The 144179-nt window shown below is 48.1% G+C and overlaps 4 protein-coding genes and 1 pseudogene across 6 annotated transcripts; 2 read left to right on the top strand and 3 right to left on the bottom strand.

Annotated features, from left to right (window-relative positions):
* Positions 1-38444: 38444 nt before the first annotated feature.
* LOC116937271 (putative RNA-binding protein 46 pseudogene) lies at positions 38445-42827 on the bottom strand (annotated as a pseudogene).
* Positions 42828-62851: 20024 nt separating this feature from the next.
* Positions 62852-66575, bottom strand: LOC142912314 (beta-1,4-galactosyltransferase galt-1-like). Its single transcript, XM_076060482.1, has 2 exons — positions 65883-66575; positions 62852-64701 (listed from the first exon to the last, which is right to left on the bottom strand). The coding sequence occupies exon 2, from the start codon at positions 64615-64617 to the stop codon at positions 63730-63732; it is 888 nt and encodes a 295-aa protein (XP_075916597.1). The 5' UTR covers positions 64618-64701; positions 65883-66575; the 3' UTR covers positions 62852-63729.
* Positions 66576-74621: 8046 nt separating this feature from the next.
* Positions 74622-92377, bottom strand: LOC142912313 (protein LSM14 homolog B-like). The gene is made up of 9 exons (XM_076060481.1): positions 92298-92377; positions 91331-91498; positions 87385-87542; positions 85617-85824; positions 82685-82837; positions 81816-81968; positions 80258-80360; positions 78828-79059; positions 74622-75262 (listed from the first exon to the last, which is right to left on the bottom strand). The coding sequence occupies exons 2-8, from the start codon at positions 91449-91451 to the stop codon at positions 78852-78854; spliced, it is 1104 nt and encodes a 367-aa protein (XP_075916596.1). The 5' UTR covers positions 91452-91498; positions 92298-92377; the 3' UTR covers positions 74622-75262; positions 78828-78851.
* Positions 92378-96869: 4492 nt separating this feature from the next.
* Positions 96870-110639, top strand: LOC142912312 (uncharacterized). The gene is made up of 6 exons (XM_076060480.1): positions 96870-96912; positions 100877-101743; positions 102428-102572; positions 102835-103060; positions 103172-103289; positions 108994-110639. Exons 2-6 carry the CDS (start codon positions 100898-100900, stop codon positions 109081-109083), a joined length of 1425 nt encoding a protein of 474 aa, XP_075916595.1. The 5' UTR covers positions 96870-96912; positions 100877-100897; the 3' UTR covers positions 109084-110639.
* Positions 110640-123715: 13076 nt separating this feature from the next.
* Positions 123716-138395, top strand: LOC142912311 (uncharacterized). 3 transcript variants are annotated; one of them, XM_076060476.1, is made up of 5 exons: positions 123716-123970; positions 132141-132608; positions 132800-132904; positions 133332-133396; positions 134781-138395. In XM_076060476.1, exons 2-5 carry the CDS (start codon positions 132149-132151, stop codon positions 135318-135320), a joined length of 1170 nt encoding a protein of 389 aa, XP_075916591.1. In that variant the 5' UTR covers positions 123716-123970; positions 132141-132148; the 3' UTR covers positions 135321-138395. The 3 variants fall into 3 exon arrangements, with proteins under 3 accessions (XP_075916591.1, XP_075916592.1, XP_075916594.1); XM_076060477.1 differs by having other exon boundaries at positions 132136-132608; XM_076060479.1 differs by lacking the exon at positions 132800-132904.
* The last annotated feature ends 5784 nt before the right edge of the window (positions 138396-144179 follow it).

Genomic DNA, 144179 nt, shown 5'->3' with positions numbered 1-144179 from the left:
TCTGTTTGGTGTTTGAACATCTAAACACCCGTTTTATTGCCAAAAAAGGATCAAATCTATTCTTATTTTGTCATACTTTGATACCGTCAAAACGGTCTCATTGTGAAGCGTCTCATGGACTATTGGATGGGGAGAAAAAAACCGGCGCGAAAAGTCAGCGCCGACCTCTCCTGTCGTGCCCAGTGACGTCATCACGGGCGAAGTTCACCGCGCGAAGTCAAACGCCGCCTCGTGGGCGCCGCTCGAAACGCAAAATCATCGCTCGGTGAACATTTCCGAGGACAAACAAGCGTATGCAGGGAACCGTGTGAGTTTGTGTTTCTTGTTTCCTCTGCGCAATGTGGGGGAGGGCTTCATCCAGCAGTGGATTGACAAAAGCGCTGTATGCATACTGCACAGGCTACGCTAACGTCACATTTAGGCCCATGGACCGAACAAACGCGGCTCTCTTTCTCCATCCGTCTCCACTCTCTCTCTCTTCCTCTCTCCACTGCTGGCCTGTAGGTTTGGGCCGAGCGAGTTCCTGCCGGGGATTTGGCTCTTCAGGAGCTGATTCCCCCCGTGGCTTTGTCGGCACGAGGCGACTGCGAGGAGTGTCAAGGGCTCCACCGGGCCCCAAGGCGCCGCCCCGGCACCACCGTAGTAGCCAAACCATCGGCGCTCGGCATGGCCTGTATGAAGGTCCTGCTGGACCGCATGTTGCGCACGGGGTACAACATCGTCCAGGAGAACGGACAGAGGAAGATCGGACCACCGCCCAACTGGCAGGGGCCCCCTCCCGCCCGTGGCTACGAGGTGTTTCTGGGGAGGATCCCGCGCGACCTCTACGAGGATGAGCTGGTGCCCGTGCTGGAGACGGTGGGGAAGCTCTACCAGCTCCGCCTCATGATGGAGATTAGCGGAGAGAACCGCGGCTATGCGTTCGCTACCTACGCGACGCTCGCCGAAGCCACGGATGCCGTCAAGAAACTCAACAAATTAGAGATCCGTCCCGGACACCGCATTGGAGTCCACTTTAGCGTGGACAATCGCCGCCTCTTCATTGGGGGTGAGCGGTGCCACGGAGGGCGTGGTGGACGTCAAGATGAGCGTCTGTCGCTGGAACAAAACTCTCAACCGAGGCTACGCGTTCATCGAGTACGGGAGCCCCTTTGTGCTTTTGCGTGAGCCGGATTTCAACACAATTCCCGATCCGTTGTGGTGCCACGGTCTCGGAGCAACTCCGCCAGCGCCTCGACTCTCCCGTGGCCCCCCACACCGAGCACACACCTGCAGCGCGCACACGTAGCGTCCTGGCGGGGGTTTGCCCGTCACGACGGGTTTTCATCCGAAGGGTCTCTGGGATGAAAGTCCCGCAGTTTCCCGGTGCCAGGAGAATGGCCGACCCTCGCAGAGCGAGTCACATTGCGGCGCCCCTGAGTTGGCTTAAAATTGTTTGGGCGCGAAGGTTCGCCGGGTCGGCGGCGACGAGTCGCGCGCGACGCTCCCCGCCTTCTCGAGCCGCTCGCGGCATCCGTGCGATGCCGGCGAGCGCCGCTACAATGCGGTGATAGGCAAAGTTCCCTTTTGTCTTCGTCCCTCCGACTCTCACGGCGTCCACGCGACGCCGTGAGCACGGCCGCGAGGTACGTGACGGGGAGTGCGAGCACTTGCGGACTTGGGTAGCGGTAGGCCTAGGCTCTGCTCGTAGAATATTCCCTCCGGGCGGTGCGGGGTTTGCGCCACGAATAAAAGTTAGCAGAGAGCATCGGTGTGGTGCGTGTGTGATTCCTGTGCGGAGCGGCTCCGTGGGTGGATGCGCGGCGAGAACGAGGGCGGAGCCACGGCCTGAGCTCACGCGTTGAGATCATCGCCCGTCGGCGTGGACGCGAGTGGGCCACCGCGTGCTGCGCCAGCGTCAGCCGTAGTGGGCGCGCGGCGTGCACGGACGCGCGTTGAGATAATCGCCCGCAGGTGCGAGACCGTTCGGGCCCCGTGTTAACGATGGCTGCGGTGCGCGCGGATGCTCGTGGAGGTAATCGCTCGCCGGTGTAGGCGCTAGCGTGCCGCTGTCCGCTGCGTTAGCGATAGCCGCGGTGCGCGCGGGGGTGCGTGGGTTTACTCCGTGCGGCCGTGAGCCAGCAGCACGAGTCTGTCCCTCGGAGAGGGCGCTAGCGCGGGGGGCCCGATCGCTCGGTCGGCGGGGGCCCGGCGGGAGCCGACCGACACGGTGGAGGAGGCGGCGGAAGGGGCGGACGTCGCACCCCACCTGCCCAGCGAGGGCGGTGGGGTGGACGTCGGCCCCCACACCGCCATGGCCCTGTACACAACTCAAGGAGCAGGGAAAATGGTAATGTTGCTTGGATTTAATTTTAATATTATTGCAACTGTATAGTTTTGATATGTTTTATTGAAAAACATTCACGTGCATTGGCATGTCCCTCTGTCTCAAACATTAATAATGTATCATCTGCAAATGTCCTTTAGCAATGTAAATGTTAGTTCAACATTGGTATGCAGCTTGAAGAATGACGGAGTCTTATAACTGAAGACACTTCGGATTTTCAATCAAAATTTACAAATAATCCACTCTACCATAAACATGCTACATTCCAGCTAAAGTATAGTAGTATATTACTGTAAAGTAGTATGGTGTATAGCACAGATATTTTGTACAAATCCAGTGAGATGGGAGTGCTGCTTTGATGCATTACGCTTGGATCGGATCTCATGGGTTTAATTCAGGCTAACCCCTAAGGGTACAATTTTATTTTTACAGTTTCAATCGGACCAAGTACCTGGGGAGGTTTATTCCAAGTCAACATGGCTTAAAATCTGCCATGCTGAAATAAAATAGCTGGACGTTATTGCTTCTGACGTGAGTGCAGGACTCGCTATCCATGCCAAGGTGCAGAGGCTCATTTGGGCGACCAAAGGAATTCCGAATGCATGTTACAATCACGTTAATTTCCGATGACTGGATTCATTGGTAGAGTGCTCCAACTTGGGCAGAGATTTCTGGCTGGAAAGTGATGTTGTTAAAACGTTTGTCTCGCAGTTTTAAAGGTTGCAATTTCAAAATACAGTTTGCGCATCAGAGCTCAATACATTGAGTACTACTCTGTGTGAGGTTAACAGTCATCCAATGGAGAGACTGGGCTACGCCATATAAATGTGGAATTTATATCAGTTGACAGGTCAAACGTACTCTTTGTCTTTTTTGGTCACTTTATTATTATAGGCTAGTGGTGTTTGTGTGTTTTAATCACAGAGATGGGGGGGGGGGCATTGCACCTCGCTACACTCATCCACTGCTGATCCAGTCATGACCAAAAGTGATTGCTGATTTTAAAACCGTCGTCTCGGTTGAATTTGTGTCTGTATATATGGATGGCTTCGTGAACGAATCTTTGTGGATAGCCAGTCGGTTTGCAAAGTACCATCGTCTTCGAGAAATCAATTTCATGTGAACCTGTTTTATATGAGCCTTTTCCTCATCAAGACTCTGCACCATAGAGCCCAATGCATATCCGACCAGGAACACATAGCCAGTGAACTCAAGCATGTACACCAAGCTCTTAAGGCTAATGGTTACTCCGACTACACAATCCGCAAAGCTATCACTCCAACCATGAAGAAGGACCCTCTTGAGGAGCCTTTCAAAACCATCACTTTACCCTACATTGCGGGGATCACAAAAAATATCTCCAAAATCTTGAATATACACAAGATCCAGGTCCGTTTCAACACATTACATAAAATCCGTGATCTAGTTCCGTCTGTAAAAGATGTGATTCCGGACATACAGTACCCTGGCGTCTATAAACTAAGTTGCCTTTGTGGTAGTAGTTACATTGGAGAAACCAAACGACATGTCTCGGACCGCATTCGTGAACACGTAGCAGACCTAAAACACGGTAGGACCAACACCTCGGCCGTGGCAGATCACTGTTATAATTCAGTAGGCTCACATGACATTGACTTCTCCAAGACGGAGGTTCTTTGCAAACCATCTGGCTACCATGAGAGATTCGTTCATGAGGCTATCCACATATACAAGCACAGAGACAATTTCAACCGAGAGGAAGGAATTCTGGCTTAGCAATCATTGGAAGGATTTGATAAACCATTTCGGGTCTTAATTGATTGTTCACGCTTACGGTGGCTTTCAGACAGCATACATTAATTTTAGTCCCCCCCCTCTTTTCAAAACATAGATGGACTCGTCCTTCTAAATAAACTGCCAAATCACTCTCCGTGGAGCTAACGTTAATAAATAAATAAATGCGAACCGCCACTTCTTTCAAATGTTTCTTGCCGTTGGTTTTCACACCTAATGATGACTGCTTGTGTTACAGTGGAAACATCGTGAGAATTTTATTGTTTTATATATTTATTTTATTTCATTGTTTCCCTTCAACGTGACTTTACCGAAAGAACCAAGAATATAATTCATTGTTTATTATGTTCGCGTTACATTTTAAACAGAAAATGTTTACGTTTGCGGGACCTCTTTGGCCCAGAATTAAAATGGTGACAGAGAAAGGGACGTGGCGTGAACACCTACACACACTCAGTGTACACACACACTCAGTGTACACACACACAGAGAAAAGGACGTGGCGTGAACACCTTCTGCCTATAAACAAACAGCAGCAGCAGCAGTGGCTGTGAAGGTGTTGATCTGACTGGTGTCAGAACATCAACAACAACAACCACCACCACCAGGGTGATGGGGGGTGGTGGTGAAGGGTGGTGCGGGGGTGGTGGGGGGTGGTGGAGGACTCCCCGGGTCTGCCAAGTGGTGGCCTGTGTCTGCGTGTGTACACACAGAGAGTGTACACATACAGAGTGTAAACACACAGTGTACACACACACAGTGTACACACACAGTGTACACACACAGAGTGTGTACACACAGAGAGTGTACACATACAGAGTGTAAACACACGTCGTGAAAATTGTGTACCGTTCCGGCCTATGAAGGCCGGAACGGTACACGAGGGGGTGGGTGGCCAGCACCACGCCCGACCGTCTTTGTCTCCCTAGTGGCGATATTTACACACCGCACCAGGTACTCAGTGACACAGCGACACACAGTGACACACACAGTGTATACACATAGTGTACACACACACAGTGTACACACAGTGTACACACACACACGGTGTATACACAATAATGTCCACGTTGTTGCTGAGCTCACACACCAAAGGGAGGGAGCAATGGAAAATTAATCTAAATTAACTTAAACTGCAACTCTGTGACGTCACCACTCTGCAGTACCTCATCGGCGTGAAACGCCAGGGGGAGGTGTACCTCGCTAGTGACATCATGTCACCAAGGTATTCACCCCTCCCCCGTCCACTGCGCTCTTGAGCGTGACGTCACCTCCGCTTGGGTCACTGCCGATATCGTTCCAGTAGCAATCCTTATTTGGGCAAAGCTACGCCCAGTGACTGGTGGCTCATTAACATAATGTGTCCGTTAAAGCCATCGCGAGTTTATTGCGACGGGTTCAGTGCCCACGCCCCCATCGCTCGACATATAGGCCGGCCTCATTAACATAATTTATTCATATTCTTATTTTTTTCGGTAAAGTCACGTTGAAGGGAAACAACAAAATAATAAAATATATATAAAACAATAAAAAATTCTCACGACGTTTCGACCATAACTCAAACGGTCGTCTTCAGGTGTGTTGGTTTGCATAAATTTATTTTTAAACGGCGCATTTATTTATTTATAAAAAAACGTTAGCGCCACGCGCAACGATTTGGCAGTTTATTTAGGACTAGTCCATCTATATTCTGAAAAGAGGAGGGGGAAGACGACATTTTTTATAATGTATGCTGTCTGAAAGCCACTGTAAGCGTGAACAATCAATTAAGACCTGAAATGGTTTATCAAATCTTTCCAATGATTGCTAAGATAGAATCCATCTTCTCGGTTGAAATTGTCTCTGTGCTTGTATATGTGGATAGCCTCATGAACGAATCTCTCATGGTAGCCAGATGGCTTACAAATAACCTCTGTCTTGGAAAAGTCAATGGCATGTGAGTCTACTGAATTAGAACAATGATCTGCCACGGCCGAGGTGTTGGTCCTACCGTGTTTAAGGTCTGCTTTGTGTTCACGAATGCGGTCCGAGACATGGCGTTTGGTTTCTCCAATGTCACGAAAGCTTTAAATCAAAATATAATTTATTCAGTTACAGAGCCGCTCGTGGGAGGGAAGTGACGTCATACTACTTCCTGCTGTCGCGAGGCAACAGGAAGCTGCCGTGTGCGCGCTTGCACTGAAAGCCGAGGTGAGAAATTCTCATCGTTGTGGTGGTGGTCGTGGTGGTGGTTGTTGTTGTTGTTTACCAAGGTAGAGCCTCTCGCTCTCTCTCGTAGGGATGTCAGTTGAGTAGCAGCGAGCATGGGAATCGATGTCCAGGTTGGAACTTTACAACGCGGGGCCTAGCCATGCGGGGCCTTGCCTCCTGCCCTCGCCTGATTGCGTTTACTTTAATTATCTCGCTTAACTTTAATTTGTCTTCACCCGGCTCGCCACTTTGTAACTTTGTTTTATTGTCAATATTCACGCAGTTTTTATTTTCTTTTGTTAGCAGGCCAAGCCCGCTTGAGCTGCTATACCGCTCTTGTTATCAGAAGCGACCTGCCCACAACAACACAAGGTGAGGCTTTGTCAACGTGTGTGAATGTTTTGACTTAAAACTTTGGTGACTGCAGGAATTAATATTCTTGGTTCTTTCGGTAAAGTCACGTAGATAGAAAATTTAATAAAAATAACAAATTATAATTTAAATAAAAAAATTTAAATAAAGCAAAAAACCCACGACATTTCGATCGCAACACAAGTGGTCTTTATCTTATTGAATTTAATCTGTTATTTGTATTTTCTATCTACGTGACTTTACTGAAAGAACCAACAATACGTGCATCAATGTCTATCGGTCAAAGACGCTAAGCGCGTGCCGCTGTTGACTCTGAATGTGTGGAGGGGAACACCTTCACCACGGGGAGAGAGAGACAGAGACACGGATAGCCTCGGCTATGTTGATTGATCCTCGATTCATTACTTGGTGGAGTGAGGAAGAATTAATGCTGAGCAGATGAAGGTGGCCAGGCATGGTTCTGGTCACACCACCACCTGTTTACTCATGGCAGTGTGTGACAGTGTCAAGTTTGTGTTTGCAGTAAAATCTATTAACTCTATTGCACACGGAGGTTATATCAAAACAATAGGTTATTTTTGTTTTCCTCTGGAAATCTTCATACGAATGGAAACAGGAGGTGAACACAGCACACACATGCAGCTGAAGTCGGATCTGTTCATCCCAGCATTCAAGGACATCTGAGCCTGGATTCACACCTCTAAGTTGCGATTGAACATTAATTTATGCATTTCTGCATAACACAAATAGTATTGTTTTCAACACCCTTTGCTATGTCAGCTGAATTTAGCTTTAATAAATATTCCTTTTGTAGTCAGACAGCCGAAATTGTGTGCTTAGAGTTTTGAGTTAACATTCATCTTGAAGATATGAAGGCTTCCAGGCATATTAATGACATTTTCCCTCTCATTGTGTGCCATAACAGCCCGTGGAGAGAAACCCTTCAGGTGCACTCTGTGTGGGAAGGCATTTGCACGTTCATGAAATCTGATGAATTTGAGAAACTTTTCATTACATCATGAATATATTAATAAGTATTGACGTGTAAGTCACGTGTGCATTCCTCTGTGCCTGACGTGTAGATGGTGTGGATATTCTTTTTTTCTGTCTGCAGCTGACGCTTCCTCTGCAGAATTGGTCTGATGGAGCAAAGGCACTCAGCGCAGCTCGGTACGACAAGTCAACAATGCGACCAGCGTGCATACAGCACGGACCGGACTGGAAATCTGACACGGCACCAGAGAAGTCACACAGGAGAGAAACCCTTCAAATGTACTGTGTGTGGGAAGGCATTTTCATGGTCATCTGCTCTTAAAAAAACACCAGAGAACACACACAGGAGAGAAACCCTTCAGGTGCACGATGTGCAGGATGGCGTTTACACAGTCATGTAATCTTGTAATACACCAGAGAACACACACGGGAGAGAAACCCTTCGAGTACAGTGTGTGGGGGAAGGCATTTTCAGATTCATTTGCTCTTAAAACACACCAGAGAACACACACGGGAGAGAAACCCCTCAAGTGCAGTGTGTGTGGGAAGGCATTTTCAGATTCATCTCATCTTCAAAGACACCAGAGAACACACACGGGAGAGAAACCCTTCAAGTGCAATGTGTGTGGGAAGACTTTTTCAGATTCATCTACTCTTAAAACACACCAGAGAACACACACGGGAGAGAAACCCTTCAAGTGCAGTGTGTGTGGGAGGACATTTTCACATTCATCTACTCTTAAAAAACACCAGAGAACACACACGGGAGAGAAACCCTTCAGGTGCAGTGTGTGTCGGAAGACATTTTCAGGTTCATTTGCTCTTAAAACACACCAGAGAACACACACGGGAGTGAAACCCTTCAAATGCAGTGTGTGTGGGAAGACGTTTTCAGATTCATCTACTCTTATAACACACCAGAGAACACACACGGGAGAGAAACCCTTCAAGTGCAGTGTGTGTGTGAAGGCATTTTCACGATCATCTGCTCTTAAAACACACCAGAGAACACACACGGGAGAGAAACCCTTCAAGTGCAGTGTTTGTGGGAAGACATTTTCACGGTCATCTGCTCTTAAAAAACACCAGAAAACACACACGGGAGAGAAACCCTTCAAGTGCAGTGTGTGTGTGAAGGCATTTTCACGGTCATCTGCTCTTAAAACACACCAGAGAACACACACGGGAGAGAAACCCTTCAAGTGCAGTGTTTGTGGGAAGACATTTTCACGGTCATCTGCTCTTAAAACACACCAGAAAACACACACGGGAGAGAAACCCTTCAAGTGCAGTGTGTGTGGGAAGGCATTTTCACAGTCATCTGGTCTTAAATCACACCAGAAAACACACACGGGAGAGAAACCCTTCAAGTGCACTGTGTGTGGGAAGGCATTTTCACGGTCATCTGCTCTTAAAACACACCAGAGAACACACACGGGAGAGAAACCCTTCAAGTGCAGTGTTTGTGGGAAGACATTTTCACGGTCATCTGCTCTTAAAAAACACCAGAGAACACACACGGGAGAGAAACCCTTCAAGTGCACTGTGTGTGTGAAGGCATTTTCACAGTCATCTTCTCTTAAAACACACCAGAAAACACACACGGGAGAGAAACCCTTCAAGTGCACTGTGTGTGGGAAGGCATTTTCACAGTCATCTGGTCTTAAATCACACCAGAGAACACACATGGGAGAGAAACCCTTCAAGTGCAGTGTGTGTGGGAAGGCATTTTCACAGTCATCAAATCTTAAAAAACACCAGAGTACACACGGGAGAGAAACCCTTCAAGTGCAGTGTGTGCGCAAAGGCATTTGCACATTCATCAAATCTTCTAGTACACCAGAGAACACAGACAGGAGAGAAACCCTTGAGGTACACTCTGTGTGGGATGTTTGCACAGTCATCACATCTTAAAGTACACCAGAGAACACACACGGGAGAGAAACCCTTCAGGTGCACTCTGCGGGAAGGCGTTTGCACATTCATAAAATCTTCAAGTACACCAGAAAACACGGAAGCATCAGAAGATCTGCAAGGAGTGGAATCTGAAATCAGCTTGTGAAAGTCAAAGTGCCACAATAAGCCCATCCCTCACGAAACAAGAACCGGACGAAAATCGCAGCTTGGACACTTTTAAAGGTATCGAGGTGAAATATGAAGAGGTGATGGTGAAGAGGGAAGAAGTGATGGTGAAGAGGGAAGAAGTGAAGGTGAAATGTGAAGATGAAGATTCAACTCCAAAATGGGACCTTCACATCGATGGAGGCAACGTAAAGCAGAAGGAGAATTCTGACTGTGAGGCAGAGCGAGGCAACTCCCAGCAGTTTGTGGAAGTGGAGGTGTAGGTGGACTTCCTCCGAGACAATACAAAGTCAAGTGGAGACCCGGTAGATGTGTAAGCCAGAGACGATGTCGCTACAATAGATGCACCTTTGTCACAAGCCTTTAATGACAATGTGAAGTTGAACACTTTGTGGGCCCGTGGGTTGGCTAGATCTCTAACCAGGAGCAAGAGCCAATAAGCTCCCAAGCATTCACTATGTTATAATAATTGCTTTTACACGGTGCTTGCTTAATCGCCTCAGCAACTCGGAGTTTTGTGTCGTACCTCGCCTGAAACACTCAAAGAGCATCCTCAAGTAGCAGCTGCCCCTGTGTGGCACAAGGTGGTGGCCCTGCACCGGCCTGCATGTGGACAAGAGCCTGTCAGTAGGGGGCGATGATTGATGTGTCATCTCAGTTGTGTGGTTTGTAGGTAATGTTTAGAATTTGCTACATTTTCACTCAGCCGCCAGCATGCAATGGCCTACTCGTTTTGAATGACACAATAGTATGTTTTACATACACGGTGAAGCAGACTGTGCAACTTTTTTAAAAAGCTTCTTGTTAATATGATGTAACGTGATGCAGTATATTTCACTGCAGTAATCCAATTTTGTTAATATGCCTGTCAATAATTTAGAATGTATACTTGTCTGGTTTTGTGCATACTTGTAACATTTGATCTATAAGGGTCAAACATTGATTAAGTGATGTTATGACAAAGTGTGTGTGTGTGTGTGTTTGAAAGTAACCTGTACAGTTTACTCAGGTGAGACCCGTTGTTCTTGTGATACAGGTCAAAGGGTACTTTTGTGTTCCACGAAGCATCTGGAGCAACTCATTGTCTTTGAAATAGGTAGCACGCTCGGATCATTCATCAGTTACAAGGCATACCACTTAAAAGTTACACGTATAGGAGGTACATTCTCTACAACACGAATTGTAGTTTTGTCTTACGTGTTGATGTAGATTTTGTCTAACTAGGACTAGAAATGCACCTTGCTGATTCACGTCTGGATGTTCGTACCTATCGTTTGAAGCAAACCCCACTGCTGTTGTTGAAACGCTGTGCACCAATAATGGTCCAACACGTTGACGGCCTTCAGGCCAGGAAAGTCACAACATTTACGGCACACGAAGGACGCATTCACGCAAGTACCCCATGCTCCGTTTTGAAGTTTTAAAATGAAACATCTTTGAATTGTGTTGTGTTTTGAATTAGATAATTGTATTTCTTCATTAAAAGCTTGTCTCAATTTACATCTGGAAGACTTCATTGAAAAGGACATTTCGTGTGAATTTTCTCTCGTCGTTAAGTAGACGGTCTTGCCGGGGGTTCGGTTCGATGCGGCCCTTTACCTGGTTGGGATTGCGGGATCGAGATAAGGCGACACGGAGCTGGCCGTGCGAGAAGACCGCCGTCTGCAGATCGATTCCAACGTAATCGAACGTCTGTCCCTGCGCCTCCGTCGTCCATGCAGGGGGCGCGTAGGTTTGCAGCGCCCCCTGCATGAAAACAACGGAAAGTGCAGCGCTCATCACAGATAGATAAAGTTGTGCGCTTATATTTAAAATGTTATTCTTTTATAAGGTGATGTTGAAATCGGAAAGTGTTTGATGATTTCAATCAGATTGATTCATTATTATGCAACACATATCTGAGCTTTTGTGGTCCTGTTGAGATCAAGTTGGAAAGAGTCCGTGACTATAACTTCGCTCAATATTGTAAACGTGTTTCTATTATTTAGTTATTGTTGTTTAATACCAACTACTTCAGATAATGGGGTTCAAGATGTACTTGAATGGCACGTTCATTGTTCCGGTGTTTAATGGCTTGGACGTTGTGGCAAACGGCTTCCATCGATGTGGAAGTCAATGGTGGATGATGATTTGACATTTCGGTGTTCATTTGGAGTAGATTGTTTAACTGTTGCATACCGGGTGGTGAAATACTTTGCCGAGTACCTGAACTGTTTGACCAAGTGAATTAATGAAGAGTTCGATACGAGTTTGAGCGTTAATATTCTTGCGGAACAACAAAGGTCTGATATTTTAAAGATTCCTGATCGTACGTTTATTGCGACAATGTTCATAGGGAACACGTGTGGAGGAGAGTTCCGGGTGAAGTCTCCCCTTACCTGGCAACCATGGTGGCTGTCCGCTGATCACTCTCGCTCCGTCACAGCTATGAGCTGTAGGGACGGGACGCTCCACCCTGGCGCTGTTTTAATTCACAGCACAAAGAGCGGAGAGCCTCATCCCTGCAGTTCCCTCCTGTTGTGCCGCAGCATTTACCGCGTAACGAGGCAACGTTTTCATGAGCAGTGCGTTCCACTACACACCCACATGAGCGAACCATGTGCAACAGTGTGCGTACTACACTACTATACACTACACTATACACAACACTATACTAAACTATACACTACACTATACACTACACTACTATACATTACACTATACACTACACTACTATACACTACACTATACACTACGCTACTATACACTACACTATACACTACACTAAACACTACACTAAACACTTATACACTATACAATACACTACTATACACTACACTATACACTTATACACTACAATATACACAACTATACACTACTATACAATACACTACGCTATTATACACTACACTATACACTTATACACTACAATATACACTACAATATACACTACACTATACACTACTATACACTACACTATACACTACTATACAATACACTATTATACACTACACTATACACTTATACACTACAATATACACTACTATACAATACACTATTATACACTACACTATTATACACTACACCAGGGGTCGGGAACCTTTTTGGCTGAGAGAGCCATGAAAGCCACATTTTTTAATAAAATTCCGTGAGAGCCATATACTTTTTTAACACTGAATACAACTAAATGCGTGTATTTTTAACTAAGACCACCAATTTTAGAATATAATAAGTCTCTGAATGTATCCTTTTTAATAACGTTATACCAACAACTAATAATAAATAAAATACTTCTTACCATTCATGCGACTTCTGGTGCTGCATTGTTTTGCTGATGGCTTTGTAGTCTGGTTGTTACGTGGTGAGGTTAAGCTTCATGCAGGCGTTGAGGCTTTCATCCGTTAAACGGGATCGTAGGTTGGTCTTGATGTGTTTTAGATGTGAGAACGACTGCTCACATGAATACGTAGAACCAAACATGGTCAATAAAGCAATACTCACACGCTGCAGTGTGTGGTATGTGACAGGAAGCGCGTTCCATGTTTTGACAATCAGCTGGTCTGCAGGTTGAAGTTTTTTCATTTCTGTCCACTTGTGTTTGCTCGCCAGCTCTGCTTGCTGTTGTTCAAGTCTTTCCAAAGCTTCATTCAGTGACTTGAACTTATTCACCCACATGTCTGAAGCCTTCAGGTCAGCAACTTCCAGCTCAAAATCTCTGATGGAGACACCAGGGATGTAACTCAGGTCGGCTTTGTCCACTGAACACTCGTGTGGATGAGTGATGAACTTGAAAAGACGAGTGTGCTCAGGAAATTATCCAAAGCGTGCTTTGAATGACTGCTGGAGATCAGATGCGAAGCCAGCTAGCTGCTGGAGATCAAAATGTTAAACGGGGTCACTTGCTGTGCACGCATCTTTAAATTCTCTCAGTTTTTCATAGTGCAGTAAACGACCTTTTTCAATATCCACGATGAAGAGTTCCAGCTTGTTTTCAAATGCAAACACTGCTTGTTGAAGGGATAAGACTATTTCCAATGCCTTGCATTTTCACATTGAGCTGGTTCAGATGTCCAGTCATGTCCACAAGATAGTACAACTTCAGGAGCCACTCAGTGTTAGCTAGCTCAGGATGCTCGACATCTTTCATTTCAAGAAAATAAATAAATACAAACCGCCACTTCTCTCAAATGTTTCTTGCCATTGATTTTCACACCTGATGATGACTGCTTGTGTTGCAGTCGAAACGTCGTGAGAATCCTCTACACTTGTTAAATTAGCGCTCGTTTACCATTGATTTACTTATTGTTACCGAGACTATCCTTGCCAAATTACTTGTTTAAGAGATAGCAACTCGCCAGGTGTTTAAGAGGAGAAACCAAAGAGGCAAATTGCTGGGAGATACGGCCACAGGCCGAAGAGTGACGCACCTTGAATGTCGTCATTCAAGGTGCGTCACTCTACGTATGAATGTACTCGTCGTCGCTATTAAATCATTGTTTAGTGTCGAGCAACGGCGGGCACGTCCAAGTTGTTTCCCACTGAAGCAAGTGAGTGGTGGGTGTTGATTGGTTACTCGCGATGAGCACCTGCCCCAAGTCTGTTATGGCTACACGGGGGGGGTTTCTGTCCTTGCCTTTGGTCAGAATCAGAATCTCAATCAATATTCACACTGGAGGAATACGATGAACTATAAAGCTCGTTCTCACAGATGTTCAGTACCCTTGGTTCGCCTCGTAGACCGCGACCGCTTCGGCCCAAGCGGCTGTGGATGAGGACCTCGCAGGCTTCTCAGAATCCGGAGTCAAAAGGGAGGGAACCGGGGGCGGAGGAAAAAAATTGTGAAGCGTGCCGCTAAGCACGCTCCTCACGTACAGCTGCAGAGACGAAGATCCCCCCCCTAGTAGCCTTGGGCCAGAGCTGTGCTGAAGACCAGCACGGCACACCGCGCCTGGCCACCTTTGTCTCCCCTACGCTGATGCCTTCAAGGGGAGGTCTCCACATTGGTAATGTTTTAACACGTTGAATCAGATGCTACAATCGTTTTGAGTCTGAGTGGATGTAGAGGAGGCCCATGACCTTTTAAAAAAAGAACTCAACAACTGGAATATAAATTCGCGCTATTCCTCTAGCGACGCAACAGCCCTGCCTACTCCCCACACGGGAATCTACACACACACAGCGACACTCGCTCCACTCGCCATGTCTATGTCTTTCTGTGCAATCTTCTCGTATGAGGTCATTCTTCAGGAATCTTGAGCGTCGCAAGAACGCGGCTATTTGGCTGACGGCACGGCACGTCACGTGCTCCGTGGCACACGAATCAGAGAGGAGCCCAGCACACGAACCACTAGCACGCGCCTCGCGCACCCTTCTGAACAGACTGTTGGTAGAAGGTGCGCACACACACCCCAACAAATACACTTCATACATGACACGCATGAATACGAATGTAAATACACGTTCTGCCGTCCAAATATTGAATTCAGATACCAAGTTGCAAATTCATCAGAATATTTATTTATACCAATCAATCGCTCACAAAACCACCTACCCACCCTCTCAAGTTCTCACACACACAATAACTCATTCACCAAGCCGTGCTGGCCTGCACAGGTGCTCGCTAACAGCACCTGCCCCAACAGTCTGTTAAGGTGCTCGGGGCAGGTGCTCGCTAACAGCACCTGCCCCAACAGTCTGTTAAGGTGCTCGGGGCAGGTGCTCGCTAACAGCACCTGCCCCAACAGTCTGTTAAGGTTGTCGGGGGCAGGTGCTCGCTAACAGCACCTACCCCAACAGTCTGTTAAGGTGCTCGGGGCAGGTGCTGCGGGATATTTGTCTTTGCGTGAGTGTGTAAATGTGGGAAGCGGTAGTGTCGTGATGAACACACTTCGCCACGAAGTCGGCCAACCAGTTGGATTTCCCGCTCACGGCAAAGACCGGTGACGATTGTCTGAATCGGTAATGGCCTCGCCTATGTCGATCACTGTTACATTGTTTTTTGTAGCTTTGTTTTGGTGATTTTGAAAACGTTTGTTGTAGTACAGAGTTAGCCTGATAACTTTAATCTAAATTGTCTTATGGTTATTGTTTGACTTGCATCCCACTGGGATTTATGCACGCAGCGTTGAAATACGGTTGTTTTTTTCTGGAAGACTCTGCTGGTTTTTTCCTGGATTTTTCTGTTTGCGCGTAGTCACTTTAAGATGTTTCTTGTTCACGTTTTTGTTTTGTTGCGGTTGCACCCGAGTCAAGAGCCGCACGGCTCACAGGGCTCTACACATGAAACTTAAATTAAACTGAAGACGACGTCTCGCCAGCATGCATCTATCCTCCACGCGTGGTTTCTGTCACGCGACTTCCACGATTTCGCCTGAGAGTCTCCCGCCGCGTGCCCCCATAGGTCTTCTCCATCGGTCGCTCAACTCGCGTGGACCATTCATCCGCGTGGTCCACGTGGTCAAAGAAGAAGTTGGTACCAGCCGAGGCAGCACAACGCCAGTAACACAGACTTATGTTAATGGTCGATAAGAGTGAAGTACAGTACGTCATAACCCACTCTTTTCAAATGCTTGCCACATAATTCGTCGCTATTGGTCACATAAAGAACTTGGAATTGCTAATGCTGTGCCACCTCAGGTTCTAAGGCAAAGTGAAATGTCTGCTCTGGGCCGGTCAAGGACACCATTTCTGGGATGAAACGATCACATTCACGACACGTGATGAAGCATTTAAGCAATATGCACTGCTGTAACCTTAGCAGGTACCCACCACAGTCAGTATGCACTGTTGTAGTGAAAGCAGGTACCACCACAGTATGCCCTGATGTAATTATAGCAGGTACCACTAGTTAGTATACCTGCTGTAATTATAGCAGGTACCACTAGTCAGTATACCTGCTGTAATCATAGCAGGTACCACTAGTCAGTATACCTGCTGTAATTATAGCAGGTACCACTAGTCAGTATGCCTGCTGTTATCATAGCAGGTACCACCACAGTCAGTATGCCTGCTGTAATCATAGCAGGTACCACCACAGTATGCACTGATGTAATTATAGCAGGTACCACTAGTCAGTATGCCTGCTGTTATCATAGCAGTACCACCACAGTCAGTATACCTGCTGTATTCATAGCAGGTACCATTACGTTCAGTATGTACTGCTGTAGTGAAAGCAGGTATCACCACAGTATGTACTGCTGTAATCATATCAGGTACCACCACAGTCAGTATGCCTGCTGTAATCATAGCAGGTACCACCACAGTCAGTATGCACTGCTGTTATCATAGCATAAAAAAATATAACGATACTATCATAGAATGTTAACTAAACGAGCATACATTTTTAACTAATTTAGGATAAACATTAAACTTAATGAGTATGGATAAATATTCTGCATTAGCATTCATATTAAAATTAATTAGCATACCAAAATTAGCACAGGACAACCGTTGACCAATCGCTGCGCACCATCGCTGGAGACGCGTCCAGGTTTTCCTCTCGACCAATCGGATTGCTGGCCCTCCCCCCCCTCCCCACTTTGGCACGCGGCGACCAATCAGATCGCGGGAGGACGCAACCATTTTTAATGCCCTACACGCTGACCACCGCGCGCCCATGTGCGTGTGAGTGTTTAGTTTAGTTTTAATTATTTTAATCATTAAAGTTCGCGAGTGTCAAGGTAAGCTACGTTGACTTTTTTTAAAAGCGTTTTCTCAAGACAACCGTTGTTGCTGCTGCGGCTGTTGTTGTGAAAGGCCCGGTACACCCTGAGGCCTTGCCTAGACTAGGACAGCCTTGATGTCACGTGGGTCCACACTCTTTGCGTCTTTCGGTAAAGTCACGGAGGTAGAAAATAAAATAATATTTATTATTTAATTTAATTACATTTTATTTTAAAATTTTAATTCAATTAAAATGTATTTTATACCTACGTATTTTTTTTATAAATGAATATTTTTTTATAATTTAAATACATTTTATTTTATACCTACGTTAAATTTAATTTTAAATTTTAATTAAGTTAATTGAAACTTATTTTATACCTACGTATTTTTTTTATAAATGAATATTTTTTATAATCTAAATTAAATTAATTTTATGTTATACCTACGTTAAATTTAATTTAATTTTGTAATAAATAAAATTTTATTTAAATTTATTTTATTTCATACCTACGTAAAATTAAATTCTAATTTTTAATAAATTAAATATATTTTATTTAAATTAAATTTATTTTATTTAATACCTACGTTTAATTTAATTTTTAAAATATATTACATTACTTTATTTAAATTAATTTTATTTTATACCTACGTTAAATAAAATTTTTAATAAATGAAATTTATTTTATTTACATTTTTTGTAATAATTTAAATTTATTTTATTTAATTTGAATTTATTTTATACCTAAGTTAAATGAAATGAAATGTTTTAATAAATAAAATTTATTTTAATTAAATTTATTTTATTTCATACCTACACATGTGCAGTCATTTTAACTGCTCTGACTGCTACAAGCTAAGTGCGGCCTGGAAGCGTATTATTAAGTAATACATTTTACAATTACAATTCCTTATAGAGGAACCCCATACTAATGAACTGACTACGTATCTATATAATTAAAAGACCGCACGCAGATATCGCAAAAGCGGACCCCGTTGTCAATGATATAATTCGATGTACGTACAGCAGTTGCTGTATGTACATCATTAAAATTACACCGATTGTAATACGTCACCAAAGACGACACAATTTTAATTTGACCCCCGGGTCTGATCGCGTTAATTGTGCAGGTGGCGGGGATCGAGAGGTTACTTGCACGTGTGTGCAGCTTGTTGAATATTGACGTGCGATGACTTGTGGAGAAGAAGAATGATGATAATGATGGCGATGCAAGTCTTGAAGTCTGACGTTGTTCTCCGAGTCGTGTAGCCTACCGCGTGCCACTTTGGGGATTGCGTAATGTCATTTTAGTTTCCTCTGTGGAACTTTTTATTTTGTTGATCCTAACGCTGTAACTAACGTAGGGCGGGCTTGGGAGCGGCGTTGACGATGTGTTTTGGCGTTACACCAACCAGCACCTTTGCATTCAGAAGTTGGAGGTGCTTTGATTGTTACAGCGAGAGGTGGAATCGTCACCGCCATCGTCATGGGTTTAAGTGGGCACGGAGCCCGTCAAGGGAATGGGTAGGTAGAGGAATGGGGTTGGAGAGTATACACAACTTGCATTTCTAGTCATTTCAACAATTTATGGGCATGCGCATCATTAACAGTGTCCTGATGAGCAAAACAAAATCGCAATTTAATCGTGAATCTATTGTCATAAATGAGGCCGAAATATGAATAGTCATGCTCAAAACCGCATTCCTATTGTTACTAAAAATAATTGTACCCCCATTCATGATGACAATTCCAATATGGTCATTATGATGCTCAGAATTACACTTATATTCTCAGAATCATGAACATTTATTTAAACAGCAGTGTGCTCAAAATGCAAATTTACCAATTGCAACATGTACACAATCAATTCCAAGAGTCTTATCAAAGTAAGTCCTATGTATCGTGGTGTTTTCATGCTTATCCATTATTGCGCGCCCCCCCAAAAAAATATACAAAAGTGTATTTGTATAATGTTTGCACGGTGTACAGTCTGGAAATTACCCACATGGCAAATTTCAAGCTTGGTGTGTGTCGGGAAGTACGCTAAACATTTTGAAAAGACACACATTCACAACTTTGCCTTTGATGTATGTGGAGATTGGTAATAAATTGTTAATTTAACTACTTTCACGTTGACGGATTGGAAATAGGAATAGCACTGGCTCACCACGGGGCTTATCGCATGGTATCTGGGCACTTTATTTGAAACGTAAACCCCACAGTTTGTGAGTACAATTCCTCGCAAGTTGCGTCCACAGAGACAGACAATGAGGTTTCTAGGTAAGAGTAAGAAATGAATCTACGTGTCCAGGAGAGACGAGAGCCAAGAGGTCACCTCGGGAGACGGGGCGGCGCGTCAACCTTGGTCACGTGACTGAAGGAGTGTGGGCGTGCCGTGCGTACGTGTGTGTACTGTGTGTGTGTACCGTGAGTGTGTGTGTACTGTGCGTGTGTGTGTATACTGTGCATGTGTGTGTACTGTGCGTGTGTCTGTGTGTGTACCGTGTGTGTGTACTGTGCGTGTGTACTGTGCGTGTGTGTGTACCGTGTGTGTGTACCGTGCGTGTGTGTACCGTGCGTGTGTGTGTGTACTGTGTGTGTGTACTGTGCGTGCGTGTGTACTGTGTGTGTGTACTGTGCGTGTGTGTGTATTGTGTGTGTGTGTACCGTGTGTGTGTACACTGTGTGTGTGTGTGTGTACCGTGTGTGTGTGTAACGTGTGTGGCGGTAGTCTAGCGGTTAGTGCGCTGCTCTACAAACATGACGACCCGAGTTTGATTCCCGCTCACAGCCAACACCCAGTGACGATTCTTTAGGATATGTTCTTCAAACGAACAGTTGTTTGGGTTGCGTTGTGTTCATTAAAGTTACTTGCAATTCAAATACAGGTGTGTTGTTGGTGGTTGTGATGCCAGACGATAACATTGTGAGGAGCAATGCCTGAAACCTTACCCTTGGGGTTCCTCTAGAAATGGCAAAAAGTCACTGAGAGTGGCCACGTGGAGGAGAGGCTGCTACTCTGTACAGAGCTGGACCGGTACCGCCTGGATCTCTGTGGCATTCAGGAGATCCAGTGGACCGGCTCTGACTCCAATCATCATGAGGGGTGCAGAGTCCTCCACTCGGGGCAGGAGACTGCCAAACAACAAGGAGTGGCTCTTATTCTGAAAAAAAGAATGAAGGCGGCGTGGGAAGGTGGCGGCGAGGTGTGGGAAGCTGTAAGCCCCAGGCTACTTTGGGCTCGCCTCCCCATCAACAGGAGGCAGAAAATGGTGGTGGTGGTGGCTGCTTACGCCCCCACCGAAGACGAACATCAGTGGAGGGATGCAGGCAAGCCCGTGGATTCAGATTCCTTCTATAACCTGTCACAGGTGTTAGCTAAAAGTGGCCCCTTGGGATAGAGTCATCATGTTGGGTGACTTCAATGCCCGAGTTGGTGATGATGCTGGCACCTGGTCTGGAGCGATTGGAAGGCATGGGCCAGATCAACTCAATAACAACGGTAGGAGGCTGTTAGACTTCTGTGCAGCCTGTGAGCTTGTCATTGCCAACACGCTGTTCTGGCATCTGTGCATCCGGACAACATCATGGATTCACGCCGGGTCCAAGCAAGAACATCCGCTGGACTATATAGCAGTGGACCAGCGAATGCAGGCCCATGTCCTTGACACCAGAACCTACAGTGCTGCTGACCTCACTGACCGTTAGCTTTTCATATGTAAGATCTGTGGGCTGGGTAAATCTGTGAGCAGGAGCGAGAGATAATTAAGCTCCCAAGCATTCACTACGTTATAAACAACATATTTTCACTCATAAGTCGCTTGCCTAATTGCCTCAGCACCTCGGTGTTTCGTATCGAATCTCATCTCAAACAATCGAAGGCCGCCCCCTAGTGGCAGCTGCCCCTGTGTGGCACAAGGTGGCCCTCCACCGGCCTGCACGTAGCATGAGTCTGTCGGTAGAGGGCGATCATTGACGCGTCATCTACATTGTGGAGTTTCCGGATAATGTCTGGAATTAACCACAATTTTGACCGTGACACCAACATGCAATGTGCGTTGTGAGTGACACAATACTCTGTTTGACATCCGCCGTGAAGCAGAACAGCGCATATTGTGGTGAATGTTACTGGGGTAGCCATGTGTGCCTGTCGGATTTGAACTTTGAACCTCTGCAACAAATAGAGAAGACGCTACCATATTCCTGGTTCTTTCGGTAAAGTCACGTAGATAGAAAACAAAATAAAAGATTTAAAAAATTAAAAAAAATTAATACAAATAACAAATAAAAATAAATTTTAAAAAATAAGTTGATGATAAGATGCCATGGGTCGACTGACTCAGATGACTGGCCAATGCACCGCCTTTGCCCCCCACTACACACACAGTGTGTGTACGTACACACACTGTACACAGAATAATGTCCACGTTGTTGCTGAGTTCACGCACCCAAGGGAGGGGGCAATGAAAAATGAAGCTAAATCAACTTAAACTCCATCCCCGCTCTGTGACGTCACCACTCAGCATGACCTCATCGGCATGAAGTGCCAGCGGGAGGTGTGCCTCGCTAGTGACGTCATGTCACCAAGGTATTCACACTCCCCCAACCTGCTTCCGCGTGACGTCGCGAGTAACAGGAGGCTGCCGATCCGCGCTTGCACTGAAATCCGAGGTGAGAAATTCTCATGCTGGTGGTAGTGGTGGTTGTTGTTTACCAAGGTTGAGCCTCTCTCTCGTAGGGATGTCAGTTGAGTAGCAGTGAGCATGGGAATCGATGTCCAGGTTGGAACTGTTGTATATATAGGTGTTATGAAAATTGATGAAAATAATGAAAATTAAATGAAATTTGAAATTTGCATAATTTATCCGAAATTATGTTAATTTGTGTAATTATGCGCATAAATTATGCTGATTCGAGAGATGGTCTTATTAATTTATGCGAGTGGGCGTGGTTATGATAATGCAGGTCATGATAATTAGGTCGAGCCTCGGTGACGAGGATTGTGTTATGAATTTGAACAACGCGATTAATCGTATGCAGTTCTGTAGGTGTTGTGAGCACGAATGAGAGAGAGTCGATTCGACTCTGCTCTTTAATTCCGTATAAGGATACGATTACTCTCGATTGAACATTATGAATTATGTGTGTTATGGATTATGTGTGGTGATAGTGTGCTTATGATAGGTCCCCAGGATTCAGATCTCATACGCAGAACAATATTCAGAATTTCAGGAAGAATCACACACAAACCTTCTGCTTTAATCAATTTTATTTTCTAGCTAACTTTAGTTTTGGATAATATGAAAACTCAATCTCGGGATTTTGGAATTTCAACACAGCGTTAACATGATACCATCACGATTGCGTTGTTTCACCTCGATAGCGGCACCTGTGGTTAATTCCCGACGCGTAACGCAATCAATCGGTTGTTGAGAGAGAGAGAGATTAAACATGCATAACTATTCTATCAAACCTTAACTCTATTATATGCGAATTCGTATACTTGAATTATTACACAAGACGGCACTCGGTCTTTGATTCGTATCCAATCCTTAACACATTCTGATATGCGAAATTATTATGCTTGAAATCGTCAGCACAGTACCACGGCGATGTTCGTTCATTGATTCATCAATGATTATGCAATTAAAGCGTTCGACTGAAATAATTCTGATTGCCTCATCAACGTAACTCAATGGGTAGCGATGTTTTTCGTTATCAGCTAATAGTTGACGCAGTTATCATGAGTCTTGTATGCTTAATGGGAGCGTTGTTGATTTCTTGCGTTGAGCAAACGCCTAGGTTGATTTCCTCGTCAAAAAAATGTTTGTTTGTTGTGTAGCGGTGGGGGAGTGAGGAGGGGGGAGAGTGTGGGGGGCATACGAACGACTGCTAGTTTCTGTCCACCGCTGGCTGGATGAGTCAGCACGACGCTCGCCGTCGTCGCGCCGATGGGTGTTGAGTGCGGGGCCGCTGCCCTCTCAGCGCTGGTGACGCGAAGTTGCGCGCTGTGGCACGCTGGTGGCACGCTGTTCGCGCACTGGTGCTGATGCTGGTGCTGATGGCACGCTGGTGGCGCGCGCTCCCTCTCCTTGAAGATGCGCGAACGCGCCCGTGCTGGTTCGCTGATAGCAGTTTCTCTCCACTGCTGGATGAGCTGCTGCACGCTCTTGCTTGGCGTTGCTGGCCGCGCTCTTTCTCCTTGAAGATGCGCGAACGCGCCCGTGCTGATTCGCTGACAGCAGTTTCCTCCACTGCTGGATGAGCTGCGCCGGTGCGCGCTCTTTCCGCTGCTGTAGTATCTGACGCTGCGCTCGCGGGCGACAGGTCAAGTTTTCTTCTGCTGAGTGAGCCGAGTCGCACGTGCTCTCTTTGTTGAGGGTGTTGGCGGCTCTCTGACAGCAGGTTTCCTCCACTGCTGTATGACTCAAGTCGCACGCAGTTGGTCGCTGGTTTGCTGAAGTTGTTGGCGGCTGTCCAAGCTTTTCCGCTGCTGGTTGAGCCACGTTGCACGCTCTTTCCCTGTGGAGATGCTCGAGCGCTTTCAGCGCTGATTCGCTGATAGCAGTTTTTCTCCACTGCTGTATGACTCAATTTCGTTGATACATGGCGACTCATGCGATCCTCGCTACTCAGCAAGGCTCGGAGCCAGCCGCTCCATGCGACTGCTCGTCCTGTGGACGTCTTGACTCGCTGATCTGTCTTGACTCTTGACTGTTGACTGACTTTTGAAAATGCGGCTGACCGTTATATTCAAAGACAATTCTCTCCGCGCTGTGGAAAAGGTGGGGGGGGGGCGTGGTCTGTTTGTGTGTGAGTTCGTGTGTGTACAGATGGCTCCTGCGATAACGATCTGTGTGCCCTGGCGTGAAATTCCTCTCTCGCGCTCTGCAGGAGAGACAAAGGTGGTCAGGAGCACCTATCTATTTATACTTTCGACTTTATACTTCTCAAATACCATTTCGTCCCATGTTCGCCAAGACTCGTGTTTGTAACTACGTCCTCCCGACACCCCTCTCGGGTTACCGAGGTTCGCATTGTTATGATGGAATTATTAAAAAGAAAAATAATTTTCAGTTTAAGAGGTTTGTTTCTTGATTGTTGGAATCCATATCCCTTGGTTCTGTAAAGTTCTATAATGGAATATCGTTTAAGGTTAGCACGTTATTATTAATGTTATATTGCAATTTCTTTAAAACTTTGTTTGCCTGGTTGCCGTGTGTGGGGTGGGGTGTGTCTCCTCATCAAACCCGGCTGGCTTTTCCAGATGGCCCCTTGTGATAAGGTGTAATTCTTGCTTCTCCGCACTGCGAGAGAGATAAAGGTGGTCGGGGTTGCTTGGGATATTGTTTAAACTATGATCTAATATAGGTTTAATACAATGTATATTCATCATAAAAGGTTTTTGGGTTAGATCGCGTTATTTATAAATGTGTCGTAACCCTCCACCACCCGACACGGCCAATCAGCAAAAAAGTGTCACGTTGACAAAAGACAAATAGTTCACTACTTTAGCCCACCGGTGTGTTGAAGAGTGAATCCACAACATTTAGAGTTTGAGTACGACGTTTCGCTGGTAATTACATCCAGCATCATCGGGAAATTCGCCAGAATGGTAAAGCCCTCGCTTGCTCCCGGTCTTAAATAGAGGAGCAGCAGGCTGACATCATCATTTAACTCATTTCAAGTGCAGTGATTTGAGGCAGAGAGGGGGTATTGTAATTATATAATCGATTGGTAATCAGTCAATGGTTATGATTAGTAATGAGTTGTAGATTAGTAATTAGTTGTAATGTGTGTTATTGTGATTATATGCTACGTTAGTAATCCGTTAATTAGTACGTGTTTTCCCAATAAGGAATTGTAATATGTATTATTTAATAATACGCTTCCAAGCCGCACTAAGCCTGTAGCTGTCAGAGCGATTAAAGTTATTTCTATTCCTCTCAATTTCAATGGATTTTCTAATTAGTCTTTGCCAGTAATAATTAGTTTTACACAACACTTCAACGTTATCAAAATCAATTGAGTGTCCTTGTTGACAAGCATGTTCTGCCACTGCCGACAGTTGTGTTTGAGATAATTTAATATTTCTTTGATGTTCTTTTAGTCTTATGCTGATGTTACGTCCCGTCTGTCTAATACAGCATCTGCCACATAAACAATTAATCCGATATACACCTTCTGTTGATAATTTAGGTAATGCGTCTTTAGTGCAAGATACTAGTTTATTTATTTTGTGTACTGTACCAAATCTTACTGTAATGTTTTGCTTTTGCAAAACACGGGCTAATTTGTGAGTTACTCCTGAGATATATGGAATTTTTATTGTTTTTACAATCTGATCGCTTTCAGCAGTATTGCTTTGCGATCGTGATTTGGCATTCAGTGCACTGTTAATTTGAGCATTATTGTAGCCATTCTGTCGTAGTGCGTCTTTAACGTGTTTGATCTCTCTCACTAGACTTTCACCATCTGACACTGTTTTAGCCCGATGTATGAGCATCTTGATAAGAGAGGATTTCTGAGCTGGATGATGCGAATCTGCATTCAGATAGGCATCAGTGTGCGTTTGCTTTCTGTAAACGCTGTGTTATTTTACCGTTTAGGCCATGTCCAAGCAAAATATCTAGGAACGGGAGTGTGTTATTCACCTCTATTTCCATGGTGAACTGGATGGCCGGGTTTTGTGCACTGAGATGATTTATAAAATCATTAAGTGTATCTTTACCATGTGGCCAGACAACCAAAGTGTCATCCACATATCTAAACCAAAAAGATGGTTTTAATGTGCTCGAGGCAAGTGCTCTTATTTCAAAGTTTTCCACGTACAAATTTGCTATAGCAGGGGATAAAGGAGAGCCCATTGCTGCTCCTTCCTTTTGTTTAAAGAAATCCCCTCTACATAAGAAGTGTTATTTAAACAATGGTCAGCAAGTTTCGGAATATATTTTGGTAAACCGGTATTCTTTACTAGTGTATCAAGTAATTTAAGCGATTCATCCACTGGAACCTTAGTGAATAGAGAAATCACATCAAAACTTACCAAAATATCATCAGGAGTAAGTTTAATATCTTTAATCACATTCACAAGATGTTCTGAATTTTTTATGAATGAAGATGTCCTACCGATGTAGGGCTGTATTTGTTTGGTTATATATTTTGCTAATTGATATGTGGCAGAGCCAATTGTACTGACTATGGGTCGTAATGGGATGCCGATTTTATGAATCTTTGGTAGCCCATAGAGTCTAGGTGGTTTTGAGGCCTTTGGCTTAATTTGGTATTGCTCATTTTTAGGGATTAATGAATTTGCAATTATTGCAGTGGTCTTACGTTCTAAACTATTAGTTGGATCTCGTTTAATTTTAATGTAGGTACTTTCCTCTCGTAAATTTCTAATTTTATTATCATAATCGGCTCGTGACATCACTACAGTAGTGCGGCCTTTATCAGCTGCTAGGATTTGGATATCCTTGTTTACACGCAGCTCTCTTAAGGCTTTTGCCTCGTTAGAGCTAATATTTACTTTTGGAACTTTGCTATTCTCAATTATTTTAGCAACCTCATGTCTAGTCATCTCTGCCTCATTATGTGGAAGGAGTCGAACTGCTGATTCTACCTCAGCAATTATCTCATCCACTGGAATTGTGCGTGGGGTAACGGCAAAGTTAAGGCCTTTAGAAAGGATAGAGACCATGTCACCGGTTAATAGTGTTAGTCAAGTTCAGTACGGTTTTGTTTTTAAATGTTTTTTTTGGTTTTCAGTAGGGATTTGTTTATTATGTAGTCTAGAAAATTTATGAATTTGGTTAGTTTTTGTTAGTTTAAACACATTATCAGCCGATTGTTGTGTTATGTTATCGATTATATTCCAATAATGCATAGATACACTATTGCTTATATCTAAGTGTAACTGCTTTAGCGATTCCGAAATGTAAGATAATTCACTCCTATTGTGCTGTATTCTCTCTATTAATAATAATTCGATAGCTTTGTGTAGTATTTGGTTAGCTTTAGAAGACTTTATGTGATGTGTTATTTTAACTGCGTTTGGTATTACCTTTGAATCTCTGCACCTTTTGAGGAACGCCAGTGAAGATATCAATTTCATCCGCTTAATGCGGAGCTTCTCCAATTTTCTGGTTTTAAGAAAAGTATCCTCCCCATAGAGGTTAGTCAGTTTAACACGTAGGCTTTCGCGACCAATATTATTCATAATAAAGGTTTTTGGGTTAGATCGCGTTTATTTATAATTCAGAACATCTTGTGAATGTGATTAGAGATATTAAACTTACTCCTGATGATATTCTGGTAAGTTTTGATGTGATTTCTCAATTCACTAAGGTTCCAGTGTACGAATCGCTTAAATTACTGGATACACTAGTAAAGAATACCGGTTTACCAAAAGATATTCCGAAACTTGCTGGCCATTGTTTAAATAACACTTATTTCTTATGGAGAGGGGATTTCTTTTAAACAAAAGGAATGAGCAGCAATCGGTTCTCCTTTATCCCCTGCTATAGCAAAATTGTACATGGAAAACTTTGAAATAAGAGCACTTGCCTCGAGCACATTAAAACCATCCTTTTGGTTTAGATATGTGGATGACACTTTGGTTGTCTGGCCACATGGTAAAGATACACTTAATGATTTTCTAAATCATCTCAATGCACAAAACCCGGCCATCCAGTTCACCATGGAAATGGAGGTGAATAATACACTCCCATTCCTAGATATTTTGCTTGGACATGGCCTAAACGGTAAAATAACACACAGCGTTTACAGAAAGCAAACGCACACTGATGCCTATCTGAATGCAGATTCGCATCATCCAGCTCAGAAATCCTCTCTTATCAAGACGCTCATACATCGGGCTAAAACAGTGTCAGATGGTGAGAGTCTAGTGAGAAAGATTAAACACGTTAAAGACGCACTACGACAGAATGGCTACAATAATGCTCAAATTAACAGAGCATTGAATGCCAAATCACGATCGCAAAGCAATACTGCTGAAAGTGACCAGATTGTTAAAACAATAAAAATTCCATATATCTCAGGAGTAACTGACAAATTAGCCCGTGTTTTGCAAAAGCAAAACATTACAGTAATATTTGGTACAGTACACAAAATTCAAAAACTAGTATCTTGCACTAAAGACGCATTACCTAAATTATCAACAGAACGTTTATATCGGATTAATTGTTTATGTGGCACCTGCTACATTGGACAGACGGGACGTAACATCAGCATAAGACTAAAAGAACATCAGAGAAATATTAAATTATGTCAAACACAACTGTCGGCAGTGGCAGAACATGCTTGTCAACAAGGACACTCAATTGATTTTGACAATGTTGCAGTGGTGTGTAAAACCAATTATTACTGGCAAAGACTAATTAGAGAATCCATTGAAATTGAGAGGAACAAGAATAACTTTAATCACTCTGACAGCTACAGGCTTAGTCCGGCCTGGAAGCGTATTATTAAATAATACACATTACATTTTGATTTAAAGAATTACTAATCTACAACTCATTACTAATCATAACCAATGACTGATTACTAATCGATTATATAATTACAATACCCCCCCTCCGCCTCTATTCACTGCACCTGATATGAGTTAAGTTATGACGTCACCCTGCTGCTCTATATAAAACCGGGAGCAAGCGAGGGCTTTACCATTCTGGCGAATTGCCCGATGATGCTGGATGTATTTACCAGCGAAACGTCGTACTCAAACTGTAAATATGGATTCACTCTTCAACACACCGGTGTCTAAAGTAGTGAACTATTTGTCTTTTTGTCAACGTGACACTTTTTTTAGCTGATTGGCCGTGTCGGGTAGTGGAGGGTTACGACACATTTATAAATAAACGTGATCTAACCCAAAAACCTTTATTATGGATCTTAATTTAAATAAATTATGTTAATGAGCCCGGCCCATACGTGGAGGGATGGGGCGTGGGTGCTGAAACCCGTCGCAATAAACTCGCGACGGCCTTCACGAATACATTATGTTAATGAGCCGCCAGTCACCGGGCGTAGCTTTACCCAAATAAGGATTGTACTTGAACAGATAACGGAAGTTGACCCAGGCAGAGGTGACGTCACGCTCAAGGGCGCGGTAGACGGTGGGGTGAATACCTTGGTGACATGACGTCACTAGCGAGGGACACCTCCCCCTGGCGTTTCACGCCGATGAGGTGATGCTGAGTAGTGACTGCACAGAGCGGGGTTGGAGTTGAAGTTGATTTAGATTCATTTTCCATTGCTCCCTCCCTTGAACTCAGCAACAACAACGTGGACATTGCATCCCACTGGGATTTTTAGCACAGCGTTGGTGTACGGTGCTTTTTTCAGGAACATTTTGCTGTTTTTTTCATGGATTTTCTGTTTGCAGAGTCACACAAAGTAGTCACTTTAAGATGAGTTTCTTGTTTGTGTTTGTTGTGGTTGCACTTGATTCAAGAGCCGAATGGCTCACAGGGGTATACCAAAATATATTAACTGAAATTATTGTGTACACTCTGTGTGTGTACACTGTGTGTGCACACTGTGTGTGTACACATACATACTGTGTGTGTGTACAGTGTGTGTGTACACTGTGTGTGTGCACTGTGTGTGTGTACACTGTGTGTGCACTGTGTGTGTGTGTACACTGTGTGTGTGCACTGTGTGTGTGTGTACACTGTGTGTGTGCACTGTGTGGGCACTGTGTGTGTGTGTACAGTGTGTGTGTGTGTACACTGTGTGTGTGTACACTGTGGGGGGCACAGTCATCTCAGTCGACCAATGGGCATCTTTTCATCAATTTATTTTCCAATTTTCTTGTTTTTGTTATTTTCTATCTACGTGACTTTACCGAAAGAAGCAAGACTATAAATGTTAACGAGCTGCACCACGCTGTGTGGGAGCTGCCTGGCCTGTCGCTCCGCACAAAGCTGCGTGGAGCCTCTGCGTGGAAGTTCTGCGCCGGTGAGAAACTCTCTCAGGCTGACCCCCACCCCCACGCCTCCACGCAGATTGAGGCGAGCCGAGTGGTGGCGCATTCTATTTTGACTCAAAACGTTCGCGACTGCAGGAATTAATGTTCTGGGTTCTTTCCGTCAAGTCACGTAAATTCATATTCTTAGCTCTTTCCGTCAAGTCACGTTGAAGGGAAACAATAAAATATATGTAAAACAATAAAAATTCTCACGACGTTTCGACCATAACACAAACTGATGACCGTTTGTGTTACGGTCGAAACGTCGTGAGAATTTGTATTGTTTTATATATATTATTATTTTATTGTTTCCCTTCAACGTGACTTTTACCGAAAGAGCTAAGAATATGAATTACTGCAGTCACGAAAGCTTTAAATCAAAATTTAAAGAGTCACGTCAATTAAAATGTTTCATTAAAGAAAAAAAGAAAATGACGATTTAAATAATAAAAATAAACGCATTTTTTCTTTATTTTTGTTTTCTATCTACGTGACTTTACCAAAAGAACCAAGAATGTGGTAGCACATTCTCTATTTGTTGCAGAGGTTCAAGGTTAAAATCCGACAGGCATATCTGGCTACCCCAGTAACATTCACAATATGCGCAGTCTGCTAAACGGCAGATGTAAAACATAACGTTGTGTCATTCACAACGCACAGGTCATTGCATCATTGGAAACCTCATTTGCCGGTGACAAAATATGATCATTGGTTTTACCCTTTTATCTGGCAACAAAACTGATACCTTTTTTACAAGGAGTCATGTTTACATTGACCACAATACCTGCGGTCAGAACGCAAACAAAAGACAACAACTCTGATAATGTATTGGCACTGTCCTTGAAATTGATTGGTCCACACCCGAGACAACTTTCTTTTTGGCGTCTTCTGGTCCAACACCAACGTGAGACGAGGCTCTAAAGAAAGTTGTCTCGGGTGTGGACCAATCAATTTCAAGGACAGTGCCACATACATTATCAGAGTTGTTGTTTTGTGTTTGCGTTCCGACCGCAGGTATTGTGGTCAATGTGAACATGACTCCTTGTAAAAAAGGTGTCAGTTTTGTTGCCGAATAAAAGGGTAAAAAAACAATTATCAAGTCCCACCTTGTTGTTATTGTTGTTGTGGGCAGGTCGCTTCTGATAACAAGAGCGGTATAGCAGCTCAAGCGGGCTTGGCCTGGTGAAAAAAATAAAAACTGCGTGAATATTTACAATAAAAAAAGTTACAAAGTGGCGAGCCGGGTGAAGACAAATTAAACTTAAGCGAGATAATTAAAGTGAATGCAATCAGGCGAGGGCAGGAGGCAAGGCCCCACGTGGCTAGGCCCCGCGTTGTAAAGTTCCAACCTGGACATCGATTCCCATGCTCGCTGCTACTCAACTGACATCCCTACAAGGGAGAGAACGAGGCTCTACCTTGGTAAACAACAACCACAACCACCACCACAACAACCACAATCGCAATGAGAAGTTCTCACCTCGGATTTCAGTGCAGTGTTACCTCGTGACGTCACGCGGCAGCAGGTGACATGACGTCGATTCCGGGGAACGATACACGCTCCTCCCACAATGAGCAGCTCCGTAACTAAATAGAGAATAAATCATGTTAATGTGCCTCGTCCCATGTGTCGTGGGCAATGAACTCGTCGGCTTTAACGAATAAATTATGTTAATCAGTTGCTATCACTGGGCGTAGCTTTGCCCAAATAAGGATTGGCACTGGAACGCAATCGGCAGTGACACAAGCGGAGGTGACGTCACGCTCAAGAGCGCGGTGTAATACCTTGGTGACATGACGTCACTAGCGAGGTACACCTCCCCCTGGCGTTTCACGCCGATGAGGTAATGCTGAGAGGTGACGTCACAGAGCGGGATTGGAGTTTAAGTTGATTTAGATTCATTTTCATTGCTCCCTCCCTTGGGTGCGTGGGCTCAGCTACAACAACAACGTGGACATTATTTTGTATACACTGTGTGTGTACACTGTGTGTGTGCACTGTGTGTGTGTACACTGTGTGTGTGTACACAGTGTGTGTACACTGTGTGTGTGTGTGTACACTGTGTGTACACTGTGTGTGCACAGTGTGTACACTGTGTGTGTGTACACTGTGTGTGTACACAATGTGTGTACATAATGTGTGTGTACACAATGTGTGTGTGCACTGTGTGTGTGTGTACACAATGCGTGTGTGTGTACACTGTGTGTGTACACTCTGTGTGTGTACACTGTGTGTGTTTACACTGTGTGTGTTTACTCTGTGTGTGTTTACACTGTGTGTACACTGTGTGTGTGTACACTGTGTCTGTGTACACTGTGTGTGTGTACAGTGTGTTTGTGTACACTGTGTGTATGTACACTGTGTCTGTGTACACTGTGTGTGTTTACACTGTGTGTGTGTACGGGAGCGGTAGTGTACCGGTTAGCGCTACGCTGCGCTATGCACCTGGCGACCCGGGTTCGATTCCCGCTCACGGCCAACACCAGTGACGATTATCTGAACCGGTCCCAGGCCTCCCCTAGGTCAACTCAGCCTCAAATGAGTACCTGGTGCGGTGTGTAAAAATTGCCACTAGGGAGACAAAGGCGGTCGGGCGTGGTGCTGGCCACCCACCCCCTCGTGTACCGTTCCGGCCTTCATAGGTGCTCGCTAACAGCACTTGCCCCTACAGTCTGTTAAGGCTATATGGGGGATCTTTGTTTTTTTTGTTTTGTGTGTGTACACTGTGTGTGTGTACACTGTGTGTATGTGTGTACACTGTGTGTGTGTACACTGTGTGTGTACACTCTGTGTGTGTGTACACTGTGTGTGTTTACACTGTGTGTGTGTACAATGTGTGTGTGTACACTGTGTGTGTTTACACTGTGTCTGTGTGTACACACACAGACACAACCTCTACCGTCAGCAGTGGATGGGTGTAGCGAGGTGCAATGCCCCCCCCCCCCATCTCTGTGATTAAAACACAAACACCACTAGCCTATAATAATAAAGTGACCAAAAAGGACAAAGAGTACGTTTGACCTGTCAACTGATATAAATTCCACATTTATATGGCATGGCCCAGTCTCTCCATTGGATGACTCCTGTTAACCTCACACAGAATAGTACTCAATTTATTGAGCTCTGATGCCCAAACTGTATCTTGAAATTGCAACCTTTAAAACTGCGAGACAAACGTTTTAACTACATCACTTTCCAGCCAGATATCTCTGCCCAAGTTGGAGCACTCTACCAATGAATCCAGTCATCTGAAATTAACGTTATTGTAACATGCATTCGGAATTCCTTTGGTCGCCCAAATGAGCCTCCGCACCTTGGCATGGATAGCGAGTCCTGCACTCACGTCAGAAGCAATAACGTCCAGCTATTTTATTTCAGCATGGCAGATTTTAAGCCATGTTGACTTGGAATAAACCTCCCCAGGTACTTGGTCCGATTGAAACTGTAAAAATAAAATTGTACCCTTAGGGGTTAGCCTGAATTGAACCCATGAGATCGGATCCAAGCGTAATGCATCAAAGCAGCACTCCCATCTCACTGGGTTTGTACAAAATATCTGTGCTATACACCATACTACTTTACAGTAATATACTACTATACTTTAGCTGGAATGTAGCATGTTTATGGTAGAGTGGATTATTTGTAAATTTTGATTGAAATTCCAAAGTGTCTTCAGTTATAAGACTCCATCATTCTTCAAGCTGCATACCAATGTTGAACAAACATTTGCATTGCTAAAGGACATTTGCAGATGATACATTATTAATGTTTGAGACAGAGGGACATGCCAATGCACGTGAATGTTTTTCAATAAAACATATCAAAACTATACAGTTGCAATGATATTAAAATTAAATCCAAGCAACATTACCATTTTCCCTGCTCCTTGAGTTTGTGCTCAATACTTTAACGTGTACAGGGCCATGGCGGTGTGGGGGCCGACGTCCACCCCACCGCCCTCGCTGGGCAGGTGGAGCGCGACGTCCGCCCTTTCCGCCGCCCCCTCCACCGCGTCGGTCGGCTCCCGCCGGGCCCCCGCCGACCGAGCGATCGGGCCCCCCGCGCTAGCGCCCTCTCCGAGGGACAGACTCGTGCTGCTGGCTCACGGCCGCACGAAGTAAACCCACGCACCCCCGCGCGCACCGCGGCTATCGCTAACGCAGCGGACAGCGGCACGCTAGCGCCTGCACCGGCGAGCGATAACCTCCACGAGCATCCGCGGGCACCGCAGCCGTCGTTAACATGGGGCCCGAACGGTCTCGCACCCGCGGGCGATTATCTCAATGCGCGTCCGTGCACGCCGCGCGCCCACTACTGCTGACGCTGACGCAGCACGCCGCGGCCCACTCGCGTCCACGCCGACGGGCGATGATCTCAACGCGCGAGCTCCGGCCGCGGCTCCGCCCTCGCTCTCGCCGCGCATCCGCCCACGGAGCCGCTCCGCACGGGAATCACACGCGCACCACACCGATGCTCTCTGCTAACTTTTATTCGTGGCGCAAACCCCGCACCGCCCGGAGGGAATATTCTACGAGCCGACCCTAGGCCTACCGCTACCCAAGTCCGCAAATGCTCGCACGCCCCATCACGTACCTCGCGGCCGTGCTCACGGCGTCGCGCGGACGCCGTGAGAGTCGGAGGGACGAAGACGAAAGGGAACTTTGCCTATCGCCGCCTCGTAGCGGCGCTCGCCGGTGTCGCACGGATGCCGCGAGCGGCTCGAGAAGGCGGGGAGCGTCGCGTGCGACTCGTCGCCGCCGACCCGGCGAAACTTCGCGCGCCCAAACAATTTGAAGCCAACTCAGGAGCGCCGCAATGTGACTCGCTCTGCGAGGGTCGGCCATTCTCCTGGCGCCGGGAAACCGCGGGACTTTCATCCCAGAGACCCTTCGGATGAAAACCCGTCGTGCCGGGCAATCCCCCGCCAGGACACTACGTGCGCGCGCTGCAGGTGCGTGCTCGGTGTGGGGGGGCACGGGGGAGTCGAGGCGATGGCAGAGTTGCTCCGAGACCGTGGCACCACAGCGGATCGGGAATTGCGTTGAAATCCGGCTCACGCAAAAGCACAAAAGGGGCGACCCAACGGGGCCCGAAATCAAGTCGATTCGCCGAGTCGACAAATGTGCATATTGCCCCGGAGATGGCAACTGACAGTCGAGTACGGAAAATCGTGATGTGAACAGATTCTGTTTATGTGCGACACAACTTCACGCACATGGTCCCACGGGGAAAGACGGTGGCATAAGTAAATACAAAAACGAACCAGTAAACCATTGGTGATTGATCAAAGCTATGAAGGCGATGATCCAGGAAAATTATATTATGATGCTGTGGTAAAAGGTAATAAGTTACTCTAAAGTGCATGGCCATGGAAACGTTGGTAATGATTAGGAAAAAGTCTGAAATATGTTGACGTGTAAATCAGCAAATCAAATTAAATCCACAGAGGAGGGAGAGAAGGATCCCAAGCATGCGACACTCAGAACCAAAAGTGGCAGAGACTCGGCCCAGAGAGTGGAGAGAGAGAGAGAGGAATAGACTTTTCAGGACTTTATTTCCACTAAAAAAGTAACAAAAAAACATTACAGCAAAAAAACACCAAAATTGAAAATCAATAAAACATCAAACTCTTAACAGCGGTATGTGCATGAAATACAAATGGCACCGGGATAGAGGCTGTGGAAACGAGGCGGTGCACAGACATCTCCATGTGCAGCAAAGTTGTTCAAGGGTTTTTCAATTTTATAAAGAATCAAATGTTTTGACATCAGAATGCGATGTGAACAATATATATTTTTCTCCCCTACATTTTCAAAACGAAATGGCGTTGACATGTCAAACACCTGAATTCGTTTTTTCAAGGATTCTGTTGTCGTAGCTACGTATGCAGTCTGCAAGTTTTTTATGTGGGCACGTGCAAATATTGTCTGGGTACATGAAAATATTCCTTTGAAAATGTGTCCTATATTTGTAAGTTAATAGAAGTAGAATTGAAACATTAGCACAATGTAGATTTGTATATTGTAGGGTAGAAATATATTTATCATAGCGATGATCTAACATTGGTTTAATACAATTTATATTTTTACTTAGAATACTTTAGCCATGCAATAGACTAAATATAATGCTTGTGTTTTAAAAGAAAAAAATATATTTACTAGGATTAAAGTTGAGCGAAAGATTTTATAAAATCTGAGGCTTGGAGAATTGCATGCTGGGAATTAAATTGAGACAGAAAGGTGTTAATGCATGGCTTGCAGAGCAGTCGCACGTTACAGAGATCATTGACAAAACAGAATGCGATGTGAACAATATATATTTTTCTCCGCTACATTTTCAAAACGAAATGGCGTCGACATGTCAAACACCTGAATTAGTTTTTTCTTCAAGGATTCTGTTGTCGTAGCTACGTATGCAGTCTGCAAGTTTTTTATGCGGCCACATGCAAATATTGTCTGGGTACATGAAAATATTTCTTTGAAAATGTGTCCTAGACACTATATTTGTAAGTTAATAAAAGTAGAATTGAAACATTAGCACAATGTAGATTTGTATATTGTAGGGTAGAAATATATTTATCATAGCGATGATCTAACATTGGTTTAATACAATTTATATTTTTACTTAGAATACTTTAGCCATGCAATAGACTAAATATAATGCTTGTGTTTTAAAAGAAAAAAATATATTTACTAGGATTAAAGTTGAGCGAAAGATTTTATAAAATCTGAGGCTTGGAGAATTGCATGCTGGGAATTAAATTGAGACAGAAAGGGGTTAATGCATGGCTTGCAGAGCAGGTGCAGGTTACAGAGATTATTGACAAAACAGAATGCGATGTGAACAATATATATTTTTCTCCCCTACATTTTCAAAACGAAATGGCGTCGACATGTCAAACACCTGAATTCGTTTTTTCTTCAAGGATTCTGTTGTCGGTTTTCATTAAAGTGCAATGACAGGATGACACCTGCTGACAACACAGGGTGACACCTGCTGACATCACAGGGTGACACCTGATGACATGACAGGGTGACACCTGCTGACATGACAGGGTGACACCTGCTGACATGACAGGGTGACACCTGCAGACATCACAGGGTGACACCTGCTGACATGACAGGGTGACACCTGCTGACATGACAGGGTGACACCTGCTGACATCACAGGGTAACACCTGCTGACATCACAGGGTGACACCTGCTGACATCACAGGGTGACACCTGCTGACAGGGTAACACCTGCTGACATCACAGGGTGACACCTGCTGACATCACAGGGTGACACCTGCTGACATGACAGGGTAACACCTGCTGACATCACAGGGTGACACCTGCTGACATCACAGGGTGACACCTGCTGACATGACAGGGTGACACCTGCTGACATGACAGGGTGACACCTGCTGACATCACAGGGTGACACCTGCTGACATCACAGGGTGACACCTGCTGACATGACAGGGTGACACCTGCTGACATGACAGGGTGACACCTGCTGACATCACAGGGTAACACCTGCTGACATGACATGGGGTAACACCTGCTGACATCACAGGGTGACACCTGCTGACATCACAGGGTGACACCTGCTGACATGACAGGGTGACACCTGCTGACATGACAGGGTGACACCTGCTGACATGACATGGGGTAACACCTGCTGACATCACAGGGTGACACCTGCTGACATCACAGGGTGACACCTGCTGACATCACAGGGTGACACCTGCTGACATCACAGGGTGACACCTGCTGACATCACAGGGTAACACCTGGTGACATGACAGGGTGACACCTGCTGACATCACAGGGTGACACCTGCTGACATGACAAGGGGTAACACCTGCTGACATCACAGGGTGACACCTGCTGACATCACAGGGTGACACCTGCTGACATCACAGGGTGACACCTGCTGACATCACAGGGTGACACCTGCTTGCATGACAGGGTGACACCTGCTGACATCACAGGGTGACACCTGCTGACATCACAGGGTGACACCTGCTGACATCACAGGGTGACACCTGCTGACATCACAGGGTGACACCTGCTGACATGACAGGGTGACACCTGCTGACATGACAGGGTGACACCTGCTGGCCTGGCAAGGGCTTAACAGGTACAGCCACAGAGGTAACAACCAATCAGGGAAGGAGGCGCATTTGGGGCAAAGGCAACAGGTGGGGCTAGCCGAGTTACTCCGGTAACCTGCTCAAAAGGTTCCACGAGAGGGCGTGGCCGGAGGCGGGGCCTAGCCACGCCTCTGGCCACGCCCTCTCGTGTAACCTGCTCCAAGGTTTCACGAGAGGGCGTGGCCGGAGGCGGGGCCTAGCCACGCCTCTGGCCACGCCCAGTCCACCTTGATGGTCCGGCCCCATAGCTGCAAGTTGATTCGAAGGAGCTTCCGCCGGGCCATGGCGGCCGCATGATGGCTCCGGTACTCGATGAACGCGTAGCCTCGGTTGAGGGTTTTGTCCCGGTAACAGACGCTCATCGTGACGTCCACCACGCCCTCCGTGGCACCGCTCATCGCCATCATCACCTCCGCTCGCTTCTTGTCCTTTGGCAGCGCCCCAATGAAGAGGTGGCGATTGTCCACGCTGAAGTGGACTCCAATGCGGCGTCCGGGACGGATCTCGAATTTGTTGAGTTTCTTGACGGCATCCGTGGCTTGGGCGAGCGTCGCATAGGTAGCGAACGCATAGCCGCGGGTCTCTCCGCTATAATCCATCATGAGGCGGAGCTGGTAGAGCTTCCCCACCATCTCCAGCACGGGCACCAGCTCATCCTCGTAGAGGTCGCGCGGGATCCCCCCCAGAAACACCTCGCAGCCATGGGCGGGAGGGGGCCCCTGCCAGTCGGGCGGCGGTCCGAACTTCCTCTGTCTGCTCTCCTGGACGATGCTGTACCCCGTGCGCAACATGAGGTCCAGCAGGACCTTCATGCAGGCCATGCCGAGCACCGATGGTTTGGCTACTACGGTGGTGCTGGGGCAGCGCCTTGGGGCCCGGTGGAGCCCTTGACACTCCGCGCGGTCGCCTCGTGCCGACAAAGCCACGGGGGGAATCAGCTCCTGAAAAGCCAAATCCCCGGCAGGAACTCGCTCGGCCCAAACCTACAGGCCAGCAGTGAAGAGAGGAAGAGAGAGAGAGTGGAGACGGATGGAGAAAGAGAGACGCGTTTGTTCTGTCCATGGGCCTAAATGTGTCGTTAGCGTAGCCTGTGCAGTATGCATACAGCGCTTTTGTCAATCCACTGCTCGATGAAGCCCTCCCCCACATTGCGCAGAGGAAACAAGAAACACAAACTCACACGGTTCCCGGCATGCGTTTGTTTGTCCTCGGAAATGTTCACCGAGCGATGAGTTTGCGTTTCGAGCGGCGTTTGACTTCGCGCGGTGAACTTCGCCCGTGATGACATCACTGGGCACGACAGGAGAGGTCGGCACTGACTTTTAGCGCCGTTTTTTTTCTCCCCATCCAATAGTCCATGAGACGCTTCAAAATGAGACCGTTTTGCCGGTATCAAAGTATGACAAAATAAGAATAGATTTGATCCTTTTTTGGCAATAAACCGGGTGTTTAGATGTTCAAACACCAAACAGAAACCTTCTTCAATGAATCTTAAGATCTGTTTTATTGCCAGAAAGGATACAACCTATTCATATTTTTTCATAGCCCATGAGATGTCTCCTTTGTCGGTACCACGTGAGGTGGCCTAAATTGAGCAGTTTCAATTTCTCTACGTGGCCAGTGATAAACAAATGCAATAAGTGAGACTATCAAGTAATTTACTTTCATTTTCCATCCAAATAAATGGGTACGACTTAAGTTTTGCTACCTTAGGTGGTACCGAGTTCTGCTCTGGACCATGAGTGGGCCGTTTAATCAATTTTGGCCAGTTTTCAACATTGTTAGGTCCCTAACAGCAACAGAGCTGTTGTACTACAATTGTGTTCATATTGGATCATCTTTACAACAGAGCAGACATGCAGACAGAGCTAATGCTTAATGCTTTCAAACCCTCATTGTTGAAATGTGAGTTTACTTGCAAATGGAAGCACAGTCCCAAATCATGACCGCAGAATGGTTGGAGCGAGTTGTTGGGGAGGGTGGTGGGTCTGGGGTTGAATTGCCATCATCAAAGCAGCACACGCCCCCCACCTTATGAACCACACAGAGTAATCACGCGAGCCAGACGTTGTATAGAAATGATTATTGTTGTTAGTGTAGCGTTCACCAAAACGATCCAGCATATGTTTTATTTGGTCACGCCATTCATATTCAGATATTCATTTTGCTTGTGTTTCAGAGTGGGCCGATTCATCTTTGATCTCATGAAGATGCCAAATCGCAAATAGGTTTTGATCAAGTTGCTAAAAGGATACAATTTTTAAATGGATATTTTAAATCAATGGAGTGCATGTTTTACAATTCACGCAGCTCAATAACGAAATAAATTATATCGCATGGTTTTAATTAAGTAAAATATTTTATATATATGAATTTATAAATGTGTCATGAATTATGGTGATGAATTTTGATTTGACCATCTCTTAAATAACCGCAGTTATAATTAGAGCTGGGATATCATCATATTTCTCAAGTCGTCGATCACTCAACCAAATATATCGGTTTCATTACTCGACAAATTGGAAAATAATTAGTTTTTTTTTAAAATGTGTCCGCATATGTGCCACTGGATGGGAGGTTATGGGCGCGGCATAATCAGTTGTATCATGCTGGGCGTGGCTTGTAGGGGGTTTCCTACCTTCGGGAAGCGTGACGCTGAAACGGTCGCTGTTTTTTAATCCACCCGAGTTACTGACCACGCGTTCCTCTGGTTAAGGAACCTTCACGCAAACTGCGGTCATCCTCGCAGTGCCTTTTGGCTCAGCCACCGAACAAAGACGGTCACGGTGTCGCACGCTGTCAGGTGTGTTTCTGCAGCCGCCTGGAATACTTTTTATTACTATATTAGGAAGCCACTGGAGCTATGCACATTCACATCTAGATTTAAAACTCATTTCTTTAGAACTGCTTTTTGTGTTCTAAGCTCTTTCGGTAAAGTCATGTTGAAGGGAAACAATAAAATAATAAAATATATAAAACACAATAAAAATTCTCACGACGTTTCGACCATAACACAAACGGTCATCATGATTTTTATTGTTTTATATATATTTTATTACTTTATTGTTTCCCTTCAACGTGACTTTACCGAAAGAGCTAAGAATATGAATTTCTGCAGTCACGAAAGCTTTAAATCAAAATGTAACTGCTTTGTGTTTAGTCTTTCGTCCTTCCCCCACATCTCTGATTGGCACGGTTAACTACCGTACAGCGTGAAAGAAGTTCAACAACATACATGCACACAAAAGTTATAAGTCAATTCACATAATCGACTAATCATATCAGCTCCTAGCTATATTGCACTCTTTGTAGGTGAGTAGGTCGGTAGCTGCACTACTGTTGTGACATTGCCTACACGATTAACTCTGCGGTGGCGAATAGCGTGAATGGTGTGTGTGTGTGATAATTATACATGACGACAGTGGTGTAGCTTGTACAGAATAAGTTAACACGATTTTTAATTTAGAGAGCATCTACATGCAACCGAATCTCACGACGCTATACCACAACAGACGCGTGCACCTAACCGGTAACAACGAGGCGTGATATTTGTCTGGTATTTTAAGAGAGAGACGGCCATAGGCAGAGAAGAGGAGGAAATGTATTTAGCTTGGACGTGGACAGATGGTTGAGGGAAGTAAGTTCCAGATCTTGGAGGCAGCAAGAGGAGAAGGCGAAGCAAAAGACGAACCGAGGGTTGACCTCTACACAAGGAGAAGGTCAACTCGCCGCTTCGATCAGAAAGCTTCGGCTCCTGCAGCGCAGAGCGCACGGAGGCGGTGCCTGGTGTAAGAGGGGAGATGAGGCTTGCACGTTGGAACCGGCGACAGTTCAATCTACATTCAGAGACGTTCAATTTGTGTACAGGATACATCACGTGAGAGCCCGGAGTGCAGCGGAGGGGGGCGAGGCTGATTCATTCGGCCTCAGAGGAACGCCGTGACCCTCAACCGGTCCGTCATCAGTCTCAGCCGTGGTCTATCCGCTGCGGGGTGAAGGGCACCCCCCTTGTTAGTTGCTCTCGGTACTGCAAGGGCCACGTTACACTTCACTCCTGCGTCATGAAGCGATCCCGTAGCTCCGTCTCTACACGGGTTGGGCCAGACGTGGGCAAAGGACGGCCCGTTGGGCTTTTTAATCCGGCCTGCCGAACTTGTCCAAATATTATTATTGATGTTGTTGTTAAATTAAATTTTACCTTGCTCCTGTAATGCCCCCGTTTCCCAGATTAGACGGCGCACTTTGACCGGGAGTGCGGTAATTGTTCTGGGCGCAGGCCTCAGACGTTTTCGTGATGTTTGATCAGTCACGTTATGACACGTTTTTGAATGGTTCATGTTCGTGCAATTTGTTGAAATTGCCTTGCAAATAAATGCTTTGCTACCTTTTAAAGGCCAAATCCTTTCACGTAATGATTTTTGACACCATCATTTATGTTAGTTCACACAAACGCTCCATCCACCACCATCACCACCAATATCACCACCACCATCACCACCACCAGCATCACCACCACCATGACCACCACCAGCATCACCACCACCAACATCACCACCACCAACAGCACCATCACCACCACCAACATCACCACCACCAACATCACCACCACCACCAACATCACCACCACAAACATCACCAACATCACCACCACCAACAGCACCATCACCACCACCAACATCACCATCACCACCACCAACATCACCACCACCGACATCACCACCACCACCAACATCACCACCAACATCACCACCACCAACATCACCACCACCACCACCACCACTAACATCCCGACCACCACCAACATCCCCACCACCACCAACATCACCACCACCATCACCACCACCAACATCACCACCAACATCCCCACCACCACCAACATCACCACCAACATCACCACCACCAACATCACCACCACCACCAATATCACCACCAACACCACCAACATCACCACCAACATCCCCACCACCACCAACATCACCACCAACATCACCACCACCATCACCACCACCATCACCCCCAACATCCCCACCACCACCAACATCACCACCAACATCACCACCACCAACATCACCACCAACACCAACATCACCACCACCACCACCAACATCACCACCACCATCACCACCACCAACATCACCACCAACATTCCCACCACCACCAACATCACCAACATCACCACCACCACCAACATCACCACCACCAACAGCACCATCACCACCACCAACATCACCACCACCAACATCACCACCACCACTACCAACACCACCACCACCAACATCACCACCAACATCCCCACCACCACCACCATCACCACCACCAACATCACCACCACCAACATCACCACCACCACCACCAACATCACCACCACTAACATCCCCACTACCACCAACATCACCACCACCACCAACATCACCACCACCATCACCACCACCAACATCACCACCACCAACATCACCACCAACATCCCCACCACCACCAACATCACCACCAACATCACCACCACCAACATCACCACCAACATCACCACCACCACCAACATCACCACCACCAACACCACCACCACCAACATCACCACCAACATCCCCACCACCACCAACATCACCACCAACATCACTACCACCATCACCACCACCAACATCACCACCAACATCCCCACCACCACCAACATCACCACCAACATCACCACTACCAACATCACCACCACCAACATCACCACCACCACCAACACCACCACCACCACCAACATCACCACCATCACCACCACCAACATCACCACCAACATCCCCACCACCACCAACATCACCACCACCAACATCACCACCACCAACATCACCACCACCACCAACATCACCACCACCAACAGCACCATCACCACCACCAACATCACCACCACCAACATCACCACCACAAACATCACCATCACCAACATCACCACCACCACCAACAGCACCATCATCACCACCAACATCACCATCAACACCACCAACATTACCACCACCACCAACATCACCACCACTAACATCCTCACCACCACCAACATCACCACCACCAACATCACCACCACCACCAACAGCACCATCACCACCACCAACATCACCATCACCACCACCAACATCACCACCACCACCAACATCACCACCACTAACATCCCCACCACCACCAACATCACCACCAACATCCCCACCACCACCAACATCACCACCAACATCACCACCACCAACATCACCACCAACATCACCACCACCACCAATATCACCACCACCACCACCAACACGACCACCAACAACATCACCAACATCCCCACCACCACCAACATCACCCCCAACATCCCCACCACCACCAACATCACAACCACCAACATCACCACCAACACCAACATCACCACCACCACCAACATCACCACCACCATCACCACCACCAACATCCCCACCACCACCAACATCACCAACATCACCACCACCACCAACATCACCACCACCAACAGCACCATCACCACCACCAACATCACCACCACCACCAACATCACCACCACCACCAACACCACCACCACCAACATCACCACCAACATCCCCACCACCACCACCACCACCAACATCACCACCACCAACATCACCACCACTAACATCCCCACCAACATCACCACCACCACCACCAACATCACCATAACCACCACCAACATCACCACCACCAACATCACCACCAACATCCCCACCACCACCAACATCACCACCAACATCACCACCACCAACATCACCACCAACATCACCACCACCACCAACATCACCACCACTAACATCCCCACCACCACCAACATCACCACCACCACCAACATCACCACCAACATCCCCACCACCACCAACATCACCACCACCAACAGCACCATCACCACCACCAACATCACCACCACAAACATCACCAACATCACCACCACCAACAGCACCAACATCACCATCAACACCACCAACATTACCACCAACATCACCACCACTAACATCCTCACCACCACCAACATCACCACCACCAACATCACCACCACCACCAACAGCACCATCACCACCACCAACATCACCATCACCACCACCAACATCACCACCACCACCAACATCACCACCACTAACATCCCCACCACCACCAACATCACCACCAACATCACCACCACCATCACCACCACCAACATCACCACCAACATCACCACCACTAACATCCCCACCACCACCAACATCACCACCACCACCAACATCACCACCAACATCCCCAGCACCACCAACATCACCACCAACAGCACCACCACCAACATCACCACCAACACCAACATCACCACGACCACCAACATCACCACCACCATCACCACCACCAACATCACCACCAACATCCCCACCACCACCAACATCACCAACATCACCACCACCACCAACATCACCACCACCAACAGCACCATCACCACCACCAACATCACCACCACCACCACCAACATCACCACCACCACCACCGACACCACCACCACCAACATCACCACCAACATCCCCACCACCACCAACATCACCACCACCAACATCACCACCACTAACATCCCCACCACCACCAACATCACCACCACCACCAACATCACCACCACCATAACCACCACCAACATCACCACCACCACCAACATCACCACCAACATCCCCACCACCACCAACATCACCACCAACATCACCACCACCAACATCACCACCAACATCACCACCACCACCAACATCACCACCACTAACATCCCCACCACCACCAACATCACCACCACCACCAACATCACCACCAACATCCCCAGCACCACCAACATCACCACCAACATCACCACCACCAACATCACCACCAACATCCCCACCACCACCAACACCACCACCACCAACATCACCACCAACATCCCCACCACCACCAACATCACCACCAACATCACCACCACCATCACCACCACCAACATCACCCCCAACATCCCCACCACCACCAACATCACGACCAACATCACCACCAACACCAACATCACCACCACCAACATCACCATGACCATCACCACCACCAACATCACCACCAACATCCCCACCACCACCAACATCACCAACATCACCACCACCACCAACATCACCACCAACAGCACCATCACCACCACCAACATCACCACCACCACCAACATCACCACCACCACCACCAACACCACCAACATCACCACCAACATCCCCACCACCACCACCATCACCACCACCAACATCACCACCAACAACATCACCACCACTAACATCCCCACCACCACCAACATCACCACCACCACCAACATCACCACCACCATCACCACCACCAACATCACCAACATCACCACCAACATCCCCACCACCACCAACATCACCACCAACATCACCACCACCAACATCACCACCAACATCACCACCACCACCAACATCACCGCCACCACCAACACCACCACCAACATCACCACCAACATCACCACCACCAACATCACCACCAACATCACCACCACCATCACCACCACCACCAACATCACCACCACCACCATCACCACCACCAACATCACCACCAACATCCCCACCACCACCAACATCACCACCACCATCACCACCACCACCAACATCACCACCACCAACAGCACCATCACCACCACCAACATCACCACCACAAACATCACCATCACCAACATCACCACCACCACCAACAGCACCATCACCACCACCAACATCACCATCAACACCACCAACATTACCACCACCACCAACATCACCACCACTAACATCCTCACCACCACCAACATCACCACCACCAACATCACCACCACCACCACCAACAGCACCATCACCACCACCAACATCACCACCAACATCCCCACCACCACCAACATCACCACCAACATCACCACCACCAACATCACCACCAACATCACCACCACCACCAACATCACCACCACTAACATCCCCACCACCACCAACATCACCACCACCACCAACATCACCACCAACATCCCCAGCACCACCAACATCACCACCAACATCACCACCACCAACATCACCACCAACATCCCCACCACCACCAACACCACCACCACCAACATCACCACCAACATCCCCACCACCACCAACATCACCACCAACATCACCACCACCATCACCACCACCAACATCACCCCCAACATCCCCACCACCACCAACATCACGACCAACATCACCACCAACACCAACATCACCACCACCAACATCACCATGACCATCACCACCACCAACATCACCACCAACATCCCCACCACCACCAACATCACCAACATCACCACCACCACCAACATCACCACCAACAGCACCATCACCACCACCAACATCACCACCACCACCAACATCACCACCACCACCACCAACACCACCAACATCACCACCAACATCCCCACCACCACCACCATCACCACCACCAACATCACCACCAACAACATCACCACCACTAACATCCCCACCACCACCAACATCACCACCACCACCAACATCACCACCACCATCACCACCACCAACATCACCAACATCACCACCAACATCCCCACCACCACCAACATCACCACCAACATCACCACCACCAACATCACCACCAACATCACCACCACCACCAACATCACCGCCACCACCAACACCACCACCAACATCACCACCAACATCACCACCACCAACATCACCACCAACATCACCACCACCATCACCACCACCACCAACATCACCACCACCACCATCACCACCACCAACATCACCACCAACATCCCCACCACCACCAACATCACCACCACCATCACCACCACCACCAACATCACCACCACCAACAGCACCATCACCACCACCAACATCACCACCACAAACATCACCATCACCAACATCACCACCACCACCAACAGCACCATCACCACCACCAACATCACCATCAACACCACCAACATTACCACCACCACCAACATCACCACCACTAACATCCTCACCACCACCAACATCACCACCACCAACATCACCACCACCACCACCAACAGCACCATCACCACCACCAACATCACCATCACCACCACCAACATCACCACCAACATCACCACCACTAACATCCCCACCACCACCAACATCACCACCACCACCAACATCACCACCAACATCCCCACCACCACCAACATCACCACCAACATCACCACCACCAACATCACCACCAACATCACCACCACCAATATCACCACCAACACGACCACCACCAACATCACCACCAACATCCCCACCACCACCAACATCACCACCAACATCACCACCACCATCACCACCACCAACATCACCCCCAACATCCCCACCACCAAACATCACAACCACCAACATCACCACCAACACCAACATCACCACCACCAACATCACCACCACCATCACCAACATCACCACCAACATCCCCACCACCACCAACATCACCACCACCAACAGCACCATCACCACCACCAACATCACCACCACCAACATCACCACCACCACCAACAACACCACCACCAACATCACCACCAACATCCCCACCACCACCACCATCACCACCACCAACATCACCACCACTAACATCCCCACCACCACCAACATCACCACCAACATCACCACCACCATAACCACCACCAACATCACCACCACCAACATCACCACCAACATCCCCACCACCACCAACATCACCACCAACATCACCACCAGCAACATCACCACCAACATCACCACCACCAACATCACCACCACTAACATCCCCACCACCACCAACATCACCAGCACCACCAACATCACCACCAACATCCCCACCACCACCAACATCACCACCAACATCACCACCACCAACATCACCACCAACATCACCACCACCAATATCACCACCAACACCACCACCACCAACATCACCACCAACATCCCCACCACCACCAACATCACCACCAACATCACCACCACCACCACCAACATTACCACCACTAACATCCCCACCACCACCAACATCACCACCACCACCAACATCACCACCAACATCCCCAGCACCACCAACATCACCACCAACATCACCACCACCAACATCACCACCAACATCCCCACCACCACCAACACCACCAACATCACCACCAACATCTCCACCACCACCAACATCACCACCAACATCACCACCACCATCACCACCACCAACATCACCCCCAACATCCCCACCACCACCAACATCACCACCAACATCACCACCAACACCAACATCACCACCACCAACATCACCACCACCATCACCACCACCAACATCACCACCAACATCCCCACCACCACCAACATCACCAACATCACCACCACCACCAACATCACCACCACCACCAACAGCACCATCACCACCACCAACATCACCACCACCACCAACATCACCACCACCACCACCAACACCACCAACATCACCACCAACATCCCCACCACCACCACCATCACCACCACCAACATCACCACCACCAACATCACCACCACTAACATCCCCACCACCACCAACATCACCACCACCACCAACATCACCACCACCATCACCACCACCAACATCACCAACATCACCACCAACATCCCCACCACCACCAACATCACCACCAACATCACCACCACCAACATCACCACCAACATCACCACCACCACCAACATCACCACCACCACCAACACCACCACCAACATTACCACCAACATCCCCACCACCACCAACATCACCACCAACATCACCACCACCATCACCACCACCAACATCACCACCAACATCCCCACCACCACCAACATCACCACCAACATCACCACCACCAACATCACCACCAACATCACCACCACCATCACCACCACCACCAACATCACCACCACCACCATCACCACCACCAACATCACCACCAACATCCCCACCACCACCAACATCCCCACCACCACCAACATCACCACCACCAACATCACCACCACTAACATCCCCACCACCACCAACATCACCACCACCACCAACATCACCACCACCATAACCACCACCAACATCACCACCACCAACATCACCACCAACATCCCCACCACCACCAACATCACCACCAACATCACCACCAGCAACATCACCACCAACATCACCACCACCAACATCACCACCACCACCACCAACACCACCAACATCACCACCAACATCCCCACCACCACCAACATCACCACCACCATCACCACCACCAACATCACCAACATCACCACCAACATCACCACCACCAACATCACCACCAACATCACCACCACCAACATCACCACCAACATCACCACCACCACCAACATCACCACCACCACCAACACCACCACCAACATTACCACCAACATCCCCACCACCACCAACATCACCACCAACATCACCACCACCATCACCACCACCAACATCACCACCAACATCCCCACCACCACCAACATCACCACCAACATCACCACCACCAACATCACCACCAACATCACCACCACCATCACCACCACCACCAACATCACCACCACCACCATCACCACCACCAACATCACCACCAACATCCCCACCACCACCAACATCACCACCACCAACATCACCACCACCAACATCACCACCACTAACATCCCCACCACCACCAACATCACCACCACCACCAACATCACCACCACCATAACCACCACCAACATCACCACCACCAACATCACCACCAACATCCCCACCACCACCAACATCACCACCAACATCACCACCAGCAACATCACCACCAACATCACCACCACCAACATCACCACCACTAACATCCCCACCACCACCATCACCAGCACCACCAACATCACCACCAACATCCCCACCACCACCAACCTCACCACCAACATCACCACCACCAACATCACCACCAACATCACCACCACCAATATCAGCACCAACACCACCACCACCAACATCACCACCAACATCCCCACCACCACCAACATCACCACCAACATCACCACCACCACCAACATCACCACCACTAACATCCCCACCACCACCAACATCACCACCACCACCAACATCCCCAGCACCACCAACATCACCACCAACATCACCACCACCAACATCACCACCAACATCCCCACCACCACCAACACCACCAACATCACCACCAACATCCCCACCACCACCAACATCACCACCAACATCACCACCACCATCACCACCACCAACATCACCCCCAACATCCCCACCACCACCAACATCACCACCAACATCACCACCAACCCCAACATCACCACCACCAACATCACCACCACCATCACCACCACCAACATCACCACCAACATCCCCACCACCACCAACATCACCAACATCACCACCACCAACATCACCACCACCACCAACAGCACCATCACCACCACCAACATCACCACCACCACCAACATCACCACCACCACCACCAACACCACCAACATCACCACCAACATCCCCACCACCACCACCATCACCACCACCAACATCACCACCACCAACATCACCACCACTAACATCCCCACCACCACCAACATCACCACCACCACCAACATCACCACCACCATCACCACCACCAACATCACCAACATCACCACCAACATCCCCACCACCACCAACATCACCACCAACATCACCACCACCAACATCACCACCAACATCACCACCACCACCAACATCACCACCACCACCAACACCACCACCAACATCACCACCAACATCCCCACCACCACCAACATCACCACCAACATCACCACCACCATCACCACCACCAACATCACCCCCAACATCCCCACCACCACCAACATCACCACCAACATCACCACCACCAACATCACCACCAACATCACCACCACCATCACCACCACCACCAACATCACCACCATCACCACCACCAACATCACCACCAACATCCCCACCACCACCAACATCACCACCACCATCACCACCACCACCAACATCACCACCACCAACAGCACCATCACCACCACCAACATCACCACCACAAACATCACCATCACCAACATCACCACCACCACCAACAGCACCATCACCACCACCAACATCACCATCAACACCACCAACATTACCACCAACATCACCACCACTAACATCCTCACCACCACCAACATCACCACCACCAACATCACCACCACCACCACCAACAGCACCATCACCACCACCAACATCACCATCACCACCACCAACATCACCACCAACATCACCACCACTAACATCCCCACCACCACCAACATCACCACCACCACCAACATCACCACCAACATCCCCACCACCACCAACATCACCACCAACATCACCACCACCAACATCACCACCAACATCACCACCACCAATATCACCACCAACACGACCACCACCAACATCACCACCAACATCCCCACCACCACCAACATCACCACCAACATCACCACCACCATCACCACCACCAACATCACCCCCAACATCCCCACCACCACCAACATCACCACCAACATCACAACCACCAACATCACCACCAACACCAACATCACCACCACCAACATCACCACCACCATCACCAACATCACCACCAACATCCCCACCACCACCAACATCACCACCACCAACAGCACCATCACCACCACCAACATCACCACCACCATCACCACCAACAACAACACCACCACCAACATCACCACCAACATCCCCACCACCACCACCACCAACATCACCACCACCAACATCACCAACACTAACATCCCCACCACCACCAACATCACCACCACCACCAACATCACCACCACCATAACCACCACCAACATCACCACCACCAACATCACCACCAACATCCCCACCACCACCAACATCACCACCAACATCACCACCACCAACATCACCACCAACATCACCACCACCAACATCACCACCACTAACATCCCCACCACCACCAACATCACCAGCACCACCAACATCACCACCAACATCCCCACCACCACCAACATCACCACCAACATCACCACCACCAACATCACCACCAACATCACCACCACCAATATCACCACCAACACCACCACCAAACGCAATCAGGCGAGGGCAGGAGGCAAGGCCCCGCGTGGCTAGGCCCCGCGTTGTAAAGTTCCAACCTGGACATCGATTTCCATGCTCGCTGCTACTCAACTGATATCCCTACGAGAGAGAGAGGCTCTACCTTGGTAAACAACAACAACAACAACCACCACAACGATGAGAATTTCTCACCTCGGATTTCAGTGCAAGCGCGCACACGGCAGCTTCCTGTTACCCCGCGCAACAGGAAGTAGTATGACGTCACTTCCCTCCCACGAACGGCTCTCTAACTGAATAAATTATGTTAATGAGGCTGAACCCGTCGCAATAAACTCGCGACGGCTACATTATGTTAATGAGCCACCAGTCATTGGGCGTAGCTTTGCCCAAATAAGGATTGCCACTGGAACGATATAGGCAGTGACCCAAGCGGAGGTGACGTCACGCTCAAGAGCGCGGTGGACGGGGGAGGGGTGAATACCGTGGTGACATGACGTCACTAGCGAGGTACACCTCCCCCTGGCGTTTCACACCGATGAAGTAATGCAGAGTGGTGACGTCACAGAGTTGGAGTTTAATTTGATTTAGATTCATTTTCCATTGCTCCCTCCCTTGGGTGTGTGAGCTCAGCAACAACGTGGACATTATTGTGTATACACTGTGTGTGTGTACACTGTGTGTGTGTGTACACTGTGTGTGTGTACACTGTGTGTGTGTACACTATGTGTATACACTGTGTCACTGTGTCGCTGTGTGTGTCACTGTGTGTGTCACTGTGTGTCACTGTGTGTGTGTCACTGTGTGTGTACACTGTGTGTACCCTGTGTGTGTACACTGTGTATACACTGTATGTACACCGTGTGTACACTGTGTGTGTATACACTGTGTATACCCTGTGTGTGTACACTGTGTATACCCTGTGTGTGTACACTGTGTGTGTGTACACTGTGTATACACTGTGTGTGTACACTGTGTGTGTACACTGTGTGTGTATACACTGTGTGTGTGTACACTGTGTGTGTATACACTGTGTGTGTACAGTGTATGTGTACACTGTGTGTACACTGTGTATAAACTCTGTGCCACTGCGTGTGTGTACACTGTGTGTGTGTATATATATACACTGTGTGTGTACCCTGTGTGTGTACACTGTGTGTATACACTGTATGTACACTGTGTGTACACTGTGTGTGTACATTGTGTATACCCTGTGTGTGTACACTGTGTATACACTGTGTGTGTGTACACTGTGTATGTGTGTACACTATGTGTATACACTGTGTGTGTACACTGTGTGTGTACACTGTGTGTGTGTACACTATGTGTATACACTGTGTGTGTACACTGTGTGTGTGTACACTGTGTGTATAAACTGTGTGTCCACTGTGTGTGTACACTGTGTATACACTGTGTGTGTACATTGTGTGTGTACACTGTGTGTGTACACTGTGTGTGTGTACACTGTGTGTGTGTACACTGTGTGTGTACATTGTGTGTACACTGTGTGTCGCTCTGTGTGTCGCTGTGTGTGTCACTGTGTGTGTGTCACTGTGTCACTGTGTGTGTGTCACTGTGCCTGGCACAAGCGTCGTGGTGACGTCACCACCACTTAGTTGCGAATGGCGATTGTTGTTGTGTCACTGTGTCACTGTGCGTCTGTCACTGTGTGTGTGTCAGTGTGTGTACACTGTGTGTGTACACTGTGTGTATGTGTACACTATGTGCATACACTGTGTGTGTACACTGTGTGTGTATACACTGTGTGTGTACACTGTGTGTACAGTGTGTGTGTGTAAACTATGTGTATACACTGTGTGTGTACACTGTGTACATTGTGTGTGTACAGTTTGTGTATACTGTGTGTATACTGTATGTGCACAGTGTGTGTGTACACTGTTTGTGTGTACACTGTGTGTACACTGTTTGTGTATGTACACTGTGAATATACTGTGTGTGTGTACACTGTGTGTGTGTGTACACTGTGTGTATACAGTGTGTACACTGTGTATAAACTGTGTGTGTATACACTGTGTGTGTGTACACTGTTTGTGTCCACATTGAACCGAACCCCCGGCAAGGCCATCTACTTAATGACGAGAGAAAATTCACACGAAATGTCCCTTTCAATGAAGTCTTCCAGATGTAAATTGATACAAGCTTTTAATGAAGAAATAAAATCATCTAATTCAAAACACAACACAATTCAAAGATGTTTCATTTTAAAACTTCAAAACGGAGCATGGGGTACTTGCGTGAATGCGTCCTTCGTGTGCAAATGTTGTGACTTTCCTGGCCTGAAAGCCGTCAATGTGTTGGACCCTTATTGGTGCACAGCGTCTCAACAACAGCAGTGGGGTTTGCTTCAAGCGATAGGTAACGAACATCCAGACGTCAATCAGCAAGGAGCATTCATAGTCTTAGACAAAATCTACGTCAACACGTAAGACAAAACTACAATTCGTGTTGTAGAGAATGTATCTCCTCCTATACGTTTAACTTTCAAGTGGTATGCCTTGTAACTGATGAATGATCTGAGCGTGCTCCCTATTTCAAAGACAATGAGTTGCTCCAGAGGCAGAAGCTTCGTGAACCACAAAAGTACCCTTTGACCTGTATCACAAGAACAACGGGTCTCACCCGAGTTCTCTGTACAGGTTACTTCCGAAACACACACACTTTGTCCTAACATCACTTATTCAATGTGTGACCCTCAGACAAAATGATACATGCACGCGCACAATCAGACAAGTATTCATTCTAAATCATTGACAGGCATATTAACAACATTGAATTACTGCAGCGAAATTGACTGCATCACGTTACATCGTATTAACAAGAAGTTATTTTACAAATACGCACCGTCTGCTTAACAGTGAATGTACACCGTACTATTGTTGCGTCATTCAAAATGAGTAGGCCGTTGCATGCTGGCGTCTGGGTCAAAATGTATCAAATTCTAAACATTACGCTACAAATAATAGATCACGGCACTTCGATGGCAACACAAGCAATCGTCATCAGGTGGGACAAGCACAGCAGCAATAAGAAGAAACTGCTGGAGTAGGCGCCTACTACTTCAGCAGTTTCTCTTGCTGTGGTTGTCCCACCTGATGACGATTGCTTGTGTTGTGATCTAAACGCCGTGATCTGTTATGTTTCTACCCACGTGGTGACTTTATCGAAATAACTCAAGAGTGTGGATTCCTGCAGTCACGGAAGCTTCGAATCAAGATTGCCTACAAACTGCACAACTGAGATGACGCATCAATCATCGCCCCCTACTGACAGGCTCTTGTCCACATATAGGCTGGTGCAGGGCCACCACCTTGTGCCACACAGGGGCAGCTGCTACTTGGGGATGCTCTTCGAGTGTTTCAGGCGAGGTACGACACAAATCTCCGAGTTGCTGAGGGGATTAACCAAGCACCATGTAAAATCAATTATTATGATAACATAGTGAATGCTTGGGAGCTTATTGGCTCTTGTTCCTGGTTAGAGATCTACCCAACCCACGGGCCCACAAAGTGTTCAACTTCACGTTCCTGTCATTAAAGGCCTGTGACAAAGGTGCATCTATTGTAGCGACATCGTCTCAAGCTTACACATCTACCGGGTCTCCACTTGACTTTGTATTGTCTAGAAGCAAGTCCACCCACACCTCCACTTCCACAAACTGCTGGGAGTTGCCTCGCTCTGCCTCAGTCAGAATTCTCCACCTGCTTCACGTTGCCTTCATCAATGTGAAGGTCTCATTCTGGAAATGAATCTTCATCTTCACATTTCACCATCACCTCTTCATATTTCACCTTTATACCTTTAAAAGTGTCCAAGCTGGGATTTTCTTCCGGTTCGTGTTTCATGAGGGATGGGCTCATTGCGGCACTTTGACTTTCACAAGCTGATTTCAGACTCCGACTTTGCTCCTTGTGATTCTTTTGTGTTCTCTGATGTCTTCGAAGATTTGATGAATCTGCAAACGGCTTCCCGCACAGAGCACACTTGAAGGGTTTCTCTCCTGTGTGTGTTCTCTGGTGTTTTACAAGATCGGATGACTGTGCAAATGCCTTCACGCACACACTGCACTTGAAGGGTTTCTCTCCCGTGTGTGTCCTTTGGTGTACTTTAAGCTTTGGTGAAACTGTAAACGCCTTCCCGCACAGAGTGCACCTGAAGGGTTTCTCTCCCGTGTGTGTTCTCTGGTGTGTTACAAGAATATATGAATCTGAAAACGCCTTGCCGCACAGAGTTTTCCCGGTGCCAGGAGATTGGCCGACCCCCCACAGGACAGGTTACACTGCGGTGCCCCTAAATTGGCTGAAGATTTTATGGGCGCAGAAGGGAAAGGTTCACTGGACCAACCGCGATGAGTTACTCACGACCTTGGGATAGGCGGAGTGTGGAGTAATTGGCCAGAAGAGCAGACCAGTGGGTTAGAATTAATGAGCACGGGAGGACAATGGGTGAGCGGCAGCAGACCCCGTGGCCCTCCATTTAGACGGCGCAGGTTAAGCGCGCGATTGGCCGCGCGGTACAATTCCACCCTGGGCCTTTTAAGTTTAGAGAATGAAGGTAGGAGCCCCGGGACGATTGGGGCAGTTGTCTTCAACCTCCGGGCAATCCAGACCCACTGCCTGCGGTCCTGCCTCCTCGAGCCGCTCGCAGCGTCCATGTGATGCCAGCGAGTGCTGCTATGAGGCAGCGATAGGCAAGGATTTCGCTTGTCCATCTCCCTCTGACCCTCATAGCGTCCGTGCGATGCCGTGAGAACAGCTACGAGGTACATGGTAGGACGTTTGTGTAACTGGGGTCATAGGCAGAGTTAGGCTAGGCTCTCCTCACGAAATATTCCCCCTCCAGGTAGCGGGTTTTTGTGCCGTTAATAAACTTTAGTTCATTTCTGTGTGTGTGGGTAGAGCCTCGGCGTGGAGTCTGTGATTTTTGTGGGGAGACGGTGTGCATGAGAGGGTGTGTGCGGGGCTGCAGGGTTTCGGCGTGGGGCCCACTTGCTGGCACTCGCGCGCACTTACACAGCGTGTGCATAGTAAAAACAGCCTTAGCGGCGAGGCGTGCACCCAGAGTCCTGCCGCAGCCATCCCTTTTTCGTTATCATTAGCATTGGTACACAGCGGATTAGGGCCTCGCCACGGTACATTCCAAATCCACTCACTCACATGCTCACTCACCCTCATGCAGAACAAGGGGAGTACATTCCAACTCCACTCACACGCTCACTCACCCTCATGCAGAACAAGGGGAGTACATTCCAACTCCACTCACTCACACGCTCACTCACCCTCATGCAGAAGAAGGGGAGTACATTCCAACTCCACTCACTCACACGCTCACTCACCCTCATGCAGAACAAGGGGAGTACATTCCTACTCCACTCACTCACATGCTCACTCACCCTCATGCAGAAGAAGGGGAGTACATTCCAACTCCACTCACTCACATGCTCACTCACCCTCATGCAGAACAAGGGGAGTACATTCCAACTCCACTCACATGCTCACTCACCCTGATGCAGAACAAGGGGAGTACATTCCTACTCCACTCACTCACATGCTCACTCACCCTCATGCAGAACAAGGGGAGTACATTCTAACTCCACTCACATGCTCACTCACCCTCATGCAGAACAAGGGGAGTACATTCCTACTCCACTCACTCACATGCTCACTCACCCTCATGCAGAACAAGGGGAGTACATTCCAACTCCACTCACTCACACGCTCACTCACCCTCATGCAGAACAAGGGGAGTACATGCCAACCCCACCCAAAAAAACACACGAGTCTGGAATCGATCCCAGACACATTCTGGTGCACCACTCTGCCCCCCAATAGAGCGTGATTCAATTATTTCTGTCAATATGTAGCGTTGACTTCGGATGCACCTCATGTAACTCCTGAACCCCGTTAAATTGGTTGCGTTGGATTGTTGCAGCCAACTCTCTGGGAACCAGTTCCTTCAACAAAGTGCGGGCTTGCGTGTGGCGGTCTGAGTGTCTGGAGGCAACTGGAATTGGACTCTGCGATGCCTGTAATGTGAAGGTTTCTGGTCTTTTTCACAAATGTCCAGCAGGGGCGGATCAAGTTACAACAAGCAATACAATTTTGTTAGGAGTACAAAATAGAAAAAAGTAATGCAAGTCACTAAAAATGTACGACTATAAATATAGTATCTAAGTACAAATTAAATGAGTACATACATGCCTGCCGATGTATCAATACCGAACGCAAGCTAGGGCAAGGCAGTAAAACACCAACAAAACAGTCCCAGACCACACCAAGACAACACGCAGTCATTTTATTAAATGTTCTGATCTGTGTTCTGACTTTAATGCTTCCTAACTTGTATTCTCCTGCAAGAGATGATGACATTCTAACTTGCAACGTTCATCAGCTAGCTGAGACCAGGCCAATGTGGCTTTGAATGGTGTCCTAGATGGACACCCACCACCGGAGTGGAAAATCTTACAGATGTCAAGCATATGGTCAACGGGCAGATCACCTCAACGGTAGGTCCTGGTGTCAAGGACATGGGCTTGCATTCGGTGTTCTGTTACTATATAGTCCAGCAGATGTCCCTGCTTGGACCCAGTGTGCATCCATGATGCTGTGTGGATGCGCCGATGCCGGAACAGCGTGTTGGTAAGCCCAGAGTGCCGCATAGAAGTCTAGCAGCCTCCTACCGTTGTTATTGAGCTGTTCTGGCCGATGCCTTCCAATCACTTTGGCCCAGATGCCAGTGTCATGACCCACTCAGGCATTAAAGTCACCCGACAGGATGACTCCATCCCAAGGGGCGACTTTAGCTAGTACTTGTGACAGGTCATAGAAGGCATCTGACTCACCGGCCTTGCCTCCATCCCTCCACTGGTGTTAATAGTCGGTGGAGGCGTAAGCAACCACCCTTACCATTCCTCGTGTTTTGTTTATGGGAAGGCCAGACCATAGAAGCCTGGGACTTACAGTTTCCTAAACCTCAGCGCCATGCTCCCACACCTGTTGTATATATGCCTCTTCCAAAAAAATGTTAGTGTAATATTGTCTATTTTTATATCATGGCTCCTTGGAGACAAATATGCGTTCCCTGCATGCTGAAGCTTGGGAAAACCAGATGACGAAGCCAAAACAGCACTATAATGAGAAACGGGTAAACATAATACAAGAGACATTGATCAGATGGGCATGATGAGAATAACCAGAGCTGAGGAAGGCCTTAAAGCCGTCGAATATTTCGCTTCTCAGGAATAAACCTAACTCATGTAGCAAAAGGTGAAACGTTAATGAAAGGCCATAAAGGAATAACTCTTCCATGGGCAAGAAGTGACTCAGGGAATTTCTGAGAGAGCAAGGGAGGACCCATGGCAAAACACCATAAACTCACTGCACCCGAAGGCAAACAGAGGACAAAGAGACGAGAATGTCCCTTGCTGTTTCACTCTCTGAATTAACAAACCCGAGTGCCTGGAAAGTTGAAACGTAAAATTGCCAACCGCTGCATGTGAATATTGTTAAACGTCACGATTTTAAATGTTAACTTTTGTGAACGGATACATTGTTACATGACAATACAGAAGGTTTTGACTACGACTAGTTGCATGTTTTATTAACATCCACTTATCAATATGTAATCAGCGTCTCCGACATGGGTTAAACTTCAGTTGTATTTATTCTCAAGTTGCAGTACAGCACGTGTCTCCCTGCGCGGCTGGCTTCTCTCTTGCTCCCGGGACGGCGGCGCACGCTTTGCCTCCCGCCGACGTGGCACTCACTCTTTCTCCACCTCGCCGCTGGCTGACGGCGTGTCGGAGAGAGGGGAGGCTCAGCTGGTGGAGCCCGCCACGTGGCCGATGGGTGGTAGCGCAGGTGGTGACGACGTTCGGACCCAGGCTCTTCACACCGACGACCCAGAGTCCTCTGCTGCTTCTGCTTATATCCCTCTCGGCGGTGCTAAGCTCCGCCTCTAGCCACGCCCCTCTCGGAACATTTTAGAGGGCTCTCGAGGCTTCCCGCTAGCTCTACCCATTTACCTTTCACCCAGATGGGATCCCCCTTACTGATTGGATGTGAGACAACATAGCACGTGTCTGCAATAACCCCCCGGTCGTCCTGTAGGTGGCGCACTCTCATTACAAATACATAAGTGCCATGATATCTGGGTTAAGCATATAAACTTGTTAACGACTTATGGAAGTTTTGTATTGAAGTATTCTACCAAAGGATCATCCCTAAGATAAACACGTACAAATTACATATATTCTCCACTCTCACTCACTCTTCTCCTCACCATCCTCCTGTCACTCACCCTTCTCCTCACGCTCACTCACCCTTCTCCTGTCACTCTTCTCCTGTCACTCACCCTTCTCCTCACTCTCACCATTCTCACTGTCACCCTTCTCACTCTCACTCACCCTTCCCCTCACTCTCACTCACCCTTCTCACTCTCACCATTCTCAATCACCTTTCTCCTCACTCACTCTCACCCTTCTCCTCACTCTCACTCACCCTTCTCCTGTCACCTGTCTCCTCACCCATCTCCCTCAGGGCAGTAGCGGCCCGAGCACGGCTCTGCCTCAGGGCAGCATCGGGGGGCGTACATGTTCGGGAGGGGCTCATCTCTGCTTGGATGGTTGCTCGCGGTCACGTGACACAATTAAACCAATCCGGGGGCGTACATGTTTGGGGGGGCGCACCTCTGGTTGGCTGCTTGCTCGGGGTCACGTGACACACTTAAACCAATCCGGGGGCGTTAATCACAGTCACAGAATGACAGGACAGATCTGTGATATTATATATGTAGATACAGAATAGTAATAGCATTTTGCTGTATATGTTTAAAACTGGTTTGCAAGATTGATAATACGTGATAATGATGATTTCTGCTGAATAATCCATCGTGAAACTATCTAATGCAACAATTCAGCAATGTAAACTCCATGTATTGTTTAGGAATACATTAACATGGCTTTATAATTTAAAATGAGTTGTATGTATCAACAGCTGGTGTTGTTACATATTCAAATACACAACTATATACATTTGGATGTATATATTCCTACTGAATCTATTATAATGTTTAATGTGAGTCTTTACTAGCTCATTTGGCCCAAAACACACCTGTCATTCAAATTATCACTCAAATTAAAAGTTTAATATCGTATGTACATTTTTTTTTTTATCACCACAGGATTTACTTTTTAAAATCCTGCCACCATCCTCTGGGATTTGACTATCCTCCGTGGACACGAGTCATGAAAACAATAAGCTCATTAGAGACTGGTAGAACATGCACACTGAACATTTATTTAAATCAATTTGTGCCACATTTTAAATGTTTAAACCTGAAAACATTTCGAGTGGTACTCCCAAAAGCAATAGAAATAATTAGGATTGGTTTAAAATAAACCAATGTTAACTTTCCTAGCTTCCATAAGACATACCAATACAACCCCTATTGTGCCCTGTTGGATTAAAATGCAGAAAAAAATGAAGATAACAAATTTTAACTGTAAACGCAATCATAAGATTAGCAAATAAATATGTCCCATACATTGACCACATTTGCAAACGGAAAACTCACAAACACCAGTGTTTAACTTAAATTGCAAGACCGCAAAAAACGCAAGACGACAATCAACGCCGCCGCCGCCACCGCCGCCCGTTGTGCCTACTCATTCCAGAAGACCCTGTTGAGGACCTTGTTGACATTTCTGATCAGAGTGGCATTGTATCTCCACAGCGTGAGGTCCACGACCAGCGAGTCGAGCGCCAGGTCGGGCTGCTCGGGCGATCGGTAGTGGTGCATGATCGCGATGTCTCCGGGCACCATCTGCGAGATGCCCAGCGCGTTGAGCGTACTGTGCACCGACGTCTGCAGCACCGCGCGTGGGTTCAGGATCATCTTGGTCGGGTTGAAGACCTCCGGCAGGTTTGGCTCCCGTCTAATGTGGCGCATGATGTTGACGCCCGGGATGGCGTTCCACGCCTGGAACTTCGACCCAAACTCTTCCGATACCGTGTAGGGAAACACGTGGTTTTTCGAATGTGTAAATGTCGGCGCCGTACTTGTCGTTCAAGTACCGCATGAGGTCCTTCCAGTTTGTGTGCTTCAAAGGGATGATCACTTCGTCGATGTCCGTGAGGACCAGGTAGCGCGTGCTCTACATGTGCCGAGACACGCAGTCGTTCAGCGCCGCTATCTGGCCATAGTAGTGCAGCTCGCCTGGGTGCTCGGGGTAGTGCCACCCTCTGGACACCCACACGTAGTCCGTGATGGGCCACTGAACGACCTCGACGAGGCCGGTCTTGATGTAGTAGAGGAGCACTTTGTTCAGCTCAGAGCTGCAGCTTGTGTTGTATACCGTCACGCGGCCCGCACCCAAGATGCGGTACATTTCGATCGCCTGCACGAACTGCAGGACGTTGCCGTAGTTCCCGAAGAGCGTGGAGATGCAGACGCTGAATTCCTGTGTGAAGGTGGGGGGCATGTAGAGCCGATTTCGCACGGGCATGAAGACCCACTCGGCCTCCTCCTCGTCCGGTATTGTGCGCATGCGCTGGACGGACACGTGTCCCAGCTCGCAGTCCAGCGGCTCCGTGCACAGGAAGTCGGCCGTGCCGTACGGGAAGTCAAAGTGATCCGAGTGGACGTAGGCGCTGGCGGTGACCGTCAGGATCTCCGAGTGCCCTCGGCAGCAGAAGTGGCAGGAGAGCACGTCCGGCTCATACCGGTTGGCGATGCCGATGATGCGTGTGCTCTGACCGGCCTCGCGCTGGTCGTGGTACGCCGACACCAAGAATATCTTGGTGTCGCGCACGCGCATCATCGACGTGTTCTGCAGCGCTCCCCGTTGCCCGCACAGCATCACGTGGTTGATCTTATCGGAAGCAGACCCCGGCTTTGGCCTGAAGACGGACGAGTTGCCGAGTGCGTCGAGGTCGCGAACGAGGAAGCCCTTCCAGCTGTACATGTACCAGACGCTTAGCAGCAATGAGACGCTGAGCAGCAGCAGCGAGAGGAACAGGACCGGGAGGCGTAGCTTCATCATCCTTCGAGGCGTGCAAGGAGATAAGACGTCTGGATCAAATCTCTAGACCGCCGTCTCGGGACGAAAAGTCTGATATCGCTCGGCCTGTGATTACATTTATGTAAAAACACACACACAGAGAGCTTCGCGTTAAAAATGCACAACACTTTACACAATTCCATTTCAGGTAAACCTCACAGAAAAACAAAAGCTCTCCAAAATCAAAAGACTGTATTGGCTTCAGGGCGGATATGTACAGGTACAACTCTCTGCAAGTGAATGCAATATTTGACGCTTGTGTTGCGCCCGAAACGTCATGATTTAATTTAGTTGTTTTTATTTTTGTTTTATTTTATTTTTACATACGTGACTTTACCGAAAGAACCAAAGAGTAACCATACGATAACCTGGATATAAGCATGCGTTAAATGTATTACTAAACAATACGCTCCCAGCAGCACTGAGCCTGCAGCTGTCAGAACGGTGAAATAGTTTTTTTTTATTTCTCTCAATTTCAACAGATGATCTAAATAGTCGTGGCCAATAATAATTCGTTTTACACAAACATCAACATATTTCTTTGGTGTTATTTTAGTCTTAATACTGGCCAATACTAATTATAAAATCTATTGAAATTGAGAGAAATACAAAATATTGTCAACCAATTACACAGCCACCACCACAACCAGAGCCGCAACCACCACAGCCACCACCACCACAACCACCACAACCAGAGCCACCACCACCACAGCCACCACCACAGCCACCACCACAGCCACCACAACCACCACTACCACAGCCACCACCACAGCCACCACAGCCACCACCACAACCACCACCACAGCCACCACCACAGCCACCACCACAGCTACCACCACCACAACCAGAGCCACAACCACCACCACAGCCACCACAACCACCACCACCACAGCCACCACCACAGCCACCACAACCACCACCACAGCCACCACAACCAAAGCCACAACCACCACCACCACAGCCACCACCACCACAACCACCACCATAGCCTCCACAACCACCACCACTACAACCACCACCACAACCACAGCCACCACCACAGCCACCACAACCACCACCATAGCCACCACAACCACTACAACCACCACAACCACCACCATAGCCACCACAACCACCACCACTACAAGCACCACCACAACCACCACTACCACAACCACCACCACAACCACCACCACCACAACCACTACAACCACCACAACCACCACCATAGCCACCACTAACACGACCCCAGGCCGCCACCACTGCACCTGCCAGTCGAGGGCGCTGTGCTCCTGCTGCTGCTGTTCCTCTCCGTAGAAGCGCCGCTTCGCGTCGCCCTTCGGCTCGCACGCGAAGCTCAATGCAACCCGCGGGCACCGGCGGCAGCAGCAGCACAGAGGGCAGCAGCAGTAGCAGAGGGCAGCAGTAGCAGAGGGCAGCAGTAGCAACAGAGGGCAGCAGTACAGAGGGCAGCAGCAGCAGAGGGCAGCAACAGTAGCAGCAGCAACAGAGGGCAGCAGCAGTAGCAGCAGACGGTAGCAGCAGCAGTAGCAGCAGCAGTAGCAGCAGCAGAGGGCAGCAGCAGTAGCAGCAGAGGGCAGCAGTAGCAGCAGCAGAGGGCAGCAGCAGCAGCAGAGGGCAGCAGCAGCAGAGGGCAGCAGCAGCAGAGGGCAGCAGCAGTAGCAGAGGGCAGCAGCAGTAGCAGAGGGCAGCAGCAGTAGCAGAGGGCAGCAGCAGCAGAGGGCAGCAGCAGTAGAGGGCAGCAGCAGTAGCAGAGGGCAGCAGCAGCAGAGGGAAGGGCCGCACCCGATTCAAGAGCTGAATGGCTCACAGGGTTATACCAAATACATGGAACTGAATTGAGGCCGCGTTGCCGCCAGCACCACGTGCTTCCTGCTGACCTCCGACCCCGCCGCGCGCTTCCTGCCGACCTCTGACCCCGCGCTTGAACCACGACCCCGCTGATCTATGGCTGATTGTGTTACGTTATGTAAAACATATAAATATACCATATACACTTCGTATTCACAATGTACAGCTAAAGTTGACAGTGTAAATGTATTACAATATTCTTGGTTCTTTGCGGTAAAGTCACGAAGATAGAAAATAAAAATAATAAAATAACATTTCAAATAAAAATAATAAATTGAACATTAAAAATAATAAAATCATAAAAGCGATGGTTTCTGCCTGTAAATTTTGCGTGCAAACAGTTGCTGAGTAGAGGCCCAACGCGCGAGGCGGCCAGGCACAAACAGCACTCTGATGGGAGCTGTGGTTGATGGGAGTGGAACGCGGTTCTTGATCTGAGCCAGAGTCATGATTTGTTGTACGTGCACGTGTGACATTCAAGGCAGGGGTAAGCCTGTGGTCACAATCCTGCCTTGTGCTCAAAATGTCAATGAGCCAGCAACAAACAGTGCACTAGAAGATGCAAAAAAGAAGCGTCAACACACTTCCTGCAATAAGCAAGGTAATAAGAACTTAAGAAAAGTGACGAGGGGTATTTTATGTTTATATTTGGTGTTTGCAGTTTCTCCCCGTGGTCCGGTTTTCCCTCCGCATTTTTGAAACATGCATTTGGAATATTTGGCTGCTATAAATGTCCACCACACACAACATAAGCACACTTCGCTGAGCTATAATGTGTGGCCAGGTTGCTCGCTTCTGACAAAAATATCTGCCTGTGTGTAGCTCAGTGGGGCCTTTCCTGGTGAAATGAAAAATAGTTCAGAGTTTCGTTTTTAGTTTATTTCAAAGTCGAGCAGTGGGAGGAAAGAAGGAGAGAAAGAGAGGACTGCAAAAATTGGCTGACTGTGATGACTTGTGGGGCTCAACATAAAAAATCGTGTTCTTGGTGACAGAACGCCTCGAGGGCGTGTGACAATTTTTCTCGGAATGCACCAGGTCATCAAAACACTCAGAAGCTAAGCAGGTTTGAGCCCGGCTAGTGCATGGATGAGTAACCACCGTGTACAAGAGGGCTGGGGCAACGCGGTGTGGTAGGAGAAGGCAGTACAGGAAAGTTCATTGTTGTAGAGTTCTTCTACGCTCCCACTTCATACGCACCTCCATTCTCACCAACCTGCACTGACCGGCGCGATGAAATGTGTTCAAATAACGCACACGGACCGCTCGGCATGGGGAGGCATTCATCCCGCAGTTGATCGACGTAAAAGAACAGCGGATTAACATGATGGGGGCAGAGAGAGAGAGAGAAGTTGGTGTTGGAAAAGATGTTTCAGAGTAAAGCCAGAAGTGAGCACCACAGTGTGTTGAGGAGCACACTACCTGCCACTGCTGACGTAAACATTCCATTTCTAACCACAGCGGGACCGCCAAGTCCATTGGAGAGATTGCTGAGATTTGCTTTCATAGACGTTCTTCAGCTCTTCAAACGTGACTAAAACAACGGTCTCTTAGAGATGATGCACTGATTCATGTTGAATTATTAACCTCACGATGCATCATCGTGTGTGCATGCACATGTAAGAATAATATTTGTTTTGGTGAAATCGTATACGTATGTTGCATGTCATGGGATCGTGTAACCCTCGCAGCAGCCACTAGTGGCCGATACATTCACCGCAATTTTATATATAAAAGAAGAATGGATTATTTAATCAATTCGCGACCCTGAATTGTGACAATTCATTGAAATTGCCTGGTGAGTTGGGATGGGGGCAGAGGGTTGGGGGTTACACCACGGAATAAATGTTTGCTTTCTAACCTTAGGCCTTCACCCAGCAGTGGATCGATCATAGCTGCTGATGACGGTGTAGTAAATGTGGCTTTGGGAAGTACGACAAGGACTCAACAGTACCGTGGAACTTGTGCTGTGTAAGACATTACATTCATAATCATTGTAAACATCCTGCATGTGTGTTCCGTGTATACATGGTACTGTGTTTGCGCGCACACATCGTGTACGTGGCGACATGGATACTGTGGAATATTGAGGAGAGTTGTAAATAAAGCGTGTTCGAAGAAAGACAAAAGTTGTCCGAGTGAAATCGAACACTACATATCTACCCGATCCAAATTCACATTGGTCCGGTGGATCTTTGCACCGCTTACCATATATACGCGTAAACATATACAAAACATTTACAAAAAAATATTGAAGGTACAATTCACGCACGCGTAAATATGCACATGGAAATAAAATGGTCCGCACCTAGAGAATGAAATGTTTCTTGCCAAAATAATCCCGCGGACCCACCCGAAGTGAGACCTGGGCTGGAGGGCCCACCGTGGGCTCCCTGGATGCGCTGAATGGAGCTCTCCTGCGCATCTCACTGCAATTGGATAAATTCTCGCTCCAAAGGTTTCATTGCCTTGCGACGGACGCCTTTTAAGGGACGTACAAAAGGCGTGCCCGTTGTGTAGATCAGGAAGCCGATTCACTGGAGGAGCGGCGCTTGACGTCACCTTGCGGGTGCCCCTTTCTCTGACGCGGGGCCACGCGCCACGCATTGCCGTGACGTCGATAACAAACGGCGTGAAATAATGGAAAACAACAGCAAAGGTGGCAAACAAAATAAACGTTCTGATATTATTTTAACGTGACCATCACTAAAGGATTCGTGTACGACGGTGTTTCACCTTACTAGTTGGCTGTGTCGGGTGGTAGCGGCTTTAACGACACATTTAGATATTTACGCGATCTAACCCACACACCTCTGTTATGGATGAACTGCTTCGTTTTGCAAGTCGTCAGACTGGACGAAACGTTTGCGTTTCGTCCAGTCTGACAGGGTGACTGTAGCTGTGACACACAGCTACAGTCACCCTGTGTGACACACAGCTACAGTCACGCTGTGTCACACAGCTACAGTCACCCTGTGTGACACACAGCTACAGTCACGTGACACACAGCTACAGTCACCCTGTGTGTCACACAGCTACAGTCACCCTGTGTGACACACAGCTACAGTCACCTTGTGTGTGACACACAGTTACAGTCACCCTGTGTGTCACACTGCTACAGTCACCCTGTGTGAATTGTCTTGCAATTAACGTCAAGCTGCAAACGTTTCGTCCACTCTGACGACTTGCAAAACGATGCAGTTTATCCATAACAGAGGTGTGTGGGTTAGATCGCGTAAATATCTAAATGTCGTTAAACCCGCCACCACCCGACACAGCCAACAAGTAAGGTAAAACACCGTCGTACACGAATCCTTTAGTGATGGTCACATTAAAATAATATCAGAACGTTCATTTTGTTTGCCACCTTTGCTGTTGTTTTCCATTATTTCACGCCGTTTGTTATCGACGTCATGGCAACGCGTGGCGTGTGGCCCCGCGTCAGAGAAAGGGGCACCCGCAAGGTGACGTCAAGCGCCGCTCCTCCAGTGAATTGGCTTCCTGATCTACACAACGGGCACGCCTTTCGTACGTCCCTTAAAAGGCGTCCGTCACAAGGCAATGATACCTTTGGAGCAAGAATTCATCAAAATGAAGTGAGACGCGCAGGAGAGCTCCATTCAGCGCATCCAGGGAGCCCACGGTGGGCCCTCCAGCCCAGGTCTCACTTCGGGTGGGTCCGCAGGATTATTTTGGCAATAAACATTTTTTTCTCTAGGTGCGGACCATTTTATTTACATGTGTATATTTACGCATGTAGGGTGCGAAAGAAGATTCAATGTAACATGGGGGACTCACAGACGACCCGTAGACTCATAGATTCACCCATAAACTCACAACAGACACCCACACACAACAGACACCCACACACAACAGACACCCACACACAACAGACACCCATGGGTGAGTCTATGAGTCTACGGGTCGTCTGTTAGTCCCCCATGTTACGTCGAAACTTCTTTCGCACCCTAAAGCCGAGTGTGCGGTGCAACATCGGGGAGGTGATGGGGATTCGCCTCCCCGTGGAGAGGCAACAGGCAGAGTCCACGCCTCGTTGCCATGTCGTCATCTCCTGGCGAGCCAGGGGGGGCTGCGTGGCTTGTCGATTGACGGCCACGGTGAAGGGAGTTGGCACAGCATCATTTGTGGGGGTGGACGCCCACCTCCCCACTCCCCGTGAGCAGGCAGGGCGTGACGTCCACCCCCTCAACTCCCCCCTCCTCCTCCTCGTTGGCCACCTCTCGCCGGGCCCCCACCGATCGAGTAATCGCCCCCCCCCGCACTAGCTCCGAGGGACATCTCTACACGGCCGGCTCACCGCCGCCGGCATTCTCCCGCGCACGCCGAGCGCTAAACAAAGAAATCGGCTGCTGCTGTGTCAGTAACACGCGCGCACCTCCTGGGATTAAGGCCTAATCCGCGTGCCCGCAATGCTAACTGAAAATAACTGGCGGCTGTATGAATATGTAGTGGAGCAGGAAGGTGTGTAGTGCAAACAGCGTGATTACATGATAACACAGACAGTACGGGTTATCTTCTTTGGTTCTTTCGGTAAAGTCACGTAGAATGAGAATAAAATAATAAATTGATAAAATAAAATAACACAATAATATTCTCACGACGTTTCGGCCACAACACAAGCGGCCTTCATCAGGTGAAGGGAGCGAGACTGTCTGGTAGGACAGCGCTGGAGTGATCTGAACGTGGCTCTCTCACTCCAGCGCTGTCCTACCAGACAGTCTCGCTCCCTTCACCTGATGAAGGCCGCTTGTGTTGTGGCCGAAACGTCGTGAGAATATTATTGTGTTATTTTATTTTATCAATTTATTATTTTATTCTCATTCTACGTGACTTTACCGAAAGAACCAAAGAAGATGAATCATTGCAGTCACGAAAGCTTTAAATCGAAAAGTACGGGTTATGTTGGGTCAGCCTGTCGCGAAGGCAAATACAGTGCAGGTTATGTTAGGGCAATTAAGCTGGGAGAGCCAAGGACGGCTGTGATTGTCTGGAGCTGTGGCTAAGGCTAGAGTGGCGCCTAAAGGTCTGGGTGAGAAACAGGTGCGAACGACGCGGAGCGTCGTTGGGGCACGGACTAATTAATTGGGGAGTAATGAGAGTGGGGATAAATTGGGGAGTCGGGAATTGGAGCGAGGTTGTTGAAGTTGGAGAGCTTGGAGTCAGCAGCAGGGAATTGAAGGGTGGAGAACTTGGCGACAGAGTTGTAGGGACAGAGTTGGAGAGACAGAGTTGGAGCCGGAGCTTGGAAACAGCGTAGCGATAGCGGAGCTGAAGAAGAGGAGCAGCCAGCAGTGGCGACAGCGTAGCGATAGCAAAGCTGAAGAGAAGTATCCAGCAGTGGAGAGAGCGTAGCGTTAGCAGAGCTGAACAGAGACGAAGCAGTTAGCAGTGGAGAGAGCATCGTGATAGCGGTGAATAGAGACGAAGCAGTTAGCAGTGGAGAGAGCATCGTGACGGTGATAGCGGAGAGCGGAGACGAAGAAGTTAGCGGTGGAGTAAGCGCAGTAATCGTGGGGAGCGGAGAGACAAAGGTGGCGAGCGAGTCGAGTGAAGCACGGCGAGCGAGCCGTGGCGACATGGATGCTGTGGAATATTGAGGACATGTGGAGAGTTGTAAAAAAAGCGGTGTTCGAAGAAAGACAAAAGTTGTCCGAGTGAAATCGAACACTACAAATATGCACACCCCCCCCCCCCCCACCGTGGATAAGCCTTAATCCGCTGTGCACAGGTGCTAATGCAAGCGGGAAAGGAATGGCTGGGACCAGGCTATGGGGCACGCCTCACCGTTAACGCGAGCACAGCCGCTCCGTGTGCTGCAGTACAGGGAGTGCCTCACGCGCACCGCGCTCAAATCACTCGCACGGCGCTGCAGACGCGCATCTCACACACCACGCGAAACCCTCGCGTAAATCGTAGCGGGTCGTAGAGATGGCGATCTACGCACACGGCGGTGGAGTGGATTTAGCGCACCCCGAACCCGACCTTAATCACTCACGCTGCGCTGCAGACGCGCGTCTTCTACACACACACACACACCGCGCGATACCCCGTGTAACCAGTGGCGGTCGTATAGACGGTAATAGATGTGTAGTGATGGTAGCATCACTACTGCGTACACACGCACACGTGTGACGTCACTATGCGGGGGAGCGTCACTACCACGCCGGTCTACACACACACATGACGTCATCCCGGCTGGAGGCGGGAATGACGTCAGGGCCGGTTCTGGACTCGGGAGGCCACGAGGGTGGTGTGAGGTCGTGGCCCTCTCTGTGACCAAGGCTGGACACGTGACTGGACCCCAGTGCGGGCCGGGGGCCTAGGAGGCACCTCGGGGGGCATGTGGACAGAAGGGGGGGGGGGGGCTTCGAGAGGGTTCTTCGAAGGGAGGCATGGCCAGGACGGAGCACGGGCACGCCGAGGCCCATATAAGCAGCCTCCTCACGAGATTCGAGGCTGCCCGTATCAAGAATGAAGATGCATCGTGAAGACGCCAAGAGATCCATGTGTAGGTCCCAGCCGGAGGACTCTAGGATAGCGGTAGACGTGTAAGTCCCGCCAAGACAGGAGGCTGTACCTCCCTAGGGTATCTGAGAAGTGTGTGTTAGCTAGAGTAAGTCGGTGGTCACCACCTTATGCGTAATGTAAGAGTTAACTGTTGTGTTCATTAATAAAAAGTGTTGCCTCCCAAGAAGTTGTGTGTGCACCTAATTCGAATTCACTACAGATGCGCACCTCACACACCAACCCCGTGCCAACACTCTGCAGCCCTGCGCTCGCTCTCTCACGCACCCCGCCGCCCGCACGCAGTCGCTCCACTCAAAAATCACAGACACCATGCCGAAGTTCGCCCACACGCGCACACAGAAATCGCACCACACCGTTCTTCTGAACTGAAGTTTATTAATGACGCGTCTAAAGAAAACCCTGTGCGGCCCAGTAGTAAATATTCCACGAGCAGCACGTAGCCTATCCCTATTCAATCCCTGGGTGTACCCCCCACACTCTACTTCTCAACTCGCAGACACACTCACGGTGTCGCACGGAAGCTGCGGGAGTCGGAGGGACGATGATCCAAGAGGTCTCCGCCTGGGGTCGAGTCGTAGCGGTGCTCGCCAGCGTCCCTCGGACGCCGCGAGTGGCCGGGAGTCAGACTGGGGTGGCTGGACGGCTGGAGGAGAACCACCTGAACGTTTTTTCACCTCCCTCCCTTTGACGCCCTGGGAATCCGAAGATCCAGGGTCACGTGGTGTTATCCTGCGCAGACCAATCGAGCGCCTACCTATCGATTTTAAACCGATGTCCCCGCCCTTACCTGGAGCGTGACTTTCCATTGCGCCTTGACCCATTGTCTACGCACCCCTCCTCACAACCCCCTCCTCCCCACCCGGTCCTCCCCACCCGGTCCTCCCAACCCCGCGCCAGCAGAGTGTTCTGCCCTCGAGGCCCCATCTCCCGTGTTGCGTGCGCTTCATTGCGGCCAGCCTGTAAAACTCTATGCACCCCTGCGACTTTTTAAAGCTGATTTTAGGGGGGGCCGCCGTGTAATCCGGCCTGGGGGGGGGGGGGAGGGGGGTCGGCCAATCTCCTGGCAACGGGAAACTGGGGGACATCCCTGCTAGGGGCCCTTCGGATGAAAGCCCGTGGGCCAGGCACCCCCCTTCGAGACCCTACGTGGGTGCGTGTGTGTGTGTGTGTTAAGTGGGAGTGTGCGTACGTTCGTGTGGAGGGGTGCGAGGGGATGGTGGCGCCGGCGGAGTTGCTCCGTTGCTGTGGCACCACAGTATCTATGGAATCGATAGTCATATCTATTGACTATAGTATTATCAGCTGACTATAGCAGTGTCCGCTTACTCTATAACAGTATTTAATTACTCTAAAGTAGCATCTACTCTGCAGCAGTATCTACCAACTCAACACTAGTATATACCGACTCTATTGCAGTTAACTTCTTACTCAGAGTACCGTGGTGAGGCCTAATCTCGTGCAGAGCCCCCGGCCTCGCCTAGATTGCCCAGCTGGCCGAGGTGGCATCTTGGCAGGCTGGGGCTGGGCTGCCACACCATGCTGCTTAACATACCAAGCACAGATTCATTTTTCAAAATCGGCCCTCAAGCTGGAACAGATGTCTCAATTTATTGAAATGCACTTTACTTTTTTTCAAATACAGCAAACCTCCCCCCCATCCCCGATCCTGTTAAAGCCATGCTTTGTACTACATTACAGCCAAAGTTTACAGGAATCTAAAGCAATGCAGTAAAAATTCAACGAAGCAATGTTGTAAAGCTACAGTTGGCCAACTTAATTATTTGCCGGCCATTTCACCACAGCGAATGCACCGATATAAATTCCGCAACATTTAATGCTGCCTTGTGAAATACAAACACAACTCAATTAAATTGTCATGTCCATGGTTATTACAGCTTAAGACCGGTCGCACAAAATAACCAATTTTAGGAGACAATTAAAGCTTTAAAGTTAAGTCCGACTTTACAGAAATGTTTTACCTCACCCATTAGACTAAGGTTAAAAACTATACTTACAATTATAAATGTGTAAAGTGTTCAACAAAACGAGGTGTGTATCTTATTTACACACCATAGACATTAAAAGAATCGCATATCAATTAACAAAACCCACATACAGTCCTCGGACTACCCCTCTACGTAACGTTTCTTCAGACCAAACAAATGTGTTTTTAAATCAAGCAAACCCCCAATATATGTGCACTCTGGGAGGAAGTGTGGTTCTCTGCAACCTGCAACAACAAAGGCAAGCATTGTCGACATCAAGAAGGAAAACCAACAGATTGTCGTCGACCCCACAAAGGGCTCCATTCTCATTTGGAGAATTTGGTTTGCGTGGTCCCAATTTAGGCCAAGATTTGGTGACAAGGTGTCTCTCCAAGCTATCCAATGCCCTTCGTCAATCTCTAAAATTGGGCACGAGAGCGTTGCCAACCAACTCCATTTGAAAGAAACTACTCTACATTTGTATTTTACCAGGTACGGCCCACGGAGCTATGGAGCGCTCTTTCAGGAGAGACATGGCCACTGTTCTGCCCCACGGCAGATATGGAGCTGTGTTTACAGAAGAACTTCCTGATATGATGGTGCCGAGTTTGGTCACGTGACCAGGAAGTGACGCGTTAAGGGTCTCGAAGCGACGAGGCAAGGCAGGGGTGTCAGTCCTTACAAAGAGTACAACATGGAGGCACAATTACCATCTCAGCGAAGACGGGTGCATCTGCTCCTTGTGGGACTTTAATAATCATTGTCTGCAAGTTCGTTTATCGCCATATATATAAAAGGCAAAGTTGTGAATGTGTGCCTGTTCAAAATGTTTAGCGTACTTCCCGACTTGCAACCAACTGGAAATTGGCCATGTGGGTACTTACCAGACTGTACACCACGCAAAAATGATAAAAAATACACTTTTTTTTTTAGGGGGGGGGGGCGGGGAGCTCAATAATGCATATATTTTTTGCACGGCAAGTGAGCTGTGGCGTCAAATCTGTCACGTGACCCTCGCATGTGGAAGCGTAACACATTGTAGTGTAGTGGTTAGCGCTACGCTGCGCTACGAACCCGGCGACCCGAGTTCGATTCCCGCTCACGGCCACCAAACGAGTAACTGCTTGGGTGTCAACATCACCACTGGGGAGATAAAGGCGGCAGGGCGTGCTGCTGGCCACCAAACCCCCTCGTGTTCTTATAATTACTGGGACTCCTGTTATGTTAGGATTGCCGTTATAATGCTGTAAATGCCTTTATAATGCTGCTAAATTGTTACGATAAATATGGAGGCCTGGTTAACAACGAAGCCTGCCACTTGCATTATTGTGAATAGTTGTTTGTAATTAGATAAGTCGAGCCAGACTTGTGCCCATGTAACTTTAATGCATTCTTGAGAGCAAGGATGAAGATGTATCTCGTCTACAGTTCAGTGTTATGTGCAGCAGCGCTGTACATTTGGGCTGCAGTATGGTGATTACACAAAGTGACCTTATTGAACATAGTAGCTTATTCTCTTGTTGTAGAGCTATTCAGTGCTAATGTAGGTACCTGGTCCATCCAGGACCTATGATTGAGATTCATGTTGTCCAAGACAATGTTATGATGCTGCAGTGTTAATTAATTATATTGATATTGCAAGTATTAACAGATGCTCTATTTTGTGCTGTGTTTTCCCATGAGTTTTATGTCGTTCTATTCGTTAAATACGTTGGAGTCGGATGGTCACCCTGGCTCTGAAGGTTTACTACTCGGACAGTGATGCAACGCAGCGTAGTGAGGCCGAGACAGCCACCACAAATGGATAGCTCAACGAAGTGGCTTATCGTGTAGACATTTATAGCAGCAAAATACTCTAAAACGCATGCTTTTAAAAACGTGGGAGGGAAAAAAAAACAGAGGACCCGGAGAAAAATCCACATGACCACGGGGAGAACTTGCAAACTCCAAATATGCAGCAGGCGTCGGGGTTGGGATGGAACCACAGACCTCCTGCTGCATACCAGGCAAAGTGAGTTAACATCTCCTAGCCACCGTGGCATCCAAATAGAATCGTCAAGAGGACATTCTGACACTTGAAGAAAACCTGTACCAATCTTGGCCATAACCATTCTTGTATCTCTTGATCTTCCAAACACGTGTAGAGGTATATTCTTAGTTTTTTCGGTAAAGTCACGAAAAAACTAAGAATATGAATTACTGCAGTCACGTGTAGAGGTGTTACGGGAGGGTGACACGCGGTTGTATAATGGTGGCCACAAACATGTCTGCTACGGTCACCACCCTGGGGGGCTGTGGGGGATGCTGTGATCACTCCCAGCCCCGCCCCTCAGTGAGAGACAGTATAAAAGGTGGGACCCGGGGAGCTGAGAGGCAGTTCAACTCAAGCAAGATGAAGAGCCAGTGAAGAACGAAGATTGACTAGCCAGACCCTGGAACTCCTTTGATTCGCTGACCTTCTGAGGGCCGGGCAAAGCAAGCCAGGGTGCGACACCGGAGCCGTGAGGGCCGATGTCCCTCTGAGGGCCGGACTCGTGTGGCTGGTGATCGGGACCTGCGCCGAAGCTGGGCCAGGTCAGATAGCCTCCCGGGAGAGGAACAGGATAGAGGGAACCAGGGAGCTAGCGTGGGCTAAAGCTCGGGGAACGTTTCCCTCTATAAAGTACGGGTGAAGAGGCCGTTACCTCTTCAAGTATAAGACTCGCAACTGTAGCAGAAGTGTCTGTAATAAATACGTGTTGCCTCAAGTAAACAGTCTCCGACGTCAATAAGGCCACTACACATGTAGCCCTCCAGCAGGTCAGATCGTACAAAAGCATTAAATTTGGCATGCGATTGATCGATAAAAAAAATCTAGTCATGTTTAAGATTTTATATAAATGATGATTGAGAAGTTGTTCACGATATAATACGCAAATTATATTATGTGAGCAAATGCGGTAGTGTACCCATACTCTTTGGTTCTATTCGGTAAAGTCACTCCAGCGCTGTCCTCGAGACAGCCTGATCCCTTCACCGAGAAGATGGTTTCAAATTAAGCAACCATTGGAAAGATGTTCTAAATCGAACTAAACATTAAACTAATTTTCAATGGTACAGTATATTTTTCAAGTAGTGGTACCCCAAACTTTCGCAGCTCTTAAAAATTCCCCTTTCACACCATCAATAGGTAAACTCCCCCCCCCCCCCGCCAAACGGCATGTTCACCCGCACGTACACCACCTCTATGCTAAGTCGGCCAATCAAATGCTAATTTTTATGCTAATTCCTTTGTCAAGGCACCTTGTTTCCTCGCACACAGCTTAAAGGTCGCGGTCTGAGCGTGGCTGTGTTTCACTCCAGCGCTGTCCTCGAGACAGCCTGATCCCTTCACCCGATGAAGGCCGCTTGTGTTGTGGCCGAAACGTCGTGATTTTTGTTGTTTTATTTTTTACCTACGTGACTTTACCGAATAGAACCAAAGAGTGTGGATCCTTGCAGTCACGAAAGCTTTAAATCTAGAAGTGTACCCATGGCTACAACCACGAGAAGGCGAGTAGAGTCAAGGACGTAATGAATGGGAAGAGGAATAGAAAGAGGTAGAGGAGACAAATGGAAAAATGGGATCAGAGACAATACCTTAAAAGGGTCTCTCTATCATCCTCCACGGAGCAGGGTATTTTCACAGGGGGGGGGTTTGGGGGCAGAGGGTAAGGGATTCAGCAGGGATGGCCACACAAGTCACGTGACTTCCTCAGGGAGGCACGAGCAGATTCTCGATATTTTTGTTTTGCAGCTTAACGGGAGTGCAGGAGCGGGAGCTGCCCTTACCTGCACGTGCTCCTCATCATCTGTCTAGGCCTGCACCTTGGCCGGCAGAGGAGACTGCACCCCTGCTTTGGGCATGCCCGGCCGCCCGTCCCCACCCCACAGGGTCCGGCGGTTGAGCCAGGACGCGTGGCCCCAACTGTGCCAGAAGCGGCGATTGCGCGCGGCCGGGAGGTTCTCCCCGAACGTCTGCATGTTCAAGCGCTGCTCCTCCGCCAACGTCACGCGGCAGTTCCTTACAAGATGGAAGGAAGGGGGTGGCGGGGGTTGTGAGCACAGCTGGTGCATCTTGCCAGTCATCTCAGTCTATCCATGGCCACCTGGGGTCTGTCCCATGACCTCCTGTCAGCGAGCCTTCGACATTCCACGTGTACCTTCACCGAGCAGTGAATGGCGCGTGTTGGTATTGGAGGTGGAGGGAGGAGATAAAGATGCAGTGCTACAACTTCTTGCTCGTGCCACTACTACTGGCAGAAGGGCCACAGTAAGTCACTCATTTTCATTTTGGCAAATATCGCAGTTTTTACACCGGCACACGAAAAATGCCTGCCACTTGTAAAACACGTCACGGGATTCTTTGAATGTTCCCTGCCAAGCAGCAGGCGTACATCCCTACGGTTAATGCGCCCGCAGTATTATAAATCAGAGCAGCCACTAGATTTGCACCACGAATAGTTTTGTTGTTACGCGACAACGACTCTGTCTGACGCTCCGAGCAGTGGCTCACCCCACACCATGTTGAAGAGTGGCCTGTGGATGACGACAGATCACGGTACTACAGAATTGCTCGAGTGAACGCTAAACCCTACATTAGAGGTTCCCTGCACGGTTCCACACCATCCTGCGTTTTAGAGAAATGTTCGCCTCGTGCCCAGTCAAATAATTACACGGTTCTTCCTCTTATTTTCGAGCTAGGATTTTTTCCCGAATCAAGCGCAACACCGCAATTCACGCGGCGTGCATTTTCTGCGCAGAGTAATTAAAGTTAACGTCACACATTTGCAACGCCCCAAAGTTTCCAGATATTCAGGAGGCGTAGTCAACCGCATACGAGTGAGAAGGCAGCCAGCAACGGCACCAACAATTGCCCGAGATCTGTCATCCTATATTAGGATGGTTAGGCCAACTCCATTTGTGAGTTTTTATTACACGAGGGACGAAACCAAAGAAAACCCACACGTGCAAAGGTGGGAGAGTGAATGGGGGGGGAACAGCAACCCCATCTCCGTACAGATGGAGATGAATCAACATGCTGTACTGCTACCTCCTGGCAAGTCGGTGCACATGGCAGAAGATTGTGAACCACCAACCCGTTGCCTCCTCCAGGCGCTGTATATAAAGGTGTGCCGCCACCACTGCCCGTCCGAGACCATCAACCCAGCGATGAGCAAGGAGACCCAATTAAAAATCACAAGTGGCAGAAATGCCATTACCTGCCGCCATCTTTGGAAATGTTGTCAAAGAAGCATCTTGTTTTGTCGTAGAAGCATTTGTCAGGAAACACGGCAGAGCTCCTGCTGGGACCCCTCTGCATGTCTGCAGCACAAAGGGAGACGTCAATGTCAGAAACTAATTAAGGGATGGCCTGGACAATTAAAGACAAAGATCCCCACCCCGTTTCGCTTCAGACTATCGGGGCAAGTGCTCTTAGTGAGTGGCACCCCGAGGCCGGCACGGCACACGAAGGCATGGGTGGGCCTAGCACCATGCCCGGCCACCTTCGTCTCCCTCATGGCGATGGCTGAGGTGAGCCACTAGAGGGGGGCGACGGTACAGATTTGTTGAACCAAACTTTTCAACAGAAGACGCCGTGGCAGCAGTGGCAACAGGCCACCGTGATGGACGCTCGTGGAGATTGCTCCTCGTGAACAAAAATTGTCAAAAGTGCATCATGGTCCTAAAGGGACCAACATTTAGTACAGGGGATTCTCCAATTTTTTTTTACCATTTGTTAAAATACAACCATTCACCAATGCGAGTCAGGGCTAAAACAATACGACCATAAACTTTGCATTATATTTCAGGCCCATCAAGCTATATGGCTCTTTTTCAGAAGAGACCTGGCCACAAATGATAGCTCAACGAAGTGGCTTATTACATGAAAATTTCTGGCAGGTAAACTCCAATAAGTGCACGTTGATTCTAAAATGTGGAGGGAAAACCGGATGACTCAGAGAAAACAGGTTTTTTTGGGTTAGATCGTGATCCAACCCAAAAAAAAATCTATCATGGATGATATTGGTCGCAAAAGCCTACATGTTCAACCGACCCAGAGAAAAATCCACACTACCACAGGGAGAGAGACGCATGCAAACTCCAAATATACAATGGTCAGGGTTTGGGTCAAACCCACGAGGCAAGGTAGCCCCTCCCCCCCCCACAGCCGCCTAATAATTTGTTGGCACAAGAGAGGCGGTGTAAGACAAATCCGCTGTTGCACTGCACATCCATGCTTTACATTATCCAAGCTCCACTCTTTCTGCAACCCACACCTGACCAGAGTGATGCGAGGCCCTCACCCACAAGTGCAGTGACAGCCAAGCTTACTAAAGGCTGTCACATGCGGAGAGTTTCTCAAGTTATCATTCCTCACGATTACTCTAACTCGTATGAAAAAAAGGGCCTAATATAAATGTCCACATAAGCTACTTCATTGAGCTATCATTTGTGCCCAGGTTGCATCTGAAAAAGCGAATAGCTCAGTGATCTTTACCTGGTAAGACAAGATTAGTTGATTTTTATTTTTTCAAGCGATTTGTTCACTTGACCTATAGACTGTGCACTCCCATCGTGTTTTTGTATTGTATGTTGTTACATTCTGACCCGCCCCTACTGAACATCTGTGGACAAAAAAACCTTTGTAGCGCATCGAAATCCCCCAGTGGACAAATAAATATTCTGATTCTAAAAGGAGACATCCCACAGGAGTGGTGGTGGTGGTGTGAAACCGGGTCCCTCAAAGTGCTCCTTTTAAAAAAAAAGGTCCACCACCTTCTCCTTGCTTGGCCTTGTTGTCCTGGAACTCCTTGTCCAGCTCCTCGCGGTCCAGCTGCGCGTTGCTGCTCTCAAAGTCAAACTCCGCCTGAAACTCATCGCCCAGGTTCAGGGCCTGTGCCTTCTGGGGGCGCCCATGGCGGCTCGAGCCTGCGGGGAGAGAAAAATAAACGGCAGCTCGGTTTGTGATCCACCAACGCCGCGGTGGTGGCGGTGGTGAGATGTTAACTACCTAGCCTGGTACGCAAGAGCTCGTGGGTTCTATCCCGACCCCCTGCTGTATACTTGGAAGTTTGCATGTTCTCCCCAAATGTGAAACATTTCCTGCAAACTTTCTCCATTGGAATAATGCATCAATGAGTACACCCTGCTGCAAAGAAAAAAAAACTTTTGCTGGACCCTCATGGACAAATGTGAGTCTCTTACTTTCGACCCAGGTTTCCTGGGTAAATATTCACGACCATAAAAAAATAGCGCACCGGCTGCCCGGTATTTAGGTCGGCACCAGCGGCCAAGAATCTGTTATTCTCTCCGCCCTCTGCACATGTTCAAAAGGCCATTGCCAAAGTCCAGGCTAATGCACCGCGTCGCCTTTGAGGCAACGTCAGTGATAAAAGTGGCAAGGGGTTTTTGCCTTCCCACCGCGATTTACAAAGCCCCACGACGAATGCGTCCACAGAAGCTGTGCACGGCGAGCCTTCAATACGCAAACGCATTAATTAGTCTCCGTCGGTACGAGACGCCGACTGTAAATTGGGACACGTTGCTTCAAAACGAACTTACAAATTTGATGAAAAGATGAATGACGGCATGGGGGGGTGGCGGGTGGGGAGGGCGAACACCACCCACACCACCCGTAGCCGTACCTGCAATCTGCTTCACGGGGGCCCTCCGCCACCGCCGCCGCCGCCGGGGCGCCGTCTGCACCCCCCGATCCACCGTGCCGCTCTTCCTCGCCGGCTGCTGCGGCGTGGCGTTGACGCACGCAGCGGCCGCGCCGGCCGTGGGCGCTGCCGCACCTGTGGGCGATGGGCACAGCCGGCGCGCACCCACCGGTCGTCTCGGTTCGTCAACCCGTCGGGGGGGCCACGTGGGACCCTCCCGCGACCTCATCTGGCACGGGCGCCGTGGTGACGTCACCGTCACTTAGTGGCGAAAAGCGGCTGTTGGTATTATGGGGCGGGGGGGGGGGGCGTTCTACAACAGCTGTGTGGGCAAGACACAAGTGCCATAGCCCTCCATCACCCATCGTGGTGTCAGTGTCATCATCATCATTACCACCACAACACCTCCCCCCCTATCGTTCCTCACGACTGCAGGTCACACGTTTGTGTTGTCACCAGGCAGAGGGGCTCACCGCACACAAATCCCAGTGTAGCCGAGCGTGCCATTATTACGTCGCTTCGAGAGAGGCCGTCAAAACCGCACAGATCACTCGGCGGCCAAGCGCAGAGCTTGCCGACCACCCCGTTTGCGTCTCCGACATTTACGAAATGGAAACTCCGCTTTCATTTGCTCTTGATGCAACCAATTGCCATAGCCACGTAGGTAAAAAATAAAATAACAAAAATCAGCGCTGTCCTCCAGACAGTCTCGTCCCTTCACCTGATGAAGGCCGCTTGTGTTGTGGCCGAAACGTCGTGATTTTTTGTTATTTTATTTTTTACCTACGTGGTGACTTTACCCAATAGAACCAAAGAGTATGGATCCTAGCAGTCACGAAAGCTTCAAATCTAGAATTGCCATAGCACCACCATTCATATATTTCGTCAAAAATGATTATTTCGCACGGGTTTAAAATATAAAAATATTAGCACACGTTTGTCGTTAGGGGCGTTTGCGCGCAACTTTTATGGGTCTGGCAGCATTACATTGGGGGGGTGGGGGGGGGGTTAACATTAATAAACGAGACGGTGGAACGAGGGTCACCGGGGCTCTTGTCCACAAGCCACGGCAGACTTCACGACTCGTCCTCCCGCCTGCAGAGGGAGGCCTCGGCTACACCAACACGGGCGGCGCGAGGATCCACGATGCTTCCGTTAAAACCGGTGGCTGTTTGTAACCTTTGCCGCAGCCTTGCAACCCCTTTGGTTCTCAATCGTTCACAAACAACGTGCAACGTCAACAGACGTAGGGGGTTTGATGAAACAAAGCGGTTGCACTTGGCCCGCGCGCAATCTGTATTTCGATGATATACCTTCGAAATAAATCCCCAGAACGGGGATCTTGCAACCCCCAAGGGGTGCGTGCACCCCTGGATTAAGAACCACTGGGCGAGACGATCGTGGGGTAACACAGCAACATCAATTTACAACTTACACCCCTCTCACGTCGTCGCTTTATTATGAACACCGCTAACGCAATTTACGTCGGTGACAGCATCGATCCTTTCTCGTATCCCCATCGCTTCTTGCTTCACCTATCCTGTAAACTACCCTGTGGTGTCGCGCGCATGACGACATGTACTGTGCTTTCGATGACAAAATATATTATTGATGTACGGTATTTTGGGAAAAAATTGTTTCAATTTACGTCGCACATTTCAGGAACGCATCACCAATGTAAATTGGGGTACTGCTCTACAATGGCCAATGTTCTGCTACACCGTCTGCCACCCAACAAATCAAATTTGTCACCTGGAGCACCACACCAAATTATGTGCTTTCGGCAAACCAGAATGTTGAAAAAAAAAAAACAATCAGATTTCCGTACGACGTCTCATTGGACATTACAAAATCGGGCGTCAGGTGTTTGGTAAGAGATGCTGGTGTAGATTCGATCAGAAATCCTCTCATCTCTCAATACCCAGCCAGTGAACAGGGTGGCCACAACCTCAGCACCACGACAGCACCTCATTGAGATCAATATAGCAAGTTGCCTCTGGCAACCTCGTTTCTCACAAAACCACAGATTTTAAAAAAGAAAGTCTTAGTTCATCATCGCCATGGAGAAATGCATCGTGCAGGACCTTGAAGCCGCAATTAAATTTTGTTGGTGCAAATCTTAATTGGGTTAAGTTGTGGAAGAGGGGTAATTTTAAAACGTTTTTATTTTTTATCAGGCAAGACACCGAGCTATATTTGCACTTTTTCAGAAGCCACTTTGCCACAAATGATCGTTGAATAAAGCGGCTTTCTTGGTAAACGCCATTATTGCAAACAGCAAAACCCATTTAGCACCACATTTGTATTATCTCGTGGTAGAAGAGTGGCTCTCGAACAACTACGAACCCAACGACGCAAAAAATAACTCGATTCTCAGCCACATCACGAGCGAATTATATCCAAATCGGTGGTTGGCTCCCCACCTACCCATTCACCACAACCGCACAAGTGAAGCGTGGCAGGTCAAATAACCACCCCACCCCGCATGACAAGACAGCGTGGCCTTCGCCGAGCAGTCCATTGACAGAGGGCACCAAATAATAACGCTTTAAATGACGGGTTATTCTGAAAAGGCGACAATTTAAAATACAATCACTGGGTATCACCATCAAGCGCAAAGTAAAAACAAAAATGCTCGTCCGCATGCACTATGCATTATCATCATCATCGAGCTGTTATACACAGAGCCTTTTATTTTCCTGCATGCGCTTACGGAAATAATTCCATGAAGATAGCTGCAACTCAACTGCGTTCAATTAAGATCGCATTGAAATCACGCCTCTAAACGAGCAAAAGGCGAAAACGACCCGAGGCAAGGCCACTGGGCAACGGAAACCACGTGGCATTAAGAGGGCAAAGGTGCAGCCCTGCAGTGCCGATGTTTACCGCACACCGCACCCCCCCCCTCCCGTACCCGCAGCTCCTCTGTACGCAGGCTGCACGAAGGGACGGTGCCCGACCGCTGTGGCCCAGGCGTCGTGCCGCGCGTGGCCCGGGTGGCCGCCCGTGGCACCGCGGGGGGGTCCGGTCGGCGTGCCCGGCGCGGAGTGGCAGCTCGCCGCCGCTCCGATACCGCACGTGTGGCAGCGAGCGGCGGCCCCCCCCGGGGTGCCCGGCGAGGACTGGACGGGGGGTGAGGGTGGGTTAGGCAGCGATTAGAACAAATCACGACGGACGACGTACGCATGTCAAACTTCTTATGCACCTTCTTGGTTCTTTCGGTAAAGTCACCACCACGTAGAAGGGAAACAATAAAATAATAAAAATATAAAACTTTAAAATTCTCACGACGTTTCGACTGCAAGACAAGCAATCATCATCAGGTGTAAAAACCACAGCAAGACATTTTTTTTAAAAAAGTGGCGGGTTTTTTTTTTACATTATCACCACGGAGAGCGATTTGGCAGTTATTCAGATGGACAAGTCCATCTATGTTCGGAAAAGAGGAGGGGGGAGACGAAAATGATGGATGCGGTCTGAAAGCCACCGTAAGCGTGAACAATAAATTAAGACCCGGAATGGTTTATCAAATCCTTCCAATGATTGCTAAGCCAGAATTCCTTCCTCTCGGTTGAAATTGTCTCTGTGTTTGTATATGTGGATAGCCTCATGAACGAATCTCTCATGGTAGCCAGATGGCTTACAGAGAACCTCTGTAAGCCATCAGGCTACCATGAGAGATTCTCCCGTTTCGGTCTTAGGAGGAGGGATAATTGCGATGTCATCACCCGAGAGCCAATCAGGTGCCAAGGGTTGCGCAATTCAGCCACTGGCACGCTGGCACCCGGGCTCGGATCTTGGTAGCCTCTTCCATCTCCTCCTCCTCAACCTGTAAAAACCCTCCACAGCTACCACTGTTAGCTAACTATTGTAACTCTCAAATGCAACTTTCATCAAGCCCCCCGAGTGTGAAGTGCAGTCTCCAACCTCGTATTCTCCACCATCTCTGGCTTCCTCGATTCCAGTGCCGTGAAGGGAAAATTTGCCCGAAATGCGGCCGATCAGCGTTGACTTTTTTTCCACATTTTGTCAACATGTTGCCAAAGATGTCCCTTAAAGGCTTAACGGACGTTCGGGGCAAGTGCAGTGCGAGCAACTACGAGGCCGGCAAAGCACACGGAGGAGGTGGGGAAGCCAGACCCACGCCCGACCGCCTTCTCCCCAGTGGCGATGTTTATACATCGCACCAGGTGCTCATTGGATAGACCTCAGGAAAAGCCCGGGACTGTTTCAGATAATCGTCACCTGGCGTTGGCCGTAAGTGGGAATCAAACCCCGGTGGGTCGTAGGCGGGTTTGTGGTGCAGCGCATCAACCACTGTGCCACCGCTCCCCTAAACCATGGCACTGCTGCAGTGGCAAGATGTTAACTACCTCGCCTGGAGTACAATAGGTCGTGGGGTTTGATCCAGACCCCCGACGCCTGCATATTTTTGGAGTTTTCAACGTCCTCCCCCGTGGTCACGTGGATTTCTCTGGGTCATCCAGTTTCTACCTCCACGTTTTAGAACCGACGTGCATTTGGAGTATTTGGCTGCTGGAAATGTCCACGCGATAAGCCGCTTCGTTGAGCAAATCATTTGTGGCCGGGTCGCTTCTGAAAAGAGAGTTAAGTAGCTCGGTGGGCCTCACATGGTACAATAAATAAAGAGTTTAATGGTAAAGAGCGGCTGCACCTCTCACCTGCACCATGGCCACGTCGTGGTGCAGAGCGGACAGCATGTACTCGCACGGGGTCAAGTCCTTGATCTCGCTGATGCGAAAGACGATGTGTTCGAAGACCTCCTCGCGAGGGGCAATGGGACGGTCGGCGGGGCGCCCCTCCGTCCCGCGCAAGCACACTGCGCGCACACAAAGACGCCCGCCGCCGGTACAGACCTCCACGTACCCGTTTGGTCAAGCGTTGTTACGGTCGAGAGCACCTATGCAGGTCGGAGCAGGTGCGTGGTTGTGGGTTTTGGGCGCCACTGTGGTGAGAAGTTAACTACCTCGCCTGGTATATATCGAAGGTCATGCGTTTCATCCCAACCCTGACAACACCTGCTGTATATTTGGAGTCAGCGAGGTTTTCTCTTCCCATGGGTCGAGCGGATCCCCCCCCCCCTCCAGGTCCTTCGATAAGCCACTTCGTTGCGTTACCTACCATTTGTGGGCAGGTCGCTTCTGAAAGAGCGATATAGTAAGTGGGCCTTACCCGCAACTTAAACAATTCTTTAAAATAGTTTCTAGCTGGTTCAGCTACCTTCATCCTCCCCAGTGCTGATTTAATCATCTTTTTTACTTACACACCACACCAGGTAACTTCACTTGAAGGCAGTCTACCTACGCGAAAACCAGAATGTGTTGGGATACAAGGCCACCACCGACGACGTTGTCTGTAGCCAGGAATCAAATCTAGCTCGCGGGGTTCCGAGCTGCACACATTTCTCAACTCTGCAAGCCATGCAAGCCAAAAATTGAGATTCATTTATTTCCTGTAACAAGCTATATTAAATATTCTTGTTTCTTTCGGTAAAGTCACGTAAAAGGGAAATAATAAAAATAAAACATAATAAAATAAAAATGAAATTTATTTTATTTTTATTTAAATAAAATTAAAATTAAATTTATTTTATATGTATTTTATTTTATTATGTCTTAGCTGTATTAAAACCAATAGCCCATCATCCATAAGCCATATGCCTGCAGGTATTGAATGTTTATGGGTATCAACATCACAAATCCCTATCATCACTGTCGCAAAGAAGAAGTTCTCCATTGTGCCAATTTAATCCCGACAGGTGCCGTTGGCCCAAATCTGTGAATCCGTTTAGAGTATTTGGCGGCTAAACGTTCCCACGCGCTAAGCCACTTCGTTGTGTTACCTACCATTTGTGGGCAGGTCGCTTCTGAAAGAGCGATATAGTAAGTGGGCCTTACCCGCAACCTAAACAATTCTTTAAAATAGTTTCTAGCTGGTTCAGCTACCTTCATTCTCCCCAGTGCTGATTTAATCATCTTTTTCACTTACACACCGCACCAGGTAACTTCACTTGAAGGCAGTCTACTACGCGAAGCCCAGAATGTGTTGGGATACAAAGCCACCACCGACGACGTTGTCTGTAGCCAGGAATCAAATCTAGCTCGCGGGGTTTCGAGCTGCACACATTTCTCAACTCTGCAAGCCAAAAATTGAGATTCATTTATTTCCTGCAACAAGCTGTATTAAATATTCTGGTTTCTTTCGGTAAAGTCACATAGAAGGGAAATAATAAAATAATAAAAATAAAACATAAACTCAAAATGAAATTTATTTTATTTTTATTTAAATAAAATATAAATGAAATTTATTTTATATGTATTTTATTTTATTACGTCTTAGCTGTATTAAAACCAATAGCCTGTCATCCATTAGCCATATGCCTGCAGGTATTGAATGTTTATGGGTATCAACATCACAAATCGCTATCATCACCGTCGCAAAGAAGAAGTTCTCCATTGTGCCAATTTAATCCCGACAGGTGCCGTTGGCCCAAATCTGTGAATGAAGGCAAAAATGAATCTGGAACATTTCCAAATTAACTGTTTTGGGGCCGTCCAGAAATGACGTCACGCACCTGGGGGGGGGGTCAGACATTTGTGACGATGTGTGACGACTGGGGGGGGGGGAGTTTGATAAATGTGACGTCACATCAAAATGCGCAACTTTAAATATAGACAACACGTTCCACTTAATTAGACTTTTTAATGTTTTCTCCTACAAGATCAGAGTGCAGCGGCACATTAAATACGCACTACAATGACAACAATAGTTTAAAGCGATTTGAAGCGTGTTTTTTTTTGCGGGGGGTGAGGGGGGAGGGGGCAGAGCTTTGTGACGTCATATTTGAGGGCGGGGGGGGTCAAAAAAATCGTTCAGAATCACGTGACGTCATTTATGGACGGCCCCTTATGTGGCACCGCCGGGCTCTTTGGCCGGGTCACGCGCCGTCTATGACCAGCCGCGTCTCATTGCCCTGTGACTACCGACCCGGCTTCAACACTTGATTTTTGCACACAGCGTTTTAATAAGTTTTTTTTGTGTGGAATATTTGCTGGTTTATTCCAGAATGTTTCTGTTACGCGTTGTCGCTTTAAGATGTTCTGTGTTCAAATGTTGATTGTTGCGGTTGCACCCGACTTAAGAGCCGCATGGCTCACAGGGGTATACCTAATAAATGAAACTTGAAACTTGAACACGCGCACGCACCGAAACCACGAACTTTTTCAGGTCAACGGGGTTAATCGCGCGTTCGTGTTGGCATAGCTGTCAACCCCTTATCAGTGCCCCTAGATTGTTACAGATCGATTCAAACCCTTATTGGTCACCCCCTGCCCTTATAAACATCAACGTTTAGCCAACGAGGTCCCGTTGCCAAGGGAGAAACGCAAACAGATGGACGAAACAATGTGTGCCCGTATTGAAACGGCTGTGCACCCAATAACCTTCGTTGAAAAATACTTGAAACCACTGCGACCCAGAACCAGCAAGAACAACAACCTCAGAACATTCGTGATTAAGCGGGTGACGAGTTGAAGAACTTTGCCCCAGTACAGCTAGAGGCGCCGGCCATAAATGACGTCGCGCGATTTTGGACGATTTTTGCCACCCCCCCCCAAAAAAAAAATATAAAACATGCTTCAAATCTCTTTAAACTATTATCATTGTAGCGCGTATTTAATGTGGCGCTGCACTCTGATGTTGTAGGTGAAAACATTTATTAAAAAGTCTATTTAATTAAGTAGAACGTTTTGATTTAAAGCTTTCGTGACTGCAGGGATCCATCTTATTGGTTCTTTCGGTAAAGTCATGTAGAATGGAAATAAAATAAAACATAATAAAATAACATTTTATTAAAAAATCAAATAAAGTAAATAATAAAACATAATAAAATTTTATTGAAAATTAAATGTTATTGCTTTATTTTTATTATTTTATTTCCATTCTACGTGACTTTACCGAAATAACCAAGAAGATAAGTAGAACGTGTTGTCTATATTTAAAGTTGCGAATTTTGATGTGACGTCACATTTCTCAACTCCCCACCGCCCCTCGTCACACATCGTCACAAATGTCTGACCCCCACGTGACGCATCAATGGCTGTTATTTTAAACATTTCTGGGCAATTCCCAGAGATTAAGGACTCTCTTACAAATCCAGGTTAATTGAAAACGCAAAAGTACATACAGCAATCCAATACAATCATGATTTTATTTATTTCTTTTCATTTATTTTATTGATTTTTTTCACCTACGTGACTTTACCGAAAAAAACCAAAGACTATCTTATTTGTCGTTTGAGCATCTTAACACCTCCTGTTTGATTGCTCTGAAAAGGGTCAAACCCCTCTTTAATACCCCCCCCCCACACATTGACCCCACGACACCCACACCAATCTGTCCAGAAGGCAACAACGTCGCCGACACGTTCACCTCCTCCTGGCAAACTTTCCCCAGTCCCAAGGCCTCCTCCTCCTCCTGCTGCTGCTGCTGCCCGAGCGAGTCGCCTGTTAGGACGACTCAAGCGGCTTCATTAAACCCCTAACCCGCAGCTTCGCGGTGTCCACAGTCATCCCGTGAACCACCCACCCCCACCCCCCAGTGCGTAACCTTTCGCCAAGACGACGGTGGAGTCGTCCGTGTTGATGTCACAGAGGATGCCCTCGTAGCGGATGCCCGCCATGGAGAGCAAGCTCATCCTGACGCCCATGCAGGCCGCCCAAGTGGCCATGGTCGCCGGCTCTGGCTACGGGCGACGAGAGGGGCTGGTGGGGCCGCCTTGGTGGGGCCGGGCAGGAGGAGGGGGGGGAGGGGGGAACTTGGCCCGGATCGTGAGACGACGACGATGATGATGATGGTGTTGGTGGTGGTGTTGATGATGGTGATGATGGTGGTGGTGTTGTTGATGGTGGTGTTGATGGTGGTGGTGTTGATGGTGGTGGTGTTGTTGATGGTGGTGGTGTTGATGATGTTGGTGGTGTTGATGATGATGGTCTTGTTGATGGTGGTGGTGTTGATGGTGGTGGTGTTGATGGTGGTGGTGTTGATGATGGTGGTGTTGATGATGATGGTGGTGTTTATGATGATGGTGTTGTTGTTGATGGTGATGTTGATGGTGTTGATGATGATGATGGTGGTGTTGTTGATGATGGTGATGATGGTGTTAATGATGGTGGTGTTTATGATGGTGTTGTTGTTGATGGTGATGTTGATGATGATGGTGGTGTTGATGATGTTGATGATGATGGTGTTGATGATGATGGTGTTGATGATGATGGTGATGTTGATGATGATGGTGGTGTTGATGATGTTGATGATGATGGTGTTGATGATGATGGTGATGTTGATGATGGTGTTGATGATGATGATGGTGGTGTTGTTGATGATGGTGATGATGGTGTTAATGATGGTGGTGTTTATGATGATGATGATGGTGTTGTTGTTGATGATGGTGGTGTTGATGATGTTGATGATGATGGTGTTGATGAGGATGGTGTTGATGATGATGGTGATGTTGATGATGATGGTGGTGTTGTTGATGATGATGATGGTGTTGATGATGATGGCAACAACTCACGGCGTATCCCCCACGTGTTCACGGACACGCCACTGGCACTGCAATGCACTCTGGGTAGCGCCAAGTGGGCGGGATTGTGGGGGGAGGGGGATTTGTTTCTCTTCCGCTCAACGTCGTGGGTTTTTTGCTTTGTGTTTCATTTTAGTAATTTTTTATTTAATTTTTATTTTCTATCTACGTGACTTTACCGAAAGAACCAGGAATGTGAACTGCATGAAATATAAAGCGGGTCACGTGCATGCTTCTCGACCAATAGAAATACACGGCGTTTTTTTAAACCGAGGGGCATTTCCCCACCCCGCCCACCCTGCCCCCCGTCCACCCCGCCCCTTACACCCCCACCCCGCCCCCTTACACCCCGCCCCCTTGCACCGCCCCGCCCTCTTCCACCCCGCCCCGCCTCCTTCCACCACGCCCCCTTCAAACCCCGCCCCTCCTCCACCCACGTCTCTCCGTGACGGTTTGAAGGCCCAGTTCAGTTTTCAGTTTATTTTAGCCCTGTGAGCGATTCGGCTCTTGAATCGGGTGCAACCACAACAAACAAAAAAAACAAAAACACGAACAAGAAAAACATCTTAAAGTGACTATGTGACTGTGCAAACAGAAAATCCATGAAAAAAAACAGCAAAATATTCCTGAAAATTAGCCGTACACCAACGCTGTGTGCAAAAAATCCCAGTGGGATGCAAGTCAAACAACAACCACAAAAACTTAGATTAAGGCCATCAGTTTAACTCCGTACTACAACAAAACAAACATGTCCAAACCTAAAAACGTTTTCCAAATCACCAAAAAATAAAGCCATAATTGCAGCGTAACAGTGATCACAGGGACTGTGACCGAATTTTTACAATTAACTACATAAATAACATGTAACACCAAATCCTAGAGCCATAGTTGGCTGCATGAGTTACTCCACAACAACAGATGCATCGGTCTGAGTATCAAATTACTCAATGTACCTTTAAGATCAGCACGCTAAATCAAAATACAGATAATACTTTGCAGCGTCATCCGGAGCGAAACATTTTATTTTATGTTACGCCAATGAATAGCAGTGGCAGCTAGGGGTGTACAACTCCTCGAGAGCAGTTTTGAGAGAAGATCTCATTGGTAGCGATTCAAGTTGCAGTTTATTGGCAATAGCATTCCAGACTCTGGGGGCATCAATAGCAAAGGCCCTTCCTACGGCAATAGGGAATGTGAAGCTGGTAAATGAGCGAAGACCTGAGGTCAAATTTGTTATTTGAAATAGAGTGGAGATCCAGCAGGTAGTCTGTGGATTTTTTTGTAAGTACATCGTGAATAAATAAGATCTGGTGCACAAGCCGTCGAACATTAAGAGACGTTAAGTTTGACCCAATGTAGAGATCACAGTGGTGAGTCCTATATGTGCAGTTCAATGTAAATTTTAAGGCCGAGTGATAGATGGAATCAAGCTTCTTTAGTACAGTACTTGGGGCTGATTTATACACGATGTCACAGTAGTCAAGTAGAGGCAGTATGGTAGCTTTTATCAATTCCAAACGGAACATTGGGGGGGAAGCAGTGCTTGTGTCGATACAGAAAACCAATTTTTATTTTTGTCTTTTTACCAATATAATCAATGTGATCTTCAAAATTCAGTTTTGAATCCAGGATGACCCCAAGATACTTATAGATCTTGACTTGCTCTATTTTATAATTATTTAAGGAATGTAATTGGGGAAACATGACTTCCTGCTTTAGTCCTGGTGAGAAGCATAGCACCTTGGTTTTGTAGGTATTCAGGACTAGTTTAAGAGCAACTAGCTGATGTTGTAGTTTGTTGAAATCACCCTGTAGCTTAGCAATCACGTCATCCGGAGAGCGGCCAGCAGTAATCACTATTGTGTCATCTGCAAAAAGATTTATCCTGGAATGATCCAGGTCAGTGCCCAAGTCATTGACATAAAGAGAGAAGAAAAGGGGGCCGAGGATGGAACCCTGTGGAACCCCTTTTGTTATCTTAACACTGTTTGACCTCCAACCATCTGTGAATACAGTTTGGGTGCGAGAAAAGAGGTAATTTTGTAACCATTTTACTGTGTTTTCGGAAAAACCGAGGCAACTTAATTTACTAAGCAGGGTGTTGTGGTCTACTGTATCAAAAGCTTTGGACAGGTCTAGAAAAAGACAGGTACAGTACTGATTATTATCAAGGCTACTGTAAATGTGATTCAGAGAGTCTAATGCAGCAGATGTGGTGCTGTATTTTTTTCCGAACCCAGATTGTTTTAGATGTAGTAGATTGTTGGTGGACAGGAAACTGCTAATTTGGTAGGTCAATAATTTTTCAAAAATTTTCATCAACGGGGACAAAATTGAGATAGGTCAGTAGTTATTTGGATCATCTTTAGGGCCCCCTTTGTGAAGTGGACGGACATAGGAATGTTTCCATTCTAGAGGAACTGATGCTTCTTTGATGGACAGGTTGAAAATATGGGCTATAGGTTTGTATATTAGGTGACCAACAGTTAGTAGAGCAAAGACGGGAATACTATCTGCTCCGGAAGAGGAAGACCCTTTGAGGTAAGACAGTTGTTTCAGAACATTACTTTCGTGGATTGTCTGGAAACTAAATTCGTTTAATGTTTGGACAGGGGTGTAGGAATTTGCATGAGCAGAGGTGACTCCCAATACATTATAAAAAAAGATTACCAGCTTCAGAAAAATGAAGGTTAAAATTGTCAACTATTTTTTTGGGATCTGAAAAATATTCCCCATTTCGGTTAAGCTCAACGGGCAGATTGTCTGTTTTGGATGCCTTTTCGATATATTTGTTTTCAAGAAAATCCTGGCATTTCCATGTGATTCCAGGAGAGTGGAGGAAAAGTAGGCATTTTTTGCATGCCGTTTTTTTTGACGCATCTATTCCTTAAAATCCTGTATTCTAGCCAGTCATTGACCAAATTACTTTTCTCAGCACATGCCCAAGCCTTGTCCCTAGTTTTCATTAGCTTTGTAATCAAATGATCAAACCATGGTGGGCGGTTGCATTTAGTTTTAAATCTAACCAACGGAGCATGTTTGTTAAGAATTTGGAGAAACGTGTACCTGAAAGTCTCCCAAGCCGTAATCAGGTTGGGGATATCACAGACCTTGTCAATATCCGAGTGAAGCACATCATTAGCAAATGCCTGAGTGCTGAAGTGTCTCATAGAGTGCTTCTCAACCAATTTAGGGGGGCTTTGGGTCTGGCTGATGATCTCACTCCAAAAATGAAGGAGTGATCACTAAGGTTATTACCCAGAACACCAGTCAGTGTGAAATTGTGAGGGGCATATGTCAATAGGACGTCAAGCAGAGTTGACTGTCCCGAATATTTTAGGTTGGGTCTTGTGGGGACATTTATTAATTGAAACAGATTAAATTCATCTGCAAAATGTGTGGCCACGGCCGGCGGGTTTAGCCAATTCCAATTTAGATCACCCACTAAAACTATTTCACCTTTAGGGAGGCACCCAAAAAGCTCTCTCAGTGCAGACGCAGCTTCAACATCCTTCCCACTAGGCGGTCGATAGCAGCACACTACCAATATCTGTTGATTATTTGGGAGCGTTATTTTGAGAGCGAGACCTTCAAAGCAACATTTTTTAAACAAGGAGTGAGCTAGTGAACAAGCTCCTCAGCCGCCACCATTTCAGTCTCCGACCGCCAGCGCTTCCTCTGCGTCTTCGCCATCAACAACTCCAAGTCCTTCGAGGACATCCACCAGTACAGGTGGGTCGGTGTGTGTGTGTCGGACTTAACGCATCCACAAGTACAGGTGTGTGTGTGTGTCGGACTTAGTGCATCCACAAGTACAGGTGGGTCGGTGTGTGAGTGTGTCGGACTTAGTGAATCCACCAGTACAGGTGTGTGTGTGTCGGACTTAGTGCATCCACAAGTACAGGTGTGTGTTTGTGTGTCAGACTTAGTGCATCCACAAGTACAGGTGTGTGTGTGTGTGTCGGACTTAGTGCATCCACAAGTACAGGTGTGTGTGTGTGTCGGACTTAGTGCAACCACAAGTACAGGTGTGTGTGTGTGTGTCGGCTTAGTGCATCCACAAATACACGTGGGTGTGTGTGTGTCGGCGGTGGGTGGCTTACTGCAGCTACCATATCATGCGTCTTGTGCTGGAAGAAATAAAGCCTCCAGTTAAATTTTTGACTTGTTACACTGGTCTACAGCCAAAATGCTTTCGAGAAATAAACATGTAGTCCAACTTTACTAATTCTGTGTCACTGAGCTGTCCACTTGACACTGATGTTCCGGTGTGTCTGTTCCACCTGAAGAAGGAGACTTGTGTTGCCTCCGAAACGTCGTGATTTAATTGTTTTCTTTTGTTTTATTTTATTTTACCTCCGTGACTCCACCGTACAAATTGATTCTCATTGTTTCGTGAGGAGTCGACTCCTTTTTAATCGCATTAAGAATCGACTCCCATTGACTTGCACAGGGAATCGGATTGTAGATTGTATTAGAAATCGATTGCTCATTGAATTGCATGAGGAATCGACTTAGCGTCTGAATCAATTCCTTGTCGACTTGTGTTTGGAACCGGTTCGTGGTGTGGAGTTGGATCCGGGTCTGGGGGGTTCAGCATCGCCTGGTGAGTTTACACTCAACACTCACCACTACTCACCACTAGTACACTCACCACTAGTACACTCACCACTACTCACCACTAGTACACTCGCCACTAGTACACTCACCACTAGTACACTCACCACTACGCACCACTAGTACACTCACCACTACTCACCACTAGTACACTCACCACTACTCACCACTAGTACACTCACCACTAGTACACTCACCACTTACCACTACTCACCACTTACCACTAGTACACTCACCACTAGTACACTCACCACTTACCACTACTCACCACTCACCACTAGTACACTCACCACTACTCACCACTCACCACTAGTACACTCACCACTAGTACACCCACCACTCACCACTAGTACACTCACCACTAGTACACTCACCACTAGTACACTCACCACTAGTACACTCACCACTACTCACTAGTACACTCACCACTACTCACCACTAGTACACTCACCACTCACCACTACTCACCACTCACCACTAGTACACTCACCACTAGTACACTCACCACTACTCACCACTCACCACTAGTACACTCACCACTAGTACACCCACCACTCACCACTAGTACACTCACCACTAGTACACTCACCACTAGTACACTCACCACTACTCACCACTACTCACCACTAGTACACTCACCACTAGTACACTCACCACTCACCACTAGTACACTCACCACTACTCACCACTAGTACACTCACCACTAGTGCACTCACCACTCACCACTAGTACACTCACCACTAGTACACTAACCACTACTCAACACTCACCACTAGTACACTCACCACTACTCACCACTACTCACCACTAGTACACTCACCACTAGTACACTCACCACTACTCACCACTACTCACCACTCACCACTAGTACACTCACCACTAATACACTCACCACTAGTACACTCACCACTAGTACACTCACCACTCACCACTAGTACACTCACCACTAGCACACTCACCACTCCCCCACTAGTACACTCACCACTACTCACCACTAGTACACTCACCACTAGTACACTCACCACTAGTACACTCACCACTACTCACCACTCACCACTACTCACCACTTACCACTAGTACACTCACCACTACTCACCACTAGTACACTCACCACTACTCACCACTCACCACTACTCACCACTCACCACTAGTACACTCACCACTCACCACTAGTACACTCACCACTAGTACACTCACCACTACTCACCACTACTCAACACTCACCACTAGTACACTCACCACTAGTACACTCACCACTAGTACACCCACCACTCACCACTAGTACACTCACCACTCATCACTAGTACACTCACCACTAGTACACTCACCACTAGTACACCCACCACTCACCACTACTCACCACTAGTACACTCACCACTAGTACACTCACCACTCACCACTACTCACCACTAGTACACTCACCACTAGTACACTCACCACTAGTACACTCACCACTCACCACTGCTCACCACTCACCACTACTCACCACTAGTACACTCACCACTAGTACACTCACCACTCACCACTACTCACCACTCACCACTACTCACCACTAGTACACTCACCATTAGTACACTCACCACTCACCACTACTCACCACTCACCACTACTCACCACTAGTACACTCACCACTAGTACACTCACCACTACTCACCACTAGTACACTCACCACTAGTACACTCACCACTAGTACACCCACCACTCACCACTACTCACCACTAGTACACTCACCACTAGTACACTCACCACTAGTACACTCACCACTCACCACTACTCACCACTCACCACTACTCACCACTAGTACACTCACCACTCACCACTACTCACCACTCACCACTACTCACCACTAGTACACTCACCACTAGTACACTCACCACTCACCACTACTCACCACTCACCACTACTCACCACTAGTACACTCACCACTCACCACTAGTACACTCACCACTAGTACACTCACCACTCACCACTACTCACCACTCACCACTACTCACCACTAGTACACTCACCATTAGTACACTCACCACTCACCACTACTCACCACTCACCACTACTCACCACTAGTACACTCACCACTAGTACACTCACCACTACTCACCACTAGTACACTCACCACTAGTACACTCACCACTAGTACACCCACCACTCACCACTAGTACACTCACCACTAGTACACTCACCACTCACCACTAGTACACTCACCACTCACCACTACTCACCACTCACCACTACTCACCACTAGTACACTCACCACTAGTACACTCACCACTACTCACCACTCACCACTACTCACCACTAGTACACTCAACACTCACCACTAGTACACTCACCACTAGTACACTCACCACTCACCACTACTCACCACTCACCACTAGTACACCGCTGTGTCTGTTCCACCTGAAGAAGGAGACTTGTGTTGCCTCCAAAACGTCGTGATTTAATTGTTTTCTTTTATTTTGTTTTATTTTACCTCCGTGACGCCACCGTATAAATTGATTCTCAACATTGTTTCGTGAGGAGTCGACTCCTTTTTAAACACATTAAGAATCGACTCCTATTGACTTGCACGGGGAATCGGATTGAAGAGTTGTATTAGAATTCGATTGCTCATTGAATTGCATGAGGAATCGACTTAGAGTCTGAATCAATACCTTGTCGACTTGTGTTTGGAACCGGTTCGTCGTGTGGAGTTGGATCCGGGTTTGGGGGGTTCAGCATCGCCTGGTGAGTTTACACTCAACACTCACCACTACTCACCACTAGTACACTCACCACTAGTACACTCACCACTAGTACACTCACCACTACTCACCACTCACCACTAGTACACTCACCACTACTCACCACTAGTACACTCACCACTCACCACTACTCACCACTAGTACACTCACCACTAGTACACTCACCACTCACCACTAGTACACTCACCACTCACCACTACTCACCACTCACCACTACTCACCACTAGTACACTCACCACTAGTACACTCACCACTAGTACACTCACCACTCACCACTAGTACACTCACCACTACTCACCACTAGTACACTCACCACTCACCACTAGTACACTCACCACTACTCACCACTAGTACACTCACCACTACTCACCACTCACCACTAGTACACTCACCACTAGTACACTCACCACTACTCTCCACTCACCACTACCCACCACTAGTACACTCACCACTAGTACACTCAACACTCACTACTACTCACCATTCACCACTAGTACACTCACCACTACTCACCACTACTCACCACTCACCACTAGTACACTCACCACTAATACATTCACCACTACTCACCACTAGTACACTCACCACTAGTACACTCACCACTAGTACACTCACCACTACTCACCACTACTCACCACTCACCACTACTCACCACTAGTACACTCACCACTACTCACCACTAGTACACTCACCACTCACCACTAGTACACTCACCACTAGTACACTCACCACTACTCAACACTCACCACTACTCACCACTCACCACTAGTACACTCACCACTACTCACCACTAGTACACTCACCACTCACCACTACTCACCACTAGTACACTCACCACTAGTATACTCACCACTAGTACACCCACCACTCACCACTACTCACCACTCACCACTAGTACACTCACCACTAGTACACTCACCACTCACCACTACTCACCACTAGTACACTCACCACTAGTACTCTCACCACTCACCACTACTCACCACTAGTACACTTACCACTAGTACACCCACCACTCACCACTAGTACACTGACCACTAGTACACTCACCACTCACCACTACTCACCACTAGTACACTCACCACTCACCACTAGTACACTCACCACTAGTACACTCACCACTACTCACCACTAGTACACTCACCACTCACCACTAGTACACTCACCACTAGTACACTCACCACTCCCCCACTCCCCCTCCCTCCCCCCCAGGACGAGGACTTTGTCACCACCATGGCCAACGCGGCCTTCCTGTCTCACGCTCTGCGCCCTGACCCTTCTGCTGTCCCTGCTGCTGTTGCTGCCCCTGCTGTCCCTGCTGCTGCTGCCCCTGCTGTCCCTGCTGCCCCCGCTGTCCCTGCTGCCCCTGTTGCTGCCCCTGCTGTCCCTGCTGCTGCTGCCCCTGCTGCTGCTGTCCCTGCTGTCCCTGCTGCCCCTGCTGCTGTCCCTGCTGCTGCTGCTGCCCCTGCTGCCCCCGCTGTCCCTGCTGTTGCTGTCCCTGCTGCTGCTGTCCCTGCTGTCCCTGCTGCTGTCCCTGCTGCTGCTGCCCCTGCTGTTGCTGCCCCTGCTGCTGCTGTCCCTGCTGCTGCTGCCCCTGCCGCCGCTGCCCCTGCTGCCCCTGCCGCCGCTGCCCCTGCTGTCCCTGCTGCTGCTCCTGCTGCTGTCCCTGCTGCTACTGCCGCACTGCCGCTTGGCTCCCCGCTGTGCCGCTGGTGGCTCGGCTTCCTGGGCGCTCTCAGACGCTGCTGCTGCTGCTGCACCACCACCAACACCACCGCCGCTGGCTGTGGTGTTGGTGGTGGTGTTGGTGGTGGTGTTATTGGTGGTGGTGTTGGTGGCGGTGGTGTTGGTGGTGGTGGTGTTGTCGGTGGTGGTGTTGGTGGCGGTGGTGGTGTTGGTGGTGGTGGGGGTGGTGGTGTTGGTGGTGGTGGCGGTGGTGGTGGTGTTGGTGGGGGTGGTGGCCGTGGTGGCAGTGGTGGTTGCGAGCAACCCGAGGAGTGGGCGGTGGCAGTGGTGAGGGCGGCTGGGACGCCGCGCTCACTCCTCACGCTGCTCACTGACCGTGAGGACGACGACCAGGTGAGACCACGGGTGGGGCGCACAAGGATATGTGTCTGTGTGTGTGTAGGTCGACTCAGCCTCAAATGAGTACCTGGAGGGATGTGTAAACATCGCCGCTAGGGAGACAAAGGCGGCCGGGCATGGTGCTGGCCACCCACCCCCTCGTGTGCTGTGCCGGCCTTTAAAGGCGCTCGCTAACAGCACTTGCCCCTACAGTCTGTTAAGGCTATACGGGGTATCTTTGTCTGTGCGCGGGACGGGCTAGAGAAGAGATGGAGTGACGTGGTACAAGAGGATGTGGAGCTGAGTCGACTTCCCGATGACTGGTACCAGCGGTGTAAAAATCGGCCTCTGTGGAGGAGGCTCGTGAAGGACGCTACTGGGCAGTTGGAGGCAGTCGCCCTCCAACAACAACGGAGGGCGGAGGAGCGACGCTCAGAACAACGAGCGGAGCGCCGGGTGGCTAAAGCACAGCAGGTTGGCACAGGAGGGGGCACAGGCGGTGCATCAGCCAGTCATCTCAGTCAGTCGACCCGTGGCACCTGGGTCTGTCCCTTGACCTTCTGCCAGCGGGCGTTCGACACTTCACGTGGCCTCAAGGTGCACATAGCCTGGCACAAGCGTCGTGGTGACATCACCGCCACTTGGTGGCGTATGGCGGTTGTTGTTTGTGCATCTCCTCATCTCCCCGTGCCCCCACAGGTGCGTGCATATGCATGTGAGGTGTTGCAAGTCCTCAGCTCCAACCATGTTGGCGCATTGGCCCTCTGCAACAATGGAGGCATCGCGGCCTTCGCCAGCCTGCTGGGACGCACTCACAACCCTCACACCCTGGAGAAGATCACCGGTAGCAACCCACCCACACTCACCACCCACTCTCGCCACCCACACTCACCACTCACCACCCACTCTCGCCACCCACACTCACCACCCACGCTCACCACCCACACTCACCACCCACACTCACCACCCATGCTCGCCACGCTCGTCACGCTCACCACTCTCACCACGCTCACTACTCTCACCAGGCTCACCACTCTCGCCATGCTCACCACCCACACTCACCACTCACACTCACCACCCACCCACCCTCGCCACCCCTACCCCAGGCACGCTGTGGAACCTGTCGTGCCACGAGCCTCTGAGGGCTGCGCTGGTGGAGCTCTGCCTCCCGGCGCTGGTGGAGCTCGTGCTGGTGCCAGAGAGCGGCTGGAGGAGCAACGTTGGAGACAAACCCTCATCACCGTCCTCACCCAGCTCGCCCGTCTCACCCTCCTCACCCAGCTCGCCCGCCTCGCCTTCCGCGGCATTCTGCAACGCCTTGGCGTGCCTGCGGTAAGGCGCGCCGAGGCAGACCTGACGGGGACGTCGCGGTGGACGCGACGGGAATGTCACGGTTGACGTGACGGGGACGTCAGGGTTCACGTCACGGCGGTGACGTTGCAGGGAGTTGAGCTCGGCAGACCCGGACAGGCGGCTGAGCATGCGGCAGTGTGAGGGGCTGGTGGACTGCGTGCTGCACTTCATCCGCTCGGCACTCAAAGGCCACAACATCGAGACTCAGGTGACCCCCACACCAAGATGGGTAGTGGTAAAGTAGTGGTTAGCGCTACGAACCCGGCGACCCGGGTTCAATTCCCGCTCGTGGCCAACACCGGTGAAGATTATCTGAAATGGTCCTGGGCCTCCCCTAGGTGTACTCAGCCTCAATTGAGTACCTGGTGTGGTGTGTAAACATCGCCACTGAGCAGACAAAGGTGGTCGGGCATTGTGCTTGCCACCAACCCCCTCGTGTGCCGTTCCGGTCTCTTCATAGGTGCTCGCTAACAGCACTTGCCCCTACAGTCTGTTGAGGCTATATGGAGGGTCTTTGTTTATGTATGTGTATGTATGTACACGTGTGTGGATGTATGTGTATGTGTATGTATGTCCGTGTGTGTGTATTGTCCGGCAAAAACAACCCCCTACCTCCTCGAGGTGCCGGACGGCAAAATTGTGGTGGGCAGTGCCGTGGGGGGAGGGCCAATTTAGATTGGCCTTTCCCTTCATGGCATTTGTTACCACCACAGCGGCCAAAAGGGGGCTTTGGACCAGTGCGAGGGACTGGTAACCCCTCCACTTTCAATTAACTACCACTAAAATACGAGGTAATGCATTTATTAAGTTTGTGCCGGAGGCACCAGGGGTACGGGCGTCTATGACGTCTCCTGGCCAAACCCCATTTGGCGGAGCGAGGAGATTGAATCTTTACCCTCGGGGCTTCTCCTGGAACAACAAAAAGCCTCTACAGATGGCCACGTGGAATGTTCGAATGCTCACTGCGGAGGAGAGGCTTCCATTCTTTTGTTGGGAGCTGGACTGGTACCGCCTGCATCTCTGGTATTCAGGAGGTCCAGGGGACCGGCTCTGGCTCCTGCCACCATGAGGGGTGGACAGTCCTTTACTCGGGGCAGGAGACTGCCAAACAACAGGGAGTGGCTCTTCTTCTGAACAAAAGAATGAAGGGGGCGTGGGAGTGTGGCGGTCAGGTGTGGGTTGCTGTAATCCCCAGGCTACTTTGGGCTCGCCTTCCCATCAAACAGAGGCGAGGAGTGGTGGTCATGGTTATGTATGCCCCCACTGAAGACGAACATCTGGAGGGATGCAGGCAAGGCCAATGAGTCAGATGGCTTCTATGACCTCCTGTCACAGATACTGGCTAAAGTGGCCCCTCGGGATAGAGTCATCTTGTTGGGTGACTTCAATGCCCGAGTTGGTCATGATGCTAGCACCTGGTCTGGAGTGATTGGAGGGCATGGGCCAGATCAGCTCAATAACAACGGTAAGAGGCTGATAGATTGTTGTGCAGCCCATGGGCTTGTAATTACCAACACGCTGTTCCGGCATCGGCACATCCACACAACATCATGGATGCATGCCAGGTCCAAGTGTAGCGAGTCCAACTGAGTCGCAGACGTTGTCTTGGGAGCAACACTTTATTCAGAAACTCAACGTAACGTAACACAACCTACACTTGGGTGTTGAATGCTCATTGAGCCACGCTACGGCAGAACTAGACGCGGTTCGCTATCCCGCCCCAGACCACAAGCTGGGTCCCGGACCACGTGGCTAGAGGCTTCTTCAACCCGACGTGGATCTTCATCACCAGCAACACGAAGAACCCCGAGCCCCTACCGGGGCCCCCGTTATATCGGCCTGGGCTGGGGTTGGCTCCGCCCCTCGCCCCGCCCACCTTCCAGATCTCTCCGGCTCTTTCCCGAAGGCTCCCCGAGAGCTCTGCTATACCACGTGACCGCCCAGCGGCCCCCGTCCACCGGAGGCCCCCCTCCAATATCATCCGGTCACGTGTCGGCAGGCCAACCAGCGTATCATGTCCCAACGTAACCCTGCCTGGCTGACACTCCCTCTCGCTCCCTCACCGGGAGCCCGCACCGCACACTGCACGTTAGTGCCTCCACGCTGCACAGTGCTCACCCAAGCCCCGTGAGGGCTGGTACTTCGCCCAGTAAGCGGACTACACATATTGCCAAGACATTATCCGCCGCGGTTTCGTAAGCCCGGCACCACACAGTGACAATCACAGTCACTACACAAGCAAGAACATCTGCTGGACTACATTGTGACGGAACAGTGGATGCGGGCCCATGTCCTTGACACCAGGAGCTGATCTGCCCACTGACCATCGACTTGTCATTTTTAAGATGCGCCTGCCATTCTTCCACTCCGGTGGTGGGTGTACACCCAGGACCCCATTCAAACCCATAGTGGCATGGTCTCAGCTAGCAGATTAAAGTTTCAAGCGAGAATTTAATCATCGCTTGCAGCTGGGGTTGGCATCATCCCAAACCTCCTCATGTCGAGGGGAAATGGGCGAGGTTTAGGACTGTGGCTTATGCAGCTGCAATGGCTTCTTTGGGTGCACGGTCCAGACCTCCTCAGAGACCCTGGCTGACAAAGGAGGTGTTCAGGCTGGCTGAGAAAAAGCGACAGGCCCACTCTCATCATCTACAACATCCCATGTCAGAGAATGAGGAGGCTTACCGCAGCCTTCGCTCAGAGGTTCGTAGAGCCGTGAGGCGCCTCAAGGATGGTTGGTGGTTGCAGGTTGCTGAGGAGATGGAGTCTGCCCCAATGGCCTGCGATCACAAATTCCTATTTAACTCCATCAAAAAAAGTAACCTGCAGCGCCACACCTATTACCATCAATAAGAGAAAGAACGGTGACCCAATCTCCGACCCCCAGGAACAGGTTTGCAGATTTGCTGAGCATTTTTGGGAGGTCCTGGGGGAGGGGAAATCCCCCAACCTGGAAAACATCGTGGGACAAAGTGGGGATAACCCTGCTGAGGCTGCGGTGCCTCATATATTGGAAGAGGAAGTCACCCCCTGTGAGTGGCTGGCTGAGGTGCCATCTGTTGAAGAAGTACTGAAGGCGATCCGGAGTCTGAGACCAGGAAAGGCACTGGGTAGAGATTATCTCCCAAGCAAAATGCTGAGGGAGGGTGGCGTTTGTGCACAGACTGCCCTATATGACATCATAACAGCAGTCTGGACCACTGGACGGGTTCCGCAGGATTGGAAGGATGCCCTGGTGGTCCCCCTCTTTAAGAAGGGGGACCGCACAGACTGTAACAACTACAGGGGCATGTCATGCCTCAGTGTGCTGGGAAAGGTCCTGGCAAGGATTATTCAACATCGCCTTGCCAGGCACGCTGAGGCGAGGCTTGCAGAGCCCCATTGCGGTTTCAGGAAAGGGCGGTCCTGCAAAGATGCCATATTTTCTATCGGTCTGCTACAGCAGAAGTGTAGGAAATTCTACATCTCTGCTTTTTTGACCTGCTCAAGGCCTATGATACCATCAGTAGGCCTGGGCTCTGGGTTGTTCTTAGTGCTTTCGGAATCCCTAACCCTCTGCTCATGGTCATTAAGGACCTTCATGATGGTGAGCGGGCCCGGGTAGAACTTCGTGGCCAGGGTGCGACAATGATGTCCTCTGGCTCCCACATTATTTAACATCTATTTTGACCACGTAGTTCGTGAAGCCTTCAATAGCTGTACCGGGGGAATCTCCATTTGGTACAGATATAAGGGAGGCTGATCGATGCCCAGGTGCGGTCAAGGGATGGCTCCCTATTGCTCAACCACGTTATGTATGCCGATGATTTGGTAATTGCTGCTCATTCAGAGGAGGAGTTGGAGATGCTGGCTGCTGAGACTGGAGCGTGCCACTAAGAGATGGGGCCTTACCATCACCCCCACCAAAACTAAGCACCTGCCTGGGTATTTTGTACCATCGGACACTCCACCCCCACAACTCCCAATCGGTGATGGGGCAGTTGTGGAGAGAGTAGAGAGATTCCCATATTTATTTTTTACCTACGTGACTTTACCGAATAGAACCAAAGAGTATGAGTTTCCCATACCTGGGCAGTGTGCTCATGACCGGCTCCAGTTTAACAGCAGAGGTCTCACTCCGAATCAGTCGAGCGGCAATATCTTTTCATCGGTTGCGTAACGCTGTGTGGAAGCTACCTGGTCTGTCGCTCCGCACTAAGCTTCAGGTCTTCTCGGCCACGGTCATTCCCTCCCTTCTCTACGCTTGCGAAACGTGGACCCCCCTAATGGAACATCTTCGCCGATTAGAAACATTTAGGCTGGCCTGCCTACAATCCATCCTGGGTTTAACCAGGCTGGATTGTGTGAGGAGCTCACAAATCCTTGAAAGATCTGGGCAGGGTCCCATCGGTGAGCTCCTCCGGCGGGGAAGGCTGCGATGGCTGGGTCATGTAGCCCGCATGCCCAGCCAACGCATGCCGAAACAGCTTTTGTTCGGCCGGATTGAGGGGGCTAAGCGGCCGCGGCACGGGCTAGAGAAGAGATGGAGTGATGTGGTACAGGAGGACGTGGAGCTGAGTGGACTTGCCGATGACTGGTACCAGCGGTGTCAAGATCGACCTCTGTGGAGGAGGCTCGTGAAGGATGCTACTGGGCAGTTGGAGGTAGTCGCCCTCCAACAACAACGGAGGGCGGAGGAGCGACGCTCACAACAACGAGCGGAGCGCCGGGTGGCTAAAGCACAGCAGGTTGGCACAGTAGGGGGCACAGGTGGTGCATCAGCCAGTCATCTCAGTCAGTCGACCCGTGGCACCTGGGTCTGCCCCGTGACCTCCTGCCAGCGGGCGTTCGACACTTCACGTGGCCTCAGGGTGCACATGGCCTGGCACAAGCGTCGTGGTGACGTCACCGCCACTTAGTGGCGAATGGCGGTTGTTGTGTCTGTGTGTGTCTGTGTGTGTGTGTCTGTGTGTGTGTGTGTGTCTGTGTGTGTGTGTCTGTGTGTGTGTCTGTGTATCTCTGTGTGTGTCTGTGTGTGTCTGTGTGTATCTGTGTGTGTCTGTGTGTGTCTGTGTGTATCTGTGTGTGTCTGTGTGTATCTGTGTGTGTCTGTGTATGTCTGTGTGTATCTGTGTATCTGTGTGTCTGTGTGTGTCTGTCTGTCTGTGTGGGGGGAGCGATAGTGTAGCGGTTAGCGCACTGCGCTATGAACCCGGCGACACGGGTTCGTTTCCCGCTCACGGCCAACACAAGTGACAATTATCTTAACCGGTCCCGGGCCTCCCCTAGGTCGACTCACCCTCAAATGAGTACCTGGTGCAGTGTGCAAACATTGCCACTAGGGAGACAAAGGCGGTCGGGCGTGGTGCTGGCCACCCACCCCCTCGTGTACCGTTACCGGCCTTCATAGGTGCTCGCTAACAGCACTTGCCCCTACAGTCTGTTAAGGCTATATGGGGGATCTTTGATCTTTGGTCTGTCTGTGTGTGTCTGTGTGTATCTGTGTGTGTCTGTGTGTATCTGTGTGTATATATCTGTGTGTGTGTCTGTGTGTGTATGTGTGTGTATGTGTGTGTGTCTGTGTGTGTGTCTTGGGAGCGGTAGTGTAGTGGTTAGCGCTACGCTGCGCTACGAACCCGGCGACTCGATTCCCGCTAACGGCCAACACCGGTGACGATTATTTGAACCCGTCCCGGTCCTGGGCCTCCCCTAGGTCGACTCAGCCTCAAATGAGTACCTGGTGCTGTGTGTAAACATCGCCACTGGGGAGACAAAGGCGGCCGGGCGTGGTGCTGGCCACCCACCCCCTCGTGTACTGTGCCGGCCTTCATAGGTGCTCGCTAACAGCACTCGCCCCTACAGTCTGTTAAGGCTACACGGGGGATCTTTGTCTTTACCTTTGTGCATCTGTGTGTGTGTGTGTGCTGCGTCAGGACGGCATGGAGCCAGGATGTATTTGCAGCGAGGGCTTTGCTCACCGCTCTCTGGGCTCACCGCAAGCTCCACGCCAGCTACAAGAATGACGGCTGGGACAGGGAGCACTTCCTGTCACAAAGATTCCTCGAGCAGCAGCGGAGTCAGCGGCAGCTGTGGCAGCAGTGGCAGCTGTGGCAGCAGTGGCAGCAGTGGCGTCTGTCGCAGCGGCCGCAGTAGCAGCGGTAGTAGGAGCAGTCGTGGCTGTGGCATTGTTGTTGTTGATTTGGTTGTTGATGTTTATGATGTTGTTGATGATGTTGATTTTGATGATGTTGATGATGTTGATTTTGTTGTTAAAGATGTTGATGTCGTTCGACTGGTGGGCTACGGGAATGAGGTAACGACGGTAGAATCTGCCGGTGGAGCGAGCCTCTGGAACAAGCGAGACCGTTCGGAATTGGGGAGATGCGTGGGAGAATCGGGGCTGTTGCAGTGGAGGTCTCCGCCTGTTTGAGTGAACGCGTCTCTACAGTAAAGAAACCATCTCAAGATAAGTGTGACAAGTCTTCATCGCACATGCAATGAATGCACTTGGCACACGCCACACACTCAGAATGCAATTTGACTCGACGCAATCTATTCCTAGAATGAAATTGTTCCGCCGTCCACCTGGTCACCAAATAGTCCAGTGGGTTTATGAACAAACACATTCTCTTGCAGAGGGAGCTGGTAGGAACGTTGGGTTGCTCGGTCAATGGCCAGGGTCAACGGCACCACCACGTGGTGTATTCCGCAAATATGCCCGACTGTGAGGGCGGGCACTAGCCGGCGTGAGTAGGTTACACGTTGAGTTTAATAAGGGCACCACGGGGTGACCAGCCCCTCCCCTCCCCACCCAGCCCCACCCCTCCCACCCCTCACCCAGCCCCTCCCCACCCTCCCCTCCCCACCCAGCCCCTCCCCACCCTCCCCTCCCCACCCAGCCCCTCCCCATCCTCCCCTCTCCACCCAGCCCCACCCCTCCCATTTTTAGATGCACGACGGACGGACGGACACAATAATCCCCTGTGGGCTGGTGGTGTAACCAGGAGGTTCCTACCAGTATCATTGAGCTTCAAATCTAATTGATGCATAGATTCGAATCGCAACCCTTGCAGTCACTAATCTACATAGTCAACACAGTTTGATTGTTTTTTATAGATATGCCAATTAGGACATAGTTTCATGATGTTTAAGTCTCAGTGCGAGTGATATATGCTCGTCATTGCCTTGCTGCTGCTTGAACGAGCGGTGGGGAGCGGTAGTTGTAGTAGCGGTCAGCACTGTGCCGCGCTACGAACCCCTGGACACCCGAGTTCGATTCCTTCTCACGGCCAACACCCAGTGACCAATAAAAAAAAAAACCGTCTGCAATTCTGTTTAACGTCCAGTAGTAGTAGGCTTCTTTAATAACGAGGAATAACAACGTGAACAATAAACATCTACATTAACATCCAGAAGTTGTAGGCTTCCGTGACCAACGTTGACCATAATAGACGTTGTTTTTGGGTTAGATCGTGTCGTATTATTGCTCTTTGGTGTTGGCCCCACTTTTGTATGCTCTCGTGGTTTGTGACGTTACGGTGTTGTAATTAAATAAACATTGACGACAATGTAAAATAAAGCAGTTTGTTTCGTGTTGTTTCTTTGCTGGTGGGTTAGGGAATTGAGAACATTCCACACATGGAGTTGTTTCCTTGACGGTGGCTTTCATAAATAGGTGGGATAGCAAGATGAGTAATTTTATTATCACTTTCATGTGATCACGCGACCAGGTTTCACATGTCTGCATGAAGTCTAGGGCAGTAAGACTGTTTTTAGAGTGCTCGACATACAATGTGAAGGTTGGTACCGTATTTTCCCGCATATAGCCTGCGGACGCATATACCCCGCAAAAATAGCATTTTGTGTAAAACCGACACTTCTTTCAAATGTTTCTTGCCGTTGGTTTTTCACACCTGATGATGACCGTTTGTGTTATGGCCGAAACGTGAGAATTTTTATTGTTTAATATATATTTTATTATTTTGTTGTTTCCCTTTAACGTGACTTTACCGAAAGAGCTAAGAATATGAATTACTGCAGTCACAAAAGCTTTGAATCAAAATTTCAGACACCCCGCACCTCCATATACCCCGCATGCATTCATAGATTTAACGTCGTTACCGCAGCTTAATTCCATCATTAAAACGAAGTTTACATTTGTAATACATTACACTATCAATTGTTAACATTAAAATCATAACTTGCAATAAAGAAAACAAACTAACCGGAAACGAGTGAACTTAAAACAGTAAATAAGTAAGAAAAGTGAATATCCAATAAATAAGTAACACGTAACTTGTAGATAAGTAAGTAGTTTTAGCACTGGTAGATTGCGCACTGCGCAGACAATAGCGGCACTAAGGTAACGCCGTGGCCTCGCCCACCCCCCACCTCTCCCCCAGCTCTCCTGTCGCCGGTAAACAAAGTACGCCCACTTCAAACATCATTTCATTGTACAAACAATTCGAATCATTTAAAAGTGATAACGTGCAATATTAGTGTGAGTGGTTTATTCAGCAGTGCTTCAGTCAAAGGTAAGTGTTGCATAGTGGATAGTCCTACCATTAAAAACTGTAAACGAGTCATGACTTGTCACACGTGTAAAATATTTTTGGGATAGCCAGCACCTCCATATACCCCGCAGGGTCTTGTTTGTTTGTAAAAAGTTGTATACCCCGTGGGTTATATGTGGGAAAATGCGGTAGTGTATATACTGATTGGATATCTATTATTTTTTAAAAATTAGTATCACTTTCAAAAACCTAACAGTTGGTTGTTTAAATCGAGATGATTGGCATCCCTTTCTTGAATAAAGAGGGAAACAGGTTAATGACATAACAGTGCACTACACAAATTAATGGTTGTAGAGGATTACTTTATTGTTACAGCTTATTTGAAAGCAGGTCTTGTTCCTTCTGTACTCGAAAACATTTAGCATCCAGTGCCAGTGAATGGCCATTAAAATCCATGGGACCTAGTGTCTGTGACTGCGTTATAAAAGTCCTAATGCAGTGGTTCTTAACCTGGGTTCGATCGAACCCCAGGGGTTCGGTGAGTCGATCTCAGGGGTTCGGCAGAGCCCCCGCCACGGAGGTCCGGACACACTTGAATTATTGTGTAAATTTGTGATGACACACACGGCCCGCTTGGCCATCACTGGCTGCAGATGATCATGCTACACTGCTTGGCCAATCAGCGCTGCGGGGAATTTAGTGCGTACTCAGTAGTCAACGTGTGACTGTTGTCGTACGTCGTGTGATTTCTTTAATATTTTATCCATACTAACTATGTCGGGCAAAAGAAGAAAGTGGTCGGACGAATATGTACAACATGGATTCTCATGTATCACGGAACGTGATGGGAGTGAGCGTCCTATCTGCATGATTTGCAACGCCAAGTTGAGCAACTCTAGTCTTGCACCGGCAAAACTAAAGGAACACTTCTTGAAGCTGCATGGAGATGGGGAATACAAGAACACAACACTTGCTGAATTCAGGGTGAAGAGAGCCAGATTGAAAGGGCCACTCTGCCTGCTCTTGGATTTGTACCTGTTAACAAACCGATCCTGACAGCATCGTACGAAGTTGCTTACCTGATCGCAAAGCAGGGCAAGCCACACACAATTGGTGAAACACTTGTGAAACCAGCTGCATTAAAGATGGCGAATCTGATACTCGGAACAGCGGCCGAAGGTAAATTATCCTAAATTCCCCTTTCAAATGACACCGTCAGTGACAGAATAGAAGACATGAGTAAAGACATCTTGGCTCAAGTAGTCGCGGATCTGATTTCAAGCCCGGCAAAATTCAGCCTTCAACTCGACGAAACCACAGACGTTTCTGATCTAAGCCAGCTTGCTGTTTTTGTACGCTATGTGAAAGATGACATGATTAAAGAAGAGTTTTTATTTTGTAAGCCTCTTACAACAACAACAAAGGCAGCCGATGTGAAGAAGCTTGTGGATGACTTCTTCAGAGACAACAATCTTTCATGGGATATGGTTTCTGCAGTTTGTACGGACGGAGCTCCAGTCATGCTGGGAAGAAAGTCTGGTTTTGGTGCGCTAGTAAAGGCCGATGCACCACACATCATTGTGACGCATTGTATTCTGCACAGGCATGCGTTGGCAACAAAAACCTTACCTCCAAAAATGGCAGAAGTATTAAAAACTGTGGTGGAATGTGTGAACTATGTGCGAAAAAGTGCTCTGAGGCACCGCATCTTCAGTGAGCTGTGTAAAGAAATGGGCTCTGAATTTGAGGTACTTCTGCTCCATTCTAATATTCGGTGGTTATCCCGGGGACAGGTGCTGAATCGTGTTTTTGCCATGCGTGTGGAATTAGCCCTGTTTTTGCAAGAGCACCAACACTGCCATGCAGATTGCTTCAAAAATCCTGAGTTCATTCTCATTTTAGCGTACATGGCTGATATATTCGCAGCTCTCAATCATCTCAATCAGCAGATGCAGGGTGGTGGAGTCAATATCATGGAAGCGGAAGAACACCTGAAGGCTTTTCAAAAAAAGCTACCGTTATGGAAACGACGAACAGAGAACAATAACTTCGCAAACTTCCCGCTTCTGGACGACTGTGCAAGTAAGATCGAAGATGTGTCTGGAATCGGAGATATTTCTGTATCCACGGAACTGAAGCAAACAATTGCCACGCACTTAGATGAGCTTGCAAAGTCTCTCGACGGATATTTCCCTACAAGAGAGTCATATCCAGCATGGGTGAGACAGCCGTTCACGTTTTCTGTTGAAACAGCAGATGTCAATGATGAATTCCTCGACGAAATCATTGAAATTCAGCAGAGCCAGGTTCAACAGCAACTCTTCAGAACAACAACGCTCTCAACGTTTTGGTGTCGACAAATGAACAAGTATCCAGTTATTGCTAAGAAAGCCCTGGATTTTTTTTATACCATTTGTTACAACATATCTTTGTGAGCAATCCTTTTCGAGGATGCTGGACATAAAAACGAAGAAAAGGAACAGACTTTGCTGTGAAAATGACATGAGAGTGGCACTTGCCAAGGTGAAGCCACGCATATCTGAACTGATCTCTCAAAGGCAACAGCAGAAGTCACATTGATTTCCAGGTATGTAATTTGTTGTGAGTTTATGCATTGTGTTGGTTTTATTCTTTGAACAAGGTAATGTTCATGCACGGCTCATTTTGTGTACCAGTAAAAAACATATCTATGTCTTGAATTTGAAAAAAATCACATTTTATTTTTCACTAAAGAGGGGTTCGGTGAATGCGCATATGAAACTGGTGGGGTTCGGTACCTCCAACAAGGTTAAGAACCACTGTCCTAATGTGTTCACCGTAATTTTCAGCCACGCTCCATGGTTAACCGGCTACTGGACAAAGGACTTCCCAATGCGGCGCTTTCTCTCGTGATTCTGCAATACAATAATTCACCTGGCGCCTACACAACGGAACGATTTCATTGCCTGATCTTCGTTATTAATCACTGAAATTGTATCTCTAATTATTTTATTAATATGTTCACATGCTGGTGAACACTGTAAGACTTTGGTGGAAATCCACAGTGGTTCTCCGATGGAGAATGGCCCCCGTCACAGACGTTGGGATTTTCCTCTCCATTGCCAAGGTCACCAGCATGTGATTGTTGCCCATGCTCGGTTGAACAGCCCTTTACTTGGACTCATCTAGAAATTGGAAGCCTGCCATGTTTTTTTAAGATCTTGGGACACAACGATGCTTCATAGTAAATTGTCACTTGTCCGCTATAGAAGATTACAAAAAGACCAACATTTACAGCTTACTCAGGCTATGCCATGACTAACACCTCCACTATACAACTGGGTCCAGCAACCTTTAAATCTGAATGAAAGTATGAATCCTCGTTTGATGAGTCACGGATTCAAAATAGTTTTTTGGCAGCAATTTAGTACAAATACCTTTTTGAGAAATAATTATAACAAAAAATGCAATGGACCCATTTATAAGTACAGCAATCTTCATTTGAAGCTTTCGTGACTGCAGCAATCCATACCCTTTGGTTCTTTCGGCAAAGTCGTCACGTAGTAGGTAGAAAATAAATAGATCACGTGACGTTTCAATGGCAACCCAAGCGACCGTCTTCAGGTGAGACAAACGCAGCAGGAGAACTGCTGACGCACCCACCACCCCCCATCATTAGACCACAAGCTGGGTCTGATGAAGAACTTTGTCAAAGCCATGGACAAAACACAAGCAACTTCCAAGTACCGCTGTGGAAAAATTCTCAAAGTGAAGCTAAGATAAAGGAAGGTGTCTTTGTTGGTCCTCAGATTCGTGAACTTTTTCGGGATGACGCATTTGACAGTGCGCTGCGTGGCAAAGGAAAAGACGGCATGGAAAGCTTTCCAGTTAGTGGCAACATTTTCTCGGAAACAACAAGGCAGGCAACTACAGGGGAGTAGGTGGAAAACCTCAAGGCATACAAAAGCCTTGGTTTGCACCATGTCACTAAAGATACACTTTTTGCACTCTCATCATCTAGATTTTTTCTCACCGAATTGCGGAGCAGCGAGCAACGAGCATCGCGAGCGATTTCACCCAGGACATTGCAATAATGGAGAAACGCTATCGGGGTCAATGGAGCCCCATCAATGCTTGCAGACTATTGCTTGACGGTGTCAAGAGATGCTCCATTTTTTTATGAATAAAAGAGACAAGCCAAGAAGCGCCGAGTAGACACTGAACAAGGACTAAACTATGTACTTACTAGCGGTAAGTACCCGGCGTTGCCCGGGCGAAAAAGATAGACACACACATCAAGTTACACACAGACATCGACCCACACACGTAGAAACACATCGACTTACACGCGCACACACATACACATATAGACTCACACAGACAGACATCGACTTACACACACATATGAACTTACACACACATAGACATCCACTTTAGATACACACACATGGAGTTACACACACATATCGACATACACACATATAGCGACTCACACACACACATCGACTCACACACAGACAAAGGTGAACTCACACATACATTGACGTAAAAACACATGTCATTACACACACACACATATCGAGTAAGACACACACACACATGGACGTATATACACACACATGGACCCACGCACACATATCGATTTACACACACACACATAGACTCGCACACACGTAAATAGACTGACACACACATTGCCCTACACACATATGGACTCTGACACACAGAGATCGACTTTAGATACACACACATGTGTATCTAAAGTAGATGTATGGACTTACACACACACACATGTGGATAAACATAGAGACATATGGACTGACACACACATACACATGGACGTACACACACACATCGACTGACACACATAGACACACAAACGCACATTGACTTACACACTGACATGAAGCCATGCACACACATTGACTAACACACACACACACATCAACTAACATACACACAGCGACTGATACACGCACACATGGACTGACACGCACCCTTGGACTGACACACACACACAAACACATCGACCTACACACACACACAGCGACTGATACACACACATGGACTGACACGCACCCTTGGACTGACACACACACACAAACACATCGACCTACACACACAAACACATCGACCTACACACACACACATCGACTGATACACACACATGGACTGACACGCACCCTTGGACTGACACACACACACAAACACATCGACCTACACACACACACATCGGGGGTTGTCCGTTAGAAAAAGACAGACACACGCATGGTCCTACACGCACACACATATGGACTCAAACACACACATCGAATCACACACACACATCGACGTGCACAGCAATCCCCGATGATGGCACAGCTATGAGCATCGCAGTACTACGTATCAGTAAATAGTGTGACGTGAGCAATCGAAACAGTAGAAATGCATAGAAGAAATCAGCTGAAATACGTGTACATGAAAAAGCATCAGTGTGCACAGATAAGTTGAGAAGCAGGCTACAGTCTAGATTATAGAGTGGCAGTACGTGGACTAAATGATATAAGCATAGCTACAGTCAACATAAAAAGCTGGCAATACGGGCAGCAGCTGAAAAAGCAGGATACAGTCGACATGAAAGGCTGGCAGTACACTGAGTGAGGTAAAGAAGCAGGCAACAGATTATAGACTGGCATACACTCATAATGGGCAAAAGCTAAATTAGCAGTGTATATAATAGTGGCAGTGCACTGGCGTGAATTAATCAGCAGGCAGCAAGCCACATCACAGACTGGCAGTACACGGTCTCAGCGTCATAAAAACACAGCTAAAAAAGGAAACATGTAGCAACCTAAGAATGAAAAAGTATTTTTCTGCACACAAAGAAAATTATTGTAATATCTGCCACCTTATTTGTTTCATAATAGTAAACAATGAACCCGAGTTATTATCTGCACACAAACATTATTATTGTAATATCAGACAACTTATTTGTTTGGGAATAGTAAACAATGAACCTAAGTTCTTATCTGCACACAAACATTATCATTGTAATATTTGGCAACTTATTTGTTTGATAATAGTGTAGGGGCGTGTATGGGCTATGTGTTGCGACGGTCTGTGTACACTTACCTGTAAGGGCTGACATAGTCCAGTAGGGGCAGTCGCAATATCCCTTGCCCCGTAGCAGGAGGGGGCTGTTGGGTGTCCTGGGATCCGCCGGGGTCCCTCCCGGGGGGAGGGGGCTGCGGGGTGTTCTGGGATCCCTCGGGACCCCGCCCCTGCGGTGGGGAGGTGTATATAAGCCGGACCTCTCTACAAGCTCGGGGCCAGTTGAAGACAGAAGCAAGAAGACTGGTCAGCTAGGACCCTGGGACCCCTAGTCCCGCTGCCCTTGTCAGGGCCGGGACTCTGTGTGGCTCAGTGGTGAGATCCTGGGAACCCCCGGCCCGATGTGCTTGTAAGGGCCAGGTCTGAGCGGGTCAGTGGTTGAAACCCGTACCCTGGATGGGTTGGGTTAGATTCGCCTCCCCTAGGCACTTATAGCCGGAGGACCTAGAGTAGCAGTCCCGTATCGGCTGAGTTAGCCCGGAGGCAGTACCTCCCTAGGCAAGGGTAATAGATGGGCCGTTGCCCTGAGTGTGCCGGGTTGTACTACCGGACATTGTGTTGAATAAAAAGTGTTGCCTCCAAGACATGCGTCCGACGTCTCCAAATTACACAACACTACAATAGTAAACAATGAACCTGAGTTCTTAGCGAAAGATTCAATACAATTGTACATTACATTGCCATGGTGAGGCCTTGTCCCGTGCAGAGGCTACGGCCTTGCCTAGATTGGCCAGCCGGAGGTGACACATTGCCAGGCTGGGGACTGGGCCGCTACACCCCCCCCCCCACCATGCCCCCGCCCGAGCCACAATAATACTATGTAAGCGCTGTAATAATATTAATATCTAAGGACTTCATAGCAGTAACTGCACGCATCATGTTGGGGGGGGGGGGCAAAGAGGACATCAGACTGTGAAGAAATAGCCGCAGCGTTGTGTATATTTAGTGCATGTTAAACACGTAAAAGAAAATGTCCTTTGTGAGCTCCACTGAACGCGCAACACTTGGCGGGGTCCACCGCCCCCCCCCCCTCCCAAGCAATTGGCGTGAGTTGCTACGGTCAATGTCGCGCAGTAAATAAATTCATATAGCGAAATCCCACAAAATCGCTGTGACTAATTTAAAGGTGTCGGACATGAAAAAGGAATTGCCTATTCCCACCGTGGGGCTTAGGGCGTGCTGGCTGGCACATTTTTTTCGATGTCAACCCCACGGTTCGAGAGCCAAATCCCTCGCAAGCGCACGTGCGCGGAGACGTTTATAGATAAGATATTTACATACAAAAAATTATGCCTTTTATTTCATAATACATTTCCTTTATATTCTTTGTTCTTTCGGTAAAGTCACGTAGAAGGGGAAAAATAAAATAATAAAATATATAATATTCAAAATATATTTTTAATATATAATATATTTTATTTTATTCTAATAAAAAATATATAGAAAATATATATAAAATATACATTTTTATTATAATAAAAAATATTTAATATATTTATTATTATTTCATTGTTCCCTTCTACGTGAATTTACCGAAAGAACCAAGAATATGAATCCCTGCAGTCACAAAAGCTTTAAATCAAAACATTTCCTTTATATAGCCTTCTTGCTGATGTTTTAAAGTGGTACATGAACAGGACAGGTGACACGTCATCATGTAAAGCAACCATAAACATTTGAAAAGACCTAGGTTTACAATTCATGAGTAAAACTGAAATATCTTGGGAACACTAGTGGGTTTAAACCATTTATTTTTACGTGATTGAACCCAAAAAAGCCTCATGGGTATCGGTCGCGAAAGCCTACGTGTTCAACATTGTATAACTGCTCAGCCCGAGCCATATCAACGCTCTGATATTTGCACAGCCCTTGTACTGTTCGCCCTCGTACAGACGTCGTTCTCTGGTCTCCTAACAGCGGTGCAGAGACAGGGCCGTGAAGGATTGTCGTCTCTGGGTGTAGGCCAATCGGCTGTCAAGGACAATGCTGTACATCGTTTTCAAAGCGTCTTTGTTTCCACGTTATGCCGCAAGCACGATGCGCGTCCCGGCGTGTGCCACGAAACGACGGGGGGGAAAAAACATACCCTAGACTCCTCCCATGGCTGGGCTCTCCCCACGGGTCACCGAATGCCACTGGAGGTGGCCACGCCGAGCGAACCCTTTCCCGCACTCGGCGCACACGTACGGCCACTCGCCGGTGTGAGTCCACGCGTGCATGCGCAGGTTGCAGGCCTGCGTGTACCCTTTGTCGCACTCGGCGCACACGTACGGGCTCCCGCCCGCGTCCCTCCTAGCGTGCCTCTTCAAGGTGCAGGCCTGCGTGAACCTTTGCCCGCACCCCTGGCACGTGTTCGGCCTCTTGCCCGTGTGCGTCCTCGCGTGCTTCTTCAAGGCAGAGCCATAGGTAAACCCTTTCCCGCACTCCTGTCACACGTAAGGCGTCTCGCCCGTGCGCGTCCTCGCGTGTACGTGCAGTTGGTAGGCGGCCGCGAACCGCTTTGCCGCACTCAAGGCGCACGCGTGCGGCTTCTCGGCCGCGTGCGTCTTGAAGTGCCTCGCCAGGTGGAAGTGCCAGGGGAAGCGCTTCCTGCGGCACTCCCGGCACGCGTGCCGCTTGTCGCCGGGGGAGCTCGCCGCCTTTTCGTCTCTCCTGCCAAGGCACGAACGGGCGGGATGGGCGGTGAGCGGGGGGAGCGTTGTCCAGGCACATCGTGCCCGCACGTGGCTTTCCGTCAGCGTTGACCTTGAGGTTTAATTACATAATAGAGGGTTTGTGTTTGTGTCGTTAAAGATATACATTTATGTATTTTATGTAAAAGAGCCTCAATGCACGTCGTGGAAGTCATCACAAAGCAGTCCTTAAAAACTACTTTTCCGCTGCGAGCGCTCCGCATCTCCTGGCCAAGCCCTGGCTCCCTGAGTTTGAATCGACAACAGAACCTGAGCTGTAATTTACATGAAAAGAAATCGCATTCGTTCAATGATAAATGGGAGGTCTAATCAACTCCAAAAAAAACATCTAAACATTTATATTCTTGGTTCTTTCGGTAAAGTCACGTAGAAGGGAAACAATCTTATATATAAAAGTCTCTGCGTGCGTGCGCTTGCAGGGGATTTGGCTCTCAAATGGTGGGGTTCAAGTCCGAAAAAAATTGCCGGGTGGCACACCCCAAGCCCCCTGCTTGGTATAGGCTATTCTGTTTTCCCAGTCGTCAACTTTAAATTAGTTTAATTAGCGATTTAGTGCTATTCTTATTTTAATTATTTCCTTACTTACTGCACGAGCTCGACCGTACCAACTGACGCCAATTGCGTGGTGGGGGGGCGGACCCTGACAAGTGATGCACATTCAGTCGAGCTCACGGCCACACCACGGCACTCTGTCACGTGAGTACTTTGTGCTATAGAGTCACTAAATAAATTGATATACAGTCAGCATGTACTCCTGTACAGTATATAAATACTGCTATAGAGTCAGCATGTACTATTGTAGAGTCCATAAATACTGCTATGGAGTTAGCATGTACTACTGTACAGTCGATATATACTGCTATAGAGTCAGCATGTACTACTCTACTCATAGCAGGTACCACCACTGTCGCTTGCCCTGCTGTAATCATAGCTTACACCATAGTATACATGCACTGCTGCAGGGAAAGCAGCTACCACCACTGTAAGCACTGTTGTAATCATAGCAGCTACCACAACGGTATGCATGCACTGCTGCAGGGAAAGCAGGTACCACCACAATATGCACTGCTGTAATCATACCAGGTACCAGCACATTCAGTATGCACCGCTGTTGTTAAACCATGTACCACCACAGTATGCACTGCTGTTATCATAGCAGCTACCACCACAGTTAGTATGCACTGCTTTTGTAATAGCCGCTATCACCAATGTCATAGTGCATACCGTCGTGGTGTGTGTGCGTAAGTCCATGTATGTGTGTGCGTAAGTCAATGTGTGTGCGTGGTGTGTGTGTGTAGAAAACTACTCTTTTTTAATTAAGTTACTTCTTTCACAGTAATAATGCCTGCGTCTAAATCCATGTGTGTGTGTGCGTCGATGTGCATGTCTGCGGCCATGTGTGTGTGTGTGAGTCAATGTGTGTGTGTGTGCGTCGCTCCATGTCAGTCAGTGTAAGTACATTTCTTTCTATGTGTGTGTTTTTTCGTCCATGTGTGCGTGTGAGTCCATGTGTGTGTGTGTCTGTACGTACATGTGTGTTTGTGTGTGCGTACGTCCATGTGTGTATCTCAGTCAATGTTTGTGTGCCTCTATGTGCGTGTGTCAGTCCATGTATGTTTGTGTGGAAGTCTATGTGTATCAGTAGATGTGTGTATGGCAATGTGTCTATGTGTGACAGTCCATGTGTGTGTGTGCGTAGATATGTATGTGTGTAAGTTCATGTCTGTGTGTGTGAGTCTATGTACGTGTGAGTCAATGTGTGGCTGTCAGTCGATGTGTGTGTAGGTCAATGTGTCTGTAAGTCTATGTATGTGTGTGTGACTCGATGTGTGTGTAAGTCAATGTGTGTGTGTGACTTGATATGTGTCAGTCCATGTGCATGTGTGTTTGTCGCTGTGTGTGCGTGGCTCCATGTTAGTCAGCGTAAGTCCATTTCTTTGTGTGCCTGTAGGTCCATGTGTGCGTGTTAGTCCATGTGTGTGTGTTAGTCCATGTGTGTGTGTTAGTCCATGTGTGCGTGTTAGTCCATGTGTGTGTGTTAGTCCATGTGTGCGTGTTAGTCCATGTGTGTGTGCTTTATTGACCTGCTCAACGCCTATGATACCATCAGTAGGCCTGGGCTCAGGGTTGCTCTTCGTGCTTTCGGAATCCCTGACTCTCTGCTCACGATCCTTAAGGACCTTCATGATGGTGAGCGGCCCCACGTCAAACTACGTGGCTGTGAGTCAGAGCCATTCCCTCTACACCTTTGGGGTGCGACAGGGATGTCCTCTGCCTCCCACATTCTTTTACATCTATTTTGACCACGTAGTTTGTGAAGCCTTCAATAGCTGTACTGGAGGAATTTCCATCTGGGTACAGATACAATGGGAGGCTGATTGATGCCCGGGTGCGGTCAAGGGATGGCTCCCTATTGCTCAACCACGTTATGTATGCCGATGATCTGGTAATTAATGCTCACTCAGAAGAGGAATTGGACGCACTGCTGCTGAACCTAGAGCTTGCCACTAAGACGTGGGGCCTTACCAGCAGCCCCACCAAAATTAAGCACCTGCCTGGGTATTTTGTACCATCGGAAAATCCACCCCCACAACTCACAATTGCTGATGGCCAAGTTGTGGAGAGAGTGCAGAGTTTCTCATACCTGCCCAGTGTGCTCATGACCGGCTCCAGTTTAACACCAGAGGTCTCACTCCGAATCAGTCGAGCGGCATTATCTTTTCATCCGCTGCGTAACACTGTGTGTAAGCTACCTGGTCTCTCGCTCAGCACGAAGCTCCACGTCTTCTCGCCCACGATCATTCCCTCCCTTCTCTACGCTTGCGAAACTTGAATCCCCCTAATGCAACATCTTTACCGGTTAGAAACATTTAGGCTGGCCTGCTAACAATCCATCTTGGGTTTAACCATATCTGTGTGTGTGCGTCTAAGTCCATGTGTTTCTATGTGTGTGGGTCGATGTCTGTGTGTAAGTCCATGTGTGTGTTTGCTTTTTTCGCCCGGGCAATGCCGGGTACTAACCGCTGGTATTTTATATATATATGCGCGCTCCATACACACACACTGACTGGAGTCACCCACACGCCGCAGTGTGCGCTAACCGCTGTCCCACCGCCCTTGCCACTCTTCACACACACACACGCTTACCACGCGTCAACCAACAAGCTGGCACCGAGGTTTTTACGGTCGATGACGTCACGTCGCGGGAGTTTTGAAAATGACGTTACGCGTGTAAATTATATGAGATGACGTCACCGCGTTTTGTGTGTAGGGAGGGGACGGGTCTCGTGATTGGGGGAGGGGCAGTCACGTGCCCACGGGTGAGGTGGGGGAGGGGCAGTCACGTGCCCACGGGTGGGGGAGGGGGAGTTTGGTGGTGGTGAGGAGCAGAGAAGCAGCGAGTTGAGGTGCGGAGTGAGGAGAGCGAGAAGAGGTGAGGAGAGAAGAGGTGAGGAGAGGCGAGCAGAGGTGAGGAGAGAAGAGGTGAGGAGAGGCGAGAAGAGGTGAGGAGAGAAGAGGTGAGGAGAGGCGAGAAGAGGTGAGGAGAGAAGAGGTGAGGAGAGGCGAGAAGAGGTGAGGAGAGAAGAGGTGAGGAGAGCAGAGAAGAGGTGAGGAGGAGGAAGACGACACGCGAGGTGAGGAGTGAGGGAGTTGCTGAGGGAGTTGTTATTATTGTTGTTGTATTGTTGTATTGTTATTGTTGTATTGTTATTGTTGTTATTGTTGTTTTGTTGTTATTGTTGTTTTGTTGTTGTTATTGTTGTTTTGGTGTTGTTATTGTTATTATTGTTGTTATTGTTGTTGTATTGTTATTGTTGTATTGTTATTGTTGTTTTGTTGTTATTGTTGTTTTGTTGTTGTTATTGTTGTTTTGGTGTTGTTATTGTTGTTATTATTGTTGTTATTGTTGTTGTATTGTTGTATTGTTATTGTTGTATTGTTATTGTTGTTTTGTTGTTATTGTTGTTTTGTTGTTATTGTTGTTTTGGTGTTGTTATTGTTGTTATTATTGTTGTTGTTGTTGTATTGTTGTATTGTTATTGTTGTATTGTTATTGTTGTTATTGTTGTTTTGTTGTTATTGTTGTTTTGGTGTTGTTATTGTTGTTATTATTGTTGTTATTGTTGTTGTATTGTTATTGTTGTATTGTTATTGTTGTTTTGTTGTTATTGTTGTTTTGTTGTTTTGTTGTTGTTATTGTTGTTTTGGTGTTGTTATTGTTGTTATTATTGTTGTTATTGTTGTTATTATTGTTGTTGTATTGTTGTATTGTTATTGTTGTATTGTTATTGTTGTTTTGTTGTTATTGTTGTTTTGTTGTTGTTATTGTTGTTTTGGTGTTGTTATTGTTGTTATTGTTGTTATTATTGTTGTTGTATTGTTGTTATTGTTGTTGTATTGTTGTTGTTATTGTTGTTGTATTGTTATTGTTGTTATTATTTTGTTGTTATTGTTGTTGTTATTGTTATTATTGTTGTTGTATTGTTGTTGTTATTGTTGTGTTGTTATTGTTGTTTTGTTGTTATTGTTGTTTTGTTGTTGTTTTGTTGTTGTTATTGTTGTTTTGGTGTTGTTATTGTTGTTGTTATTATTGTTGTTATTGTTATTATTGTTGTTGTATTGTTGTTGTATTGTTGTTATTGTTGTTATTGTTGTTGTATTGTTGTTGTTTTGTTGTTGTTATTGTTGTTGTTCTTGTTATTATTGTTGTTGTATTGTTGTTATTATTGTTGTTGTATTGTTGTTATTATTGTTGTTGTATTGTTGTATTGTTATTGTTGTATTGTTATTGTTGTTATTGTTGTTTTGTTGTTATTGTTGTTTTGTTGTTGTTATTGTTGTTTTGGTGTTGTTATTGTTGTTGTATTGTTGTATTGTTATTGTTGTTTTGTTGTTATTGTTGTTTTGTTGTTATTGTTGTTTTGTTGTTATTGTTGTTTTGGTGTTGTTATTGTTGTTATTATTGTTGTTATTGTTGTTATTATTGTTGTTGTATTGTTATTGTTGTATTGTTATTGTTATTGTTGTTTTGTTGTTATTGTTGTTTTGTTGTTGTTATTGTTGTTTTGGTGTTGTTATTGTTGTTATTATTGTTGTTATTGTTATTATTGTTGTATTGTTATTGTTGTATTGTTATTGTTGTTTTGTTGTTATTGTTGTTTTGTTGTTTTGGTGTTATTGTTGTTATTATTGTTGTTATTGTTGTTATTATTATTGTTGTATTGTTGTATTGTTATTGTTGTATTGTTATGGTTGTTATTGTTGTTTTGTTGTTATTGTTGTTTTGTTGTTGTTATTGTTGTTTTGGTGTTATTATTGTTGTTATTGTTGTTGTTATTATTGTTGTTGTATTGTTATTGTTGTTATTGTTGTTGTGTTGTTATTGTTGTTATTGTTGTTGTATTGTTATTGTTGTTGTTGTTTTGTTATTGTTGTTGTTATTGTTGTTGTTATTGTTATTATTGTTGTTGTATTGTTGTTGTTATTGTTGTGTTGTTATTGTTGTTTTGTTGTTATTGTTGTTTTGTTGTTGTTTTGTTGTTGTTATTGTTGTTTTGGTGTTGTTATTGTTGTTGTTATTGTTATTGTTGTTGTATTGTTGTTGTATTGTTGTTATTGTTGTTGTATTGTTGTTATTGTTGTTGTATTGTTATTGTTGTTATTGTTGTTGTTTTGTTGTTGTTATTGTTGTTGTTATTGTTGTTATTGTTCTTGTTATTATTGTTGTTGTATTGTTGTTATTGTTGTTATTGTTGTTGTATTGTTATTGTTGTTGTTTTGTTGTATTGTTGTTATTGTTGTTGTATTGTTATTGTTGTTATTGTTGTTTTGTTGTTATTGTTGTTGTTTTGTTGTTGTTATTGTGGTTATTGTTGTTGTTTTGTTGTTGTTATTGCTGTTGTTAGTATTGTTGTTGTTTTTTGTTGTTGTTATTGTTGTTGTATTGTTATTGTTGTTGTTATTGTTGTTATTATTGTTGTTGTTATTGTTGTGTTGTTGTTGTATTGTTATTGTTGTTATTGTTGTTTTGTTGTTGTTATTGTTGTTATTGTTGTTGTTGTTATTGTTGTTGTTATTGTTATTATTGTTGTTTTTGTTGTTGTTATTGTTGTTGTTATTATTGTTGTTGTATTGTTGTTGTTATTGTTGTTATTGTTGTTGTTATTGTTATTGTTGTTGTATTGTTGTTGTTATTGTTGTTGTTTTGTTGTTGTTATTGTTGTTGTTATTATTGTTGTTTGTTGTTGTTATTGTTGTTGTTATTATTGTTATTGTTGTTATTGTTGTTGTTGTTATTATTGTTGTATTGTTGTTGTTATTGTTGTTGTTATTGTTGTTGTTATTGTTGTTATTATTGTTGTTATTATTGTTGTTGTATTGTTGTTGTTGTTTGTTGTTATTGTTGTTATTATTGTTGTATTGTTGTTGCTGTTTGTTGTTATTGTTGTTATTGTTGTTGTTATTGTTGTTGTTGTTTTGTTGTTGTTATTGTTGTTATTGTTATTGTTGTTGTATTGTTGTTGTTATTGTTGTTGTATTGTTATTGTTGTTATTGTTTTGTTGTTATTGTTGTTATTGTTGTTGTTATTGTTATTATTGTTGTTGTATTGTTGTTGTTATTGTTGTGTTGTTATTGTTGTTTTGTTGTTATTGTTGTTTTGTTGTTGTTTTGTTGTTGTTATTGTTGTTTTGGTGTTGTTATTGTTGTTGTTATTATTGTTGTTATTGTTATTATTGTTGTTGTATTGTTGTTGTATTGTTGTTATTGTTGTTATTGTTGTTGTATTGTTGTTGTTTTGTTGTTGTTATTGTTGTTGTTATTGTTCTTGTTATTATTGTTGTTGTATTGTTGTTATTATTGTTGTTGTATTGTTGTTATTATTGTTGTTGTATTGTTGTATTGTTATTGTTGTATTGTTATTGTTGTTATTGTTTTTTGTTGTTATTGTTATTGTTGTTTTGGTGTTGTTATTGTTGTTATTGTTGTTGTATTGTTGTATTGTTATTGTTGTATTGTTATTGTTGTTTTGTTGTTATTGTTGTTTTGTTGTTATTGTTGTTTTGTTGTTGTTATTGTTGTTATTATTGTTGTTATTGTTATTATTGTTGTTGTATTGTTGTATTGTTATTGTTGTATTGTTATTGTTGTTATTGTTGTTTTGTTGTTATTGTTGTTTTGTTGTTGTTATTGTTGTTTTGGTGTTGTTATTGTTGTTATTATTGTTGTTATTGTTATTATTGTTGTTGTATTGTTATTGTTGTATTGTTATTGTTGTTTTGTTGTTATTGTTTTGTTGTTTTGTTGTTGTTATTGTTGTTTTGGTGTTATTGTTGTTATTATTGTTGTTATTATTGTTGTTGTATTGTTGTATTGTTATTGTTGTATTGTTATGGTTGTTATTGTTGTTTTGTTGTTATTGTTGTTTTGTTGTTGTTATTGTTGTTTTGGTGTTGTTATTGTTGTTATTATTGTTGTTATTGTTGTTGTTATTATTGTTGTTGTATTGTTGTTGTTATTGTTGTTGTATTGTTATTGTTGTTATTGTTGTTGTATTGTTATTGTTGTTATTGTTGTTGTTTTGTTATTGTTGTTGTTATTGTTGTTGTTATTGTTATTATTGTTGTTGTATTGTTGTTGTTATTGTTGTTTTGTTGTTATTGTTGTTTTGTTGTTGTTATTGTTGTTTTGGTGTTATTGTTGTTGTTATTGTTGTTGTATTGTTATTGTTGTTGTATTGTTGTTATTGTTGTTATTGTTGTTGTATTGTTGTTATTGTTGTTGTATTGTTATTGTTGTTATTGTTGTTGTTTTGTTGTTGTTATTGTTGTTGTTATTGTTGTTATTGTTCTTGTTATTATTGTTGTTGTATTGTTGTTATTGTTGTTATTGTTGTTGTATTGTTATTGTTGTTATTGTTGTTGTTTTGTTGTATTGTTGTTATTGTTGTTGTATTGTTATTGTTGTTATTGTTGTTGTTTTGTTGTTATTGTTGTTGTTGTTTTGTTGTTGTTATTGTGGTTATTGTTGTTGTTTTGTTGTTGTTATTGCTGTTGTTATTATTGTTGTTGTTTTTTGTTGTTGTTATTGTTGTTGTATTGTTATTGTTGTTGTTATTGTTGTTATTATTGTTGTTGTTATTGTTGTGTTGTTGTTGTTGTATTGTTATTGTTGTTATTGTTGTTTTGTTGTTGTTATTGTTGTTATTGTTGTTGTTTTGTTGTTATTGTTGTTGTTATTGTTATTATTGTTGTTTTTGTTGTTGTTATTGTTGTTATTATTGTTGTTGTATTGTTGTTATTGTTGTTGTTATTGTTGTTGTTATTGTTATTGTTGTTGTATTGTTGTTGTTATTGTTGTTGTTTTGTTGTTGTTATTGTTGTTATTATTGTTGTTGTTTGTTGTTGTTATTATTGTTATTGTTGTTATTATTGTTGTATTGTTGTTGTTATTGTTGTTGTTATTGTTGTTGTTATTGTTGTTATTATTGTTGTTGTATTGTTGTTGTTGTTGTTTGTTGTTGTTTGTTGTTGTTATTGTTGTTATTATTGTTGTATTGTTGTTGCTGTTTGTTGTTATTGTTGTTATTGTTGTTATTGTTGTTGTTGTTTTGTTGTTGTTATTGTTGTTATTGTTGTTTTGTTGTTGTTGTTTGTTGTTGTTGTTATTATTGTTGTTATTATTGTTGTTGTATTGTTGTTGTTGTTTGTTGTTGTTATTGTTGTTATTATTGTTGTATTGTTGTTGCTGTTTGTTGTTATTGTTGTTATTGTTGTTGTTATTGTTGTTGTTGTTTTGTTGTTGTTATTGTTGTTATTGTTGTTTTGTTGTTGTTGTTATTGTTGTTGTTATTGTTGTTGTTGTTTCCCCCCCGCCGCGTGTGACTGAGCGACGTCTTCACGTTGAGGTGAAGCCGCTCCACGCCGCCACGGCCGCAATGACGCAGAGAGGAGGCGACCTCCTCCTCCTCATCCTCCTCATCCTCATCCTCCTGCTCCTCCTCCTCCATGCGTCTGCTGGCAAACACCACGGCGACATCGTTTGACGATCACGACGACGACGATGACGACACCATCAGCCATGATCAACCCACTGCTGGATGAAAGTCTCCCCCCACCCCACCCCAACCCCACCCCAAGCAGCCGCCACCTCGCACCACCACGACACAGCAGCAGCAGCCACGGTTAACATCGCTTACGCCGCCTAGGTAAAATAATTAATAAATGAATGAAAACTTTAAATTAAATAACGACATATTCTTAGCTCTTTCGGTAAAGTCACGTTGAAGGGAAACAATAAAATAATAAAATATATATAACAATTAAATATTTTATTGTTTCCCTTCAACGTGGTGACTTTACCAAAAGAGCTAAGAATATGAATTACTGCAGTAACGAAAGCTTTAAATAAAAATTTAAATAACGACGTTTCGGGCGCAACCCCAAGCGTCCTCCTTCAGGTGGCGGGGGGGGAGGGACACAACCACAGCAAGAGGCAGCTTACCGCCCACTTCAGCGACTGTTTCCTGCTGCGGTTGACCCCCTACCTGATGGCGATTGGCCGCTTGTTTGCGTGCGTGCCCGGAACGTTGTGGACTTATTTTCTGCCTCCCAGGGAGTTTCTCGCCGACGACGAAGATCTGCGCAGAGCGGCGTGGAGAGCGCTCGGAATTAGAGACGAGGGGGGGAATCGGGGAGCACGCGCAAGTTCAGAGCCATCGTATTGATCGATAAGCAATAGACAAGTAATCGATATGATTATAGATTTGAAAGATTTCGTGTCGGCAGGGATTAACACTCTTTAGTTTGTTTTTTCTTCCGGTGAAGTCACGTAGGTAACAAAAATAAAGAAAATAAAAGAAAACTAAAATTAAATCACGACGTTTCGGGCGCAACCCAAAGCGACCTTCAGGTGGGGGAGGGGGGGGGACAACGTGAAGGACCCTTGTTGTGGCTGTGCCCGAAACGTCGTGGTAGAATTTAGTTTTAATTTACTCTTTGGTTCTATTGGGTAAAGTCACCACGTAGGTGAAAATAAAATAACAAAAAAATCACGACGTTTCGCCCACAACACAAGCGGCCTTCATCAGGTGAAGGGACGAGACTGTCTGGAGGACAGTGCTGGAGTGAAAAAGCCACGCTCAGATCACGACCTTTAAGCTGTGTGAGAAGAAACAAAGCGCCTTGACAAAGGAATTAGCATAGAATTTAGTATTGAAATGGCTCATTGAAATAGCTAAGTTAAAGTATACACATCCGCAGATGCTAAATTATATGCTAATTCCTTTGTCAAGGCGCTTTGTTTTCTAATAGAACCAAAGAGTATGGATCCTTGCAGTCACGAAAGCTTTAAATCTAGAATTTAGTTTTAATTTATTTTATTTTAAACCTACTACCTGACTTTAGCGGAAAAAAACCACAGCCTGCGAATCCCTGCAGTCACGTTGGCTTCAGATCTAGACTGAAGTGATCTTATAACCGACGTGACCTGAACCTTTGGGGGGCCAAGTGCCGTCGGCGAGCTGCTGCTGCTGCTGTGAAGGTCGCCCCGGGGCACGTGAGAGGCAGGCGGTGGGTGGCCAGCACCACGCTCAGCTGCTACATCTCTCTCCTCTCTCCTCTCTCTCTCTCTCGCCCCGCGTCGATGTCTACACACCGCACCAGGTACTCGTTTTAAGGCTGAGTCGACCTAGGGGAGGCGCTCGTATTCGTCGTGAGTCAGGTTCGTAGCGCCGTGCGATAACCACTCGCGACAGCAGTTGACGCCCAACAATTGTTTAAATGTTATACGGTGGGGCGGGTGGTGGTGGTTGGTGGTGCTCTTTACGTGCACACGATGGCAACGATATATTCCGTAGAGCATTAACGGACTGTCGGGGCAAGTGCTGTTAGCGAGCACCTGTGAAGGCCGGCACGGAAGACGAGGGGGGTGGGTGTCAATGTTTACGCATTGCAACAGGTAACTCATTTGAGGCTGAGTCGATCTAGGGGGAGGCCAAGGATCGGTTCAGATAATCGTCACTGATGTTGGCCAGGAGCGGGAGTCGAACACGGGTCGACAGGTTGTTGGTAGCGCAGCGCGCTAGGAGGACCATCCGTTGAGTACGTACGCAAAAACCTGTCAAATAAGTATTATAAAAAAACGCGCTTTAATGAAATGCACCGTACTAATGTGGCCCCAGAAGCTCGCCACGACGTAAGGGGACCGTGGTCATTTACAGCCAACGTCAGTTGAGCGTGGACAATTAGAGCCGAGCCGAAACATAACATATAAAAAATTATGTTTAAAAAAATGTTTTTATTTTATTTTTAATGATAGAATATGGTATTGTCATCAGTATGACATAAGTTTACCAAGTTTGATACCACATTGGGAAGTGGATTTAAATTGAGTTGTCTTGCTTCTGGCTTCAATTTGCTTCATTTTGCTGTACTCTTACGTTATTCTTTTTGTCATTGCCATGACCCAGGTCACTCTTGCAAATCAGTTATCCTGGTCTGTTGAGGTCTCACCCCGGTCACACAAAATCAACTTGACACTTGAACTCTGTACACCCGTTTGCACCCACACGCTGCCACCCAAAACGCCCCATCAACCCCTACACCCCATTACGCCCCAGCGCACACCCCAACATCCCTACAGACAGACGTTTGAGCGTCTACTTACCCACCTGTGTTGCCACGCTGGCTTCGACTTCGTGACCCTTCCCACGGCGGGCGGCGCAGCACCCCGCGGCGGTCAAGGAGGGGCTGCGTCTCCTCAATGATCCTCCTCACATTCACCGTTCTCCCACGGGCCCAGCGCAGGTCACTTCATGGAGAGTTCCGACTTTGCCCCCGACGAGGCCCTGGGCCCGGACTTCGTGCCGCCGCTCGCGCGCCGTCGGAACTCGGACCGCGGGCCCAAGACTCCGAGGCCCTCACAGCTCGACGCCACTGAGCACAGCCTCTTGGAGGACGATGGCTTCCTCCTTGACGATCGTGGGCACTCACCCCCCAGGCCCTGGTTCGGGGTTGAGGACCCGTGGCAGCAGCAGCAGCAGTTGGGATTAAGTCCCATGCAGTGGGGGCCTGGCAGGCCTCCGCAAGGGCCCCCCCAGGAGTATGGCCCAGCGGACACGGAGCCGGCCCCGGGCTTCGCCTCGCGACATTGGAGCCCCAGGAGCGGCCCCGGCTCGGCGCTTGACGGCAAAACGGCGCCGTCCGCTCGCGGCATCGGCGATTCGCCCTGCTTTCGGACGAGCACGGTCCCGGCGCCTGTGGAGCGAGAAGGAGGTGATTACTGGGAAATGGCGGGCGGTGCATTTTAATTGCGGCTCGATCGGCGCCACCGTAACGACAGCGGCCATCCGGCTTCCCCGTCGTTGCCGGCTCCGCTCAAAACGAGCGGCGTGCTCGCGAAACCGTGTTGGGGGGGGGTGGGGGTCTCTCTCTCTCCCTCCCGTCTCCTTCTCTCTCCCTCGCAGCAGCAGCACGAGGGAGGAGTCACAGCCAGGGGGGGCGCTCCAATAGTGCCCGGGGGGCATCCCCGTGCCGCGAAGGGAACCCGCCGTGCCAACGAAAGCTGCTGTGTAAGGGACACCACCGCCCCCCTCCCGGCACACCAACCCTCCCCACTACCCCCAAACTTATCCACCGTGGCCCCATTGCTCAGGATCCAGCGCACGGCGCGTGCCTCCATGTTGCGTGGGGAGCGTTCGCGCGGTGGTTCGCACGAACGCTCACGGCCAACGTCGGTAGCGCAAATCTGCGCTGGTCCGGGGCCGCCCCTCCCTTTAGGTCGGCACAGCCTCAAACGAGCATCGGCGCAACGTCCGCGCGTCGCCGCTACGGAGACAAAGGCGGCCGGACGCGGCGTTGGCCGCCCGCCTCCTCACGAGCGCCGTCGCTGCCTTCTTAGGCCGTCGTTAACGGCACATGCCCCAGCGGCCCGTTGAGGCTACACGGTGGGGGGGGCCTTTGTCTCGTGTGCATCGTCTCTGTGTCTGCGCTGTACAGGGACGGTGCCTGGGTGCAGTTCGCCCTCCACGGAGTCCGGGAGCGGCCGAGCCTCGTCAGGAACGGTGAGACGCGATGATTCATATTCGCCGTCTCCTGCCGGTTACGGATCTCGCCTCTGTTGTCTCTTCGCGCTCGGGGACACGGGGACATCGCGAGACACGGGGCAGTGGCCTCACCCGGGATTAACCCCCCCACGCAGCGTACACGCAAAGCGCCAGGAGGTCACGGGTTCGATCCTGACCTGGACGCCCACATATTTGGAGTTTGCGTGTTCTCTCTCTCTCCCTGTGGGCATGGATGTTCTTCTACGGGTCCTCCGGGTTTTTTTCCCCTCCGCATTTATGAACACGCGTTCAGAGTATTTGGCCACTCTACATTTCCACTTGAAAAGCCACTTCACCGGGCTATCGTTTGTGGCCAGGTCGCGTCTGAAATAAGAGCCGTATGGCTCGGTGGCCCTTACCTGGTAAAATAATAAATAGCACAAAGTAAATCACAGCAGCCCACACACACACTCACACACAGTGCACGGCAAGTGAGCGGTGATGTCGCATCCGTGATGTCACCGGCATGCGGCAGCGTCACGCAGAGTGCCTGCTGACGTCACGCATCCCCCTCCTCCCCCCAACCCTCCGCGTAGGCCATGCATCCTGAGCAAAAGCTGTCTCGATGTTCTAAGTCGACGCGACTATTTTCAGCTCGCGCTTAAATATAAAGCGGAAGATCCATCCGTTTGTGTGAAGCGGCAAAACCTCTCCAACGCTGACTCTCTGACGTCGTGAAATTTGCACGGCTTACGCCGTCTGGAATTTCTAAGGGAACGCGACGATTTTCAGCTCGCCACCTCACAGTCCCTTCCCGAGTCGCCTGGTTAAGGTTGAACTTCCTCGAGTGAAAGACGTCCGATTTATCTTGTTGGTTCTTTCGGTAAAGTCACCACGTAGAATGGAAATAAAGTAATAAAAATAAAACAAAATGAAATTCTCACGACGTTTCGGCCACAACACAAGTAGCCTTCTTCTACTTGTGTTGTGGCCGAAACGTCATGAGAATTCTATTTTATTATGTTTTATTTTTATTATTTTATTTCCATTCCAAGTGGTGACTTTACCGAAAGAACCAATAAGATGAATCCCTGCAGTTACAAAAGCTTTAAATCGAAATTTTTATTCCGATTTAGTTAAATTTATTTGTCTCGGCTTTTTTTATTTCTTGCGAGCATCAAATTTTTTGTCAGGTTTTGTCAGTGAAATAAAAGGGAATATTAAATTAATCCCAAGGCAAGACTCCACAACTCCCGGGTGAAGCCGGTAGTAGTAAAGCTCGTGCCATTTTAAAATACTCTGTGTGAGGCCTACATTGGGTGGCCCATAAGTCTGGAATCGTAGGGAAAACTAACTTATTCATATTTGTTTGTTGTTGTTGCTGCTGCTGCTTGTATAATAGGCGGACACAGACGGGGACCCTGAAACCTCCGCACCGTCGGGGGTGTCAGCCGATCGGCCGAGCGGCCAGCTGGTCCCCACGTGCGCGTCAGGTGGTCCCCGCGTCCAGCGCACGAGACCCCGGGATAAAAAAAAAGAGCAGCGGGTGGAAGAAGAAGAAGAAGAGCAGGGAGATGAACATGAGATGGAGGAGGAGCATGAGGAGGAGGAGCGCAAAGCAGAGGAAGATGCGGAAGCGGCGGCCGATCCTTTCGCGTCATTCGAGGACCCCGCGAGCCACCAGACGCCCGAGTCGCAGGCCACGGTGTACCGGCGGCTCCTGCAGGTCACGTACCGGCTCCAGAAACTCCAGCAGGAGCAGCAGCAGCAGCAGGAGCAGCAGCAGGAGCAGCAGCAGCAGGAGGAGCAGCAGCAGCAGGAGGAGCAGCAGCAGCAGGAGGGGTTAGCAGAGGCAGAGCCATTGTTCAGCGCAGGGCTCGTTGGTGTGGCGGATCGATCCCGTGTGGCCCGCGATGGATCCCGGGTGGCAAGCGATGGATGATGAGGATGAGGCCTGGGGCTACCCAAGCGCGGCCACCTCAGGCGCGGCTCCTAGAGGGCTGGGCGCCCTGAATCACCGCCTCTCTGCTTCCCTCCCTCCGCTCCCCCTGGCCCTGCTCTACTGACCCCCCACCACCACCACCACCCCTCCTAACTTTACTCACCGCGACTTCCTGAAGACTTAAAACTTCCGCGGCCGCGGGAAGTTCCTGCTGTTTGGTTCTTTCGGTTAAACTCACGCGGATAGAGAAATAACAAATGGAGCGAATAAAAATAATGAGAACAAGAACGACGACGTTCCGAACGCAACGCGATCGGTCGATGTCACCCCCCCCCCCTCCCCCTTCCTGATGACGACCGCTCGTGTTGCGATGGGTACATCGTGGTTTTTATTCTCATTATATTTGTATTCACTTTATTTTGATTTCTCTATCTACGTTACTTTACCGATGGAACCAAAGAATATGAACTTCCTGAAGCTTCTGTGGGGGGCCCCCCACCCCCCCCAACCACCGCTCAAGACGTCTCTCTCACGAGATCTCGGCTGGCTGCGTCAGAACTGCCGCACGATGGGAAACGCCGCAAACGGCTCGAGGAAACCGAAACGCAAGGCACGGTCGGAGCGATTTGCTTCTCGAGCGAGCGTTGAGGCGTGTGTTGTTCGTAGCCCTGCAGAGCCACGGAGCGTGGGAATTCCACGTTACCACTACGAGGACGAGTCCGTCCACAGGGCAAGCACTGTCGATCTTCCCCGCAGAGTGGCGCTCATTTTGTCAACCCCCGGAGGGATATCGGGCTCGGTCGACCGCCGAAACGAGGATTCGAACTTAAGACCTTTACCACCTTTGCCGAATCCGGCACGCAAACGTCCGGTAAACTTCTCGCGTTGTCCACGACCTTTAACAAGTCGCGCAGGGCATTCCACCTCTTCCGGTCTTAGCGCAGCATCCAGGAACACACAGCGTGAGCGACGACGCCCCGACGTCGGGTCGGCTCTACCCAGGCCCACGACGACGAGGGGGGCTCCCGAGGAGAAGCGGTCCGGGGGGGGGGGAGAGGCTCGCGGCCCACGAAGAAGGGGGATCGGACGGAGCGGAGAGGATCGGGTTTCCTCGCCGGTCGCGTTTTCGTTTCCTGCCTTTTGAGCGGAGACCCGCGCGGTGCCCACGACGCGTGGGCGGCCGCTTGATGCGCGACGATCGTCTCCGCTTGGTGGTCCTTGTGCCGCCTTCGAGGCGGAGTGGACACGCGGCGGCCATCGTTTGACACGTGACTCTCAAGACGCCGAGTTAATTCGTCGAAGTCGCGCGAATCCGTTGAGAAGGTTTCCACCTCGCCGCCCGATCGCCGCCACGTGTCTCTGCCCTATCCAGGGGCCCGGGAACCCCAATCCCCATTGCCCCCCCACTCGGTCCCGGTGCCGCTTTGTAAAGAGTTGTTTGTGTAAACGTCGCCGCCGTGATGTAAACAAACACTCGGGGTGTAGGCAACTTGGCGGTGCAAATAAATATACCCTGGGGGGGGGGGGGGTGTACATCCCCATCGCGCGTGGCACGGGGCGGGAAAGGATCCGGTGGGCGCGGTGAACATTGAGCTGAGCTGAAGGGGGTCGCTCTCTCACCTCTTCCACCTCTTCCACCTCAACCCAAGGCACTCACCCCCCCCCCCCCCCCCGTAAATAGAGGTAATAATGATGTGGACTTGTTACTCAACGCCTCCGCTCAGCGTCCGCGCGCTCTCTCGTCGTGGAGAGAGGCAAGGAGGGAGGAGGGAGCTCAACGATACCGACAATTGCCCAAGCTCTCCAGGCCTCTATACATTGAGGTGTTATCGGGCAGCCAACGCGTGTTTGCAGGTGGGAGGAACCCGGAGCACCCGGTAGAAGTCTCTTCCAATCATATGGAACAAGTTTTCAAGTTTAAAGTTTCATTTATTTAGGTATAGCCCTGTGAGCCATGCGGCTCTTAAGTCGGGTGCAACCGCAACAAACAAAATTTGAACACAGAACATCTTAAAGCGACGACGCGCAACAGAAACATCCTGGAATAAACCAGGAAATATTCCACACACAAAAAAAACTTATTAAAACGCTGTGTGCAAAAATCACAATGTGGTGCAAGCCAACAACAACAACAACTATAAGACAATTTAGATTAACCATATGTTTTTGAATCACCAAAATAAAGCTATAAAAAACAATGTAACAACAGTAATCATAGGAACTGTAATTTTAAATTTAACAATAAACGATATACATAACACGTACGACAAAAACCTGCAGCCATAGCTGGCAGCACGAACAGACGGGAGTCCGCATTTGGCCGTCCTGAACTTCTGCCGAGGCGAGCCCAAAGGCACGGCGCGCCTCGACGTCCACGTGAAGGGAGTTTCACGACACGTGCATGGCGATCCAACAAGCCCTCGTCGCTGCCTCCACACGGTGCTGGATGATGTCCGGGCCACGTGCGTATAGCCCCCGCTCGGCCGAGGGCGAGCATTCAAATGCGGCTAGTCGGCGGCGTACGCGACGGCAACGGACGGCCGCGTTCGCAAACCCTCGTCAGCCGGCGAGCACCAATCCCCACGCTGGCCCCCTAACCTTAATCAACCGGCCAAGCAGTCACGACGGCTGTCCCTTCGCTAACCCCGTCCTGATCAACGAGCCGAGCAACGGGCGGCGCCGTATCAACGTTCGTCTCGCAAGTGTTCGCGCCCGGGCTGATTGTGCGCGGCGCGGCTCCTCTCGCGCGGTCGCGTCGTCGTCGCCGCGCTCGGCGGTCTGCGACGTGTAGCGACGGAGGCGCGCCGCCGCCGCGACAACGCCGAGGGGCGAGCCGCGCGACGTGCAGATCCGCCGCGAATCCCTGAACGCCACGGCTCTCGGCTTAACGCGAATGAGAAAAACGCGTAACGCAAGTGAAGGTGTTGTGGCCGAAACGTCGTGATTTTATTTTATTTTTTTACCTACGTGACTTTTACCGAACGGAACCAAAGAGTACAATTTATAACATTTTTGACATGCGTTTTTCTGGATTCTGTCTCTCACTGTTCAAATAAACCTACCATTCAAATTTTAGACTGATCATTTCTTTGTCAGTGGGCAAACGTACAAAGTCAGCAGGGGATCAAATACTTTTTTCCCTCGCTGTTTAACTACGTAGAGTTGTGGCTCAGTGGTTAACGCACTTCGATATGAACCCAGCAGCAACCTGAATTCAGTTCCAAGCCATGCCCAACATGAGCGGTGAGTGATGTATCAAATCAAGAGTGAGATATCTTTAACTGCCCCGTCCACCCCTTCCCCCGCCTAACCAACCGTGCACTGGCTAGCGTGGTGAAGTATGCTCATATAACCCTCACGGTGTGGGGAGGCCCTCTTCCAGCAGTGGATTGACAAGATGGCCTGTACAATATGCGATCTGGTAACTACCTTACCTGGTATGCAGGAGGTCGTGGGTGCGACCCTGACCCTGACACACGTGTATTTGGAGTTTGCGTGATCTCCCCGTGGTCGCGTGGATTATTCTACGGGTCCTCCCGTTTTGACCCTCGATATCCGAACGCTCGGACATTCAGGAAGTCCAATTAGCTGATCGAATGGACGAGTGCAGAATTCCCGACAGTGTCCATGTGTGTTTCGCCTGTTGTGGAATTGTTTTAGTCACCCCCTGCCACCCACCACACACACACACGGTACTTGGCTGCTGACCGGTAGGGCAAATCTCATTGCCTTGTAATCCACCACCCCCCAGCGAACAGATTCACAGAGTTACTGACCGAGCGCATTGCTCAATCCACACGCTCGTCCCGCCCGGCCCGCCTGGCTTCCACCCAACACAAATGAGCACACACACACACGCACACATACACACGCACACACACACACGCGCGCACACACGCACACACGCGCACACACACGCACGCACACACGCGCACACACACACACATGCGCGCACACACGCACGCGCGCACACACACACGCACGCACACACATGCCCCGACAATAAACGTAATCCAATTATGAACAGGATTGTGGATTTTTGTTTTCGGGTCCCGATTGCGCACGCAAAAGGGGTCGTTCAGTCGGAAACATTTCAAGATTTATTGCAGGCATAAAATACTGCTTGGTGCTGTAAGTCAATTTTTATATATATAAACAGTACTGTATACACAAACCCACACAGAGAGCCATAGACTCACCACACAGAGACCCATAGACTCACCACACAGAGACCCACAGACTCATCACACAGTGACCCATAGACTCACCACACAGAGACCCATAGACTCATCACACAGAAACAGACTCACCACACAGAGACCCATAGACTCACCACACAGAAACCCATAGACTCACCACACAGAGACCCATAGACTCACCACACAGGGACCCATAGACTCACCACACAGACACCCATAGACTCACACAGAGACCCATAGACTCACCACACAGAAACAGACTCACCACACAGAGACCCACAGACTCACCACACAGAGACCCCTAGACTCACCACACAGAAACCCATAGACTCACCCGACAGAGACCCATAGACTCACCACACAGGGACCCATAGACTCACCACACAGAGACCCCTAGACTCACCACACAGGGACCCATAGACTCACCACACAGACACTCATAGACTCACTCACACAGAGACCCATAGACTCACCACACAGAAACAGACTCACCACACAGAGACCTATAGACTCACCACGCAGAGACACAGACTCACCACACAGAGACCCATAGACTCACCACACAGAGACCCATAGACTCACCACACAGGGACCCATAGACTCACCACACAGACACCCATAGACTCACTCAAACAGAGACCCATAGACTCACCACACAGAGACAGACTCACCACACAGAGACCTACAGACTCACCACACAGAGACCTATAGACTCACCACGCAGAGACCCATAGACTCACCACACAGAGACCCATAGACTCACCACACAGGGATCCATAGACTCATCACACCGAGACCCATAGACTCATCACACAGAGACCCACAGACTCATCACACAGAGACCCATAGACTCACCACACAGAGACCCATAGACTCACCACACAGAGACCCATAGACTCACCACACAGGGACCCATAGACTTACCACACAGAGACCCATAGACTCATCACACAGAGACCCATAGACTCACCACACAGAGACACATAGACTCACCACACAGAGACCCATAGACTCACCACAAAGACAGACACCCATAGACTCACCACAGAGACCCATAGACTCACCACACAAGAGACCCACAGACTCATCACACAGAGACCCATAGAGTCACCACACAGGGATCCATAGACTCACCACACAGAGACCCATAGACTCACCACACAGAGACAGACTCACCACACAGAGACTCATAGACTCACCACACAGAGACCCATAGACTCACCACACAGGGACCCACAGACTCACCACACAGAGACCCATAGACTCACCACACAGGGACCCATAGACTCACCACACAGAGACCCATAGACTCACCACACAGAGACCCATAGACTCACCACACAGAGACCCATAGACTCACCACACAGAGACCCATAGACTCACCACACAGAGACAGACTCACCACACAGAGACTCATAGACTCACCACACAGAGACCCATAGACTCACCACACAGGGACCCACAGACTCACCACACAGAGACCCACAGACTCATCACACAGTGACCCATAGACTCACCACACAGAGACCCATAGACTCACCACACAGAAACCCATAGACTCACCACACAGAGACCCATAGACTCACCACACAGGGACCCATAGACTCACCACACAGACACCCATAGACTCACTCACACAGAGACCCATAGACTCACCACACAGAAACAGACTCACCACACAGAGACCCATAGACTCATCACACAGAGACCCACAGACTCACCACACAGAGACCCCTAGACTCACCACACAGAAACCCATAGACTCACCCCACAGAGACCCATAGACTCACCACACAGGGACCCATAGACTCACCACACAGAGACCCCTAGACTCACCACACAGACACTCATAGACTCACTCACACAGAGACCCATAGACTCACCACACAGAAACAGACTCACCACACAGAGACCTATAGACTCACCACGCAGAGACACAGACTCACCACACAGAGACCCATAGACTCACCACACAGAGACCCATAGACTCACCACACAGGGACCCATAGACTCACCACACAGACACCCATAGACTCACTCAAACAGAGACCCATAGACTCACCACACAGAGACATACTCACCACACAGAGACCTATAGACTCACCACGCAGAGACACAAAGACTCACCACACAGAGACCCATAGACTCACCACACAGGAACCCATAGAATAACCAAACAGAGACCCATAGACTCACCACACAGAGACCCATAGACTCACCACACAGGGATCCATAGACTCATCACACAGAGACCCATAGACTCATCACACAGAGACCCACAGACTCATCACACAGAGACCCATAGACTCACCACACAGAGACCCATAGACTCACCACACAGAGACCCATAGACTCACCACACAGGGACCCATAGACTTACCACACAGAGACCCATAGACTCATCACACAGAGACCCATAGACTCACCACACAGAGACACATAGACTCACCACACAGAGACCCATAGACTCACCACAAAGACAGACACCCATAGACTCACCACACAGAGACCCATAGACTCACCACACAAGAGACCCACAGACTCATCACACAGAGACCCATAGAGTCACCACACAGGGACCCATAGACTCACCACACAGAGACCCATAGACTCACCACACAGAGACAGACTCACCACACAGAGACTCATAGACTCACCACACAGAGACCCATAGACTCACCACACAGGGACCCACAGACTCACCACACAGAGACCCATAGACTCACCACACAGGGACCCATAGACTCACCACACAGAGACCCATAGACTCACCACACAGAGACCCATATACTCACCACACAGGGACCCATAGACTCACCACACAGAGACCCATAGACTCACCACACAGAGACCCATAGACTCACCACACAGAGACCCATAGACTCACCACACAGGGACCCATAGACTCACCACACAGAGACCCATAAACTCACCACACAGGGACCCACAGACTCACCACACAGAGACCCATAGACTCACCACACAGAGACCCATAGACTCACCACACAGAGACCCATAGACTCACCACACAGGGAGCCATAGACTCACCACACAGAGACCCATAAACTCACCACACACAGAGACCCATAGACTCATCACACAGAGACCCACAGACTCACCACACAGAGACCCATAGACTCATCACACAGAGACCCATAGACTCACCACACAGAGACCCATAGACTCACCACACAGGGACCCATAGACTCACCACACAGAGACCCATAGACTCACCACACAGAGACCCATAGACTCACCACACAGAGACCCATAGACTCACCACACAGAGACCCATAGACTCACCACACACAGAGACCCACAGACTCTGAGTGCTTGTGGGAATGTTAAACAAAAATGCGACAACTTGTAACGTATTTCTGCCTACGAGTTTTTGTGCATCGCTTTGAACACAACGCACACAAACACAGCGTGTCGCAGACACCCCGTGTCACTGGCATGCTCCTGAAGGGACGTCAAACCTCACACGTGACAACTGTAATCACCGACTGGCAATAAACGATAAACAACAACAACCAACAACAACAAACGAGCAGCTGACTGCCGCCCCCTCTCTACAATTCGGGATCCCCGCCCGCGTGAACGGGGAACTTCCGGCTCTCGCGGCCGCTAGCGGGGGCGCTCGCCGCTCGCTCCAGCAGGACACGGCGACGACGAGACTCCTCATCGGCCCGAGCGGGGGCCGCCCGGGGGACGGGCGACGTCCCTCCGGCCCGCGGCCGGCGACGGCGGCGGCGGCGCGTCGACCGCCCCCGCCCTCCCGCGCTCTCCGCCACCGAAGGGAATCGCCAGGCCCACCCCTCCTGACCCGCCGCAGACTCTCCCTGAGCCGGGCCCACCACGCCGACCGCTCTCTCGCCCCCCCCCCTCCCGTCTCCGCCCCCCCCGATCCTCCCCCCGCGCCCCCCCCCCTCTCTCCCTCCCCTCCCGTCTCAGACCGCCATGTTGGCGCGGCCTCTCCGCCTGGAGGTTCCCGGCGTTCTCGCTCCGGCGCCTGCCCCCGGCCTCGAACCTCCCGCCTCTCCCACGGCGCTCGCTCTCCCGCGTCCCACCGCTGCCGCCCCAAGTCCGCCGCTCTCCCTCTCCCGCCCTCCGCCCATCTCCCCGCCGCTCCCCCCCCAACTCGCGCCGCTGAGCCCTCTCCGCCGCGTCCGCCGCTCTGCGGGGGGGCTCCCGCGGGCGACCTCGCGTGACCCCCTACGCCCGCGGGCTGTGCGAGCGCGCCGCTGTTCCTCCGTTCCTCCGCCCTCCTCCCTCCGCTGCCGCCGCCGCCGCCGGCGCCGCCGGCTCTCTCCATGGCAGCTCGCTGCTGATTCTTGTCGCTGTTGTTGTTGTTGTTGTTGTCGCTGTTGTTGTTGTTGTTGCTGTTGTTGTCGCTGTTGTTGTTGTTGTTGTTGCTGTTGTTGTTGCTGTTGTTGTTGCTGTTGTTGTTGTCGCTGTTGTTGTTGTTGTTGCTGTTGTTGTTGTCGCTGTTGTTGTTGTTGTCGCTGTTGTTGTTGTTGCTGTTGTTGTTGTCGCTGTTGCTGTTGCTGTTGTTGTTGTCGCTGTTGTTGTTGTCGCTGTTGTTGTTGCTGCTGTTGTTGTTGTCGCTGTTGTTGTTGCTGTTGTTGTTGTCGCTGTTGTTGTTGTCGCTGTTGTTGTT

This window comes from Petromyzon marinus, unplaced genomic scaffold, assembly GCF_048934315.1.
Source record: "Petromyzon marinus isolate PM22_M1 ecotype Great Lakes invasive population unplaced genomic scaffold, UKy_Petmar_22M1.pri1.0 PM_G_Scaffold_2, whole genome shotgun sequence".
NCBI classification, from domain to species: Eukaryota; Metazoa; Chordata; class Hyperoartia; order Petromyzontiformes; family Petromyzontidae; genus Petromyzon; species Petromyzon marinus.
The sequence above is the reverse complement of the archived record's forward strand: the minus strand, read 5'-3'. Positions and strand labels throughout refer to the sequence as shown.

Excerpts from the sequence above, each read along its gene's own strand:
- LOC142912314 (XM_076060482.1), bottom strand. The coding sequence starts at position 64,617 with ATGATGAAGCTACGCCTCCCGGTCCTGTTCCTCTCGCTGCTGCTGCTC.
- LOC142912313 (XM_076060481.1), bottom strand. The coding sequence starts at position 91,451 with ATGGCCACTTGGGCGGCCTGCATGGGCGTCAGGATGAGCTTGCTCTCC. Across the intron at positions 82,838-85,616 it reads TGCGTACAGAGGAGCTGCGG|GTGCGGCAGCGCCCACGGCC; the intron begins GTACGGGAGGGG and ends CATCGCCCACAG. Across the intron at positions 81,969-82,684 it reads CCCCGTGAAGCAGATTGCAG|GCTCGAGCCGCCATGGGCGC; the intron begins GTACGGCTACGG and ends CTCTCCCCGCAG.
- LOC142912312 (XM_076060480.1), top strand. The coding sequence starts at position 100,898 with ATGGCCAACGCGGCCTTCCTGTCTCACGCTCTGCGCCCTGACCCTTCT. Across the intron at positions 101,744-102,427 it reads ACCGTGAGGACGACGACCAG|GTGCGTGCATATGCATGTGA; the intron begins GTGAGACCACGG and ends GTGCCCCCACAG. Across the intron at positions 103,290-108,993 it reads GCCACAACATCGAGACTCAG|GACGGCATGGAGCCAGGATG; the intron begins GTGACCCCCACA and ends GTGCTGCGTCAG.
- LOC142912311 (XM_076060476.1), top strand. The coding sequence starts at position 132,149 with ATGGAGAGTTCCGACTTTGCCCCCGACGAGGCCCTGGGCCCGGACTTC. Across the intron at positions 132,905-133,331 it reads GTGCCAACGAAAGCTGCTGT|GGACGGTGCCTGGGTGCAGT; the intron begins GTAAGGGACACC and ends TGCGCTGTACAG. Across the intron at positions 133,397-134,780 it reads GCCGAGCCTCGTCAGGAACG|GCGGACACAGACGGGGACCC; the intron begins GTGAGACGCGAT and ends CTTGTATAATAG.